We start from the raw sequence: 144,179 nt of genomic DNA on the forward strand, positions 1-144,179 counted from the left end.
ATTATAGGCGTGAGCTGCCACGCCCGGCCATAAGGTGTTCTTAACTGCAAAAATTATAACTATGTGAGGGAAACATATATATGTTAATTAGGTAGATTTAGTCATTCCACTGTGTATATATATACTTCAAAACATGTTGTACAAGATAAATCCATACAATTTTGTCAGTTCATAAAGTAAAATAATTTTTTAAAATATTTAAGAAACTTAAACTAAATGTATAGACCTTATTTGATACCTAATTAAACAAACTATAAAACATATTTATGAGACAATCGGAAAATTTTGAACAAATACTATACATTTTATATTAGTTCTTACCAATTTTAGATGTGTTTTAATTGTATAATAGTTATATTTAAAACATATTTTAGAGATACATACTAAAATGCTTACAGAGAAAATGTTAAAGTGCCTCAAATTTGTTTTATAATTATCTGAGTGTTAGAAAATAGATGAGGTCTGAGTTGATAATTTTTAAAAGCTGGGTGGTTAGGTTCTTGATGGTATTCCTTCCATACTTGAAAATGCTAGATACTTCATATAGTGAAATGTTTTATCTTTCCCAAAGCATACATGTACGCACAGAGTACAGACATTGTCATAGTAGAAAGCAAGAAGAAATCCAAAACCGAATTTCTGATTGTAGAAATCTGAAAAAAAGTAATTTATATAAGCCCCTCTAGAACAGTAATATTTACAAAATTTTTTCTATCTATCCCACACTCTGGTTTTACTCTTTAAGCCTAAATCTATTGTTTGACTACAGTGACAAGAAAAGGTGGCTGAGAACTATGGCACCTGCTGTTGGCTGAGCGTGGGAGAATCAAAGACTTGTATTTACTGGAGGCATTTAAAAATAGGATAAGGGTGATAAGGGTCTCACCAGACGCATACATTATACACAATGTAATATGTATATAATATGTAATATAGGGAGAAGGATCTCAAACTGAGAAATGCTCATCAAAAATACTGGATAGAGGCCAGGAAGGGTGGCTAACACCTATAATGCCAGTACTTCGAGAAGCTGAGATGGGAGGATATCTTGAGCCCAGGAGTTTGAGAACAGCCTGAGCAACATAGCAAAAGCACAGCTCTACAAATAATAATAATAATAATATATTATTATATGTTAATTTAATAATATAGTAATTATTATTATTACTTGAGCCCAGAGTTTGAGGTTCCAGTGAGCTATGATCATGCCACTACATTCCAGCCTGGATGACAAAGTAAGATCTATCTCGGCCGGGCGCGGTGGCTCAAGCCTGTAATCCCAGCACTTTGGGAGGCCGAGACGGGCGGATCACGAGGTCAGGAGATCAAGACCATCCTGGCTAAGACGGTGAAACCCCGTCTCTACTAAAAAAATACAAAAAACTAGCCGGGCGTGGTGGCGGGCGCCTGTAGTCCCAGCTACTCGGGAGGCTGAGGCAGGAGAATGGCGGGAACCCGGGAGGCGGAGCTTGCAGTGAGCTGAGATCCGGCCACTGCACTCCAGCCTGGGCGACAGAGCGAGACTCCCTCTCAAAAAAAAAAAAAAAAAAAAAAAAAAAAAAAAAAAAGATCTTATCTCTAAAAACAGAGAATGCTGGATAGAGAATAATTTACACAATTTAGCAAGCTAAAATTCAAAGGTTTCCATCTGGAATTGTAATATCGGAACAACTGAGGAATATGCCTGGTTAAGTTGGATTTCATCTTACATAAATGTGTAGTACATAGCTTTCTTTTTCCCTAAAGCAATATGGGAAATTAGAAGAGGAGCCCATACAAGGGACTTGGCATTACGTTTCACTTTATTTTAGTGTCAGATATGTGTACAAATAAGTTTCTATCTTCCTTAGGATAGTCAAAGGTTAATTTAGTTCATATGTAATAAATGAGATAAACAAGGAGATTTTCTATTCAGCTAGAAATTAATTATATTATTATTAAAACCATAAAGAGTTTAGTTTTATCCAGAAGCCTAAAATCCCAGCCTATAAAAACTGACTTCAGAAAGCTGTATTTTTTAACAAAAAGTTTTTTTTTCTATAGCCATCATTAAAATAAGTTTTATATAGCTAGTTTGCTTGTGAATAGTTTGTAATGCTTTCAGTATGTCTATTTTTTATTTAAACAATAAGCGATGGGGAGAGGTTGAGAAACACATTTTTCTCATTTTAGTTTTTTAATATTTTGTCTTGATTATGGAAATCCAAAAAGAAAAAAAGAAAAGAAGAAGAAGAAGAAGGAGGAAAAAAAGGAGAGAAGAGGAGAGGAGAGGAATATGCTTATAGAGAATTTGCTGGCCCAGAGTGCTGCAATCCCACTGAGTAGTTCTTTTTTGAAAGGAGAGAAATCCTAGCCCTGCAGAGTTATGCATTTCCAACAAAAAATAACAAGTCTCTGACAAACAAGGACTCATTATAGTAGGCAACAGAATAGAATCAATAAAAGTTTATAACATAAACAGTTTTAGATTTTAATGATTCATTCTAGTTCTTTTAGTAATGTGTAATTTGAAAGTTCACATTGTTGTTTGCTTGTTGGTCATAAAGACTTTGGGGTTATTATGCTTAAAATGGGTGGGGTACATGTGTGCACGGGCACAAGCATATGTGTGTGTGTGTGTGTATTTTGAATAGTTTCTACAGATTAACTTATTTTGGAGAGAGTCTGAGTCTCTCCATATATAAAAGTCTAATTAAAATACAGTTTTTACAGATTTTATGGCCAAAAACTAAAATCTAAATTTAAAATATTAACACATAAGTATATTTCTTACTTAGAAATACTTGAATCTCTCTTACCTTTATCTAATACAGACATGCAAAATAAAATGTCATTCCCTTAATCCTCTTCCTATGCTGGAAATGCCTGTAAAAGAGTCCTACATTTTCTACATTTTAGATCTAAAACAATTTTGAATATTACCTGGGGCAACAGGATATTAATTATCTCTTCAGGGTATTAGTTACCTCCACATCGAGCAGTTATATAAAACCAGGCTAAGATAATGATTATATCACCAAGGGAACATGTTTAGACCCAATTAATCAAATTAATAATTTGATTAACAGATATAATGAATTAATTTAATCAATGTAATATTATCTAAGAGTATCAAAATATGCAGATCTTTTGTGACTAAACATAGAGACTGCATAAATTTAGACATACATTTACATTATATTGAAGAGAAGCTTTGACGTATTTAGTGTTATCAACCTGTTCTCAACACTTTTCCATTCTAAATTGCAGATCTGGAAATACTGTAGAATTCTGGAACTTTGCACGCTTTTAAAAATAGAAACAACAACAAAAAGCAGTCAGATGTATCTACTGAGAGTATAACTAAAATCACACAGTAACAAGCCAGTTGGTAGCTTAGAAAAATAAATCAATTACGATAGTTTGCCAACAGAACACCATTAGACCCCATGTTTTCTGCTGCATTGGTGGGCCATATGGTAGTGGATTTACTCTATGTCGACAACAGTACGATTTTCCAAAAAAAAATAGATTGTCATTTTGTTTTATTTTTGCACTGCGCTTAGTTATGAGGTAATTATATTAAAATATGGTGCATATCTGTTGATATATGAGCCTTGATTATGTTTTCAATCAAATAAATAATTTAAGATATATCGGCCGAGCGCGGTGGCTCAAGCCTGTAATCTCAGCACTTTGGGAGGCCGAGACAGGCGGATCACGAGGTCAGGAGATCGAGACCATCCTGGCTAACACGGTGAAACCCCGTCTCTACTAAAAAAAACTACAAAAAACTAGCCGGGCGAGGTGGCAGCGCCTGTAGTCCCAGCTACCCGGGAGGCTGAGGCAGGAGAATGGCGTGAACCCGGGAGGCGGAGCTTGCAGTGAGCTGAGCCTGGGTGACAGAGCGAGACTCCGTCTCAAAAAAAAAAAAAAAAAAAAAAAAGATATATCTCCGTGCTGTATTCATCCAATAACCAACGTCCATGGAATGAGTGAAAGACGACAGAGTTCAGGTTGTCTGCAGTCAGAAGACCTCCCTTTAATTTGTTGATTATTCTTCAACAAAGCTTCTGAACAATCCTAGATTTCTACCACCATTCTGCAGCCAACCTGCTCTGAGTAAGAGGATGATGGTGTCAAGAGATCAGCTTTGTGGTCCCGACCACAGAATATGGTACAGTTCTGCCACCTAGTGGTTGCCTTCTCACACGTGACTTTGCAGCATTTACACTTGGTAGACTGCATCTACAAAGAGAACAATGAAGTTGGGAACAGCCAGCAAAAGCTTGGCAAATCGCTTCCCACCATGTAAATAGAGAAATAATCCAGGTTTTAACTGAAATAAATATAAACGCTCTTATTTTAACATACGAAACAGGTGAGGCCCTTCACATTCTGATCTCTCTGTCCACCATCCCAGCTTACCACCCACCATTTCTCTTCACAAAGAACAACCTGACGTTATTCAAATGCACCATATTCTCTTACGGTCTCTTCTCTGGGTGCATAATTCCCTCATTTCTCTTGGCTAGACTGAAGATTCTTATATACTTTAACTTGGGAATTGTGTCCCTGTGAAGCCTGTGCTGAATCCTGGTCTATTTGCCCCATGGTATTTCTCCCAGATTGTCCTTGTGAATCCCTGCTTACCTTGTAGAAGAAAAGTTCCTGGGCAAGAGTTTTGCCTTTACATCTTTGGATAGCCCCAGCACTTAACACTGTGTCTGTGGCCCCTAAATATGTGATGTATTATATGTATGATATAAATACGTGATGTATGTGATCCTTTGGAAGACGGGTTTAATTCTGAATTTAGCTCAATTATTCTTATAGAAAAATGAAGCAAACATTTATTTAAAAACAAACTATTTGCCAGGTGTGGTCTTCTCAGGCTTCCTAAACCAGAGTTCCCAATGTTTTCATATAATATACACGCATTCATGTTAAATATACGGCAAATATAGATCCTTGGTAGTACAAAGAGTAGAATCTTGAGGAGTGCTGTAAAAAAATGTTTAAGCTTGATTGTAAAAGAAAATCTAAAGAAATTATAAACAATATTTCAAGCTTCATCCTGCCAGAGTGGTGAACTAAAGAATAAGACTAAAAAATGCGTACACTTTATTTAGAAAACATGATTCTAAATCTTTAATTTGTGCAAGACCTTTAATCTCATAATATGCAATATAAATTTTCATGGTGGCCAGAAAAGCAATTATGTAAAAATTCAACTTTTACTTAATTTAGCTCATCCTGGTCTATCTTCAAGCCACACCTGCTTACCATATTGACCAAACTAAACATTCACCCATTTCTAAAATACATAAATAAGATAGTTACGTAAAAGTCAGCTTAGATTCTTTTTTCAATATTTGCTGAGCTTACAACACAATCCTGGTTTAGAATTTTATTGTCCATAGATAAACTATAGAAGATAAAATTTGATGCTAGAGGTTGCCATGTGGAGTTTGCAAAACTGCTGGTTATGAAATAATATCATCTTTGCATGCAGATGGAACACTTGATATGGAGAAATAAACAGCAAAGGTTTAGAGGGCCAAGATACATGATTAAGTATTGTACTCTTTAGCAAGTGGCTCAATATAATCTGTCATCAAAATGTTCTTATGTGAGAGTTTACCTGCCTCATTTCTCATGCCTTAGATGACTATTTTTCAGATAACTGTGATAAATTTAGAATGAACCAAATACTTTCTGTGATGCTTTGCTTAGTAAGTTTAAAAGAGATAAATAACAGAATCACATAAATTATTATAAGGTACCATATATATTATAATACATATATGTGAAATCTTAGTGTATCAGCTTCCACTTTTAAGGATGTATAAAACTCAAAACAATGTTATCATCCTTTGGAAGGGAATATACATTAAATAAAAATGTCAAGTTGTCTTAAATTTAATGGAAATTTAATGGAAATCAAGTAGGCCAATATTTTACTAGATAAGAAGTAGCTCTATTTATTGCTTTCTTTCTTTACATCAGGGAGCTGTTTTATCATGTTTTATTGTTAGTTTTATTCTGAATTTCAATCCTAGGGGAGCCTATGTGGTGTAGTATGTATAAACAAAACAGACCTTTAGCTTTACATAGAGAAGTAATTTCCAAACCTGGCTTCTTAGTAAGTCCTGGGAGCTTTTAAAATACACAGATACCTTGGCCCCAGCCAATACCTACAGAAGCACAATCTCTGAAAGTTAGTTCGTGAATCTGTGTCTTTCAAAAGTTGTCCAAGTCGTTCCTACATATTGCATTTTAGACCAGTGGTATTTGGTTCTCAAAATGTGAGAACAAAGGTTGGTTCTCAAAGTGTGGTCCTCAGAACATAAGTGTCAGCATCACCTGAGAGCTTGTTATAAATGCAAATTTTTAGACCATTCCAGATCTACTGAATCAGAAATTCTGGAAGTGCGGTCCAGCAACCTGTACTTTAACAAACCTTACAGGTGATGCTGAATCACACTAAAGGTTATGTTTGAGAACCACTGGTTTAAAAAAAAAAAAAAAGTTGAAAATTGAGGGTTCTTTGAATTCAATATGATTTAGCAAATGCTTATGCTTTTGAGAAAACATAAATAAGATTCTTAATTTATGGAAGATACAATATAACCAATTCTATTGTGTCTTTACTTGTGATTTGTTTTATGATTTTAAACAAATTATTACTTGTTAATATCTCCTTTATAATAATTGTTTATTTTCTCTAAATTATCAGTATAAACCCTATATGAAATAGGTTTAACTTAATTATATTTTTACTGAAAGTACTATGTTGCCTGAATAAATTGTTCTCCAAAATACCTATTTTGTGAATTTCGAAAGTCGCTTCTTTTGGAAGAATCACAGAATTATAGGGACTGGGAAGAGAAATAATTTTGCCTCATTTTATAGACTGAACAAATAAGCAAAATTACACTGTGAAAACAGAACAGAAAGTCTTCTGCATGATGACAACAAAGAGCCCTTCATACAAAGATGTTTCAAATATTACCTCGTTTATCATTTCACCTGAGATAGGCATTAGTGCTACAACAATATAAACGTAGAAAGTGAAGTTAAATGACTTTCTGGTAGATACTGATCTGGCAAATAATTGAGCATGGATTATAAAACCAGACCCTATAAATTTAAATTCTATGATCTTTACAATAGATTCCACTGCCAGGGTATTGAATGTGCATAGTAGGCTCATAACATATATTTGTGTAACTGAACTGAAAAGATAGCTTCATTTCTAGGATGAGGAAAAACTGGTCATTGCTTTTCTAATCTATTAATTCCCACTGGAAAGAGATATCTTAAGAAATAGCACTTGGAATTTCCAGCCTTGAGCATAAAGTAAGAAAACCAATTCATCTGCATTGAGGACATTGATTTACAGAGGTATACAAATAATGATGCCTAGACAATATCCAGGGTTAATTGTTTTCCACATCAAAAAGTTTGAATTCATTGTTCCTGAGGCTACAAAACAAATTAGTGCTACCCAGATCTCAGGAGCTCATGTTTTTAAATACCTCATCAACATTTAAAATGAGCCATTTATTTTTCTAGACATTTGATTTCAGCTGAACTATTGATCACTATGAATATTCTTATGGATAAGTGTGAATTGCTCCACAACATTAAGAATACCAAATACCTCATGCTTCTTTTCAGTAAAATCAAAACCAGACTTTAGCTGCCAATGATCCTAGTTGACCAGGCCAACATCCATTCATTTTCAAGTCTCACTTCCTACTATTGATCAGACAAGAACACAGAAGCATACACAGTTCATAAAAATGAAGCTCTGTCTTCTCCGTGCTCTTCATGTTGGTCACTGGGGCCACTGACCTTTACCCAGGCCTCAGGAACACAACAAGAAGCTGGCTCTGCATTTCCCCAGTCAGTTCCAGATCAAGCCTGAGACTTTCAAAGGTCTCTGAATTAGTTCTCAACACACAGTCTCCTCAGAGATCCTCACAGCAATTACCGTTGAAACTGTCATTCCAGGGATAATTCATTTATTCAAAGAGCAATTCTCAAAAATCTCAGAATGTGTCAACCCTTCCACACTCCTATTCCAGTCTCAGGAATTTCAATTATTTATGACAGGCTACTTATTTCTCCAAACTCCAGGCACAGAGACCAAAGACACCTCTCTCTCTCTCTCCCTCCCTCCCTCCGTCCCTCTTTTCCTCCCTCTCCATTCAAACTATTTGATTAATTAATAGACCAATACTTTACATCTTTTAAACAAAAGAACATGCACATAAGGTATCCTTGGATGCACTTGATTTTCCCTCTCATATTATGTGGAAGACACTCTGCTCTTCCTGTAAAATTCAAAAAGACCACTTACTTCCCTTGGAGTAAGAACAATTCAAGCCTTTAAATATATAATTCTGGCCTCTCCACTGAGTCTACAGCAAGTATTACTGCTAGGAATAATAGTAATAAATTAAACACGGAAAGCCAAATATAATATTTCATTATATCACTTTTACATATAGATCACTTTATCTCTCAGAAACGCTAGATAGCCTAGAAGTATTATGGAAAGTCTCTCTAAGAGCCCTCATTCAATTTTTTCTCAATTAGCCTTAATGATCACCTCAATTTCGTCCTGTGTGGAAGATTATAGGAAGAACAAAGAAATCTGTGGTTTTGTAGCCAACCTATGTATATTTTTAAAAAACTGTGGATTTACAGCCAACCTATTTATATTCAAACGGCAACACCTCTTCTCATGAGTAAAGTACAAAAAATGTATGTAGAGATCCACTGTACATACATCATGTAGACTTCATACTATGCTCATAAATGCTTCATATGACAGGCACTCCAAAGTGTGCATTGAAAGCAAGGATTCATCCTGCTCTGGATAAACTAGGAAAACTGAGCCTGCACCAGGAAAATGGAAGCCAGGACTTGATGGATGATTGGAATTGAAGAATGAAGGAGTTAAAAGAAATGGAGGAGGCAAATAACTATTTGGGTGTTTTAACTGCCTAGCAGTTTATACCTTTCATTGAGATTTGGCTGTTAGAAAGAAAGAGAGATCCAATAAAACCTATAATAATTTCAGTTTTGAACATGTTAAGTTTAAGGTGCTTCTGAGACATTCAGATTACCTGGGGACTGTTCATGTAGAAGTTCTCAATAGGAAGATACTTAGATATGGAATTCAGAAGAGAGGTCTGAGTACTAAAATTTCAGCTTCATACAAAGATTTCCAGCTTCAAGCATCAGAAACGTTAAATTACCTTTTTATTTTAATTATTATAATCACCTCATTTCTAAAGCCTTATCTTTTCTTGCATCCTGCTAATCCCCAGAATTTAAATTTTGTGTCCTCCTTTTCTAGTAAAGAACTACCTTCAGGAACAGCTTCTATTTTGGAGGGATAAGGGGAAAGGACTGCTTTAAAAATTAATGCTGAGAGATTTCAACACTTTAAATAAATTCCAGGGGCTGAGTCCTTTTGGTTGTAAGTAAATTAAATTTAAAAACCATTCTGTATTTTATAGTCTTAATCAAAGTTCCAGGAGTCCAGAGACCAGATTTTATGGAGCTAATAGGCAGAGGACTCCACTGATCCAACTGATATAAATAGGCCATCTTGAGTCATCAAGGATTACTAAATTGCCAAGTCCTTCATTGCTCCTCCCAGTGTTTGTTTTCTTTTCTTTTCTTTTCTTTTGTTTCAGTGAACGAAAGCACCATATATCCAATCTATTCAAGCTAGGAAAGTTTTATTCTGGCAACCCCAGAGATGAAATTTTTGGGTCAGTCTGTACTTCACCAAAGCCATTCCCTTCTCTACAAACTCACTCTGTCTGCTCTAACTTGAACTTCAGTGTTAGTAAATAGCCATCACGTCTTCCTGCCTACTGTTGAGAGTCGGGTAACTTAGTTTTGGATCCTGGCTTTCTTCACAATCCCCACGCACAGGCCTCCCCTCAATCTGGAAAATTTTGGGTAAATTATTCAACCTCTCGGTGAGTCTCTTCCCCTAGATGTAAAATGGGTGTAATATTGTCTATTTCATGGGATTGTGAGGATTAACTGGTAGTGTATATTAAGTTACTTTGCATAATGGATGACACATGACAAACACACAAACCCAATATTTTTTACTTTTTTTCTCTTCTGTGCTTATTAGATATCGTTACTATGATTTATAAATAAGAAACCAGATAAGAAGAAAGATAACTAAGATAATTTCACAGCCACTAAGTGACAGATGCCATTCACTGTGACTCCAACTCCACATCTCTGTTTATCCTACAATGACGCTGCTTCCTTGCATTTCCACCAATGCTTCATGTGTTCCAATTCTACAATTTTGTACATGCAATCTCTTGCACCTAGAATGCCCTTCACTACCTGCTCTGCGTGGAAAAAATATCACCTCTTCTCTGAAGTATTTTTTATATCAAGGCAGAGATAGCAGTTTTGACTTCCCTGAGCCTACAGCACATTCTATGTAACTCTCTATATAAATAACTCCATTAAAGCACCAGTAAACTATGAAATCCTCAGGGGCAGAAACAGTTTTATTCATCATTGAATCACAGACCTATCACAGTGCCTTGTGTATATTAGAGTTTCAATAAATCTTTTATACATTGTCTCTTTTCCCCTATTTCATGCAGCCTTCCATAACTACCTTATCTCTAAATGTTAACATGCTCCAGAGCTCAGGCCTTAGACTTCCTTTTCATTTATAGACTTGCTTCTTCAATGATTTCAACCAGTCCCTTGACTCTAAATAATCTAAATACTTAGGATGCCCATATTTATTCTTTTAGCCTGAACCTCTCTCCTGACCTTTAGACACATATATTCAATTATAAATCTTCACTTTACATAGTAAAATAATCTTCACTTTATATAATAATACATCATCATTAAAATGTACAAAACTGAGGCCCCCAATCTTCCCCATAACTTGTTTCTCCCACAGTCTTATAATCTATATTAATAACAACTTCACCATTCCAATTGTGGTCTTGGGGCTACCACTGGCACCTCACCTGTAGCACCCCGTGTCCATCCCTACTCCCTGGAAGTCTCTATATGGCAGGCAGATTGATCCTTTTAAAATATAGGGCATATGACCTCTTTGCTTATAATCCTCTGATGGTTTGCTAATTGTATTTGGATCTAATTCAAAGTCCTCATGATGGCCTACTAGTTCCAATATGATTCATACACACCCCAACCTATTGGGTTTCATTTCTCACTCTTCTCCCTGTATCCCACCCTAGCCTCCTTAATGTTCTTTCAACACAAATATTTTTTTTCACCTGAGTGTCTAAGTACTTTCTGCTCCCTTCAGAACTTCCTTCTACCCAAATACTCATATAAACTCATTCATTTTCTTCAGGTCGCTGTTCAAATGCTGTCTATTCTACAATAGCACACACCCTACCTCCAGCTGTTGTTCTCTGCTGTTTTACAATTTTTCTTTTCTTAGCACTTATCACCAGCTGCCATATTGTATGCCTACTTAATTATTTATTCATTATGTATTCCCTGACTAAATGTGAGACCCATGAGAACAGGAACATTTCTTTTGGTTCCCTGATTGTTCCTACTGCCTAAAACAATTCTAGACTCATAGTAATGCTCAAAAAATTATTTGTCAAATGAATGAAAGAATAATAACTTACCCAATGAGATAATGAAAAATATCAATGAGGTAGTTTTCAAATTCCAACCATATCTCCCCATTTTTTGCCCAATTTTATTTTTCCAAAAATTCACAATTCCTGCCTCCCTCACACTGAGGCATAAAATGCAGTGAACTATCTATTTCCTGTAACTTGGCTGACAGCACATCAAATCAAGCCCCATGATGTTTTGAAGCACATGGACCACTGAACAAATGGATTACGCTCCATTTGCTTAGCCAAAAAATTTAACTTTGGCCATTTCCTATACAGGGAATACTGATGGGAAGGAGCCCTGAGGAGAAGCCAAATTTAGTCCAGACCTCTGAAATTCTCCTCAGAATAAATGGTAATGATGAGTATAAAGTAGGGATGGGGGTTTGTAAAGAACTTAATAGTGAGCTGCTCTGAAAAATGCTCTCCCCAAGCCTTTCTTGGATTAAGTTTAGTAAAGAGAACTAAAAGTAGATTGAGTCTAAACCAAAACCCCTAGGGGCCAGTTTCAACACATCATCAACCACATAAGTGTTCTTGAGTAAAAGCCGTGGAACCTTTGAAATCTCTTGAACTGAAATGAATAAATCTTCTATAAGTTTCTAAGATATTCTAATACTAAGAATGTTGGGCCCAACCTTACAAAAATAAATACCCCAAAGAAGTAGAATTCTTGACTCAGGTTCTACTATGCAAATTTAATTTTATAGGTCCCCAGACACTCTTTATACCCAGGCTCTTATCTAAGTAATTTCATGGGATCATAGGTCTATTTACACACAAACACTGTATGGCTGAAAAATAATCACTCGTATAATAAGGCCTTTTTACTAAGTTAATATAAATGAGAGATTTCTCAATAAGACTTTATACACAAGGGAGAATTTGCCTTAAAATTAAGCATGTTCTAGAAAATTTTAATAACAGGAAGGGTGCGGCCCCAAAAACCTCCTGGAACAAAAGCATGCACTTACCAAGCATAGGCATCCAAAAATCTGGTACCTTACTGTTGAGGTCAAATGGTTCCACTATTTTCTGCAGGTTCACCCTCTTGATGAATAAAACTCTCAGAAGAGCAGACTGTAGACATCCCTCGAAAAACAGAAAAACTGGCAGGTATCCCTAAGATAAGACTATTTCAAAACTGAAATTATCGATTCATTTTTAGTGTCTTCAAGTAAGCCCTTTAGCAGAAAAGAGATTATATTTTAGCATTTGCATGAAAAGTTGTCTCAGTTCAATTCAATAACTGTGTAGATTGCTCATTTTGTAGCTTATATTGTCCTTCATACCATGGGAGAATATGAAGAGGTGTAAGACCCCATTCCGAACTTCCAGGCCCCGGTCAATGAATACGTCTGAAGGCTGTGACTACTATCACAAAAAGCAGGAGATGACACATGATCTAAGATGTGTGCCAAATGTTTGGGGAACTTAGACACTGGGAAGATCCCATCTAACTGAAGGATTTGTAATAAAATTCACAAAAGGAGATCTTAACTGAATTGTGTGTTGAAGGTTGAACTGTGTTTGAGAGTGGATTTATAGAAAGAAGGAAATCTTGAGATAACTGAGAGGGAGGTAAGCCCAGGATATGTTTAGGGTGTAGGGAATGGTCCATGTCTTAGGGGGCTTTCAAGATGACTCCCAATGACCCCCACTTCCTGATATTTACACCAGTGTGTTGTCACCTTCCCTTCAGTGTGGGATGACCCCTCTAGTAACTTGCCTCTAATGAATAAAATAAGGCAAAAGTGATGAGATGCTATTTCCATGATTATATTACAAAAGAATGACTTCTATCTTGCTGTGTTGTATTGCCATCTTGGCTTGCAAACTTTGATGAAGTAAGCAAACTACCATGCTAGAAAGGCCATGTGCCAAGGAACTGAAGACTGCCTTCAGTAGACAGCAAGTAAGAAACTGAGGCTTGTATTCCAACAACCAGTGAGGAACTGATCCTGCCAAGAACAATGTGAGTGATCTTGGAAGCAGACCTTTCTCCAGTTGAGTGTTGACATGATGATAGCCACAGTAGACACATTGATTGCAGCCTGTGAGAGACTCTGAAGTAAAGGACTTAGTTAAACTATGCTCAAATTGCTGGCCTAAGAAACTTTAAATGAATTGTTTTGAGCCACTAAATTTTGGGGTAGTTTCTTATGTTGGGATAGGTAACTCTTGGAATCCATATTATTACATGGAATTATTTACATGGTGCTTTACTATTTTCAAAAAACTTTCCAAAACATTATCGTTTGATTTTTCATAATCCTATGGGGTAGAAAAAGCAGGTGCAATGTGCATTTGATAGATCAGGAGAAATTGCTGTGGTTTTATGGTTTATACTCAGTGTCACATAACTAGCTAGTGTTTTCTCTTTAGTTCAGTGCTCTTTTCATTACAACACCCAAAGGAATGGAAGGCTGGAACTTTGAAAGATTTAACATATACTAGGATTATAGTCTTTAATGTGAGTGAACAAAGTGGCAAGAACTGGAACACAAGGGAATTTGGTTTTGCTGTTTATCTTTGTCTTCCTAACTCTTAAAATCTGAATGTTTCATAAATAAATCCTCTACTGGATTTTATAGATTTGTTTTGGCGTCTTTGTACCTCTGCTAAGTATGTCACCAAAATGTCAAAGAGTGTTGACATTTCAGTTGGTTTGGAATGGCCTTTCATTTATAAGAGAAAATTGAATAGGACTGACATGCAAACAGGCAGATTTTCCATATGGAACATAACATATGCGTATATCATAATATATTTTATTGAATTATTTAGAAAATTCATGGCCTACCTGTTAAAATACTCAGACAATTGATGCTTCTTTCTCTCAGAAGCATTTTTACTTATATAAATTACTATTAAGAATTTTAAATATATACCTGCTCTCATGAGTGAATTATACAAAACAAAAATGAGTTTTTCTTGATAAGTCAGAATTATTAAGATTAATTCAACTCTACTAAATACAATAGTACTACCAATAGCACTAAACATTGCTGCATTTGGTAACATTTACAACTCCCACAAAGACCTCAGATTTCCATGATTTTTGAACATGGAAAGATTTTATGTTTTCAATTCTTATCCCTCAGAATCAGTTTCCCAATCATAAGTGTCCTGCCATCAATGTTTTTATTTCTACTGGCACTTTTCATTTCTAATTTCCTGCTTTTCCTGTGAAAAGGGAACTCAGAAAATAACCAGTAATTGTAATGATATTTTAAAATGGTACTAAACAGACCCTACACAAGCATTTAAGCCAACATGACTGTGGTTATAGGAGCCAGCCTGTGCAGGTTTAAAGTGTATCACTTAGTAGCTAGATAACATTGGACAACTTTCTTAAAAAAGTTGTGCTTCTGATAATGATTTTTATCTTATAAGGTTGTTATGGGGATTAAATAAGTTGATACTTTGAAAGTGAATTTGGATCCCTGGTGGTAGATGGAAGATACGGTATCAAAAACTTCGTAGGGGATTCTAATGAGCAGCCATTCATCAGAATTAGAGGTTCTCAATCTGGCTGCATATTAGAATTACCTGGTACCTTTTAAAAATAACTAATGCTTGGGCCTTTATTCATTTCCTATTTTCACTGTAATGAATTACCACAAATCTAGTAGCTCAAAACAACATATTCATTATTTTACAGTTCTGGAGCTCAGAAGTCCAAAAAGAGTCTCCTGGACCAGTATCAAGATGTCAGCAGGGCTGCGTTCCTTTGCAGAGGTCCTGGGGGAGAATCCATTTTCTTGCCTTTGCAGCTTCCAGATGCCACCTGCATTCCTTGGCTGGTGGCCTCTTCTTCCAGCTTCAAAGCCAGCAATGACTGGTAGAGTCTTTCTCACATGCAGCACTCTGGCACTGACTCTTCTGCTTCCTCTGCTACATTTAAAGACTTTTGTCATTATATTGGGCCCATGTGGATATCTCAGAATAATCCCTCGATGTTAAGACCAGCTAATTAGTAACCTTAATTCCCCTTTGCCATGTAACGTAGTCACAGGTTTCAGGAATTAGAACATAGGCATCTTTGGGAAGCCATTATAGCTTCCTGCTACTGCAGGCTCCCACCCTCCAAGACTCAGATTGGATTGCTCTTGTCAGGGATATGCTTCAAATACTCGCTAGGTGATTCTAATGTCTAACTTCCATTAAAGACTACCGATGTAAATATTCACAGAGTTTCACTAAATATTATCCCCATGAAATGTTCAAAAATGCACAGATTAGGTTTGAAAAGTATTTAATTAAATACATTAGAGGTTAAAGAGAGTAAGAAGTTCCGTAACAGAGAAATCTGTTCAATCCTATTTAACTAGTCTCTCAAACTTTATGGTGTAACACGTACTAAGAACCTAAGTAATCATTTTTCTATGTAAGGCATCTGGGATCTAACATTCTAGGGAGGAAAAAGTCTGAGTGTAATGGGACTTACTTTGCTTTGTTTTATTCACTCAAATGCTTTTTAAAATATTTTTTGTTTTCCTATTAAACTATCTGTTGAAGTGGGACATTTCAAGTACTTAAAATTAAAATGCAAGGTAATCTATTCTGTATTGTATAACTACACATAATAAGAATAAAGTTATCAATACAGTATAATTATTATTTGAGGAGACAGGAAAAAAATGAGAGCTAAAGAGACCCCAAAGCAGAACTGCTTTATTAAATAAAAACTGGGATTTCTCATACTAACATCTGAGGACTGACTTGTTTATACAAAATCATATAATGACTCAATAGCATAAATGAAATTTGATCTGTTCATTTTTCATACTTATGTTGTGAAGACAGGCAATATTTGAAAACTTATGAAATGTATGTCCATATTTTCTAGAAGACTTGTTCATATATAAACTATTTTCCTCTCAGCAGAAATCTACCTTCCTAAATTGCAAATATACGTGCATCATATACTATTTGAAATATTTTGTGTCTATTGAAAAGAGACTGGTGATTATCTGCATCCCATGGTTGGACTGTCCCCAAGTGCAAACTGTATTTACAGCACAAGGCAGAGATTCTACAGGAAGTCATTAGAGGCTTTGTCCATACAATTTCAGACAACATCATATTCAATGTTTAAACATTGTCCTACTCCCTAGCTCAAAAAATATGGTTCAGGGCTTTTTCTCTATTTGGAAGTGATGCAGAGTGACGCACTGTATAAAGTGTTGGTTAAACACACAGCCCTGGAACCCAGCTACCCATGTTCCAATCCTGACTGCCTCTTTTATTGGATGTATCACCTTGGGTAGGTTACTTAACCTTTATGGTCTTTGATTTCTATTCTGTAAAATTGGCATAATAACGATATCTCAATGTTTGTGACTTATTAGGCTCACTAAATGTTAGCTCTTATTTTTTGGTTCATTACATTTACATTTAGTAGAAGTAATTTGATTAAATGCTTACAAATTTAGTTTAAATATATTATTTTTAAAATTTTATAAAAATAAATTTGTAGCTTATACAAGTTAAGAAGCTATGAGGAATTCAATCTGAAATACTGCTACATGAGATGTGCATAATTTTTCTACCAATTAATGTTATTCATTTTTTAAAAAACAGAACAATTTTAGAAGTGCAGTTCCCATATTTGCAGAGAAAAGCACTGACTCCAAAAGAGACTAAGTGACTTACATATTTTTACAGTACATACAATATGAAGCATAAAATGCAAAGTTGCAAGCTTTTTTGCTTAAACAATTTTACTGTACTAAAATCTAAAACCTACTTTAAATCCTTGAAAGCTTTAAGAATTATAATTCTAAAAAAATTCATTCAGAAAACCTTCACTGAATACTTACTGTGTCACAGTCACTGTCCTAATACGAAGTAAAAAAGAGTAACAGTGATAAAAAGGTATGTGGGAATTAAGGAGATTTATTTTGAGAGTGTCAGAATGGAAGGGGCCCGTTGACTCCAACACTCTTGTATAACTGATGAGGTTATGAAGTTTTAGAAAATGTTTAAAAACCTTGCTCATAATCCCTCAGCCAGCAAACCATATATCGAAGTTCTGCAACTCTGAGTTCGTCTACCCAGCAAATATTGACCTTTGTAAGAGATTTTGAGACATACAGGGAATAAAATTATGCAATCATTATATTGAATAAAAGAGGAGAACTGCTGTCTTAGAAAATTTTCTTAGCATTTATTTAATTTTAAAAATACTTAAAAAAAAGGCCAGGCTCAGTGGCTCACACCTGTAACCCCAGCTCTTTGGGAGGCCAAGGCAAGTGGATTACGAGGTCAAGAGATCAAGACCATCCTGGCCAACATGGTGAAACCCCATCTCTACAAAAAATACAAAAAAATTAACCGGGCGTGATGGCGGGTGCCTGTAGTCTCAGCTACTCAGAGGCTGAGGCAGGAGAATCGCTTGAACCAAGGTGGCAGAGGTTGCAGTGAGCTGAGATAGCGCCACTGCACTCCAGCCTGGGCGACAGAGTGAGACTCCGTCTCCAAAAACCAACAACAACAAAAATAAAATAAAAACTTAAAAAAAAAAAAAAATTCTGAACTTTCTCCCATGATATTGACATTTTTTTGGAAGGTCTTAAATTTAAAAAGCAAATTTTTGTTTTTGATATTTCAACTAGCAATGAGCGAGTTGAGTAGAAACAATAATAGCAGTTAGGACAAGAAGTAGATGCCTTTCCACTTTTCTCCCAGTAGTGCTCTAATTGCGGGTGCATGCCCTGGAGTCTGAATCTGACCTTTCTCTGACCTGTGCAGCTTACCTCATTCAAACTGAGAGTTGTCTTGCTTCTATTGAGCTTCTGCAGTATATAGTTCAGTGGGCTCGACTGAGAATTTCACTGGGTTCTGACTACGTCTTATCACTCTTTTAAATCCTGCCAGTGTACACACATTATGAAATTGAAAATGGATAGTCCTTTTTTTCCCTTTACACTTGAAAAACATGCCTTTACATTTGAAAAACATGCAGTTTGAAAATAGAAATCCTTACTCACTCACTAAGTACTTTTGCAGTGTCCGGTGCTGTGCTGGGCACTACCCATCCCAGGTTGTCATTGTTCCTCTTCTGTACTACTGCAAGAATTTTTCATTTAGTCTTCCTACTTCTAGTTTTTCCTGTTCACTGTTGCCAAATAATCTTAAATCCTACCCCCAATGACATAATTCTGCTGATTAAAGAGTAAAAATACTATCACGAAAACATGAACACATACACAAATGAGTGCAGGTTTTTTAAAAATGGCGAAAACTGAATAAAGTCTGCATTCTAGATAATAGTCATGTCAATATTCTGGTTTTGATATTGTGCTATAACTATATAAAATGTCATCATTGGGGGAAGTTGGGTGATGGGTATGTGAGAGTCTTTGTACTGTGTACTTCCTGAGGCCACAATTATTTTAAAATTTAAAAAAAGTTAAAAAAAGAAATAAAACCTAAAACCTATAAATGGCATTCTTCAGATTTTCAAAGTAAATTTGAAACTCTGTATTGTATTTCAGCATACCCTCCAAATTAGAACCACTTAAACTCTTTAAGTCTTGTGCTTACTAAAATACTTTGGCCTTGCCCTTCCAATGCCTCTCTCTTCCTCCATTTGACTTGTTAAACACATGGTCTCTTTCAAGGTGCACTTTAAATTCAGCTGCTCCCTTTAAGCACCGCCTGGTCACCAGGTAAATATAATATCTTCCACCTATGAAACCTTGTGACATCTTTTGATTTTTAGTCCCACTAAATTGTAAGCTCTTGGAGGAAAGAGTTTATATCTCACTTGCCCTTTTAGTCTACATAGAGTCTAATAAGTGCTCTTGTCAATATTGATTGAAATGAAATAAAATGAAGCATTCAGCCTTCAAATGCAAGGGCCATTGTCTTATAAAAGTGAAAGTGGCGATCAGTTCTAATCAACCAATAAATCAAAAAAGTAAACACGCTGAAGAGCAAAATAATATGTATTTTAATCTAGTGTAACTTTTCATGCTGCAGAATTTCTTTCTTTGAATATTATTTTCTAGACAGTAGAAAAAGATAATGTCCAGCTACAGTTGATACATGCTCTAGAGTTGAACTTGAATAGCAGATCCAGCCTATGCAACATTAAGGCAATCGTTGTGGTATATACGTATCATACACATTTCACACCAATTAAAAAGAAATGCCAAATTAGTAGGATCTCTAAAGCTGCACCTCAGTTTCATCCTTGGATAAATTATTTTTTTCTCAATATAAATTTCTTTTTCTTAGGGTACTTCCCCTTTATTATCTCATCATCTCTTTCCAGTTCCAATAATAAAGGGTCCAGCATATTTCTCCAGGGTTACTGGACTGTAGCTCCTATCAGATAAGCTGGGCAATGACCTCAGTCTAAGATTTTGATGCCACTTCAAGGTGGCTTTCCAATTCTGAGACTCAAATAATTACTTGTCCAACACTCGTTATGACGTGGCATTATTATTTCAGTACCCGTTTTAAGGAAGGATTATTTAAGCAAATAAACAGTGACATAAAAATGTAAGAATAAGCTCTATAAAAATTAAACAAAATATGTGTACCTATTTGTTTAGTGTGAGTCTCTTCACCTAGTTTCTGAAGTCACAAAAAGAACTTGTTTTAATCCACTGACAAAGGTAGGTTTATTTTAAATAATGTCTTCTATCTTGAGCTGTTTTTCTTTTGAGGTAATTAAGACACTGACACTCTATAATGAATTCACATTCAATAGTGCATATTGAGAGCCTCCTAAATGGCCCATACTGTGCTAGACACTGAATCACTTCATTTGTTTTTCCAATCTTTGTGATGAATTTGAACATGGTAAATATTCCCTCCAACCACAGTGTCTCCTTATTAATAAAAAGCATTTTAATGACCAAATTGGTGAGAACATTTACCATTCACTCTCTTAGCATTTTTCAAGAATACAATCCACTTTGTTGTTACTAACTCCAGTCACCATGTTGTAAAGTAGATCTTGAACTTATTCCTCCTATCTAATTGAAATTTTGTATCCCTTGGCCAACATCTCTGAGTCTAGTTATGTGCTATTTTCTATGACTACAGAAAGTTCAAGCCACAATTTCTAACTTGCTGATCTTTAATAAGTAGCACAAACTTTCAAAGAATTCAGTATGGAGTAGGACTGAACTCTGTTGGGGAAGACTAATAAGTATCTTATCAGAAAGCTTATGTCCCAGATTTCACTCTCTGCATCATTTCCCATGGAATCACAGTGTGCTGCACTTTCATCCTGTCAGCTCTAAGTTGAAGTAATTATTTGGTGAAAATGGGCTAACTTTTCCTTGGTGCTGAATATATCCCAGTGACTATGGAGGTGAAATTGTCAGTACTTTCTGAAATTGCCAAAATGTCAGGTGGTGACGCTTCTATTCCTTATGATGTGGTGGATATAAAACATGGTGTGTATATGTGTAAAATGATTATTTCCTGATGCAATATTTCAGCTCTACTATGATATAGAAAATTAACTTAACATGTGTATGTTGACATATCTGGTCTTATTAAAGATATTTTGGCTATGTGTCACTATCCTTATTAACTATCTGGTTTTATAAAAAAAAAAAAAAAAAAGATTTCCTTAAGTGTTAAGTAATCTTTTTTCTAAGGTAATATTTCAGACATCTAAGGGAGCATTCATTGTGCTATGTTTAAAGTATCTAATGAAAATAGTTAAGTAAATCAATATAAGAACTGTGAATAGTCAATCTTGTTCTACCTTTAAAACATATCTTTGGTATGTCTGCTCCACAACATTCTTGCCCAAATCTTTGAAGTCGATCACTGAGGAACTTATATAGGCCCCTTCAAATATTCACTGTTGCACATAGAATAAAACCTGGAGTTATGTTTGGCAGAAAGCCTTCAGAATCTTGCTCCTACTACTTCTTCACCATCATCTCATAGCATTTTTCATCTTGTTCACTATGTTAGTCACAATGGCCTTTCTTTTCCTTGAATATACCTAGCCCTTCCCCACCTACCAGCTTTGCACATGTTACCTCTTCTGCCAAGACTCATTATCTTTGAGGGCTCACTCAAATGCCTTACCATTTAGCAGACACACGTGTATCTATTTATTTAAAGTATCGTACTCAATCAACATCCAACGTATTATTCTGTTGTTTTCTACCTATCACTTAAGCACTTCTTATTATCTTGTTTGTTTATTTACTTGGTTACTTTCTAACGTACCCACAAGAAAATAAGCTTCCTGACCACAAATACTTTACCTGTATGTATAAACTTTATCTATATGCACAACTACAACCCTGCCTTCACTAAGCATTTGTTAAATCAAGAAATGATTAGTAAATATCTTGATAATGCATGACAGACATTAAGACCTGATACACTTTATTCATAATGTATATGAAAGAAAAAGAAAAAGAAAAAAGTTTGTCTGTACATAGGCATATCATGCCTGTATTCTGTGTGTTCTATATCTGTGAGCATATGCGATCTGATCCTTCATAGAAAGCAGATACGTAATTTTAAATTATGACTTAATATGGTTGTTTCACCAATTTCTTAGCTCTATAATTTTAATCAGTTATATAATAATTTTATTTTTGTTACATATAAATTACCTATTTATTGGCTTTTAGGATGCTATGCATGTGTTTTGGAGTGAATCATTAGCAAATGAGCATATTCGCACCCATCTATTGTGATCCAATAACACACAGTGTTAGGTCACTGATGGTTTCTAACAAATGCCACAGAGTGGCAAAATATGATTTTAAAAGGCATCCAAATATGCAAAGGAGAAAAGACACTTGACAGTTTCATGCTACTTAGAGTTGGAGAAATCAGATTTAAGACTACAAACTATGTAGTGCTATATTAAATGGCACTATTTTATGTGGATTGAAAGGAAAAATGGGGGGGAAGAAAAGACCTCCTAATTTTTCTAAAGTTGGCTTCTGATGCAAAAATAGATGGGAGAAATGTGACATTTCTGAAAACATTGTTTTGTCAGAAGAAAGAAAGATTCCTAGGAGGACAATATAATACTGCAAAGGTTATGTTCACCTCCCCAGCAAGGCTGTGAATTTATCTTGAAAAAATATATATATGATGAAAAATTAAGAAAGCATATTGCTTGATTGAGTGACATAGAAAGAAATTGTTCATTTAAAAATTCCACAGATCCTTTGATGCTTACTTGCAAATCTCAGCAAGGCTTTCATCAGTCAAATATACAGCAACATATGAAGACACGAACTGAAGATATCAAGACACACTGTGCATTTGCATTTCCTCCATCTCAAGCTCTCCTTATTTCTGAAGTCCTTTGTCAGCAAGCTGAATGGAATCCTATGGCATGTGAAAGTTCCCATTTAAAATTGTATTATCTTCACTTTTATGGATTATTTTTTCTCCTTACTCAGCCAAGATACTAATATTATTCAAGTGCTTCCAATATATATTGCTTGTACTTTGCAGACACTATTGGGTATGGCCTCCGATTAAGCCACAAACCAGGGGGGGAAAAAAAAAAAGCTGAGTTTTCTATGTAACAGAAAACTTGTGTAACAGGACAAAAAAAAGACGTTAACAGTTCTTTCTTAAACCTGAATGAACCTGCTGCATTGATAAGAAAGCTAAAACCAGAATTATCATACTGCTCAAACTCAGCCTTTCAGCAGTGCTCCTGAGCTGTATATATAATTCACTTTCTCTCACTCATTATTATTCCCAGATAAGGGAAAAGGAAAAAGAAACTCCAATGTACATATTAATATTCAGGTTTTGTGAAAGAAAATGTAACTTTCTCTAGGAAGGTAAATGGTGATAAGGTTTTCAATGTGGAAATCTTTTGAAGAGTGATGTGAGATAGAAACCTAAACAGCGAGACTTTGATTCCTTAAAGAAAAAGAAAAGCATCTGGAGAAATCTTCTCTTTTTAAATTATTTAAAATATTTATTTTATTTTAAATTTGCAAATGTCAAAATTGTCATGTGCAGATATGGTGAAGATAGAATCAGGTATACAATAAACTAAAAACAAAGTAAATACATTTTCCAAAATATGCCCACCAAAATATGAAAAAATATAGTCAGATTATTTTAAAATTTTCTCAGTTTTCAATTTTATCAAGTGCTAATGATTAATTGGAATTTTATTAAATACCAATGATTTTGAGACTAAAGGAAAATTGTGCTTTCATTTCATCTTCATTATTCTCTAGAAGTCTTTTTTATTTTAGCCATTCTTAATGTTCAGAGTTGTCCATCCTCAGTCAGCGAAATTATTCCAATCAACACATTTACATTAAAGTACTACTAACAATGGTTCAATATTTTACTCACAGTAAAGTTTTAGTTAAACAAAAGGCTATGAGAGAGGGAGTGTTTTAATGCAAAGAAACAATTCTCAAACGCTAACATTTTAGACATTTTTCCAGTATACACATACAGAAACATGGACCTCTACAATTAACATCCCAAAGTATATCACCTATTTTGTCTGCATGTGGGCTCATGCTTTTAAGACAATGATACTCCAATTTTAGCACGCACTTGAAGCATCTGGGCAACAAAATACAGATAGCTTAGTTTTACTCCCAGAGTTTCTGATTCAACAGATACGAGTCCAAGAATTTGTATTTCCAATTATCTCCAATGCTGCTGGTTGGTGGTCACACTTTTAGAAACATTAATCTAACTCAGTGATTTTCATAGTTGTCTGAAATTACCTGAGGAGCTCTAAAAAAGAAAAAAAAAAAAAAAAAACAGATGCCATCCAGAGATTTGGATGTCATGTGCCTGCCATATGACCTAGAATCAGTCTTTCAAAAAAATTCTAGGTGATTCTAACATGCAGCAAAGTTTGCTGATTCACTTATCTAAGTACTTCAGTAGTGGTAGTGATGATATTAACTAATAATATAAAATTAGGCAATACTGCTCATTTACTTCAAACCTAATCTAACAATATTCGATGTATGCTCATTAAACACCAAGTGTGTGTGCTAGGTGCTAGGAGTACCACGATCTGCAAAATCCTCTGTGATCTGACCCCTGGAAATCTTTCTGACCTCATCTCTTAATACTCTGCTCCATCTGCCCGCCACCACTACTCTCCAGCCTTTAAGGCTTCCCTGCTGCTCCTTCACTACATGAAACACATTCCCAATTTAGGGTCTTTGCTCTCACTAGCCCCTCTCCCAGGAACAGGCTGCCCCCTTGTCTTCCTCCCCCAGTTCCTCTAGTTCTCAGCTCAAATATCACCACTTCAAAGAAGACTTTATCTAAAAGAGCCCTGCCTTCCCTCCAATCCACTCGCTTTATCATCTTGCCCTTCTTTGTCTTCATAGCACTTAGTATTATCTGAGTGAGTACAAATGTATTTATCTATTTTATGTCTCTTTCCACTAAACGTAAGCTTCACTGCCATATTACCAGTGCCTCAAGATGTACCTGGTATGTAATAGGCACAAAATAAATATTGTTAAACAGATGGGGATGTAATAATAACAAGATGAACATGCTTCTGATGTCATGCAGCTTACCTTTGAATGGGGTTTATTGGGTTTTTGTTTGTTTGTTTAAAGGTAGGCACTGTACAATGGGAGGAGAATGGTCCACGTGACTAAAGAGAGCACAAAGGGCAGGAAACCCAGCCTGAAGTAATCAGAGAAGACTCCCCAGCTGAAATGATTTGTGAATTAAGAAGTAAAAATGAGTATGCATCTTCGAAGGAAAAGGTGGCAGGAGCACAGGATAATGATGAATTTTAAAAAGTTTAATAGATAACTCAGCATGAGTCTACAAATTCACACTAAGAACTAAGAGCTATAATTGAGCTATAAAACACACATAGAGTCAGATTGAAAATCTGAGAGCATGAGATCCTTGAAAGCAGGAATCAGACTGATAAATGTTTTCTCTTTTTTCCTGTCCCACTATTACTCCAGCAGGTCATCCTGTGCACACAATAGGCTCTCTGTGTGCATACTGATGAATAAATAAGTATTCAAATAAAAGACCTGCAACCCATGAGGGTTCATGGGTCTTCTTTATATTTCCACAATGTCTTACACAGAGCAAGGACTCAAAGAAAAATTATTGATCGATGATCCCCTAAGATGAATGATATCACACTTTACTCAAATGCCAAACTATGTGACTCATCCTACATGAACATGAATTAGATATTATTATTGTATCTGTCAAAATGAAACAATAATTATTTTATTCCATTTCATTTTCTCCGCAAGCTACCATGAAATGTGACTACGTTTCCAGTATTGATTTGATTTGTTGCTATGTATTTTTTGGCAAAAATGATTCAGTAAATTATTTGGTGCAAGGTGCCACCATACTAACTAAAAGACAGACAAAAGATTTGCCTTTTGAACCTGTCAGTTTGATAGAATTAAGTTTTTGTAATCTTCTTATCCTATTTTAAATCTTGAGATATCTTAAATTCTCGAATTTTTTCATTGTGACAGATTTTAAATGACACCACAGAGAACACAGAATATTTCTCAGACAATCTAACTTTAAAAGTAATTAAGTTGGATTTAATAAACACGAACACCTTCAATTCCAAGTCTTCTATATTAGAATGCTGAAGCTATCCAAAATATTATTAAAGCAAATTAAACCATAGCTAACAAGCCCATCGCAATTGTGGGAGGCAAACTCTAATGTGGCCCCCATGTCCTTCACCTCCTGTTACAGCTACTCTTGGTGAATCCCTTCCTTTTGGCTGTGGGATGGACCTATTAACTCAGTCTAACAAATGAAATACGAAAAAGTGATGGAATGTCACTTTCAGGAATTGCCTAGGAAAAGTGGCACCCATCATAATCCCAAAAGACACAATCCCAAATGCCATAATCCTGAATGTTGAAATTGCAAAAGATTAAAATTCCTGAAGATCAACATTCCTCAAGTCTAAAATTACTAATGCCTGCAATCCTGAAAATCACAATCCCAAAAGATTAAAATCCCAAATATTAAAATTCTAAAAGCAAAATTCTGGGGAAAGGATTAGTGCATTTTCCGTTAAATGCAGGGTAGTTGCTCAGTTAGTTGCATCAAGTTAAGTGGAACTATTAACTTGTTATTGTCTTTATTTGCATTTGGCAGAAAATTTAGACTTGTTGATTGGCCATGCAATATGGCACAACAAAAACTTCAGTTTAAAAATGCATCATGTGTGCATTTGCATTGGCATTTCTTCCAACTGGTCAAATTCCAGGAGCTTTTAATAAATTGAAGCTGCATTTGCCTCAAGAAGACAGTGAAGTTACTAACTGGTTAGAAAATAATTATGCACATGGTAGGATAAGAGGACACACAATCAAGTTGCTGCTTAATCATCAGCACTGCTTCTGCCAAATCTGGGGCCTGTATATGAGTGCACATGGAATGTATTTCTGCATACCCCAGAAAACATAGAAGCATGACACAGAAAATGGAAAAACTTAATAAGGAATATTAGTGTTGGCATATATTAAGTCATAGATGAGTTTCAAAAAAATAGTACCATGTAGAAAATTAATGTAAACATATTCTCCAAGGAGAGTCATGCCCCAAAGCAAAAAAAAGCAGCTATTTACTTCCGTGCAAGGCTTCAGAATCTAGTTAATAAATGTGAAAGTTGGCCAGCTCTTTTGGATGACCTCCATGCAATTACCCATAATCCATACCTGTGATATACTTTTTTATGTCAAATTTTCTTTTTTTCCTTCTATTTTCAGTTTTTTCCCCACTATTTTAAATTGTCAGCATTATTTTTTTACAATTCCCTGTGCTATGTATTTCATCTTCACATCATTTTCAACATTTTCAATACTGGAGGTATAAATTGTGTAATTTTAGAGTTCTTATTTGTTGTATGTGTTTTTTGTAAATTTGACTCCATGGAAGTGTATTATCACAAGGTTGATTTTATGTATAAGCATTGTGTGTACATAAAAACACTGAAACTTCTTCCAAATATGAAGGGATATGAAAGGTAACTTTTCTCAAGATCTCAACCCTTTCAGTGACTGCTATAGGGTAGTGCCTGATCGCAGGTTTTGAATGATCTCATCAAAAGACTTAGATTGTCTGTAACAGCTTTTTAGATGACTGCAGCTTTAAAGCTGGGTGCACACATTATCAACCATTTATCAATGTGTTTTGAACCTATTTCTTTATGAATAGTTTGTCTGCTCATAACTGCAACTTCACTTGAGACTCTGAACCAGAAGCACCTAGCTTAATCACACCTAGATTCCTAATTTACAGATTTTGTGAGATAACAAACATTTGTTGCTTTAAGCTGCCAACTTTTGGAGCAATTTGTTATTAGTAATTTGTAATAATAAATACAATAATAAAATCCAAAACAAGTGTCATTATTTGATTTCTGGTGTTCATGTTCTTGCCTTCCAGACTCTTTTGTCCCCTCTGAGGTGGTCTAGCACAGTGAGCAAAATCACTGACTCTGAAAACAACCAAACATCTGCAAGGGGATCGTTGCTCTGACCCTTATAGATAATCATACAGTGATAATAACATCTTACCCAGTAAGGCCGTGGTAGTGATGATTAAATGATGTGATAATTTTAAGTTCTTTACGGATATGTAACAGCCTGTGAGTGTAGCTGCCTTTATTATCCCCTTTTCACCTCTCTACATTTACATTCTATATTTCAGTTCTCCTTTCTCTCTTTGTTTTATATTCCTTTATTTTTTCATGCCTTTAAGTACCCTTTCAAGAAATACTCGCTGAATTTCATTGAATTTCTGCTATTTGCAAAACATTTGCTATGGTTTGAATATGGTTTTTTTGGTCTTGCCAAGTCTCATGTTGAAATATGTTCCCCAGTGATGGAGGTGAGGTCTGATGGAAGGTGTTTCGGTCATGAGGGAAGATCCCTTATGAGTGGCTTTGTGGATGGTAATGAGTGAGTTCTCTTAGTTCCTGCAAGAACTGGTTGTTTGAAGAGCCTGACTCACCCCCACTCCCCTTTCTCTCTCACCATGTGATCTGCACATGATGCTGAAATCCCTTTGCCTTTCTCCATGACTGGAAGCTTCCTGAGGCCCTCATCAAAAGCAAATGTTGGCACCATGCTTTCTGTACAGCCTGCAGAAACACCATGAGCCAAATAAACCCCTTTCCTTTATCAATTACCCAGCCTCAGGTATTTCTTTACAGAAAGAAAAATGGATAACACAACGTTATAATAGACATTAGGTTATAAAGTAAATGAAGAGATACAGGTCAACCCTCTTATGCTATTGTAATTCTCTCCCTTTCTTCTATTGTCTTGTCTTCTGCCATTCTTCCTTATCACCTGCAGCTTACATTTTTGAGGCTCCATTGCCTTGATTATTTTTTCATTAAAAAGAGTTATGATGCATAGAAATAGTCTGTGTCCCGCAGCTATGTCAATCTTTCTCATATCAGAGTTCCTAGTATGGCTTAATCTAAGATTCACCGAGTCTTAGATAAAAACCTATTGCAGTTATATTCCATTTTTTAAAAAAAGTATTATTTTATAACTGACTTGTAATGGTCCCCTTCATTTTAAAATCTGTTTACTTTCCCATCATTAGAAGTCCACATGATTACATTTGGAAAGATAAATCCTATCCAATCAATAATCTTTAAGTTTTTTATGGAGTTATATTCTCTACCAGCTAGAGAATATAAACTGAAAGAAATTTTACAAACTCCTTTTCACAGAGCATTTAGGGAATTTCAATAAAGTGGCACATGCATCTAAAACATGCTCAGCGATTCTTCCACATGAAGCTGAACGCAATGAAAAGAAGCATGGCTAAGTGCTTACTACGACAAACTCTGAGAGACAGACTGCTCAGAATCAAATGCTATTCTTATTTTTTAATACTGTCACCGTAGCAACGTACTTAACCCTCTTGCCTATGTTTTCTCATCTGTGAAATATAGATAACAGGAATATCTTCCTGGGTAGAGTTTTCATAATTATTAGATGAGTTAATATCTCTAAATTGCTTACAATACGGTACACAGTAAATACCATATGTGTTTGTTAAATAAAAATAAAATAGTGAGGTTTAAAGCTCTGTTAGATGAATTCTTTCAAAGAAAGTAAACCATAAAAAAGAAAGAAGAGCTACTGATAATCATGTGTTCTATCTCAGGGTCTTAATTTAAAACAAAAAACTGCTCTCAAATATAGGACAGTCTTCCAAGAATATTTATGTCCAGGAGAAATACAGTGGACACTCCAGCACCTCCCCAGAGACAGCAGTGGTTGAAACACGTGGAAACTTGAATGAATGATGTGAGTAAATCAGAATCAAACCTACTATGCTCTAATGTAACGATTTGGATGCAAGTGAAACTTGGAGATTGTAAAAAGGCAACCTTTAATTCAGGATTTCTAGCCAGTAAGCAAATATCAGTTGAGCTGAAAATGTATTTGTGCATTTATTCATTCATTCAGCATGTAATGAAATCCAGTTCTTTTGAAACAAAGGTGAATAGTTGCTAGCTTCAAGAAACTCATTCTAGAGAAAGAACGAAGTATGCACAGAAATCAGACTGTGGTAGATGCACTGATTAAAACATACAGCAGATGTAATGATAATGTAGTAAAAGGAGAAGGATACTATGAATGGGATAATAAATGCAGGTCTCTCAAAAGAAATAAAGACCTAAGGACATAAAAGAGTAAAGGTTGGAGTGAAAGGTGTGGTCAGGGGGCATTCCAGGCAGAACAACCATGTTCTGCAAAAGCACGGACAAATACACACGTATAGCACAGAAGAAACAAAAAGAAGCTCAGAGTAGCTGTTTGAGGAATATATGGGAGAAAGTGGTGGAAAAGAACCCAGAAAGAAAGACAGTGGGGAGGGTCTTGAAAAGCTTTGGGTACCACGGTGAGAAATATATAGTTCTTATAGGCCAAAAAGTGTTTCACAAAAAAATGGACTACCGTTCAAATAAGCTTGGGAAATGCTGAATAGAACATCCCCTTGGAGAGTACATTACATATAAAGGCTCTAAAAAATCACAATGAAATCATTTTTCAAACTTATTTAAATTGTTAAATTCCATTGGAATTCCATCTTCTGGAAGTAAGTATTTCCAGAAACACAGTTCAGAAAATATTATTTAGGCAATGGAGGGTTACTTTGCTTTTGATGTGAAAGGCAGATTTGACAAGATAAAAGATTAGTCAAGGAGAGAGGGCAGGAAATAAGTTGACCACTAAGTAAGGAAATGGTAGGAGGATGTCAATAATAAAATCATTAGAAGGCAGAAGGTGAACTAAGAGGGAGGGAAGAGAGTTTAAAGTGACCCAGAGGCTTTATCATTTATCACCCAGCAAGTACTTGCTATCTGCCTTTAATGTGTCAAACACACACAAAAAAGGTTCAGACAAATTTTGAAAAAGATATATAAAAGAGAAATTGTCCTCAAGGAACTTACAGATAGTTAGTGAATAGGTAGATAGGTAGAGAATGCTAAATCCAAGACAGAGTAAAATTTGTTAGACTGGCACGATTTCTTCAATGGTCACAGTCTTCGCGTTCTGAGCCAGTTTTTCAGTCCCTGTTGTGCCCCACTCCTCCTTAACATCCCATATTAATGCCCTTAACATTCCTTTTCCCACTGCACTTCTTTTACCAGAAAAGATTCCATTCATTTACACCTAAGTATGAATTTAAATAGATACATTTTTCTCACAAATATTTCTAATTTAAACCTTAATACTGGTACGCATTTATGGCTTTACCCTTTGGACATAAATTACCTCAACAAAGGAAGTGCAAATGCTTGAGGAAAAAGAAAAAGTCTGAAGTGCCCTAGAAACCACAGGGCACAGGGGATGGTCTACGCCTTGTTAAGGAAAGTTGTGGGTCTGCAAGTAGAAAAACGGTAATAGCCAACCAATCTTCCTCCAAACACGTGTGAAGTATACCTCACAGCATGTTTTTCCCAAAATGTCTGGAGACAAGAACAAGGAGATGAACATTTTCTCAAGTGTGAACGACTATTGTTTACATTAGAATAGACACAGAAGTTTCTTTAATACATGCAGATTCCTAGATTTTCTCCCTGGGAATGTCTAGGTTGTAGTCCAAGTATCTAAATTTTTAAGCAACACCCCTAAATGATTCCTTGTTAACACCAAAACCTGAAAATTATTAACTAAATAAAATACACGGAAATTATGTTAGATGAAAGGCTTAATATAAAATATAGGCAAACAACATTTCATTCATTAATTAAATTTGGGGCTATTTTTCTTAGCAGTGGTAGAGAAGTCATAAAAGCAAATTTCATTCTGAATTTGTCTTAAGTTAATTATAGAGGTATTTACCACTGTTTCTCAGAATGGTCTTAGATTCAGCCTGGAACACTTTTATTATCTTGATTTAAGAAAGGATTTAACTTAAATCAACCCAGTTTAAAAACAGCTAGTCAATTTAATAAAATTTTAATCCAAAAAAGGCCTTTCATTATTTGATATTGCCTCTATCTATTGTTCACACATTTGAAATACATCTTTTGGTACAAAACATAAAATGTAAATGGTAAAATAATTATTTTGAAATTCTTTTACAACAACATCACAAAATTGAATGGCTAATTATTTTGTTTGCCTTAGATTAATATGAGACTCTATGAGAAAAAAATAAATTTAAAAAACAGATTTATTTTTTAATATGATAAGCAAATTGCATGAATTTTGGATTTTTTTCCATCAATAAAGAAAAGATATTGTTTTTAAAACTTGCAGGTTAAATGTAAACTTTTATAGAGATAAACACTCTGTGTTTAAGTGTTGCATAAATAATATTTGCCCAGGTGAATATAAAAAATAAAAATATATTTTACCTTGTTAATTGCCTTCATCTTACTCCCTTGTTTACTCTTATTAGAAAGAGAAGACCAAATTTTACTTTCTCAAAATCCAACTTTGCAATTTCATATTCATTTATGCAATACTCCTTATTCCTGGCTAAACAAAAGGATCATCAGGGTTCTTTTTAAAACATACCAGTGCTCAGGCTCCACCATAGACCAATTTAGGGGGTAAAGCTGTACTACTCTTTGTTTTTCTGTTAGTTCGTTTTGTTGTTGTTGTTGTTGTTGTTGTTGTTGTTGCTGTTGTTTGTGATGGAGTCTCACTCTGTCGCCAGGCTGGAGTGCAGTGGCACAATCTTGACTTACTGCAATCCCTGCCTCCAGGGTTCAACCAATTCCCCTGTCTCTGACTCCTGTGTAGCTGGGACTACAGGCATGCACAACCATGCCCAGCTAATTTTTTGCATTTTTAGTAGAGATGGGGGTTTCACCATTTTGGCCAGGATGGTCTCGATCTCCTGACCTTGTGATCCACCCACCTTGGCCTAGCAAAGTGCTGGGATTACAGGCGTGAGTCACCATGCTCAGCCCTACTGTTTGTTTTAAAAACTCACTAGGTTATTCTGACATCTTGCCAAGGTTGAGATGTTCATTTTATAGGAAAGAGACATCAGTTCTATACATGAAAAAGATTCTGTATGAATATAATTTTATAATTTTATTAATTACAATTATATATTAATTTTATAATTTTTAATTAATTCATATTAATTAATAATGTTGTTAGATCGGCTTATCACTTGAATAGCTTCAATTATTTCAACCCAGCTGTATAAGTTGCTCTCACCTGCTCACTGGTGAGGGGGTAGGGGTATGCGTGTGTTGGGATTTATTTGTCCATTTTCTTGTTTTTACCATTAATAATAAATACAAATTTCTGAAAGTTTCACTGTTCATACCAATCTATCTCAGGATTGATTTTGCTTGCAATCACAGTCAAATCTCCCCTTGTATATCCAAATTGTCCCTGCCATGAAATATTAGTAATAAAAAAGAGCTGAACATAGGCCTTGACTCGTTGTTAGGCATTCATAACATTTATCTTAGATGGTTTTGAATATATTGTCTGAAGTATCTAAAACTTGAAGACATAACACACTTTAATTAAAATTAAAACACAGATCACTTCCAAGCTAGTATGCTTTGGTTTCATATATTAAAACAATAGTATGCCTAAAATAATATAGAAGACTAATGATTTTTAAAAGTATGAGAATAAAATAAAAACATATGAAGTACAAAATTTTAGTTGAAATATATGTTTAATATAATCCCAGTTTTACTGGGAAAACTGTGCATCAATATATGTGAGCAAAAGACAAAGAACAGAAAACGAAGTGTTTACATGAGTTATTTCTAGGTGATGAATGCAAGTGATCTTATTATCTGTACTTTCCAAATATTCCCTCAATGAAAACTATATTAACTAGGAAGCCAGATTACTTCCAAACTAGTTTCATAAGCCAAATGATTCATTTAAAAAATTATATTAGGTTCATTTTCTAAAAATACACTGTATGTTATTTTCATTTAAAAAATAGTGTGAAATTACTTATTTTACCTATAATTTTCTAATTGTTAAATTCTCAAATTAGAAGAGAAATGTTTTTGCCTATTTTTACTTTAGGAGACATGATGTAAGTTGAGTTGATTTGGCTTATGTATCTTGGTTGGATTCACACATATGCAGAACCCAGGAAGACAAATATGTTCAAGAAGATGTAGCAAAACATCCGCATGCCAACTTTCATTTTTGTCTACCCATTTCCTAACTTTTCTCATCTCTTTTTCTTCTTTGCTTTTCTCTCATTTTTAATCACATGCTAAAAAGCAAATTTTAATTTTTGCACTTTATTAAATGCTATTGGATCAGTGCCTGCCATGTGTTAAGCTCCTAACATATAAGAAATAAGTTATGCATCCTTTCTTCTTTCAGAGCTTATATGGTAGATAAGAATGAAGCAATTTTTAAATCACTAGTGATTTCTCTATTTTTATAGAGTAATAGAAAAAAATGTTGTTTAATAATTATTCTTAATTTAAGACCTCATAATTAAGAAAATCTTTGCTTAATAATGTGAAATATAATTAGCATTTAGAACAAAAATAGGTCAAGTAATTTGATTTTTAGGAAAGAGCTGTAGGGTAATGACAAAGGAGGTTTAAAGGAGAGAGAGAGGAGTAAAATTGGTGTAAATGAAGTAGAGGAAATTAAGGAATGTTAGACATTTCATCAGAGACATCCTGCATGGTTCAGAGCCAACTAAGATTTCTCTCTTAAATTTCTTTCTGCAATTATGTCAATCCAAGTTAGTTAGAATGGTAGTTACTGAACAGCCAATTTGCATTAATTCTTTTGAATAAAAGACATTCATACATAAATCTCTAAAACCTAATTGCTCAGAAAATGCTGTCCTTAGTAACTGTGAGTTAAGAAAAACATATTTAGGAAGTTGTTTTAATGACATGCAATAATGCACATAATATATTAGCTGAAAACATGGAATACAAAGTTACAAACAAGGGAAAATCACAACTATTTAAAAATAAATGACTGGGTTCACTGACTTATGCCTGTAATCCTAGCACTTTGGGAGGCAGAGGCAGTAAGATTGCTCAAGGTGAGGAGTTCAAGACCAGCCTGTGCAACATAAGAAGACCCCTGTGTCTACAAAATAAATTTAAAAATTAGCCAGGCATGATAGTGCACACCTTTAGTCTCAGCTGCTCAGGAGGCTGAGACAAAAGGATTGCTTGAGCCCAGGAGTCTGAGGTTACAGTGAGCAATGATTTTGCCACTGCATTCCAGCCTTGGTGACACAGCAAGAGTCTGTCTCTAAAAAATTAAAAATAAATAAATAAAATTAAATTTAAAAATTTAAACATTTTAATGAAGTTAAAAATGAATGTATACATCTAGGAAACTGAATGGAAATAAATATGCTAAGATTAGTGGTTGTTAAAAAGTGACTCTGAGTAGAAGAATTAAACATGATTTTTTAACTACTTCTGCATTATTTCCTATTTTCTAAAATGCTTATTTCAATAGAAAACACTAGCTGTTCATTAATATAGTAGTACTAAAAGTATATACAGTTAGTGATGTAAAATAAAGCTAAAATAAGAAAATGTAAGCTAATAGCCCTAGACCAAATTATGATAAAAGACTTATTTAAACATGCTGAACTTAAAAGATTAAAAATCAGTACTACTTAAAAACAAATGAAACAATCAATAGGGCACACTAGAATTTAATGAAGACACTTTACTTTCTTAATCATCTTTTTATAGATACTACTAGTCACATTAAATGAAGGGAAAAAATGTACAGTTCGTGAGATCAAAATCAAAACACGTAGAAAACAAGAAACTGTGTAAGGTCTAGAGGTACTGCTTCTCAAACATGTTGAGGAAAACTCGTCTGTTTCTAATTGATCATTGATGGTTCCCAAAATGAGGTCTTGACTGATGCACTGAGGCGGTCCATTATACTTTTTTTTTTTTTTTTTTTTTTGAGCCAGAGTCTTGCTCTGTCACCCAGTTGAAATACAATGGTGTGTTCTCAGCTCACTGCAACCTCTGCCTCACAGGTTAAAGTGATTCTCCTGCCTCAGCATCCCCAGTAGCTGGGATCACAGTTGCACACCACCATGCCCAGCTAATTTTTCATATTTTTAGTAAAGATGAGGTTTCACCATGTTGGCCAGCCTGGTCTCGAACTCCAGACTTCAGGTGATCTACCCACCTCGGCCTCCTAAAGTGCTGGGATTACAGGCATGAGACACCACGCCTGGCTTATTATACCATTTTAAGGTGAAAAATGAAACAGACACAAAATAATAATCAGAATGAAAGGCAATGTGGGGGATTGCTTCAGTCCTACTGATGCAGGACAGGTGACTCCCAAAGTAGAACTTAGCTGGCAAGGGTTCTTGATTTTGCCCAGGAAAGAATTCAAGGACAAGCCAAAGGTAGAAGAAAACAGCTTTATTGAAGAGACGGTCTTACAGCTCCTGCAGTGTTACAGCTCTGTGACTGCTTCTGCAGAGTAGGGATACCCCGTAGGCAAAGAGTAGCCACTCAGGGCAGTTTTGCAGTCACATTTATACCCACTTTAATTGCACACAGATTAAGGGGTGGCTTATGCAGAAATTTCTAGGGAAGAGGTTTTATATTTGAGATCATTGGGTCATTGCCATGGCAAGGGGTGATAACTCTGAGTGTTGCCATGGCAATAGTAAATTGACATGGCACACTGGTGGGGGCGTCTGATTGAAAGCTGCTTTTTGCCCTGGCTCTGTTTTAACGAGTCCTCAATCTGGTCTGGTGTACGAACCCTGCCTACAACCTTCATTACCTCCCTCTATCTTAGGTAAGGGCTTGTATTTAAATACTTCCTCACATGCCAACCTATTAAGTAAAAAATGTCTTTCTACATTCTCTCTAATGGCTTCTCCAAAGTTATACAAAAGGGAGATGTGCTTTAGTCAAAGCTTTAATCTATAAAACAGGCCTTCAACTATTGCTTGAGTTATTGTGAGCACAATAAGACTGATCTTTTTTAGGCTTCTCTTTTTTGTTGTTCATGCTCTAGCTTGTTGATTTATTCCTTAAAATTTGGCACCCAAAACTAAGAGTTACTTCAGATATGGTCCTACCAGAAGGACAGTTTTTACAGAAAATGTATGCTAGATCCCCACAAATACTCTAAGTCACAAATTTCACCATACCATATAACCATCACAATAAAATTCTTAATGCACTCTTGTATATGCATGCACATACATCGTGAAAAAAAATGGAGCATGAGGTGGGTTATAGCAAGAATAAATGTTTTGGAATTAGCTGGAGGATAACTTTCAGAAAACGAGGATAGTTATGCAGAACAGTAACAGGTAAGTCTGGTCACTGAATAAGGGCCAGATCTTGAAGGGTCCTGTGTGTCATCCTCAGGAGTACTGACTATTCAGAAACCACAGAGAGCAAATAAAGAATTTTACACAGGACACTGTCAGGATAAGACTGATGTATATAAGCCTCACTCTGATGGCTGGGGAAAAAATGGTTTCAATGGTAGCAAAACAAGAGGCAGGGGGAATTTATTGGGGGATTGTTGCAATCATCTATTCAAAAATGATGACATTCTAATCTAAGGTGGTGAACTTGTAGAAAAAGGTCAGAATTGGGAGGTATACCTACAGAATTAGAGTCGAATTTGCTGTGTTCTGTGAGGGAAGCAGAGGCGTTAAGGACTAAGTCAGGCTTCATATACATATATATAATTTTTTTCCGAGAAAGGCTAGTAATGTTTTAATTTTGCAAAGCTAAGCTAATCAGCATAGGCTAGTTAACAAAAGCAATTGTATCAATCCACTGGTAATTAATATCCAAAACAGCTAAAAAGCATTTTTACTGAAAGCGAAATATTTGGAGAAAATAGATATTTATACTAAATTATAAAATGCTTGTAATGAGAATACACACATTTAAAGGAAACAAATTTATTTTAACTTATAGAGTCAGTTAAAGCCTTCAAAATTTAAGTAGAAATTGAAATATGTGATGTCATTTACCAAGACAGTAGATCCACACCATCATAAGTAGATATTCAATAGGCACCTGGATATACAGGCTAGGGCTTGGAGTGAAATCTTGGCTCAAATTTCATACACAGTTACTAAAATTATATAAGTTGGCAGTTGAAGCCGCATGATCCTGTAAAATCTGAAGATGGATCACTTCCTGTGAAGTAAAATTGGTGCTTTTTAATGTCTTTCCATCTGCTTTCTCATTGGCATTATTGGCAACTGAGTATCAGACTTCTACTCCTCACAGCATCCATTCCGGAGAATACTAACTTTAATGAAAATTTTATCCATATCTGAATATTCCAAAATTACCTCTTGTAATTTTTAAAATGACTTGGTCAATTTCTTAAAAACATCAATTCACTGCGATAACACAAATTTCCTGTGGGTCAAAGTTAAAAATATGGTAATAGTTTATTTGCTCTTGTCACATCTGGAGCCAGAAAAATCACAATGTCAATTTCCTTCTCCATGATTCACAAAATACTCACACAGCCCTGGCTTCCCATAAATTGTTTAAAATGCCAAGTGTTCAGAAAACAAAAATCACCCATCACATTTTTGTTAAACCTGCAACAGTAGTTCTAAAAATTCACTACAGAATTAATATCCTCTGAGGGTCTCCCAGTATGAAATAGTCCTCAGTTACTATAATCAACCACCACCTATTCTAGAATATTTTCACATGATGCTGTTCTATGGTGAGTCTCGTTGCTCTTGCCACCCAGAATGAGGAAAATTGTTTCTCTAGGGACCAATTTGTAGTTTGAGTCTTTTACATTTCAGTGCAAAACTCCCTTGGATTAACTCCAAGAAAAACTAACCCTAAGCAAGCACTGCTCTCCAATATTTAGCAATATTTATGATTACTACTATAGCACAGTTCGTGGTTCAGTGCATGTGCTTTGTAGCCAAACTGCCTGGTTCAAATCCCAACTCTTCCATCTTCAAGCTTTGTGATCTTGAGCAAGTGAGTTGATTCTGTATACCTCAACTTTCCTATTTATAAAGAAGAGATAATAATAGTTTCTACTTCTTGAGATTATCCTAAAGAATATATTAGCTGGTAGGTGGAAAGTGCTAAAATAATACCTGGTTTATGGTATTACATAAGGGTTAGCTATTTTTTTGATTATTTGTAGTTACTAGCATTATTTTACCTATCCATCCACCTTTGAGGTAGGATTCAAGATATATGGTAAGACATTATCAAAAGAAATGAAAACATTTAGCTTGCTAATGTTGTCAGCTTTCTAGAGTGATAGGAAAGGATGGGTGTGAAGCATATCTACTTAATCCTTGTCAGCTGGAAACAATGCTAAACTTTTGTTCTATTATGGTGCCTGTACGTTTGTAATATCAATCAATAATTTAAAGATATGTAATGAATATTTTATGAGTTATAACTGTGGTCAATCACTAATAATTGCCAGTTATGTGTAACTCCAATAAATATTTAATGTCGTTAGCCAAAGATGAACAGGGTGGGGAGGAAAATATCATTGTCAAATAGAAGTACAGTTTATTTCAAAGTAAAAACTATTCCATATCTCTAGGAAAATCAACCACTAAATACCATAAGGCAATCAGCTCTGAATTGCCCCAGTACCACCAGAGATATGGTTCTGTTAACGGTGCCATTACCAGGCATTTATTGTGGTGATGTTCACTTGCAAAGTGGCCTCTTCTGTTCAAACAGCCACCTCTCATCTTTAAAGTCACTTGGGGAAATTCTGGGTGCTGAGTTTCAACCCTATAAGGTTCTTTCAATGTCTTAAACTGCATATTCTCATTTATAGGTGGTAGCTAAATGATGACAACACATGGACACATGGCGGGGAACAACACACACGGGGAACTGTCAGAGGGTGGGAGTGGGGAGGAAGGGGAGCATCAAGAAGAATAGCTAATGGATGCTGGGCTTAATACCTGGGTGATGGGATGATCTGTGCAGCAAATCACAATGGCACATGTTTACCTATGTAACAAACTTGCACTTCCTGCACATAGACCCCTGAATTTAAAATTTTAAAAAGACTTGTTTACTATATAAAGATAATATTTTTGCAAATAACAGAAAATATAACATATAGTTTAGAAATGTTATTACTGAAACACTCAAAGGTAGGATTAACTTCAGGTATGCCTTGTCACACCTTTAGCTCCATCTCTCTTCAATTCTCTCTGTTCCAGCCTCATCTATGTACATGTGACTTTCAGTCTTGTGTTGATCATGGTAATGAGATGTCTGAAAGAGTATCAGGTGCTCCCACTACACAGAACTATCTAGATAACTTCTCTTCCCCAAACATGAATTAAAAGCTCTGAGCTTCACTCAGGACCAATTTGGATCACATGTTCATCTCTGATCAATTTCTTTGCAAAAAAGATGTGATTTTATTGACTGGTTGTGACTACTACACAAGAGGACAAAGAGTAAAGTATAAGAAGGCAACTAATCATGAGTACTATAATCATCTGGGTTTTTTTATATGAATGGTGTCATTTCCAGTTTAATTGCATTTGCACTTCTATGCTTGTTGTTATATATCAAATGTTAAGTATTTTAAGTCTGTTGTAAATTCAGATTCTAACCAATCACTGGATATTAAATAGTAGTACCCCCCGCCAAAAAAAAATACGTTTCCTTTTTTTCTTCACCAATCAATGGAAGGAATAGCTTTAACACTACTATTTTAGTTAGCCACTATTATGGAGCCAGGTCTGAGATTCCCATTCCTATCAAAAGTGTCTTTTCCTTGTATTTAATGCAGCCAAATTACCATCAGTAGGATAAACAGGGGCAGGGTATTCACAAATGTTATTAAAGCTCTACCTGAGGGAGCTGTCCAGTTTGAGCATACGCTACATCTGTAAAAGTTCTTAGATCTAGTACTATTTATAGAGTAGTTCTTGTTCAGATAATGGAAACTGTTGGTTAGAAGGGTGTATCTTTTAAAAGCATTTAGAATATATTGTTTTAACTTAATATTTATTTGACTTATTTAATGATATTAATTATTTTAAGTTATTGAGAAGAAGAAATACATTTCTTCAGGAGTTTTAAACATTTTATCAAAATATTATTGGTTCATTCAATTGTAAGTCATGAAAATATATAACATATAATTACACCTATGATTTCTTTGAGTAATGCATAAGAAATGTTTAGCTCTGGATTCAATTTTATAGCTTCTTTATATTTATTTTTTCTGTCAATACATATAGGATTTCTATTTATTTTTCAGAACATTGACTATAATTATTTCTTATGTGTTATCTTCAAGAAAACTTTTACAATCTCTAATTGACTCAAAATCAATTAATATGCTGCAATGTTAATTACTTTTCTTGTTCAGAGTTTACAATAGCACTATCACTCTCAATTGATATTTTTGACCTATATTTATCAAAGGCTAAAATAGTAGTTTAAGCTCATAATAAAAATACATTATGAAAATCTTCGTTTAATAAATCTTAATGATTCTCTAAGACCTGTATTCCTGTATTTTTTTCAAAACTGGCAATTTTTGCCTGTATCACCATTTAAAACAATCTAGAACTCTTTATTATATGAGCTGAATTTAAAATGTAACATTGATGGGACAAATAAAAAATTTTCTTGATGTCTTCAAGGTTTTGACATTGACTTGTGAAGGTGTGTTATCTAAAAAGGCTTTGGCTTTTTATGTAAATTTATTTTTTTCATATTTCTTTGAATAATTCAGAATTCACCCATGCTGAGTTTTGTGAGCTATAATCAACGGTAAATATAAAATATTTATGTTTTTGAAGTTCTAGAATTTGCTGATTAAAAAAAAATAGCAACTTTGGATACAAGCTGCATTGCTACAAGTGGTTGCTATGATTTCTTCTTTGAATTTCTGATTCTAAATGTTGCATGCTCTGATTTTGTGCTATTATTTTTGTAAGAAAATGTGACACATTCTCATTTAGACCCAATTCTTCAATTTTGTAGAGTTGCTCTCTAATCCAATTTTCTCTATTGATGAATGACTTTAAGTCTTCTGTAAGTCTCTGAGCAGCATACATATCAGCAGATAATTGTTCCCAGTTAGTGTTTAACATGTGAATCCCATAAGTTTTGTTTTTTTCCAGCATCTATATCAAACTCAATTTGTTAACAACATCTGGGCCGTATTTTTGTTGCAATGGCAGGGCCTCTTTGAATATGGTTGATAAAATTTTTACAGTATCTCTATTTCATAAGTCACATCCATAATGGATCAGTTATAATTTGAGTTTGCATTTATTTAAAGTAGGAGAAAAAATAGACACTCATAAAAAATCTGTATGTGGAATTAGAGATTGTTAAATTTTTTTATAGTGCTCTAAGCCCACACATAATTCAAAAACGTTTTTATATAGCAAACTGGCTTCATCATGTCTTTACAAAGCATGTGACAGTTTTTATGCCAACAAGTCTCTTTTTGCACTCATATATTATTGTTTTTCATTATTAATTAAACCAAATGATTAAATTACTAAGTAAACAACTGATGTGACAGGCAGACTCAAAGATGCCTTCAATGATTCCAGTCTCCTAGGATTCATTCCTTGTATACTTTCTTCCCCTTGAGTCTGAGCTATCTAGTGTCTTGCTTCTAATCAAAAGAATATGACAAAGGAGATGAGATGTCACTTATGCATTAACATACATAAAATAATGTCTCCTGTCTTGTTTTCAGATACTATTGCCTTCTTGGTTTATGTGCTTTGATGAAGCTAGCTGCTATGTTGACCAACATGGCAATGAACTAAGAGCAGACTCCATCCAATAGCTGGCTAGAAACCAAGGTCCACATTTCAGTGACTCTCAAGCAAGTGAATTCTTCCCACAACTGCATGAATTTGGAAGCACATCTTTTCCCAGTTGAGCCTTCACATGAGACCTAATCCTGGTAAATAACTTAAATGCAGCCCTGTCAGAGAAAGACTCTGAAGAACAGTGCCAGGTTAAGCTGCACTCAGACCTCTGACCCGTTGGAACTATAAGACAATAAATGTGTGTTGTTTTGCATCATTAAATCTATGGGGATTTGTTACACACCAATAAAAATCGAACACTGTTGCCATAAGTAAGTTTGAAAAAAATCAAAGCTATCTGGATACGTTCAACTAACAAAGGTAGAGTAACCTGATATACCAGGGACTAATTCACTACAATGGTGCAATCAGGATCTTCAGTCATTGTTTCTTACAGAGTGAAAGGACAGTATGGAATTCTGGTAGGTCCATGAGGTAGAGGCATATTGAAAGTTTTGAGCACCTTACAAAATGAGCTTATTCATAAAAAAGTGTATTGAGCCCCTACTAATTTACACAATCCTAGAAACTGGCTGTGCAATGAAGAACAAGAAAGACAAAATCTCTGCTCTCATAGAGCTCACATTCTTGTTAGGTGTACAATAAAAGTAAACAAAACTAAAAAGGATTTAAGAATATAAGTTCCATAAGAGCAGAAATTTCTCTCCTTTTATGCTGCACTACTTTCAGCCTTTCAACAGTGCCTGACACATTGTAGGTGCTGGAAAAAAATTTATAAATAAATATTGATAGTAGTAAATGAAATGAAGAAAACCAAGCAGTATAGTGAAACACAGTGACTAGAATTTTTACTTTAGATGGAAGAGTTAGAAGCCTAGCAGAGAAGCTGACATTTGAGTTGAGGCCTGAATGATGAGATGGAGGCAGCCTCTTGAAGACATAGGAAAAGAGGATTTTGAAGACAGACAGTGACAAGAGAAAAAAACGAGGATTTCAGTTTTTTGTGGCTGGGGCAAAGTTCACATGTAAGCAAAGCAAATCAACCTGTCCAACTATTAAACTAATGATGCTATAAACAATTATACTGGCCGGGCGCGGTGGCTCAAGCCTGTAATCCCAGCACTTTGGGAGGCCGAGACGGGCGGATCACGAGGTCAGGAGATCGAGACCATCCTGGCTAACACAGTGAAACCCCGTCTCTACTAAAAAAAAAAAAAATACAAAAACTAGCCGGGCGAGGTGGCGGGCGCCTGTAGTCCCAGCTACTCGGGAGGCTGAGGCAGGAGAATGGCGTAAACCCGGGAGGCGGAGCTTGCAGTGAGCTGAGATCCGGCCACTGCACTCCAGTCCGGGCGACAGAGCGAGACTCCGCTTCAAAAAAAAAAAAAAAAAAAAAAAAATTATACTTCCTGAGGAGTCCTTTAACATATGCAGATAATATCTTTAGAATATTCAAATACTCCCCCAAAATTACAAATAACTTTTCTTTGTGAGAGTGATGGGAAACGTAGTTAATGCTTACTCTGAGTTTAAATAGCTTCTAGTTAAGAAGGTCATTAGCATTATGATTTTGCAAACTGAACATTCATTAAAGTTGTACCTTAATATGAGTGTGATTTTGTTGTCATTAATTTATTTTCTCTCTAATTTATCCTTCTCTCTAACGTAGTACAGCATTCCCACTCATCATTTCACTGTACTTTTTGTAAGAATCATTTTCTTACCCTAAGAGGCAAACGAGAAGGTTAATTTAACACTGGAGTTGTTTATTACATAAGAAACTTCTCTACATGTCAGAATAATTCTAAAAATATTTTCATATATTGTCTTCGCTCTTATGCAAGTTTAACAAAAATTTCCATAAAAGGAAATTCAGGGGTTTTTGACTACTAAAAATATAATTTGGCAAGTTTTTCAGGAAAAATATTAGGACTGAAAAAATTAATTTTTTTAAATCTACCACCCTGTTCCAAGAAGAGCTGCATTATACTTCATCCTGACTAGATCTGTAGTAACTCTATTTGATTGACTTCTTTTTCTCTTCTTCTTAGTTTTTAATTTATTTTTTAGCTGATACATTGTAATTGTGCATGTTAAGGGAGTACAATTTGATGTTTTGATACACATCTATGTTGTATAGTGATCCAGTTAGGGTAGTTAGTGTATTCATCACTTCATGCAGTTATCATCTCTTTGTAGTGACAATATTAAAAAGGCTGTTTTCTATTTTTTAATGCACAATATTTTATCATTAACCACAGCCACCTTACTATGTGATAAAATACCAGAAATTATTTATTCTATCTAATTACAACTTTGTAGTCATTGACCAATCTGTCCTCATCTTCCCCTCCCCTCTCCTTACCTTAGTCTCTGGTCATTACTGTTCTACTCACTGCTTCTGTGATCTCAACTTTATGTTTTCAGTGATTCCACATATGAGTGAGATCATGTAGTGTTTGTCTTTCTGTGGTCTGGTTTATTTGACTTAATGAGATATCCTCCGGTTCATCCATATTGTCACAAATGACAGGATTCATTCTATTTTATGGCTGAACAGCATTCTGTTATGTATATATGCCGCATTTTTTGATCCATTCATCTGATGTAGTCCATACTTTGGCAATTATAAATAGTACTGCAATAAACATGGGAGTGCAAATACCTCTTTGACATACTTATCTCATTTCTTTTTTATGTAAACCCAGTAGTGAGACTGCTGGATTATATTGTAGCTCTATTTTTAACTTTTTGAGGAATTTTCATAGTTTTTCATAACAGATGTACTAGTTTATAGTCCCATGAAAAGTGTGTAAGTGTTCTCTTTCCTCCACATCCCTTGTTTATCAACACTTCTTTTCTCTCCTCTTTTTAGTATCTCATTATGATCTTGATTTGCCTCTGACAATTAGTGATATTGAGTATTTTTTCATATACCTGTGGCCATTTGTAAAGTCTTCTTTTGAGAAATGTCTATTAAGGTTTAGTTGCTCACTTTTAAATGGGTTTTTGTTTTTCTGTCATTGAGTCATTTAAGTTTTTTATGTATTGTAGATATTAGTTCCCCTAGTTCCTTGTCAGATGTATAGTTTGCAAATATTTTCTCCCACTTTGTCAGTTGTCTCTTCACTATTAGTTTCCTTTGTTTTGCAAAAGCATTTTAGTTTGATGAAATCTCATTTGTTTATTTTAGCTTTTGTTGCCTGTGCTTTTGAAGTCTTATTTTAAAGGCTTGCCCAGTCCAATGTCATGAAGTATTTCCCCTATGTTTTCTCCTAGAAGTTTTATAATTTGGGTTTTTCATTTAAGTCATTAATCTATTTTCAGTTGATTGTTGTATATGGTAAGAGGTAGAGGTCTAGTTCCATTTTTTGCAGGTAGATTTTGAATTTTCTCAGCACCATTTACTGAAAAGACTGTCTTTTTCCCATATCTCTTCTTGGCTTCTTCGTCTAAAATTAGTCGACTGTATGTGTGTGAATTTATTTCTGGATTCTTTATTCTGTCCCATTGGTCTATGTGTCTGTTTTTATGCTAGCACCATGCTGTTTTAGTTACTATTGTGTTGTAGTATATGTTGAAGTCAGGTACTCCCACTTTGTTCTTTTTGTTCAGAATTGTTTTGACTATTTGGGGCCTTTTGTGGTTCCATATGAATTTTAGGATTGCTTTTCCTATTTCTGTGAAGAATGTCATTGGTAGTTTGATAGAGATTGCATTAAATCTCCAGATTCCTTTGGGTGGTATGGTCATTTTAACAATATTAATTCTTTTGATCCATGAGCATGAGATATTTTCCAATTTACTTGTGTTTTTCTTTATCAAAGTTTCATAGTTTTCCATGTAGAAATCTTTCCTCTTCTTGGTTAAGTTTATTCCTAGGAATCCTTTTTTTTTTTAATGAAGCTATTGTAAGTGAAATTGTTTTTTTATCATTTATTCTTCAGTTAGTTCACTATTAGTGTAGAGAAATGCAACTGATTTTTGTTTGTTGATTTCATATCCTACAACTTTATTACATTCCTTTATTAATTCTATTTTTTGGTGGATCCTTAAGGGCTTTCTATATATAAGTTCATTTCATCTGCAAACAAGGACAATTTAACCTCTTCCTTTCCAATTTGATGCCTTATATTTCTCGTTTCTAATTCCTCTGGTTAGGACTTATAGTTATTACATTCAATAGAAGTGGTGAAAATAGGCATCTCTGCCTTGTTCCTGATCTTAAAGTCTTTTTAGCTTTTCCCTGCTCAATATGATGTTAACTGTGAGCTTGTCGTATATTGTCTTTGTGGTGCTGAGGTACATAACTTCTATACCTATTTTGAGAGTTTTAATCATAAAGGGATGTTGAACTTTGTCAAATGTGTTTTCTTTCTATTGATACAGTCACGTGGGTTGTCTTTCTGTTAAAGTGGTGTGTCACATTTATTGATTTGCATATGTGAAACCATCTTTGCATTCCTGGAATGAATCTCACTTGATCATAGTGAATGATCTTTTTAATGTGCTATTGGGTTTAGTTTGCTCATGTCTTATTGAGGACTATTGCATCTATGTTTACCGGGACTATTGGCATGTATTTTTCTTTTTTCTTTTCTGGTTTTGGAACCAAGGCAATACCGGCCTTGAAAAAACAACTTTGCAAGTGCTCCATTATCTTCAATTTTCTAGAATAGTTTGATGATAATATTAGTTCTTCTTTAAATGTTTGATAGAACTCAGCAGTGAAGTCATTGGGTTCTGTGCTTTTCTTTGATGGAAGACTTTTTATTACTGATGCAATTTCCTCACTCACTATTGGTCTATTTGGATTTTCTTATCTTCATAATATATCTTGATAGGTTGCATGTGTTCAGAAATTTATTCATTTCTTCTATGTTATCAAATTGGTTAACCTATAGATGTTCATAATAGACTCTTATGATTGTATTTTTGTGATATCAGTTGTAATGTCTCTTTTTCCATCTCTGACTTTGAGTCTTTTTCCTTCTTAGTCTAGCTAAAGACAGGTTCATTTCCTTTATATTTTCAAAAAGACAGCTCTCTTTTATTAAACTTTTAAATTTTTAGTCTTTATTTATTTCTGCTCTGAGCTTTATTATTTCCTTATACCAATGTTGAATTTTAATATGTTCTGGATTTTGTTTCTTAAAGTGCATCATTATGTTGTTTATTTGAAATCTTGCTCTTTTTTAATGTGGTGTTTATTGTTATAAGCTTCCCTCTTACAACTGCTTTTGCCATGTCCCTTAGGTTTTGATATTATATATTCCCATTTTCATTTGTCTCAAGAACATTTTTCTTTGCTTTTTAATTTCTTCAATGACCTATTGATTGTTTAGGAGCATGTTGTTTAATTTTTATGTATTTATAAAGTTTTCAAAGTTTTTCACATTGCTAATTTCTAGTTGTATACAATTATTGTCAAGAAAGATACTTGATATAATCTCTCCTCTTAAATTTGTTAATAATTATTTTGTAGCCTAACATATCTATCCTGGAAAATGTTTTATGTGCAATTGAGAAGAATGTGTATTTTGCAGCTGTTGGATAAAATGTTCTGTAAGTGTCTTTAATTCCATTTGGTATATGGTGCAGTTTAAGTCCAATATTTCTTTGTTTTTTGTTGTTTTTTGTTTTTTTCTAGATGATCTGTCCACTAGTGAAAGTAGGATGTTAAAGTTCCTCACTGTTATTTTATTGCAGTCTATCTCTCCCTTTAGGTCTAATAATATTTGCTTTATATATCTGCATGCCCCAGTGTTGAGTGCATATATACTTACAATTGTTATATCCTCTTACTAAATTGATCATTTGTTATTATATAAGCTTCTTTAGCTCTTTTAACAGTTTTCCTGTAGATAGGACCTAGGATGTCAGTTTGTCAAAGTGTCAGGACCCATGGTGTATTAGCTGTGGTTCTGGGTGGACTCAGTAGCATAGTTCCATGCAGTGTCTTTACCTACAATCCTCATTAGTAATATCTGTGATTGTTTCAGTGACCGAGGCTATGGAAGCTTGAGATGGCATTGGTGCAGTCTTGCTGTGGTTGTGGGCACTGGGCTGATTGTTGGGCCAAGCATGTGCATGGGCAAAGGTTGTCAGGCTGTCTGCTGGACTCTCCTGGGAGGCAAATGGCCACCGTTGGGCTGGCTGTCAGGCCAGGCTCAGGTACGCTCGGGCATGCATGGGCACGGCTGGCTGGGCAGCTGTGTAGCTGTCTCCAGGGAGGTGGGACTGCCACCAGACTGGATGTTGGGCTAGGCATACATGATTGCAGTGTGGTGAGGCAGCCCTATGGCAGTCTGTCTGGGAAGTGGTGTACTGGAGGAACAGCTATCAGGCCAGGTATGGACACAAGTAGGCTAGACCAGCCATTTGGCTGTGCAGCACGTGTACACACAGGTAAGGCAGGTGGCCAGCTGGTCAGTGGCTTTGCTGCTATGCAGGTCTATCTATTTCCTGGGTTGGGGGCTGCTGCATGAGTTTGGACATTGGAATTTCAATTGTTTGGTATGGCATAGACTTCAGGCAACTGGGGTTATAGTGCTGCAGACACTAATGTGAATGTGGTAAAATGATCATGGGTCTCAGCGATTGAGAGAATCTGTTGCTACTATCCCTCAGGATTAGATGCACTCTAGTAATAAATCCAGTTGCAGGATGGTGCCAAATCAAAGCTTCTTAGGTCATGGGGGCGGGAAGTGTTCAAAGTGAGCTCCTACTCTGGGGCATGCAGCTGCATGAACTCCCAGCTAATCAACAAACTGGCTTGGAGCCTGTGAGGACTTGGGTAACTCTCTTGTAGCAGGGATTGCTGGTGTTTGTGGCAGCAACAGGTACTACTGAGGAACTTCAGCTTACTTTTTCCCCCATGAGAAGTACCCCCGACTCTGAACTCATCCTCATGGGGGAGACAGTGTGGCAGAGGCAGAATGCCTCACTTCCATCTCTGTGGTGCTATCCAGGGATTCTATTCTGCACAGGGAGTTATTTATTCATTGTTTTGATCTCTTTCCTTGACATGGTAGGGATGATCACCAGGTAACTCTAGTCAACCGTCTTGCTGACATCTCTTCAGATATTTCAAGAAATCCAGTTTTCTAACACTTAATTCATCATGTAAAGTCTGTATAATTCTGTAAGTCATCAAATTTTATGATGTTTTATGTATAATTAATATATAAATTAAGTTCTTTTCTATTTATTTATGCATTAAACTGTTACTGGAAAATAGTGGTTCTGATTATTCCCAATTAGAGTTTAGGTTTCAAATGTGTTATCTTAAATATAAACTACACAGTACATTGAAATAATACTTTGGGATATGCTGGAAGACATCTCAAAAATAGCAGATGTCTTCTAGAGTGCTGACCAGTGTGACATGCCAAAAAGGTAATTATCAGCATTAGTATTTGACACCCGTTATTGAATATTTAATGCAAATAAAAATAAATGTGAGCTACTTTTTTTCCTTATCACAACAATCAATTATCATCATTTTACTAAGAGACATAGAGTGCTAGAAGATGACAAAGCTAAAGCAACCTAGATGAAATCCTCAACCCCTGTTGTAACATTTCCACATCCAAATCAAGGACAGAGAAATGGACATTGTAGGCGAGTGAAATGGAGTGTTGATTTCCGGCTCTTAAGATTTTTCTAGCATTTTCCTTCATATAATGTTTATCTCTCAGTCTTGAAAACCTAAGGGTAAATAATGTTCACTCGCTCTCTCTTCAGAGTCACTACCAATAACCACTTTTTTTTTCAGGGAATGTTTCACATGTTCTCATGCACATAATTCACTCAGCTATGTCATGGTTCCACCATTTTCCATTTACTTAATCTATATCTTTTGCTGAGGCTTTAAATGCCTCTAGAGTGACTACAAGCCATTGAGTGCTCCAGTCATTTTAAGGCTGCAAACACTATTTCCTTTTAATGCTCTGAAGCTTGTCCATAAAAATATGCTTTACCAAAAAGCTTGAAGCTGAGTCTGTATATGGAAAGTGTCAAAAAAGAATTAGTGACTGTAAATACTACTACGACTACTATTTCTACAATTACTACTATTTATCATGTCCATATATTCTGGTTAAGCCTTATACTCATGTAATTATTATCCTTTCTGGGTTTTAGCAGTGATCACAAATGGGGGAAATATCTATCAAATTTTCTCCCTCTTTTCTCACTAGCAACACACTTAACTTTTAAGCAAGAGTTATAAAATAGTATTAACTTTGGATTCCTGTCTTTCAGAAATGTATGCTTTTATATGTTTACTATATCCTTTTCTGAGGGTTCAGGTTGTAGTTTGTTGGAATAATTTTAACACTGAATTCAATGATATATATTGTACAATACATTTCACCATCCCTCTCCTCTAATTCTGAAAGACTTGTTTGTGGGCCTCATTCTATTTCTTCAAAATTAGTTTTGTTTTTTTTTTTTTAAGATCTTTAAGTCCTATTAAAATAAGCCATGAAGAAGCCCTACCCCACCCCAATGCCATATAAATAAATGAAAAATGTCTACATTCTAGAGATAATATACTTATAAACATCATACTTTAAATAATCATTCTATGAAATAAGAAACTTACATTGAGTTTTTATCCTTTTAATTAATATTGAAATTAATGCATGCCAAAATTCTTGAATCCAGTCTCAGCATATCTTCATCCATCCATGACTATGATACTCTGTAAGGATAGCCTTAACCATTGTGTTAGGTCAACCTCACACTCACAACTGCCATATCATTAATTCTAATATTTTCCAACATACTGTATGAAATGTACATTTGCCTGGAAAATAATTACAATTTATTGCATACTATTTGATCCAAAGCCATGCTGTATAACTCTTTATTTATAAGTTGCTTGAAAAAGAAATCTGCACTAGAGAAAGGTAAATGTTAAAATCACAACTATAAAAATGATGAATTAATTTACAAATAAACATTAGCTGTTAGACTAAATTATGTATTTTAGATAATTTAACATGCACAATTGATATTTAATAATGTTATGAGATTTGTTATTTTGTACCTAATATCCCAGCTGGAAACTGTGGAAACAAGAAAATTCAAGGTCCCACAGTCAATTACTTAGATATGATACGAACGTGAATGTCATTCTTCCTTTAATTGAGGGCAAAGAGAAATCTTAAGAAAGCAGGGCATCCATTTTTCTGCCCTGAGGTAGATCTACAAATACTAAAGTGATGCACTGTCCTGATTCTGAAGATGACACTGTTGACCAATTATGAGTGAGTCAGATTGCAGTATTTTTCCATTTGCAGTGAGATTTTTTTTCCTATTTTACCCCTTTCTATCAGACAATGATTTACTAGATCAGATTGAAGGTCCCCAAATGCACTGAAATCATTTAATCCCCTCAACAGAAAAGAAACATAAAATCACATCCCAAATCACAGTAGAACAGTGATCTGACAAAGTACCCACATATATGGAGTCCAAGTTATAGTATTCACTTATTTCCTGTAGAAAACAACATTCTCAGTGGGACAGTGAAGCATGTTCTACAATGAAGGATTCACTGTCAATAAATAACACTATTTCTTTTCCAAGTTTAGAAACAGTAAGAAATATAGGTGTCAGAGACAAAAATGGCAAGCATGTTTAGTGGAAACAAAGGGCTTACTAATGCTTCACTCTCCATTCACACTGCCAGTGCCTAGCATAATATAAGGCAACCAAGGCTGTGTGTGGTGGCTCACATCTGTAATCCTCGCATTTTGGGAGACTGAGGCGGGAAGACCACTTGCATCCAGGAGTGCGAGACCAGCTGGTCAACATAGTGAGGCCCCCATCTCTACAAAAAATAAAATATTAATTAGCCGGGCATGGTGGCACATGCCTATAGTCCCAGATACTTGGGAGGCTGAGGTGGAAGGATCATTGAGCTGCAGTGAGCTGTAATCATGCTATTGCACTCAGCCTGAGTGACAGAGCAAGACCTTGTCTCCAAAAAAAAGACATTTTATCTCAAGGCAGAGTACTGACCATAGTACATTCTCAATAGGCAGATGAATGCAAAGTTGACTAGTAGTGACCACACTTCTGGTAATCATTGCATTAATATTATATCTATCTGCCTATGGATCTCAGCATCTCAGTTCCTTCTGTTAACTCATCAGTCAAAAATATTACTTCCCCCTTTCTGGGATGCAGTAGGAGAAGGATTTGCAAGAGGCTGCAACTGTTTTTCTCATACACACCTGTCCTAAGGAAAAAAAGTGGGGGGCTTCCTCTTCTTTCCTGTAGAAACACAGGGAGTGGAGAATAAATGTTCCTACCTTCAACATTAAACATAAAATATCATCCTCTTTCTATAGGTTCTGTACTAAAATGATTGCTTAATTTATATTTTTTCCTTTATTATCTATGTTCATTTCAATATCTCTTTCATAACTCAACCTCAGAAGGGTGATACATAGAAATCCCAGCAAACAACTGTCTCATGGCATAATTAGTAAGTAGTCTACCCTTCATTGATATGAACTTAAAATTCATGTGGCTTAAAGGAGTGATTTTATCTAACAGGATAATAATTATAAAATCATATATTAAAGACATATCTATAAAACTGAAGGATTTATTCTTGTAAGATTAGCTTTAGCTGACCTGAAAAATAATCTCCTTAAATCAAATATGGCCTTTCCTATATATTTGCTCATAAAATTTTCTGGTACATTGTGACTATTTTAAATTGCACCATACACATCAAAACTTTTAACACTGAGAATTACAAGTATTGAAGTCTTATATTTTTATACATTTTCCATCAAAGAAGTTTACAATTTATACATTTTTATTTTTAAAAGTTTAAATCTATTTCAAACTGAAATTTAGTAAACTGAATCTAAATAACTTGATTTTATTGCTAATCCTGGGAGACAGAGGAGTAAGGAAAAAAAAATGTTTAATTCTTTTCTTGTTCCCTTTCTGTCACAAATTTACACTTAGATTATCCATCATATCATCCAATTGACTAGATGTTTCTCCATAAACTATCCAAGACTGACAGAAATCCTCTAGTTGTGGAGTGAATGAATTATTTGTTCAGGCATGATTCCTCTGCTATCTCAATTTCTGAAATACAGAAAAAGGATAAGTGCTATTAAATAACTATTAATTATACTTGTTCTATATTCCTTTATAGGTACCTAATTTAATCTGACACACTAAGGAAGGATTAGGAAAATAGAAGTATTCTATGGTTCATTAATTCTTTGCAAATATGATAGATTTTATAAAAGAAGTATATCTTACATAATTTAAAGGTTTTTGTCAAATCTTTGGAACTATAAAATTATTTGACTCCGTTTTTGGAAAATATTTTCCACATAAACTAAGAGGCTAAACTAGTTTCTATTGTCAAACCAATGAGAGAAGTCAGATTCAACATTTTCGATAAAAATTAAAACCTTTTTCCTATGATAATGTCTATATTTTCCACCTCTTCTGGAGTCAATTTTATAATGTATTCCAATAGATGATACTTTATGAATATTTACACAACATTTTAAGTGCATCAATTTTTTTAATCTTAATTTTGAATTGCAACCATTGGCATTATAGAATGATCTTTTTTCTTGTTTCTTTGCCTGTATTTACAGGAAGGGGGCAAACTGTAACTTTGTCTGCTGACAAATGTATCCTTGCCTAGGAAACTTTTGTTGTATTGAACTGAAATTTTCAGGGATATGAAACACAAACTCTGCAAGGGTGTCACTAGAACAGTGATCTGATAAAGTACTCACATATATGGATTCTCTGTTATGGTATTCACTTACTTGGTATAGATTCCTACTTCTACTCTTTGGTACCTGGAACGATGTATTTTACTGGTTAATAGCACAGAATCATATATGAATGCTATTTCAAACTATACGCCTAAACTGGATACTTCTCTATACCCTTCAGGGGTCATTCCAATACTTTATCCATTCTGAAGCTCCAAGGTAATGTGGACATGGTCACATGTTCCTTGTTAGACCTTTATTGCAAAGTGGGTCACTTGATCTGAAGCAGTGTCATGTGGGGACTCAAAATGTTAAAGCATTCTGAATATCTCAGCCCTCAGACAGTGATGCTGGTTGAGGCACTGAAGGCAAGCAAACTAAACTGATGCCAGAAAACATGTCAATTGTACAAACGACAAATATCTGCTCCTTCTAACATAGGCGAAGTCTCAAAACCACAAAAGGCTGACTGGTGTTCTCAACTCACTACTGGTCTCTGCTGCTGACAGATCAAGCATTCAGCTACAGAAATAGGCTAAGTGAACCTTGTGACAGGAGACTGATGTTTTAGGGCCTAGGAAAAGTGTCCACCCTGCAATCATAATCATTCAATTCACAGTCCTATAACACAGTCACTGGTATATGCAAGGACAAAGACTGGACAAATCATCATGTACAGCTGATTGTTCAGTACCACCTCTATCTTGAATGTCTGTCATGGGCATTGTTGTGGATGCAAAGATCTTGAAAGTTTGAGCCCATTCCCATAAGCCAATCTTTCATAAGCTATCTCTCTCAAATCTCCCAATGTTTTTCATTCTAAGGTCATGACTGACTAGACAAGCTATTTGTCGTAGTCAAGGATTCCACATATATTTTTTATCTCACGCCAATTCTCTCTCCAAACCCAAACCAAGTGTATTCCTTACAGATTCACCCATATCTGAGCTAACTCATCCATAAACGAGAGCCAGGTATTTTCCACCTATGTCCTCTGTTTTTAAGAGCCTACTACAAGTTCACAGAACATTGGACCCCATCATGCTGCAATGATGACGCTACAAGTCATCATTGTAGCAGGTCCCTAAATCTTAATATGATATGTCTTACTTCCTGGACCACATGTATTTTAACACAACACCCAAAGTACTTTCTGCTTCCTGATCCCCAGATAGTATTAACATGATGTTATCAAATACAACAAATGAAAATAATGTTCTGTGGAATGTCTAAATCAGTATGATGCAATAGAAATACAATGGGAACACATAAATAATTTAAAATTTTCCAGCAGTCACATTTTAAAAAGCAGAACATGTGAAATAAATTTGATAATATTTGTTACTTAACCCAACATATTAAAAAAATATTCTCGGCCGGGCGCGGTGGCTCAAGCCTGTAATCCCAGCACTTTGGGAGGCCGAGACGGGTGGATCACGAGGTCAGGAGATCGAGACCATCCTGGCTAACACCGTGAAACCCCGTCTCTACTAAAAAATACAAAAAAACTAGCCGGGCGAGGTGGCGGGCGCCTGTGGTCCCAGCTACTCAGGAGGCTGAGGCAGGAGAATGGCCTAAACCCGGGAGGCGGAGCTTGCAGTGAGCTGAGATCCGGCCACTGCACTCCAGCCTGGGTGGTAGAGCGAGACTCCATCTCAAAAAATAAAAATAAAAATAAAAATAAAAATAAAAAATATTCTCATGTCAAAACGTAACCACTATAAAAAATATTAATTAGATACTTTATATCATTTTTAGTAGTAACACTTCAAAATCTGGTATTTATTTTATACAAATAACTCATCTGAATTTTCACTAGCCACGTTTCAAGTGCTCCATGTGAACATGTGAACTTCCACTTTTGGCCAAAATGGAGTAACAAGGACCAGAATTACCCTCCTGCTAACTGCCGAGCAAAATACATGGAATAATGGTTTTCAGGACCCTGACTACTAGAGAATAAAGGACAGGAATCTCTTCGAGAAGAGAAACAAATGAAGTTAACCCTATGATTGCCCCAGCATACTGCCTTGAAAGAGCTTCCAAGACACGTACAAGGAAGGGAAACCCAAGCAGAGTTCAGCAGACTCATTGATTTCAAGAGAAGGCCTAGGAGACTGAGGTGGTCACAGTGCTCAGGAAAGAGTACCAAAGAGGGGAATGCTGCACAAAGTGAGAACCATGGGGACTTTCAAAGGGTACCCATGGTTTGACTATTCAGCTGAGTACTGATCAGCACATGTGTGTAAGAAAACTGGATGAGTCAGGCAAATCACATGAGAAGACTGGAAAAAATACACAGTTACACAGATCCAGGAATAGTGTTTATTTACGCCAGCCAGTTTGAGAAACCAAGTGTCTTGCTTCAGTAGTGGTAATAATTAGATCTAGAATAAACATTGCTTTGGTTAAGCCTAAAAAAAATCCAGAAAGCAAGACCCCAAAGGATAAACTATTTCCAAACGATTTCCTTTGTATTTCCAAAAGATCGAAGTATTTCCTAGCTGAACTCCAGCACAAAACAAGTTTATAGGACTGAGAAAATATCTGGCTAACAGATGGATACAATTCATAATGTCTGGCCTCTAGCAAAAATTACGAGGCTTGCAAATAAGCAATATGCCTTATAATGAAGAGAAAATCAATACACTGACACTAACCAAGAAGGGAAAAATGGAGCAAATTAAAAATCAATGATTTCTCTTACACACATCAGAGAACAAGGTCACAAAGCAAACGACCACCTTGAAATTTGGAGAGACAGGTGCATCCAAAGACATCATATTATATAATCCACTAAGACATATATTATAGAATAAATCTCAGAAGATAAAGAAATACAGGTCAAAATTAAAATTATGAAGATCTAATATAATTAAGTCATCTGTATAATTTATAAATATGAGAAGATTAACAAATGTGTCATCTTTATTAATTTTTAAATAAATTAACATAATATTTAAGTATATTAAAATATTTAGAAGGTAAGGAGTATGATAAAAAGATACGGCATCTCTTTAGTAGACGTGCATGTGTATACAGAACTCTGTTAGTTGCGTTTGGAGATTACTTCAACAAAAACTGAAAATAAAAATCAAAAATAACTCCATTAGTTTTTTCACACATCATGAGCAAATAGTAGTTTTATATTTAATGAAAGACAAAGATATGGGTAACTATAAACAAAGCAGTCTAGTAGTTAGCATAAATTTTAAGTTTCATTAATAAAAATTAGAAAATATTAAATATTTTCTGAGGTAACTGAAGATGATTGATACATTTGTATTGACATTTTCTCATATAATTATTAAAATACATCTTGGCCACCTTATAGCACACACTGACTTCACAAGAAATTATACAAAATTTTTTCTCTGTATTGTGTCGAATGTGCTGTCAAAAATTTCAGTATTCCAAAATCATTCTATTTATATTTGAATGAGGCAGCATCACTAGTCCATAACATTTTTTAGGAATTAATATTAAGAATAGGCATGTATTCATTATATTTAGTTTTATGTAAAGTGTCATTTTTAGCATTCTTATCATTATTCTATTTGCTTTGCTCCAAAGCTAGATATTTTTTAAAATAGTCAAGGGATCAAAGAGACAAAATGGCTGATTGAAATTTTCTGTTACTTCTATTGCCCCACTCTACCCTGTACCTGAATTCAGATATAGTCTAACGTGCTAATACCTTATTTTTAAAGCCGTGTTTTACACTTAACAGAAATATATATCAGAGGGAAAAATAGGTTTTTAAAAGTATTTCCATAGTTTGATTTTTAGATTTTTTAGATTTTGAGGTTTTTTAGATTTTGAGGCCTTGGAGCAATGTAAATTATTAGGATGTAGGATATATGAGAAATATACTTACCTGCTGTAAAATGGGAGAAAATTCCTATAAACTCAACCACTTTTCAGATAATTTTAAGATCAATTTTAAAAACAAATACACATAGAAGTTCAAGATCTGAAAATTTGAAAGTCTGTGTCTACAGCCAATTAAGATAGGTTGAGAGATACAGAAATGTATAAATGTATCTTTGAAATTCTTTCAAGTTAGAAATAATGGGAATAATTCACTTGAGAATTGTCTTAAATTAGGGAAAATCAGAGGTTAAGATAAAGGAGAAAATACTTTCCATTTCTAAGTTCAAATATTGCTTCCTAATATATGCAAATTTAAATGCAAATTATTAGAATAGTAAGTACTCAAATGCTGCTATACATTGTGAAGGAGATCACTGTTTTCTCAGCTTTGTAAATTATATGTAAAAAGGTAACTGAAAATGCAATGTTGCACTAAATATTTCTGAGGCTATTTTAAGTATAAAGAGTCTTTACAACTTTTTCATTGTTGAAGATGAGTTTAGTAACAACCTCGACAACATTAAAAAATATTTATAGCTGGTTTTAGCCGGCTCTTGAGCATTTTAGAGCCGATTCAGTTTAATATATTTTCACTAAACATTTATTTTCAAAAAGGGCGTATTTTGAATGAGAAAATGAAACATCAGCTTTTCTTCTCCTGATTGATTCTGTGATAGCTCTGCTTAGTTGAATAGCTATTGCCCAGGAATATAAAGCAATACAATTTGCCTCCAGGAACACATTCTCGACCCCTTGACCCCAGATGATTCTCCAAAATGGCATCTTGTGATAGTGAAGAATAAATTGCTTTTATTTGTATGTGTTTTTCTTCCCACAACATCTATTGGGTTGTCAGAGTTGAGTTGCCTGTGTTCCTACAACGTTATTACTTAAGAGTACTAAAATGACAGAATACACCTTCCCAGGTCTCATAAAGAAAGCTTGCTTACTTGCCTGTTTTTAATAGTAAAGTCGCTAGAAAATAACATATGCTGTCAGCCACAATCCAAGCTAAACACGAGATTTTGTAGGATTTTCCTCCTTGGCTATATGAGCTCTTTTTTGGTGCCATATGAATTTTAAATTGTGTTTTCTAATTCTATGAAGAATGTCATTGATAGTTTCATGAGAATAGTGTTAAATCTATAAATTGTTTGGGGCAGTATGACCATTTTAATGACATTGATTCTTCAGATACAGGAGCATGGAATGTTTTTCCATTTCTTTGTGTCATCTCTGACTTCCCTGAGCAGTGTTTTATAATTTTGATTGTAGAGATCTTTATCTTCCCCGGTTAGCTTTATTCCTATGTATTTTATTCCTCTTATGGAAATTGTGAATGGCACTGTATTCCTGATATTACTCTCAACTTGGATGGAGTTGTTGGTGTATAGGCTGCTATTCATTTTTGTGTATTGATTTTATATACTGAAACTTTGCTGAAGATTTTTATAACATCAAGAGGCTTTTGAGCAGAGGGCATGGGGTTTTGTAGATATAGAATCATGTCATCTGCAAACAAGGATAGTTTGACCTCCTCTCTTCCCATATGGATGCTTTTTATTTCTTTCTCTTGCATGACTGCTCTCGCCAGCACTTCCAATACTATGCAAAATGGGAATGGTGAGGAAAGACATCCCTGTCTTATTCTGGTTTTCAGGGGAATTGTTTTCAGCTTTTGCCTATTCAGTACGATGTTGGCTGTGTGTCATAGATGGCTTTCATTATTTTCAAGTATGTTCCTTCAATGCTTACTTTATTGAGGGTTTTTTAACATGAGGTGATGTGCAATTTTATCAAAAGCTTTTTCTGCATCTATTGAGATAATCATGTGGTTTTTATTTTTAAATCTGTTTATGTGGTGAATCACATTGATGATTTGTGTATGTTAAATCAATCTTGCATACCAGGGATAAAGCCTACTTGATTGTGATGGATAAGCTTTTTGGTGTGCTGCTGGATATGGTTTGCTAGTATTTTTTTGAGGATTTTTGCATCTGTATTCATCAAGGATATTAGCCAAAAGATATTTTGCTGCTGTTGTGTCTCTGCCAGGTTTTGGTATCAGGATGATACTGGCCTTATAGAATACATTGGGGAGGAGTCCCTTCTCCTAATTTTTTTGGGATAATATCAGTAAGAATGGTGCCATCTCTTATACATCTGGTAGAATTTGGCTGTAAGTCTGTCTGGTCCTGGGCCTTTTTTGGTTAGTAGGCTTTTTATTACTGATTCAATTACAGAATTCATTATTCATTCAGGGATTCAATTAATTTTTGGCCCAGACTTAGGAAGACTTATTTAAAATTTAGACTTATTAAAAATTAATTTTTGTGAATAACAAACTTGTGGACTAATTGATCTTTTGCATTTTTTGGTGTTAATTTCCTTTAGTTCAGCTCTGATTTTAGTTATTTCTTGTCTTCTGCTAGCATTCAAGGTGGTTTGCTCTTCCTTCTTTAGTTCCTGTAGTTGTGATATTAGCTTATTCATTTGAGATCTTTCTAACTTTTTGATATGCATGTTTAGTGCTCCAAAAGTCCTTCTTAATACTGCCTTAGCTGTGTCCCAGAGATTCTGGTATGTTGTATCTTTGTTCTCACTAATTTCGAAGAATTTATTGATTTCTGCCTTAATTTCATTACTTACCCCAAAATCATTCATGAGCAGTTTGTTTAATTCTCATGTAATTTTATGATTTTGAGTGATTTTCTTAGCATTGATTTCTATTTTTATTTAGCTGTGGTCTGAGAGTGTGTTTGGTATAATTTTGGATTTTTGAATATTCTGAGGATTACTTTATGTCCAACCATGTGGTTAATTTTAGATAATGTACTATGTTCAGATAAGAAGAAGTATATTCTGTTGTTTTGGGGTGGAGAGTTCTGCAGATGTCTATTAGGTCCCTTTATTCAAGTGCTGAGTTCAGGTCCTGAATATCTTTGTTAACGTCCTGCCTTGATTATCTAACATCAATGGGATGTTGAAGACTCCCACTACTACTGTGTGTGAATCTAAGTCTGTTTGTAGGTTTCCAAGAACTGCTTTATGAATCTGGGTTCTCCTGTGTTGATGCATATATATTTAGGATAGTTAGGTCTTCTTGTTGAATTGTACCCTTTACCATTACATAGTGCCCTTCCTGATCTTTTTCATGTTTGTTGGCTTAAAATCTGTTTTGTCTGAAATTAGAATAGCAACCCCTGCTTATTCTGTTTTCCATTTGCTTGTTAGATTTTTATCCAACTCTTTATTTTCAGCCTATGGATGTCATTGCATGTGGAATGGGTCTCTTGAAGACAGCATACCAATGGGCCTTGCTTCTTTATCCAGATTGCCACTCTCTGCCTTTTAATTGGGGCATTTAGCCCATTTACATTCAAGGTTAGTATTGATGTATGTAATTTTGATCCTGTCATCTTGTTATTAGCTCTTTATTATGCAGACTTGTGTGGTTGCTTTATAGTGTAAATCATCTGTGTACTCAAGTATGTTTTGTAGGGGCTGGTAGTGGTCTTTCCTTTCCATAGTTAGCACTCCTTTTAGCACCTCTTGTAAGACAGGTCTGGTAGTAACCAATCCTCTCAGCATTTGCTTGCCTAAAAGGATCTTATTTCTACTTCGCTTATGAAGCTTAGTTTGGCTGAATATGAAATTCTTGGTTGGAATTCTTTTATTTAAAAATGTTGAATATAGGCCCCCAATCTCTTCTGACTTGTAGGGTTTCTGCTGAAAGGTCTATTGTTAGCCTGATGGGGTTCCCTTTGTAGGTGACCTGCCCTTCCCTCTAGCTCCCTTTAACATTTTTTCTTTCATTTCAACCTTGGAGAATCTGACGACTATGTGTCTTGGGGATGGTCTTCATGTGTAATATCTTACAGGAATTCTCTGAATTTCCTGAATTTTAATATTGGCTTCCCTAGAGAGGTTGAGGAAGTTTTCATGGATGATATTCTGAAATGTTATCCAAGTTGATTGCTTTCTCCCCATCTCTTTCAGGGACACCAATGATTCGTAGCTTTGGTCTCCTTACATAATTCCATATTTCTCAGAGGTTTTGTTTATTCTTGTTTATTCATTTTTCTTTATATTTGTCTGACTTATTTCAGAAAGCCAGTCTTTGACCTCTGAAATTATTTGCTCAGCTTGGTCTTGGTCTATTCTGCCATTAGTATTTGTAGTTGCATTAGGAAATTATTATAATGTGCTTTTCAACTCTATCAGATCAATTTGTTTTTTTAATAAGTTATTTCATCTATTGGCTCCTGTATCATTTTATTGTAATCCTTAGATTCCTTGGATTTGGTATCAACTTTCTCTTGAATCTCAATGATCTTTGTTTCTATCCATATTCTAAATTGTTTTTCTGTCATTTCAACCATTTAAAGCTAGTTAAGAATCTTTGTTGGGAAACGAGTGTGGATGTTTGGAGAAAAGAGGCCTCTCTGGCTGTTTGAGTTGCTAGAGTTCTTGCACTGGTTCTTTCTCATCTGTGTGGGTTGTTGTTCCTTTAACTGAGGTGTAATTTGAGTATAGTCAGTAGACTCTTTTTCTGGATGTTTTCAGAGGGTCAAGGTTTTGTTCAGGGTCTTTATTCATAAATTATTGTCCTTTGTTTCACAGGGGGTATATTAGCAAACTATTAATATTTTTATTGAAATTTTTGTCTGTGACCCAGAAGGTGATACTTAAGTGAAATGGTCAGTAGGTAGGTTCTTGCTCAGCCACCTGACTCCTCTGTATTTCCTCACAGTTGCAGCCATGCTCCCTCTCAGTGCTTTTAAAGTACTGGCTGCAGATATCAGCTTGGCACTCCCAGGCTGCACACTGCAGCTCTGCAGCAACCTCAGACTTTATGTTCCCTCCCCACCTTGGAGACAGCAGAGGAAGCAACCTTAGCAGTGGTTATTGCAGAAGGCCTTTTTCACTTGTCACTTGGGGCTCTACCCCAGAACCACTATCAATCAGTATGATTGGCCTGGGGCAGTGCAGCTGCCCTATGGGCCCAAGCTGGTGGACTCTGTCTGGTAATGAGCGAGGGCTGTATGGGTCTCATGAGAGAAGCACTTTTCTTAGGACTTCACACAACTTCTTAGGGTAACTGCAGCTTGTTGGAGGTGTGGGTAAAGGACTCAGTCGTTGTTTCTTCTCCAATCCAGGGCAGTGAAAGCAGTACCACTACAACATCAGTGGGAGAGGGGCTTTTGCCTATTGGAGCTCCATCTCAGAGAAATACAGAGCTGCCACTACTGGAGTTTTCAGCCAGGGGGGTGGGTTGGCTGTACTGCTGGCCTGAGCTGGGAGTTCCACTTGTTGAGATGTGGAAGGTGAAGATCTCACAGGAAGGAGAGACTGAGTCCCTCTGTGTATGGTGACTGTGGTGTGCTGGAAGTGAAGGTGAAGCCCTCAAGCTCTTCATTTCTTTCCCAGACTGAGGGCAGCAGGAGCAGAACCACTACTGTGGCAGTGGCAGAGGGGCTGTTGGTTGCCTCTGGGAGCCTCTCCCCATGGAAACTCAGAGGTCCTGCTAGTGGGTGTGCTCAACCATGAGTGGAATAGCTGATCTGAGGTCCTGAGCTGGAGGACTTGCCTGTTCAAGAGTGGCGAGTGGGGTCTCACAGGGAAGAGAGACTGGATTGCTTTCCATATGGTGGTTGTGGTGTGCTGGAGGTGCCAGCATAGCAATTAGGCCCTTTATTCCTTTATTCCCTAGCCTGAGGGTGGTTAGGTTCATAACACTTAAGCTGCAATGGTGGAGGGATTGTGGGTTGTCTCTGGGACTGCCTCCTCAAAGAACTGCATAGCCACCTTCAATTGAAGTGTTCAGGTCGGGGCAGGGTAGTTGTGCTGGAGTTTCAGGTCAGGAAGCCCTGCCCAGTAAGGAGAACAGAAGTGGGGACACATGTGGAATGTGCTTTGGCCACCTTTTTTTCCCTTTTCCACAGGACAGCTGTGTTGTGCTGGGAATCTGTACCAGTCCCTAGTCATTCCACATCCTTGAGAGCCCAAAGACAAAATTGGCAAAGGCTGTAACAAACCCAAAGTGGTGGCTTGCCCCTCCCTGTGGGAGATCTATCCTAGGGAAGTGCAGAGTTGCTACTGGCCTGACAGCCCCAGTGAGTTGGGGCTGGAGTCCCAGGTTGGGACTCCACCCAGTGAAAAGAAGTGGGATTGGGGACCCATGTAAAAAGCAGTCTGGCTAATTTTCTGTGGGGCAGCTGTGTTGTGTTGTGTATCTCCGCATGTCCCTAGTCACTGTGCACCGTCTGGAGCCTGAAGACAGTAGCAAGGAGGGCTGAGAGACAGTCAAAATGGTGGCTTACCTGTCCCTGTGAGAACTCAATCCCAGGAAAGTGCCGACCTGCTACCTCTCTGAGAGCCCAAGAGGGAGGTGGCTGGAGTCCTAGACCAGTGAGTCTTATCCTCCAAGGTGCAGTAGAGGTGAAGTCTGCAGTCCATCACCATTCAGCCCCTGGATTCAGTTCCTTTCCTGGGGGCACATAAGGGAGCCTGACCTACCCCCCATTGCCAGAGCTGCAGCCACTAGTGCCAAATGTCTGAAAATCCAAGGCTCCTGGAACTCCATGTGTGCTTGAGTAATAGCTCTTCCCAAGCTCCACGTAACTCTGTGTGACAATCTGAAGGCCTTGGTGGGTTGAACTCATGAGGGGATCTTCTGAGCCCAGGGTTGCAAAAGTCCATGGAATAAGTATGGGTCCTGGCCAGGTGCAGTGGCTCACATCTGTAATCCTAGCACTTTGGGAGGTGGAGGCAGGCAGATCACAAGGTCAGGAGATCAAGACCATCCTGGCTAACATGGTGAAACCTCGTCTCTACTAAAAATGCAAAAAATTAGCCAGGTGTGGTGGCAGGTACCTGTAGTCCCAGCTACTTGGGAGGCTGAGGCAGGAGAATGACATGAATGTGGGAGGCAAAAAAAAAGAAGTATGGGTCCCTAGGGAATCTCACTCACTATTTCTACATGGTAGGGAAGCCATCTCTGGCCCAATGTGCCTCCTGGATGGGTAGGCTTCCTGTCCTGTTTACCTCCATTCTCTGTGGGTGGAGTTGTTTCCTTGATTAATCCCAATGTGTCCACCTGGATGTTTCAGTCGATCTAGTATTTACTCACCACTTTTTCTCACTATGAAATCAGCACACACTAGTTGCTTCCAGTCAGCCATATAGAGAAGCAACCCAAGTTCTTCCACTTATTAAGTAAGTCATTTTATTTTTCCGGCTTTCAGTTTACATATTGATAAAAGCTATTTAAATGTTGTTGAAATAATATACTAAGAATATTTAAGAAGTCTAGCATATTTTTCTTGCTTTTTCTTAACTGTTAGGTATTATTAAAGAAATAACTGAAGTTGTTTAAACAACAAAGAATGAAATGTGTATAACTAGACAGTCAACATTAATAAACCACCTCAAAAATTCCTCAACATATTCTTTTCAGCTGTCTTTAAATCCCCATCTGTTAGCAGTGGTGAATCCATATGGGTCTGCAGCAAACGTGATTCTGGCCTCCTAGGAGGAAAGAATTCAGCCACAAGGCATAATGTAGAGGAGAGACTGAGGCAAGTTTCAGAGCAGGAGCAAAAAGTTGATTCAAAAGTTTTAGTACAGGAATAAAAGAAGGTACACTTGGAAGAGGTCCAAGCCAATGACTTGAAAGATTCAAGTGCACCATTTAGCCCTTGGCTTGACATTTTACACCGGCATGGTTCCAGGGTTTTCCTTTTTCATCCCTTGATTTTTTCCCTGGGTTCGACTGTCCACATGTGCAGTGTCCTGCTAGCACATAGAAGGGGCTACATGTACAGTGTGTTTACTGAAGTTGTTTGCATGCTCACTTGAGGTGTTTTCCCTTACTACTCAAGTGTTCCTAGAGGAAGGTACTATACCAGTTAAACTCTGTCATTTTGCCTCTGAGTGCACATGCTTAAGCCCACTTGCCCAACTCCTGAGATCTTATTGGGAAGCTGCTCATCACCAACTTCAGGTGTTTTCTATCCATGGGGAGACTGCCGTTCCCTAGTCCCAGCTGCAACCAATTATTATTTTGGAGACACAGTTTAGCAATCTCATGAACATCATCTGATGGTCACCTGACATTCCTGGGGGGCACTCTCCTGCCCTGCACATGTCTGCCTAGCTGCTGACTCGAACACATCTACTATGTTACATTTATAGTCCTTACATTTTCTCTCCCCACAAGAAGTTGCCTGAAATTCATCTAAAATGATTATTTCTATTTCCTGAGAGTAATGCAATATGAAACAACTCTACATCAATATATTCCTATTGAGTGCTGCATGTCTGTTATGATTTTTCCTGAATTGGAACCAAAGGGACAAATGTAGCACCAATGAGGAAAAGAAAAATAAACACAGTAGTGAAGTCAGTTCATGAATTGACAGTCTTGTCAGGTAAACTTGCATGTGTCATGAAAAATGACTAGAGTTTTATTTGACATCTAAATGGAAAGAATATCTCTCTCATATATATATATTATAGTTCTGATATATATATATTTCTGAGATATATATATAGATATATATCAGAAATTTTTAGAAGTCTATTCTTTAAATCTTTTCAACAGCTTAAAACAAGTATTATTGTTATAGAACAGAACTGGGGTGCACTTGCCTGGTGTGGTAAGACCAGATATCCACATCAAGGTTTGCAGCAGTAGTAAGGATTTATTTTCAGGGTGCAAGCAAAGAGAATCAGATTGCTAATGCTTAAATCCCAACCTCTCTTATAGGTAAGGACTTTTAAAAGCAGAAGTAAAATTTATGAAAGCAGAAGTTATAGGCAAATTGTAAATAAATTTGCATGGAGATTATACATTGATTTTGGTATACATGGGCAGGATCTCTTGAAGCAGGGGGTTACAGATCAGAGGAAGACTCAAAGACTTTTTGATTCTCAATTGTTTAAGGAAAAAGAAAAGGTTGTTTAAAAAGTTAGTGTCAACAGAAAATAATATTAGCTCTGGCTGGTGGATATGACTTTCTCCAGGCCCCTCAGAAAGAACTTGAAAACAAAGAAAAGTGATCAAAGACCAGTCTTTAGGTCTCCCTTCACCTGAGGTCTACATGTCAGGGAATCCACTTGGTGGCATTCTGTGTTTGTAAAGAAACAACTCAGGGAACAGAATAGAGAGCCCAAAACTAAGACCACACACCTATGGCCACCTGATCTTCAATAAAGCTGAAAAAACAAGCAATGGATAAAAGATTCCCAATTCAAAGAATGGTGCTGGGATAACTGGCTAGTCACATGCAGAAGACTGAAGCTGGGCCCCTTCCTTATACTATATACAAAAATTAACTCACGATGGATTAAAGACTTAAATATAAAACCCAAAACTATAAGTATCCTGGAAGACAACCTAGCCAATACCATTCTGGACCTAGGAATGGGCAAAGACTTCATGACAAAGACACCAAAAGTTATCACAACAAAAACAAAAATTGATAAGTGGGATCTAGTTTAACTTAAGAGTTTCTGTACAGCAAAAGAAACTATGAACAGAGTGAACAATCTACATAATCAGATAAAATATTTGCAATCTATGCATATGTCAAAAGTCTAATATCAAGCATCTATAAGAGACTTAAACAAATATACAAGAGAAAACCAAACAACCCCATCAAAAAGTGGGCAAAGGACTTGAACAGACACTTTTATTTAAAAGAAGACATACATGTGATCAACCAGCACATGAAAAAAAGCTCAATATCACTGATCATTAGAGAAATGCAAATCAAAACCATAATGAAATATCATCTCACATCAGTCACAATGGCTATTATTAAAAAGTCAAAAAATAAGAGATGCTGGTGAGGTTGCAAAGAAAAGAGAACACTTATACACTGTTGGTGGGAGTGTAAATTACTTCAACCATTGTGGAAAGCAGTATGGTGATTCCTCGAAGACCTAAAAGCAAGATTACCATTCAACCCAGCAATCTCACTAATGGGTATATACTCAGAGGAATATAAATAATTCTACCACAAAGACACATGCATACAAATATTCATTCCAGCACTATCCACAATAACAAAAACATGGAATAAACCTAAATGTCCATCAATAATGGATCGGATAAAGAAAATATGGTAAATATACACCATCATGTGTATATTTACACAAATGTGGTAAATGTGGTAAATACACAGCCATCAAAAAAAAGAACGAGATCATGTTTTCAGGGGGAACATGGATGGAGCTGGAGGCTATGATTTTTCAGCAAACACAGCAACAGAAAACCAAACACCACATAATCTCACTTATAAGTGGGAGCTAAATGATGAGAACTTATGAACACAATGAAGGAAACAACAGACACTGGGGTCTACTTGAGGGGGAGGGGAGAGGGGAAAGGGTTGGAGGAGGGAGAGAAGCAAAAAGGATAACTATTGGGTACTGGGCTTAATTCCTCGATGATGAAATAATCTGTACAACAAACCCCCATGACATCAGTTTACCTATTTAACAAACCTTCACATGTACCCCCCCGAGCCTAAAATAAAAGTAAAAAAAAAAAAAACCACAATATATATTTTTAGTTTCTATAATGAACAAAACATTTCCTGATTCTAACTTCCTTGGCTATTGTTTTAAGCTACTATTTTCTTATTGCTCATCAAGTTTCTCATGGGGCTAGCTAGGTAGTTGGAATTTCCCTTAAAGAAACTCAAGATTTGTGTTTATTTTCATGATAGGCTGAGAGAGGTACCTGGCAGGCCCCTAAGAGGGGTTCCTATTCTGCTCAATATATAGGTTTATTTTGCCCCCCAAAAAACTTCAAGTTATATTTTAGATTATACATTAAATTGATATCTAACTCACAAACACCATAAAACATAATTTGCCTTTCAGTTTGCTCCCAAGTTATAAATCTAAATTCACAGCATACATTTAGAATACTGGTAAATTGCTGTTAAATGACTGTAGATACTTGCTTGTATATCCCATATAATTTTATTTACCAAATAAGAGTTTAAACTACTTTATATTTAGTGAAAGTTTGAAAATTAGCAAAAGAGAGATCAATGGACTAGATATTAAAGAAAATTCTCCAAGAAGAGGAAAGTTGATGTCAGATGGATATTTGGTTCTATAAAAAGGAATAAAAAACAAGAGAGTATTCAAAATGTATGTGAATATATTTATTTTTTAAACATCCTCGTTTTTTTACAACCTGCACTTGTACCCCTGAACTTAAAAGTTAAAAAACAAAAACAAAAAATATTCCCATGGAGGAAGATGAAGAAATACATACATACTCAACACTACCTTGTTTATAAGAAATCTACTAAAGAAATGAAGACACAGGTTAAAAATGAAGGAATAGAAAGAGATATGCCACATAAACCTAATTATAAGAAAGCTGGAATGGTTGTATCAGTATCAGAGCAATGTACACTTCAGAACAGCAATATTACTAGAGATATAGAGAAACATAAAGGGTTTCTCATAAAGGGTCAATTTATCAGGAATAAACATTCTAAATGTATTAATATGCCACTGGTTAGGTGCTTCAAGATATATGAGGCCGGAACTGAAAAAAATAAAAGGGAAGCAAATGATTCAAATGTTATAAGTAGCAGAATTCAATGCTACCCTTTCAGTAACTGACAGTACAAGCAAACATAAAATCTTCAAGGATGTATAAGGCTTGGACAAAACTGTCAACCACTTGAATCTGGTTCACCTTTGTGGAACACTCCACTAAATAATAGAATACACTTTGTTTTCAAATGTACATGGAAGAGTCATCACAATAGCTCATTCTAGAGGCCATAAAATGAGTCCCAAAATTAAAAATGAATTAAATCTGACAACAATGGAATTAAAGTAAAAACTATTAACAAATATAGAAAAGCTTTAAATATTTGGAAATTAAGTCACATATTTTAAATAATACCATTGAGTCTAAGAAGAAATGACAAAAGAAAATCAGTGCCTTGAACTGAAAGATAATGAAAATACAACATGTCAACATTTGCTGAGTGAAGCTATAGCAGTACTCACAGCTTTACTGATGAATTATATCAAATAGTTAAGAAACTAATATTACAAAAATGTCTCAGAAAATACTGGAATAGAAAAAAAAAAAACTTTCAATTTGTGATGCCAGCACTATCCTATAATCAAAAACATGCAAAGATATTACAAGAAAGCAAGTTACAGACAATGGTATTTTTTAGCAACAGATACTAGGAATGGAAAGTAGATCCTAGGAATGAAAAAGAAACTTCTTCAACATGATAAAGGACATCTATGAAAAAAATTAATGATGAAAACCTGAATGTTTTCTCCTTGAAATCAGGAAAAAGTAAGGATACTCACTCTTAACACATATTCCACACTGCAATGAAAGTCCTAGCCAATGCAATAAAGGCAATAACTACAGAAAGCTTCTACAACCAGTTAAGTGATTTTTACAAGATTGAGATGCAAGGAGAGTAACCAAAAGTTAAATATATTTAAGTATGCTAGCAACAAATAGTTGCCAAATAAAATGAAAAACACAGTTAACAAAAGCATCCAAAATTTTAAAACTTACCAGAAGATTCCATATGTTTACATATTAATTGTCCCTTATCTACAGATTCAGGGCAGTTACAGTCAAATTATCCAGATGATCAGTGAAATGATTTAAACTTTCATATCAAAATGAAAGAATGTAAGCCTTCAGTTTGTCCTACATAACCCAAAGTCAATGATCTCCAGAACTGATATTCAAGGAGAGAAAATTTTAAATGAACAATAAAAAGGGTAGACAGAGAACAGCTTAACAGATGCCTCATTATCTTTTATCTAAAATAAAGGTAAGTTGTACAATCATCAAATCATTTTTATACACATAGCCCTTGCCCTAGTGCAGAAGAATCAAAGATTAACAGAACACTGTCCCTATAAACAAGGAACTCACAGTCTGGTGGAAGAGTTGCTGATAGTCTAATGGAGGACTTTATTAAAGAGACATGACATGGAGAGATTTTCCCCCTATTTATTTATTGTTATAACATGAAGAGTAACTTAGAAGAAGCCAAATGTGTTTTATATCCGGTACTCATTGGTCATTTGTTGAAGGAGCTCTTCTTTCCTCCATAGCTTCCCCTTCCACACTAAGAAAAACTTCTTCAAGTTATGCATATTAATCTCCTTCCACAAACTCTTTTGATGTGCATCTTCTGAAGTATGAGATTAACATATTTTCCTGTAATATTAAAGGGACATTATAAAAGATAAGTGACTCCTCCCACACTATGATGGGACAAGATCAAGTTTCTTTCATTAGCTTTAACAAAACAGCACACACTCTACTACTCTGGATGTTAATTTTATAGCAAGTGCTATCTTAGCACATGAATATCTAAAATCTCCTCTTACACCAAGAAACTGTCTTAAATATTGCAACCTCCTTACACAAAGAAACTTTCTTCTGTTTATTCGCACCACAGTGCCCAGTGAATAAGGACATGGTAGTCATGCAATAAACACTTCTTGTTTTGTATATGGGTTAATAATATATGTAGAATTATTTTTAGGATTAATAATCTTTATTTCTTAGTGTATATTCTAAGTGGTGCCTCCTTACAAACCCTATGTTAATCTTCAGTCATTTTATTGGAAATATGTTACCTTTAGGGTAAATATCCTGATTGCAAAGCAACATTTTCAGCTTGCCATTTCTTACCCCAAAAATAGCATTTCTGGCACCCAGCTTTCATCATGTGACTATTCAGTTTAGGCTTGGTCTATCAGGCAGTACAGGGACAATAGATGATATCTGAGAATGAAAATCAATAAACCTATATTCCAGTTTCAGTTGCTTGCACCTTGCTTTCCTATTTCATAAAAAAAAAAAAAAAAAAAGGTAAGGTCATTGTCTCAACCAATCTACAAAACAAAGTGAGAATTTACAATAATATTTTCTTATGGCTTAGGTGTTCCGGGAAAGGTGCCATGTGAACAGTTGGTATGCTTTGTCATCGTTGATTTCCAGAGCTTAATAAGTGATCAGTCATGTTTTGTTCTAATATATATAATAATAGAAAAGATAGCATAGATATTTTGCCAATATAAGGGAAAAACAACACCTTAAAGATGGTATGTTTCTAAAATTCCATCAGGCATTCCAGTTCCTGGTGTACATAGTAGCATTCCTGGGCACTTTTACTATTTTATTTTATTTTATTTATTTTATTTTAGAGATGGGGTCTCACTATGTTACACAGGCTGGAGTACAGTAGTGTGATCTCAATTTGCTGTAATCTCTGCCTCCTGGGCTCAAGCAATCCTCCTACTAAGTAGCTGCAACCATAGGGGCTTACCACCACGCCCAGCTAATTTTTTGTATTTTTGGTAGAGACGAGGTTTCACCATGTTGTTCATGCTAGTCTTGAATTCCTGAGCTCAGAGATTCACCCACCTTGGCTTTCCAAAGTGCTGGGATGAACTACTGTGCCCAGCCTCGTGAGTTGTTTTAAAAAGAAACGTGGCTTACCTTACTATTTCTTTTTCATGGCAAAGTTTTGCTACATAAAACTAACCTAAGAAAATGTAGTATATGTTGGTCCTAGGGCACCTATTTCCAGACTTTACTACACGTTGGAATAATCTGAAGATCTATAAAAATATTGATGCCTTCCTAGCACTCCCAGGTATTCTAATTTAACTGGCATGAGGTGAAAGCTGAATATTTGGATTTTTAAAAAGTGGTCCATGTGATTCTAACATGCAGCCAACTTTCAAACTCACTATCCTAAGCAGTTGCCTAATCACATTTAAGTCTTTTTTCTCAATTACCCATTAGCTGCTGAAATTCATCAACTGAAATTCTGCTCCACCTAATCAAGATTTTAACTTTGTGAATAGTTATTTTATTTAGAAATTGCAAACCATCTGTTTATGCATAACCTTTCTTGCTGTGATGTGTTAAGTCTTAACATTGGGCTCTAATTGGCCTTACAGAGCCACTAATTCCAGGTGAAGCTCATTATTTTCCCTGACCAAAGTAGCCTTTTTGATGTTTTATAAAATTCAAAGATTTGATCTCTAATTTTCACATTTACCCAAAATTATTTTGTTCAATGAAGGGTCATTCTTGTATGCACAATGTCAGAGAGACATCACCCCCACTGAGGATATCACCTGGTTCTGTTTCCAATAAGCTGTGCTTTACAAGGCATCAAAAGCAACTCCATGTGTCTCATCTCCTCTGGGCACCAAAACTATCCTAGTGAATTAATCTACTGTAAACCATTGTTTGAAAAACTCGTGCCTGTGTCTTACTCAAGCTGAACGCTTTTCTTGGAATAACCTTTCATATCCCTATAATCTGGTTTTTGAACTGTTGAGCACAGGTTCATGTTCCAGGGCTCAGCTGAGACATCACAGCCACCAATAAGGTCTGTTTTGAGTCCACTTTTCTAAGGGAGGATTGATCACTCTACCCTCTGGGCACTCACTGAGTAGCTAATGCATCTATCATAGACCTTAAATCTCTCTCACACTATCAGTTGATCTTCTAACTCTCTTCAAGAAGCTATAAACCACTGAAAAGTGAGAAACATATTTATGTCCCAAGTCTCAATCATTGTACTTGACACTGTAGGTACATGGTATGCACTGATCCAACGAATTAAAAATTTTTTTTGATGATAGAAGCATGAGGCTTGGAGTCAGATATGGGCAAAAATTCCAATTCTGCTTCTTCTAGTATATTTTTGAACAAACCATGTAAATTTTCTAAGCCTAAATGATCCCACATAAAATGTGACTTGTAAGCAATGACTTTTGGGATGCCATGTGGATTATATAAGATCATATCACATGCATCAATCATTCTCCCCCAAGCCTCATCTCTGGTAAACTAGCACCAGTGGAATTCAGTATCAATGTCATTTTTACTCTCTAAAGCCATTCCCCAGTTTATAACGTTACCAACACTATCTCACCACACTTTAACCAAACATTGCCTCTCAGATGTTTTAAATAACAACTTGACAACACTTTTCCTTATTCTGTGATGTTATCATATTAAGTGGTACTGAGCTCTTGTTTATAAATATTGGAAACCAAAGTTTATTCTTGACAAAGTGCACACAATGCGAGAAGAAACAGGTATACCACTTAAACTATCCCATTGGATCATGAAGTTAATCCAATATCTGACTATCGTCTGGGAAATGTTGCTTATGAGAAGAATAGCAGACGACTACATGGCAATTCGGTGTTTGCATCTTCTGTCCTTACTTGCTGCCATCTTAAATTAAAATTTACAAAATCTAATATTTTCTAGTGAGAAGAAGTACTTGTACTGGGAGAAAAATGAGCTCCTCTCTCTCTAACCTCATCTCCTACCACACTCCTCAATGAAAATAGTTATTAGAGACAGTTTAAACTTTAAATGGATTTGTGACACTATTACCACATTGTCAATTGTTGATTTATTGTATCTGGCAATTGTCAATTTTGTAGATGACATTTAGGGAAAAGAGGAGACTGCAGTCTTAACTTTTTTTACTGAAGAGGAATGAGCAAACTCTGTTGTATTGCCTTACATTTGTTCTAAAGCATACTAAAAATATGCCCCAAAATTGATGTAACAAATATGCTCTTGATGACTTTATAGATATCCCATAGTTGACAACAGAGCATTTAAAGGGCCCAATACATTTTTTAAATAGGTACTAATTTTGGAAAACAATATTTATCTGATTTGTTTATCTGCCATGAAATACAATAGTACATGATACAATTCTACTGATATATGCACAAAATGACCAAATTCTAATCAGTTCAAATCCTTCTAATTTTATTAAGAAATTCTAACTCTGGAAAATAGAAAATGCCAAGGTTTCGGCTGGTTGTATTTAAAAAGTAGTGCCTTCAACTACAGATTACATGTGTACATTTACTGCATTTATGATTTAGCTTCTACGTCTCACCTAACATATTACTTTCTTTAAAGAAAATCCTTTTCTGAGTATTCCTCCACACTAGGACTAGGTTAGATGATGCATTTCATATATATATAGTCATAGAATCTGGTGCATAGTAAAAACTCAATAATCACTTATCAATCAATAAATCAATATTGACTTATTCATAGAAAGATAAAAAATAATGGTGATATAAACACATTTTTTCAAACAAATAAAGGCAGAAATCATTCATTTTCAGTAGATATACACTAAAAGAAATGTTAAACGAGGTCTAGCAAAAGATGACAATTTCGATTTACACAATAAAAAACACTGAAAAGGATTTTTTTAAAAGAGTAAGTATAAAACACATTTCTTCTCCTTTTAATTCTTTTTAAAAAGACAATTGTTTAAAGTCACAAGTTCTAAAAATGCATTGTGGGTTCTATAAAATATGTGTGAATATAATGTATGCCAGTAATAGCACAAGAGATAAAATAGAGAAAGTAAAAATATATTGTTATGATGTTCTTATACTACGTGAGAATTGTATAATATTTTGAAACAGACTATAAGTTAAAGAAATATATGATAAAAGACCCAAAATAAAGAACTATAACTAATAGCAATATTGATAAGATCCCATTATAAAAAATAGATAATACAAACAAGGCAGAGAAAAAATAATTTAAAAAACATTAAAAACTAGCAAAATGACAGATTTAAATGCAAATCTATAATTATATTAAATGCAAATGGTCTAAAATTGCCAGTTAAAAGCCATAGTTATCACGTTGGATTTAAAAGTATATACAACTCAGCATTTGCTTGTCTGTAAAGGATTTTATTTCTCCTTCACTTACTTATGAAGCTTAGTTTGGCTGGATATGAAATTCTGGATTGAAAATTCTTTTCTTTAAGAATGTTGAATATTGGCCCCCACTCTCTTGTGGCCAGAGATCCGCTGTTAGTCTGATGGGCTTCCCTTTGTAGGTAACACGACCTTTCTCTCTGAGTGTCCTTAGCATTTTTTCCTTTATTTCAACTTTGGTGAATCTGACAATTGTGTTATTGGGGTTGCTCTTCTTGAGGAGTATCTTAGTGGTGGTCTCTGTATTTCCCGAATTTGAACGTTGGCCTGCCTTGCTAGGTTGGGGAAGTGCTCCTGGATAATATCCTAAAGAGTGTTTGCCAGCTTGGTTCCATTCTCCCCGTCCCTTTCAGGTACACCAATCAGATGTAGATTTGGTCTTTTCACATAGTCTCATACTTCTTGGAGGCTTTGTTCATTTCTTTTTACTCTAAACTTTTCTCACTTATTTCAATCATTCGATCTTCAAACACTGATACCCTTTCTTCCACAAGATTGTATCAGCTACCGAAGCTTGTGCATGGGTCACGTAGTTCTCATGCCATGGTTTTCAGCTCCATCAGGTGATTTAAGGTCTTCTCTACACTGTTTATTCTAGTTAGCCATTCATCTAATCTTTTTTCAAGCTTTTTAGTTTCCTTGTGATGGGTTCGAACATCCTCCTTTAGCTCAGAGAAGTTTGTTATTACTGACTTCCTGAAGCCTACTTCTGTCAACTCGTCAAAGTCATTCTCCATCCTGCTTTGTTCCATTGCTGGGGAGAAGCTGTGATCCTTTGGAGGAGAAGGGGTGCTCTGATTTTTAGAATTTTCAGCTTTTCTGTTCTGGTTTCTCCCCATCTTTATGGTTTTATCTACCTTTGGTTTTTGATGATGGTGACCTACAGATAGGGTTTTGGTGTGGATGTCCTTTTTGTTGATGTTGATGCTATTCCTTTCTGTTTGTTAGTTTTCCCTCTAACAGTTGGGTCCCTCAGCTGTAGTTCTGTTGGAGTTTTCTGGGAGTCCACTCCAGACCTTGTTTGCCTGGGTATCACCAGTGGAGGCTGCAGAACAGCAAATATTGCTTCCTGATCCTTCCTCTGGAAACTTCGTCTCAGAGGGGCACCACGCTGTGTGAGGTGTCAGTCGGCACCTACTGGGAGGTGTCTCCAAGTTAGGCTACAGCGGGGTCAGGGACCCACTCGAGGGGCAGTCTTCCCATTCTCAGAGTTCAAACTCTGTTCTAGGAGAACCACTGCTGTCTTCATAGCTGTCTGACAGGGATGTTTAAGTCTGCAGAAGTTTCTACAGCCTTTTGATCAGCCATGCCCTGTCCCTAAAGGTGGAGTCTGCAAAGGCAGGTGGGCTTCCTTGAACTGAGGTGAGCTCCACTCAGTTTGTGCTTCCAGGCCACTCTGTTTAGCTACTCAAGTCTCAGCAATGGTGGATGCCCCTCCTCCAGTCAGGCTTTCCACCTGGCAGTTTGATCACAGACTAGCAGAGAGCAAGTCTCCATGGGCGTGGGACCCACTGAGCCAGGTGTGGGACATAATCTCCAGGTGTGCCATTTGCTGAGATCTTTGGAAAAGTGCAGTGTTTAGGTGGCAGTGTCCCAATTTTCCTGGTACAGTCTGTCATGGCTTCCCTTAGCTAGGAAAGGGAAGTCCCCCAACCCCTTGCAATTCCCCAGGTGAGGCAATGCCCCGCCCTGCTTCGGCTCACCTTCAATAGGCTGCACCCACTTTCTGACCAGTCCCAATAAGATGAACCAGGTACCTCAGTTGGAAATGCAGAAAACACACATCTTCTGCATCGATCATGATGGGAGCTACAGACCGGAGCTGTTCCTATTCGACTATCTTGGAACAGAAACCAGGTCTGCATTACAAGAACTCCTAAAGGAAGCACTAAACATGGAAAGGAACAACCAGTACCAGCCACTGCAAAAGCATGCCAAATTGTAAAGACCATTGATGCTAGGAAGAAACTGAATCAACTAACGGGCAAAATAACCAGCTAACATCATAACGATAAGAACAAATTCACACATAACAATATTAACCCTAAATGTAAATGGGCTAAATGCCCCAGTTGAAAGACACAGACTGACAAATTGAATAAAGAGTCAAAACCAATCAGTGTGCTGTATTCAGGAGACCCACCTCATGTGCAGAGACACACAAAGGCTCAAAATAAAGGGAATGAGGAAGATCTACCAAGCAAATGGAAAGCAAAAAAAAAAAAAAAAAAAAGCAGAGGTTGCAATCCGAGTCTCTGATAAAACAGACTTTAAACCAACAAAGATCAAAAGAGACAAAGAAGACCATTACATAATGGTAAAGGGATCAGTTAAACAAGAAGAGCTAACTATCCTAAATATATATGTACCCAATACAAGAGCATCCAGACTCATAAAGCAAGTCCTGAGAGACCCGAAAAGAGACTTAGACTCCCATACAATAATAATGGGATACTTTAACACTCACTGTCAATATTAGACAGATCAATGTGACAGAAGGATAACAAGGATATCCAGGACTTGAACTCAGCTCTCCACCAAGCAGACCTAATAGACATCTACAGAACTCTACACCCCAAGTCAACAGAATATACATTCTTCTCAGCACCACTTCGCACTTATTCCAAAATTGACACTACAGTTGGAAGTAAAGCACTCCTCAGCAAATGTACAAGAACAGAAATCATAACAAACTGTCTCTCAGACCACAGTGCAATCAAACTAGAACACAGGATTAAGAAACTCACTCAAAAACACACAACTACATGGAAACTGAACAACCTGCTCCTGAAGGACTACTGGGTAAAAAATGAAATGAAGGCAGAAATAAAGATGCTATTTGAAACCAATGAGAACAAAGACACAACATATCAGAATCTCTGGGACACATTTAAGCAGTGTATAGAGGGAAATTTAGAGCATTAAATGCCCATAAGAGAAAGCAGGAAAGATCTAAAATGGACACCTGACCATCACAATTAAAAGAACTAGGGAAGCAAGAGCAAACAAATTCAAAAGCTAGCAGAAGGCAAGAAATAACTAAGATCAGAGCAGAACTGAAGGAGATAGAGACACAAAAAACCCTTCAAAAAATCAATGAATCCAGGATCTGTTTTTCTGAAAAGATCACAAAATTGATAGTCCAATAGCAAGACTAATAAAGAAGAAAAGAGAGAAGAATCAAATAGATGCAACAAGAAACAATAAAGAGGATATCGCCACCAATTCCACAGAAATACAAACTACCATCAGAGAATACTATAAACACCTCTATGCAAATAAACTAGAAAATCTAGAAGAAATGGATAAATTCCTGGACACATACATGCTCACAAGACTAAATCAGGAAGAAGTTGAATCACTGAATAGACCACTAACAGGCTCTGAAATTGAGACAATAATTAATAGTCTACCAACAAAACAAAGTCCAGGACCAGACAGATTCACAGCCGAATTCTTCCAGAGGTACCAAGAGTAGCTGTAAACTATTCCAGCCAACAGAAGAAGAGAGACTCCTCCCTAAATCATTTTATGAGGCTAGCATCATCTTGATACCAAAGCCTGGCAGAGACATAGCAAAAACAGAGAATTTTTAAAAATATCCCTGATGAACATCGATGTGAAAATCCTCAATAAAATATCGGTAAACTGCATCCAGCAGCACATCAAAAAGTTTATCTACCAAGATCAAGTTGGCTTCATCCCTGGGACGTAAGGCTGGTTCAACATATACAAATCAATCAATGTAATTCATCACATAAACAGAGCCAAAGACAAAAACCACATGATTATCTTAATAGATGCAGAAAAGGCCTTTGACAAAATTCAACAGCCCTTCATGCTAAAAACTCTCAATAAACTAGGTATTGATGGAACGTACCTCAAAATAATAAGAACTATTATGAAAAACCCACAGCCAGTATCAGACTGAATGGGCAAAAACTGGATGCATTCCCTTTGAAAACTGGCACAAGACAGGTTTGCCCTCTCTCACCACACCTATTCAACATAGTGTTGGAAGTTCTGGCCAGGTCAATCAGGCAAGAGAAATAAATAAAGGTATTCAATTAGGAAAAGAGGAAGTCAAATTGTCCCTGTTTGCAGATGACATGACTGTATATTTAGAAAAGCCCATTGGCTCAACCCAAAATCTCCTTAAGCTGATAAGCAACTTCAGGAAAGTCTCAGGATACAAAATCAATGTACAAAAATCACAGGCATTCCTAAACACCAATAACAGACAAACAGAGAGCCAAATCATGAGTGAACTCCCATTCACAATTGCTACAAAGAGAATAAATACGTAGGAATCCAACTCACAAGGGATGTGAAGGGCCTCCTCAAGGAGAACTACAAACCACTGCTCAATGAAATAAAAGAGGACACAAACAAATGGAAGAACATTTCATGCTCATGGATAGGAAGAATCAATATTGTGAAAATGGCCATACGGCCAAAGGTAATTTACAGATTCAATGCCATCCCCATCAAGCTACTAATGACTTTCTTCACAGAATTGGAAAAAAAACTACTTTAAAGTTCATATGGAACCAAAAAGGAGTCCACATTGCCAAGACCATCCTAAGCCAAAAGAACAAAGCTGGAGGCATCACGCTACCTGACTTCAAACTATACTACAAGGCTACAGTAACCAAAACAGCATGGTACTAGTGCCAAAACAGAAATACAGACAAATGTAACAGAACAGAGGCCTCAGAAATAACACCACACATCTACAACCATCTGATCTTTGACAAACCTGACAAAAACAAGAAATGGGGAAAGGATTCCCTATTTAATAAATGGTGCTAGGGAAACTGGTTAGCCATACACAGAAAGCCAAAACTGGATACCTTCCTTACACCTTATACAAAAATTAATTCAAGATGGATTAAAGACTTAAATGTTAGACCTAAAACAATAAAAAACCCTAGAAGAAAACCTAGGCCATAACATTCAGGACATGGGCAAGGACTTCATGACTAAAACACCGAAAGCAATGACAACAAAAGCCAAAATAGACAAATGGTATCTAATTAAACTAAAGAGCTTCTGCATAGCAAAAGAAACTACCATCAGAGTGAACAGGCAATCTACAGAATGGGAGAAAATTTGCAATCTACCCATCTGACAAAGGACTAATATCCAGAATCTACAAAGAACTTAAACAAATTTACAAGAAAAAAATCAAACAACCCCATAAAAAAGTGGGCAAAGGATATGAACAGACACTTTTCAAAAGAAGACATTTATGCAGCCAACAGACACATAAAAAATGCTAATCATTACTCACCATCAGAGAAATGCAAATCAAAACCACAATGAGATACCATCTCACACCAGTTAGAATGGCAATCATTTAAAAGTCAGGAAACAACAGATGCTGGAGAGGATGTGGAGAAATAGGAATGCTTTTACACTGTTGGTTGGATTATAAACTAGTTCAACCATTGTGGAAGACAGTGTGGCGATTCCTAAAAGATCTAGAACTAGAAATACCATTTGATTCAGTGATCCCATTGCTGGGTACATACCCAAAGGATTATAAATCATGCTACCATAAAGACAAACACACACATATGTTTATTGCAGCAATATTCACAATAGCAAAGACTTGAAACCAACCGAAATGTCCATCAATAACAGACTGGATTAAGAAAATGTGGCACATATACACCATGGAATACCATGCAGACATAGAAAAGGATGAGTTCATGTCCTTTGTAGTCACATGGATGAAACTGGAAACCATCATTCTGAGAAAACTATCACAAGGACAGAAAACCAAACACGGCATGTTCTCACTCACAGGTGGGAATTGAACAATGAGAACACTTGGACACAAGGCGGGGAACATCACCCACTGGGGCCTGTCATGGGATGGGGGGATAGGAGAGGGATAGCATTAGGAGAAATACCTAAAGTAAATGACGAGTTAATGGGTGCAACAAACCAACACAGCACATGTATACATATGTAACAAACGTGCATGTTGTGCACATGTGCCCTAGAACTTGAAGTATAATAAAAAATAAATAAATAAATAATAAAAGTAGATACAACTCTATGCCTACAAGAAATATTAAATATAAAGATGATACCTATAGGAAACACATTAAAGATGCCTACAATAAATTTACATTAAATCTAAAAATATAAATGTTATAAGCAAAAACATGGAAAAACATAGTATGTACAGACTAATTAAAGAATGTTAAAATACCTAAAATAAGATAAAATAGATTTTAAAACCTAGGATAAAGAGCTACCAGGCTAAAGAGTGACTTACATAATATTAAATCAGTGACCTCATTGAGAATCCATACAAATCCTAAATGTATATTCAACAAATACATAGGATACATAAAATAAAGTAAGATGAACACTGATGCAAAAGAAGATGGAAAGTTCACAAATATACTTGGAGATATCAACTCTTTTTTATCAATATTTAATCTAATAATTAGACAGAAATGAGTTTCTGAAGTCCTGAAAAATCCTAAGAACCAATCTGACTAAATTAATATTTAGGGGTGATTCTCCCAACCTTTGCATAAGTCATATTCATTTCATGTACATGTGTCTCAATATAAACCATATCTTGGGCAATAATTAAAATGTCAAAAAATTTTCAGATTGAAATAGTATAAAGAATATTTGATGAAAATAAACCAAAAGTGAATGATAACTGGAAATCGCCTAAGTATTTGGAAATTAAATAATGTACTTTAAATAATTCATAAGTCAAATAAATCACACAAACATATTAAAAATTTATTAAAGTGAATACAAATAAAAATGAAATATACCAAAGTTTGTGAGATACAAATGAAGCAATAATTATGAGGAATTTTGCAACATTATATGTTAATATCAGAAAACATTAAATATCCAAATCAATGTCTAATATATCCAAAGAAAGCATAAAGTAAAAAAGTTAAGAGGTCAATGAAGTTGAAATAAATAATTAAAAATTTTAGAAATCAATAAAACCACAATCTAGTTTTTCAAAAATACCAGTATAATTGACTGGTGTCTACACTGACTGATCAAACAAAAAAAAGACATAAATTACTAATAACAGGAATATAAAAAGAGATATCACAGAACCCTACTGTTTCTACAGAAGTTAAAATAGAAATAAGAAAGTATTATAAACAAATTCATGCCCTTAAATTTGATAACATATCTTGAAAAAGTCAAATTCCCTGAAAAACGCAAAATCCCAAAGTCCAATTATTGAAAACTGGGTAATCTGAGTAGCCTTACATTTGTTAAAGAATGTAAATTTGAAGAACTCCCGAAATTCTTCCAGAAAATAGAGAAATAGAAAACACAACCCAACTCATTTTATGAAGCCAGCATATTCTTTTTAGCAAAACAAAAAAAACCCTAAACACCAATGTTCTTCATAAACTTAAGCACAAAATTGCTTGAAGATGTATTATCAAACTGAATCTAATAACATATTTTAAAAGTAACACCCAATGGGGTTTGCTCCAGGAATCTTAGTTGGTTCAACATTAGAAAAATCAGTCAATGAAATTATTCATAAAACAGACTGAAAAAGAACAATCATGCCACAGAAGCAGAAAACCTATTTTACAAAATTTAACATTGTTCATAACAAACGCTCTCAGCAAACTAATAAGAGAAAGGTTCTTCCTCAATCTGACAAAGGACATCTATAAAATATTTATAGCATGATAGTTTATGATAAAGATGGAATGTTGTTATACTAATATCAAGAGCAAGATGGCCAGGTACAGTGGCTCACATCTGTAATCCCAGCACTTTTGGGAGACCAAGGCAGGTGGATCACCTGAGGTCAGGAGTTCAAGACCAGCCTGGCCAACATAGTGAAAGCGTGCCTCTACTAAAAATACAAAAATTAGCTAGGCGTGGTGGCAGGCTCCTATAATCCCAGCTACTTGGGAGGCTGAGGCAGGAGAACTGCTTGAACCCGGGAGGCAGATGTTGCAGTGAGCCAAGAATGAACCATTACATTCCAGCCTAGGTGACAAAAGCAAAACTCTATCTCAAAAAAAAAAAAAAAAAAAGTAGAGCAAGACAACGATATTTGTTCCCACTATCACTGTTCATCATTTCACTGGAGGTTCTAGTCTGGTCAATAAGACAAGAAAATGAAATAGAAGACAAAATTGTTATTTTTTATAACATGTATACATGTAGACAACATAACTGTCTACATAGAAAATTTCAGATAAGCTATCACAATTAATAGACGAGTTTTTAGCAAGTTCACAGAGTATGAAGTCAATATAAAAATTGAATTATAAGTCTATTTACTAGCAGTAAACAATTAGAAATTAAAATTTTAAAGTATAAGTGTTATTTGCAATAGCATTATAAATATAAACTGTGAATAAATCTGAGAAAATATGCACATAATTTACAAACTATAAATCTTTGATAAGAGAAAATAAGGAATATCTACACAAATAGAGAGAAATATTGTGTTTCTAGATTATCAAACTTAATAATATTAAGGTGTCTCTTCTCCCCAAATTTATCTTAAAGTTCAATGCAATCACAATAAAATTCCCAGCAGAATTTTCTGTAGAAATTGACAAACTGGTTTACAATTAATATGGAAAATCAAAGAGCCTAAAACAATCTACAGAAAGAACAAAGCCTGGAGTCTAATATTAATATTATCTTATTTCAGCACATACTATAAAAACTACATTAACCAATATAGTGTGGCACTGGCATAGGATATAGACCACTAAATACACAAATAAGCAAACACATATAAAGTCAATTGTGTTTCATCAAAAATACCAAAGTATCCCAATGGGAAGTCAAAAGTCATTCGAACAAATGATTCTGGGACAATTGCACAATGATGTGCCAAATAAAATTAAACAAAAAATTAACCTTGTTCCATAAGGAATTTGAATAATCAACTTTAAGTGAATGATATAACTTAATGTAAATTCTAAATCATAAATCTTATACAATAAAAAAGAAGAAAATTTTAACCTAGGATTAGGCAATTTTTAAAAAGATACAATACAAAAAGAATGAGCCATATAAAAAATAATAATTTGGGTCATATTAAAATTAAAACCTGTCTTGGAAAGGCACTACTCAAAAATTAAAAGACAAAACAGATTGGAAGAAAATATTGGTAAAACACCTATCTCATATACGGCTTGTAAAGGACCTGCATAGTGTGTGTGTGTGTGTGTGTGTGTGTGTGTGTGTATAAAATTACAAATAAATAATAAAACAACCCAATAAAATGTGCAAAAGATGTAAACACTGAACTCATTGATAAGATATATATAAGATATATAAGATAACAAATAAGCCCATAATAAGATGCTCAGCATTATTAATTAGGGAAATGAAAATTAAAACTGGTATGACATATTACTAGATACTTATAAACATGGCTAAAATAAAAAATGTGACAATACCAAGTTTCTAGCAAGGATATGGCAAAACTGGGACTCTCATTCATTGCTGGCTAGAATGCAAACTGGCACAACCACTTTTGTCTGTTCTTTTATAAACTTTGACAGACATTTATTATATAATCCAATAATTCCACTCCAAAATTGACCAAGAACAATAAAAACTTGTGTTCATACACAGCATAAAAATTGTATGCGGACATTTGTGTTGGCTTTATTCAAAATCATCAACATTTGGAAGCAACCCAAATGTCTTTGAAATGGCAAATGGATAAACAAACTACTACATCCATAATTAAGTGTTACTCAGCAATGTTAAGAAATGAACTTCTGATTCACACGATGATATGACTTAATCACAAATGCATTATGCCAGGTGAAAGAAGCTGTTATCAAAAAATACATAATGTATGAGTCATGTATATGATATTATAGGATAAGCAAAACTGCAGAAACTTAATTCATGTCAGTGGTTGCCAAGTGTTGTTTCTGGGGAAGGAGGGGTTAATGACAAAGGGCCATGAATGTTTAGAGGTGGTGAAACTATTAACATGATTATACATGTTTATTAAATTCATCAAACTGTATACTTAAAAAGGGTGAATTTTACAATATGTAAATTATACCTTAATAAATCTGACTTTGAAAAAGTGCATCTGACATTAAAATGTGTTAATAATCTGGTCAAATCGTTTTCTTCCCTTAATGCACATTAAAAAGAGGTATAAATGTCCCTTTGGAGATATGTGTCAAGAGGCTCTATATTTCAGAACCAGCATCAAAGCTTGAGAGCATAATGCCATAAATTTTCTCTGATTCAGTTCTCAGCACCCTGGAGGGCACTAAATAAACAGTCCTTGCTGAATGACTATTCTTTATAGTTCCTGCAGCACAAAGTTTAGAAACCATTGACTGGAACACAGAAAAAGGAGGTTACAAACTATAATTTTTGAGAGGGCAGAAACAAGGCCCCAGCACCATCCCAAGGCTTAACCTTCAAATTTAAGCACTATCAAGAGGAAATACAGCAAATAAATCAGGAAACTATAAATTCAGCCTGTTTGTTCTTATTCTTCCTCATTGATAGCTCATCTCCCTGTATCTTTACCACCCACCCTTCTCTCTCTCTCTCTCTCTCTCTCACATACACACACACACACGTACCAGTACTATATACACTAAAACTATCTTTTTTCTCACATAAGTATAAATATCTGAAGAGAGATTCATTTGCATTTTAAAAGGATCAATGGATTAAGTTTTAGATACTAGATTTCAATCACATTTGAAATCACACTAGAGAGAAAGTGTTTGCCTCAACTCCCTAAACCACACCTACATGAGTGGCCACTGCCTTAACCATAATACAGACCACTTTCACTCATCTTTACCTTTTTGTCAAATACCCACTGCGCTCTGGAAAGATGCACAATGTTATCTAGATCTTAAGGGGCTCACAAAGTTAACTAAGATATAGAACTTATTCCAAGCGACCTTACGATTAGTATAATGTTTATGCCTCAGAGTCAACTGACTGATTCTCCTTCACTCTTGGAAGTGTATTTGGGAAATGTCAAGGATCTCAGGAGGCCAAATCTGGGGCCAAAAATAACAATTTCAGAGATGACCTGCTCACTTTGTGTTAATTGTAAAATAAACTGTCAGCTCATAGGTAAAGGGTAAATTGATTGTAAAATAAACAACTTACTAAATCACCTGGAGGAGAGAAGCACATAATAATAGGAGAACTGTTCTGCTCTAACTCCAGTTACTTTACTTTCTGCATAGTCCTCTTGCTAGCAGAGAAAAAAAAATACACATGTTTTTGGGAGTCAGGCTCTTCATTAGAACACTCAGGTCACTGTTTATATTAAAAATGCAGATTTCCAAGATGGTCCAACCAGATTCTGCTTCATTTAGGTTGGAGAGAACCTTGAGATTCCCTTAAGGATTTATTCACAAGATTTTGATGATTTGCCAAATTTGGGGAATATTTACGTTATTCCTCACTTTTTCTGCTCACTTCAAGTCAAAGTTGCTAACAACTAACATTACAGGGAAGCATTATACAGGTATTTCACACACATTTTGGAAGCATCTCTCAGTTAGGTTTCATCTAGATTAGAATATATTATTTATATTATCAGAAGAAGTACCTTAGCTGTATACATATAGAGCATAACAGCCCAAAATTATGACATACACAGAAGCTTAAGAATCATATGCATTAAAAAAGAATCATGTGCATCATATTAAGCAATTAACTTAAGCAAATTCAATTTGCTTCTCAAAAAATATACCTATAGTGCAGATTTTAACTTTCGATCTTCCTTTAGTAGAAATCCATATGGCCTATAAAATGTTTTAAGATTTTTCAAAAGCAGATTTGAAATGAGTTATAGTTTTGCTATATAAACATTTGCTTATGGGAGGCTTTAGAATCAGTCCTATTTACAAGGAAATGCTTTTGGCCTGGCCCTGCCTGATCTGCTGATCTTTTGTTTTCCTTCTTATATTATTCACATTTCTCCTGGAATGCTCACCTCCTTATATTAGGAGTGTTCACACAAATTACAGAGTATTCTCATCTCTCCAAAACTCAAAATTCTCATTTAATTATCGTTTCCACAAATTTTATTTCTAAGGAGTTTTTCTTCTCTCAGTGCACTCTCTTTGAAAGTAAAAAAAAAAAAAAAAAAAAAGCAACATTCCTTTCACCCCCCTAAAATCACATCTTTCTCTCTCCTGCACACTGAACTCTTTTTCTTTGAGCAGTGCCATAACCAAGGCTGTTTGTTTCACATTCTAGTGAAGGAATTATTTCAAGACTTAGGCTACCATAGAGATAAAGAGCTTGGGTTTTAAAATAAGATTAAAACTGAGTTTGAATTCGACTTTTCCACTAATTGGCTACGTGGCTTTGAGCAAATGATATAATATGTCTAAACAAGGTCCTTCATGGTTCATTCTTCCTTCAACAGATAATTATAGAACACCATTATCTGGCTCTTGTTAGCCTTAGTCGTGTCATCTCTCATCAACTTTATCCCACCCCTTCACCAATTAATTTCCAATAATAGATCATGAACAGAGCTCAAGTTCTCAATGTGCCAGGAACTTGCTGGGATCCAGCTTTTTGTCCATGCTTTGTTTCATTTGCCTAGAATACACTCACAACCATCACCTCCACTTTGACCAACTCCTACTACGCAAAATAATGCTCATAATTGATTTTACAGTGTAATGAATAGAAGCTAATACCTGATTGTAGAAATTTAAAAGGCTTCACAGAGGAGATAAATCTCAAAGAATGGGTAGGATCATATTGGGTGAACTGAGAAGTGAAATGCATACAGAAAATGAGCCCAAGGAAAGGAATGGGATACTCTAGGTAGGAGAGGAAAGAAAGTTGAGGAGAAACTTAGTAGTACATTGTGACTTATGTGAAGAGTATTCTCTAAGCAGAATCAATAATAGCCAATACAGCAATTCTCTTGACCACAGAAAAGCCATGGTTCAACTACAGGATAGATCTCTTGCTAAGTTCCAAAATCCAGAAAATTTCTTCAATAAGGATACAGCCCTGTTTCCCTATCTCCTCCCCCACTGTATTTCAAGCTTCTCCTTTCTTTTCCCCCTCCTTCTATCCAATTTGTGTAGCTGTTTGTATTGATGACTGCTGAAGGATTGGCCTGGCTTTCGATTGCAAGCTTTTCATGGAAAGATGTCCACATATCAGTCTCAAAACCATTCACTGCTGTCTGTGGTAATATTTCTCACTCACTCTTTAGCCAACCTGAAGTTAGATATAGCAGATCCCAACCAGAGGCCCAAACTCCCTCCTATCAGGGATAGGGATGAGGTAATACAGTCGATCCATTTATGTATCAACTGAGCAATCAAGTTTAAACTAGAAAATGCTAGATAACATATGCTTAATTTTGTAGCTTAATTTTTAAAAAATTACTATAATTACTAGCTACCAGTGTGTAGCTAAAATTCCTACACGGAAGTACTACAATTTTTATGTCTTCTACAGATAAATTTGGCAACAAGCCTGCCACAAGTATTAAGATAATATTTGTAGTATTTCTCAGTTTCAATCTTCTACTGCCAATTGTGCATTTGTGTGTTTACATGCTTAAAAGTCACATGTGAACTCTTGGGCAGGAAATTAAATGTATTCCATTTACCAAATGAGCAATTAGGCCTGCAATTTACCATACCTTAATCTGGTAACTTCAGGACAGTATATTACTATCCTACCTCAAATATTTCCTTTTATTATTCCAAAAGCACATATAGGCAGGACTACAGCAAAACTGATTCAACAAGTGACAGAAAACTATGCACAGAGTGGCCTGAAAATGTAGAGCAGGTCTTTCTTTGGTTACACATGCTCAGCAACACTGAACCACCAAGGATGGTTTGCATTGTTTGTAGGAAAGTGGATATTTGGTAGTTTGCTAAACTTTGTGCTAATAAAGAAGGTTAATGAAAAATAAAAAATACAATGTGAGTTTTTTTCTGAACTTCTCTTTGAGACAATCTTGAAGACACATGGAAGAGGACCCAGGAAACTATGAACTGTAGAGTTTAGCTTCATCATTCTCCTTCCTCACCACCAAACCCTCTTTATGTGCCTGATTCTCACCTTCTTCTTTTCCTCCTATGATTAAATCCAGAAAAGGGTCTACTGACAGTCATTTGTCCCATAATTTAAATTTAGTTTGAGATGTTAAAACCTTAAATAGACCGGGCACGGTGGCTCACGCCTGTAAACCCAGCACTTTGGGAGGCTGTGGTGGGTGGATCACCTGAGGTCAGGAGTTCAAAACCAGCCTGGTCAACATGCTGAAATCCCATCTCTGCTAAAAATACAAAAATGTTAGCTGGGCATGGTGGCACGTGCCTGTAATCCCAGCTATTAGGGGTGCTGAGGCAGGAGGATCATTTGAACCTGGGAGGCGGAAGTTGCAATGAGCCAAGATGGTGCCATTACACTCCAGTCTGAGCAACAGAGAGAGCCTCCATTTCAAAAAAAAAACAAAAATCAAAACAAAAAAAAACAAAAAAAAACCTTAAATAAAGTTGGAATGAAATGCTTTGTTTCCTGCTGAAGAAATTTAAAACATCAACAAAAAGGTTGAAGAAGCAGAGAACCTACTCAGGACCTGAGAAATTATACTATAGGAGCAGTTAATAATCTCTTTTATTTAAATAATTATCTATGAAATGATATTTTTAAAAGGTATTTATCTAAGTTTTCAAGTTCTTAAGACATTTCTCAAACTATATCTTATCCACTACCTTACTGTAAAAGTAAATTTATTTGAGAGTATCAATTAGAAAATATTAAAATTGTATATTTGGCCAAAAGTCGTAAAAAAAGTAAAAGAAAAGCACCAAGTGATAGTAACATTTTGCTTTTAAAAAATCACCTCTGTTACAACTATAAGCTCCCCGACTATCTACAGATTATTGATCTGGCATTTTTCAAGTCTCATAATAAATTCCTCTTCTGCAAATTAAATTAGTGTTCTGAAGCAAACTAAATCATTTTTAGGAAGAGACTTAATTCCAAAAGAAACCGTAGAAAGCAAGAAAAGATAAACAATTTTTAAAGTTTTTTAAAATTCTCCCTTGAATAATGTATTATTTTATTATATAAGCACTGTATGGTAATTGTATAAAAATTAGAAATAAAAAAATCACCTTTAATTCCACAATCCAAAAAAATGACTGTCATTGACACTTTGGTATATAGCCTTTCATATTTTTCTACACATAATATATCTATATTACAAATTAGACCATAGTGTGCATATCATTTTTAATCTGCTTCATTCACTAAGTAATATATTATACACATCTCCCTCTGTCAATAAATATAAATCTAAAACAGATTAAAGTCCTCTTGGTACTCCAACATATGAATATTATGCATATTTATTAATTTCTTATTTTTTGACATTTTAGTTGTGGTGTTTTCTATTTTTATATATGGTCAATCTGTGAATATTCCTGAATAGGAAGCATCTCATTCATTAACTCTGCTGGAGTACCAAAACACAGGGATGCTTCATCTATCTGAAAACAACTTATCCAATAAACTCAGATATTTGAAAATATATAAACCAAATACTTTTCCTTTTTTTTTTTGAGACGGAGTCTTGCTCTATCGCCCGGGCTGGAGTGCAGTGGCCGGATCTCAGCTCACTGCAAGCTCCGCCTCTCAGGTTCACGCCGTTCTCCTGCCTCAGCCTCCCGAGTAGCTGGGACTACAGGTGCCCGCCACCTCGCCCGGCTAGTTTTTTGTATTTTTTAGTAGAGACGGGGTTTCACCGTGTTAGCCAGGATGGTCTCGATCTCCTGACCTCGTGATCCACCCGTCTCAGCCTCCCAAAGTGCTGGGGCCAAATACTTTCTAAACACATCTTCTTTGATCATTAAACAAATCCTCAGATCTTCATTTAGAACCGTGTAATTTTATTCAATGCACAATTGGAAGAAGTTTGTTTTCTATTCTTCAGAAATATAAAGAAGAGAAATAAGAGTAAAGATGTTATTAGCAGTAATTGCTCTAAAACCAAAATGCATTTTGACTGTTGCTTTTGTGTGTTAAGAAAAACATTCAATAATAATAATTAATGTAATTTAAACTAAAATAAAATTTATTGGTTATTTTTCCTGTGTCAGATACTGTTCTAAGAGGTTTAGTTTACCATACCATTTAACTTTATGAGATAGATAATGGTATTGTTATACCCATTTATGAGAAAATTTATGCTGAAAGCAGATGAGTACTTGCATTTTTTTTTTTTTTACAAATTGTTCGTTTTAATTGACACTTTGTAATTATACATTTTTAAGGTACACTTTGATGTTTCAATACACATCTATGTTGCATAACAAAATTAGGATAGTTAGCATATTCATCACCTCATGCATTTATCATTTCTTTGTGGTGAGAACATTCAAAAGCCTCCCTTCTAGCTATTTTGTAATATACAGTATTTTACTGCTAACTGTAGTCACTCTACTGCACAGTAGAATACCAGACTTTATTCCTCCTTTGTAATCATAGCTTATACCCATTGACCAACAACTCCCCGTTCCCCCCTGCCCCTCCACATCAGAAGCTGACAACCATTGTTCTACTCTTTGTTTCTATGGTATAACTATCTTTTTTAAGATTCCATGTACGAGTGAGATCATGTATTAATTGTACCTGTCTTTCTATGCCTGATTTATTTCACTTAACATGAAGTTTTACAGGTTCACCCTTGTCACAAATGACAGGATTCCATTTTTTAATGGCTGAAAAGTATTCCATTGTGTATATATACATTTTCTTTATCCATTTATCCTTTGTTGGACACTTAGGTTGATTGCATATCTTGGCTATTGTGAATAGTGCTGTAATGAACATGGGAGTGCATCTCTTCTTGGGCATACTGATTTTATTTCCTGTAGAAATGTACCCAGTATTGGGATTGCTGGATAATATGGTCGTTCTATTTTAATTTTTCTGAGAAAAATTCCATACTGTTTTTTGTAATGGTTATACTAGTTCAATCCTACCAACAATGTGTTAGTGTTTGCTTTATTCCATATACTCACCAAGACTTGTTTTTGTTTTGTTTTTCTTTTTGTCTTTTTGATAATAACCATATTAACAGGGATGAGGTGGGATTCTGTTTCAGTTTTGATTTGCATTTCCACGATGATTAGTAACGTAGAGCATTTTTTCATATGCCAATTGGCCTTTGGTATGTGTTCTTTTGAGAAAGACCTATTAAGATATTTTGCTTTTTTTTTTTTTTAAGGCAAGGTCTCGCCATGTTGCCCAGACTGGTCTGAGACTCTTAGGCTTAAGTGATCCTCCTGCTTCAGCCTTCTGAGGAACTAGGATGCATTTGCTCATTTTTAAATCAGGTCATTTGTTTTTCTGCTATTGTTCAAGTTTCTTATATATTTCAGATATTAACCCCTTATCAGTTGTATGTTTTGTAAACATTTTCTCCCATTCTATCACTTGTCTGTTTACTCATTTAATAATTTCCTTTGCTGTGCAAAAACATTTTAGTTTGATACAATTCCATTGGTCTATTTTTACTTTTGTTGCCAGTGCTTTTGAGGTCCTATTTTGAAACTCTGAACCAAGCCCAATGTCATGAAATGTTTGCACTAGGTCTTCTAGCCGTTTTATAGTTTTGTGTTTACATTTAAGTTATTAATCTATTTTTAGTTTATTATTGTGAGATACAGAGGTCTAGTCTCAATCTTTGGCATGCAGATATTGAATTTTCACAATATCATTTATTGAAGAGACTGTATTTTTCCTCATGTGTCTTCTTGGCATCTTAATCTAAAATCAATTGATTGTAGGCATATGAATTTATTTCTGGATTCTCTATTCTGTCCCATTGGTCTATGTGTCTGTTTTTATGCTAGTACTATTCTGTTTTAGCTACTACAGCTTTGTAATATATTTTAAAGTCAGGTCCTCCCATCTTATTCTTTTTGCTCAGAATTGCTTTGGTTATTTGAGGCCTTTTGTGGTTCCATATGAATTTTAGGGTTTTTTTTTTGCTTTTTGTGATAAACATCACAGGTATTTTGATAAGGATTGCAATAAATCTGTAGATTTCTTGGATAGTATGGCCACTTTTAACAATATCAATTCTTCCAATCCATGAACATGTGATATCTTTCGATTTTTTTGTGCCCTCTTCAATTTTTCAGGCAACATATAGTGGGGTCTTCAATTTTTAGCCATTAAGCCACTCTATATCTTTTATTTGGATAATTTAATTCATTTACATTTAAAGTTATAATTGATAGATAAGAACTTACTCTTTTTATTTTGTTAATGATTTTTTTGGTTGTTTTGTATATCCTTTATTCTTTTCTTTCTCTATTGTTGTTTACTTTTATGATTTGAGGCTTTTCTGTGCTATCAAGCTTTGTTTTATTTCTCTTACTCCTTTATGTATTTGTTGTAATTTCTTTTCTTTGTGATTATTACAGGGTTAACATAAAGAGTCTTGTAGTTGTAATATACTCTTTTAAGATTATAACAACTTAACCTTGATGGTATAAAATTTAAGACCCTATATTCTTAGGAAATAGTGAGTATACACAGTAATCATAATTTGACAAAGGAATATGCAACCACTTCATGTACAATGCATATGCAAAGTACCATGATTTATACATATAGTTCAAAGATTGATATGTAAATTATCAATAAGATTTGAGAATTGATGCTATACAATATATTTAAATGAATATTCATCATTTAAATGAATAAACTTCAGTTTTATTAAAAATGCTATTTTCTATAAACTGTACTGTCAGTTAAATAGCTGCTAGCCACATGTAGCTATCAAATAGTTGAAATGTCAATAGTATGAGAAAATAAAACTTTAATAAAATTAAAAATTTTTATACATACTTTAAGTATCGGGATACATGTGCAGGGTGTGCAGGTTTGTTACATATGTAAACATGTGCCATGGTGCTTTGCTGCACCTATCAATCCATCACCCTTCCCCCAACCTCTAGAGGCCCCAGTGTGTGTTATTCTCCACCCTGTGTCCATGTATTCTCAGTGTTCAACTCCCACTCATGAGTGAGAACATGCAGTGTTTGGTTTTCTGTTCCTGCATTAGTTTGCTGAGGATAATGGCTTCCAGCTCCATTCATGTCCCTGCAAAGGATATGATCTTGTTCCTTTTTATGGCTACATAACATTCCATGATGTATATGTGTGACATCTTCTTTATCCAGTCTATCGTTGATGGGCATTTGGATTGATTCCATGTGTTTGCTATCGTGAATAGTGCTGCAATGAACATATACATGCATGGATATTTATAATAGAATAATGTATATTCCCTTGGGTATATACCCAGTAATAGGATTGCTGGGTCAAATGGTATTTCTGGTTCTCGGTCTTTGAAGAATTGCCACACTGTTTCCCACAATGGTTGAGCTAACTTACATTCCCAGCAAGAGTACAAAAGTGTTCCTATTTCTCCATACCATCACCAGGATCTGTTGTTTCTTGATTTTTTCATAGTTGCCATTCTGAGAGGTGCAGGATGGTATCTCACTGGGGTTTTGATTTGCATTTCTCTAATGATCAGTGGTGTTCAGCTTTTTTTCATAAGTTTGTTGGCTGCATAAATGTCTTCTTTTGAGAAGTGTCTGTTTATGTTTTTTGCCTACTTTCTAATAGGGTTTTTTTTTTCCTTGTAAATTTGTTTACACGTGAGATGGGTCTCAAATAAAGCACACCGCTGAGTCTTGACTATTTATCCAGCTTGCCATTCTGTGTCTTTTGAGTATTTAGCCCATTTACAATTAAGGTTAATATTGTTATGTGTAAACTTGGTTCTGTCATCATGATACTAGCTGTTTATTTTGCGAACTTCTTGATGTAGCTGCTTCATAGTGTCATTGGTCTGTGTACTTCAGGGTGTTTTTGTAGTGACTGGTAACGGTTTTTCCTTTCCAGATTTAGTACTTCCTTCAGGCACTCTTCTAAATGTTAAAACTAAAAACCATTTGGCAGGACTACATTTCCCTTCAACCTTTGAATATAATAAGGTAGTTTTTTGTTTTTTTTTTTTTTTTTTTTTTTTGCAATTTACATGTAGGGAAAATACATGGTTTCACATATTACACATAAACATATTACTAATCTATTGGTGTCAATTGATTCAATTTGAATCATTTTTCTATGCAGAAATATGACATTATAGTATATTTATTTGAACATTGTATGCAGTCACCATGAGTCAAAGTGATACATGTAAATCATATTTGGTAATTAAATGAAAGTATTAATTATAATTTTAATTAGAACAAAAATTAATTTTACACTTAAAAAATAAGTATGGACACATCTTTAAATTTAAAATATAGGGTTACTGCCAGGTGTGGGGGCTCACACCTGTAATCCCAACACCTTGAGAGGCCAAGGCAGGTGGATCACCTGAGGTCAGGAGTTTGAGACCAGCCTGGCCAACATGGTGAAACCCTGTGTCTACTAAAAATACAAATATTAGCTGGGTGTGGCAGCTCATGCCTGTAATTTTAGCTACCAAAGAGGCTGAGGCAGAAAAATTGTTTGAACCCGGGGATGGAGGTTGCAGTGAGTTGAGATCATATCACTGCACTCCATCCTGGGTGATGGAGTGAGACTTTGTCTCTCTCTCTATAGATATATATAGTTATAATTGATATAGAATTAAATGAAGATGCAGAAGCTGGTACTATCACAGAAACAGTAAAGACAAAAGAGACTGGAAGGATATATGTTATAAGTTTCACAAAAATATGTCAATTGCAATTTTCTATATCATAATAAAAGAAAGGAGTTTTTACTGAGTAAAAAAAAGAAATAAGAAATTAGAGGATTTCTGGCAAGATGGCCAAATAGGAACAGCTCTGTTCTGCGGCTCCCAGCAAGATTGACGCAGAAGATGGTGCTTCTTCATTTCCAACTGAGGTACCTGGTTCATCTCATTGGGACTGGTTGGACAGTGGGTGTAGCCCACAGAGGGCAAGCTGAAGCAGGCGCCTCACCGGGGAAACACAAGAGGTCAGGGGATTTCACTTTCCTAGCCAAGGGAAGCCCTGAGAGACTACATCAGGAAGAATGGTACACTTCTGCCCAGATTCTGTGCTTTTCCCACAGTCTTCAGAACCAGCAGACCAGGAGATTCCCTTCTGTGCCTGGCTCAGTGGGACCTATGCCCATGGAGCCCAGCAAGCTAAGATCCATTGGTTTGAAATTCCCACTGCTAGCACAGCGGTCTGAGATTGACCTGGGACACTGGAGCTTGGTGGGGTAGGGGCGTCTGCAATTGCTGAGGCCTGAGTAGGCGGTTTTACACTAACAGTGTAAACAATGCGGCAGGGTAGCTCGAACAGGGCAGAGCCCACCGCAGCTCAGCAAGGCCGACTACCTCTCTAGATTCCACCTCTGTGGGCAGGGCATCTCTGAAAATAAAGTAGCAGCCACAGCCAGTGACTTATAGATAAATCCCCCATCTCCCTTGGACAGAGTACCTGGGGAAAGGGGCTGTGGTGAACACAGCTTCTACAGACTTAGACCTCCCTGGCTGACAGCTCTGAAGAGAGAAGTGGTTCTCCCAGCACAGCGTTCGCACTCTGATAACGGACAGACTGCCTTCTCAAGTGGGTCCCTGACCCCCAAGTAGCCTGACTGGGAGACACTTCCCAGCAGGGGCTGACAGACACCTCATACAGGATAGCTCCGGCTGGTATCTGGTGGGTGCCCCTCTGGAAGGAATCTTCCAGAGGAAGGATCAGGCAGCAATGTTTGCTGTTCTGCAGCCTCTGCTGGTGATATCCAGGAAAATAGGGTCTGGAGTGGACTTCCAGCAAACTCCAACAGATCTGCAGCTGAGAGGACTGACTGCTAGAAGGAAAACTAACAAACAGAAAGGAATAGCTCAACATCAACAAAAAGGACATCCACACCAAAACCCCATCCATAGGTCACCAGCATCAAAGACAAAAGGTAGACAAAACCACAAAGATGGGGAGAAACCAGTGCAGAAAGGCTGAAAATTACAAAAACAGAATGCCTCTTCTCCTCCAAATGATCACAACTCCTTGCCAGCAAGGGAACAAAACTGGACAGAGAGTTTTGACAAACTGACAGAAGTAGGCTTCAGAAGGTGGATAATAACAATCTGCTCTGAGCTAAAGGAATATGTTCTAACTCAACGCAGGGAAGCTAAGAACCTTGAAAAAAGGTTAGACGAATTGCTAACTAGAACAACCAGTGTAGAGAAGAATATAAATGACCTGATGGAGGTGAAAAACACAGCACGAGAACTTCGTGAAACATCCACAAGCTTCAATAGCCAAATCGATCAAGCAGAAGAAAGGATATCAGTGTTTGAAGATCAAATTAATGAAATAAAGCAAGAAGACAAGATTAGAGAAAAAAGAGTGAAAAGAAACAAACAAAGCCTTCAAGAAATATGGGACTATGTGAAAAGACCAAACCTACATTTGATTGACGTACCTGAAATTGACCAGGAGAATGGAACCAAGTTGGAAAACACTCTTCAGGATATTATCCAGGAGAACATCCCCAACCTAGCAAGAGAGGCCAACATTCAAATTCAGGAAATACAGAGAACACCACAAAGATATTCTTTGAGAATAGCAAACCCAAGACACATAATCATCAGATTCACCAAGGTTGAGATTAAGGAAAAGATGTGAAGAGTAGCCAGAGAGAAAGGTCAAGTTACCCACAAAAGGAAGCCCACCAGACTAACAGTAGATCTCTTGGCAGAAACCTTACACCCAGAAGAGAGTGGGGACCAATATTTAACATTCTCAAGAAAAATAATTTTCAACCCAGAATTTCATATCCAGTCAAGTTAACCTTCATAAGTGAAGGAGAAATAAAATCCTTTACAGACAAGCAAATGCTGAGACATTTTGTCACCACCAGTCCTGCCTTAAAAGAGCTCCTGAAGGAAGCACTAAATATGGAAAGGAAAAACCAGCACCAGCCACTGCAAAAACAGGACAAATTGTAAAGACTGTCAATGCTATGAAGAAACTGCATCAACTAATGGGCAAAATAACCAGCTAGCATCATAATGACAGGATCAAATTCACACATAACAATATTAACCTTAAATGTAAATTAGCTAAATGTCCCAATTAAAAGACACAGACAGGCAAATTGGATAGAGTCAAGAACTCTCAGTTAGCTATAGTCAGGAGACCAATCTCATGTGCAAGGACACACATAGGCTTAAAATAAAGGGAGGGAGGATCTACCAAGCAAATGGAAAGCCAAAAAAAAAAAAGATAGCCATCCTAGTCTCTGATAAAACAGACTTTAAACCAACAAAGATCAAAACAGACAAAGAAGGGCATTACATAAAGGTAAAGGGATCAACACAAGAAGAGCTAACTATCCTAAATATATGAGCATCCAATACAGGAGTACCCAGATTCATAAAGCAAGTTCTTAGAGACCTACAAAGAGATTTAGACTCCCACACAATAATAGTGGGAGATTTTAACACCTCACTGTCAATATTAGACAGATCAGCGAGACAGAAAATTAACAGGGATATCCAGGACTTGTACTCACCTCTGGACCAAGTGGACCTAATAGACATCTACAGAACTCTCCACCGCAAATCAACAGAATATACATTCTTCTCAGCACCACATTGCACTTATTCTAAAATTGACCACATAATCGGAAGTAAAACACTCCTCAGCAAATGTGAAAGAACAGAAATCACAACAAACAGTCTCTCAGACCACAGTACAATCAAATGAGAACTCGGGATTAAGAAACTCACTCAAAACTGCACAACTACATGGAAATTGAACAACTTGCTCCAAAATGACTGCTGGGTAAATAACAAAATGAAAGCAGAAATAAAGATGTTCTTTGAAACCAATGAGAACAAAGACACAATGTACCAGAATCTCTGGGACACATTTGAAGCAGTGTGTAAGTAAGTTTATAGCATGAAATGCCCACAAGAGGAAGCAGGAAAGATTTAGTATTGACACACTAACATTAAAGTTATAATAACTAGAGAATCAAAAGCAAACAAATTCAAAAGCTAGCAGGAGACAAGAAATAAGCAAGATCAGAGCAGAACTGAAGGAGACAGAGACACAAAAACCTTTCAAAAAAATCAATAAATCCAGGAGCCATTTTTTGAAAGGATCTACAAAATAGACTGCTAGTAAGACAAATAAAGAAGAAAGAGAGAAGAATCAAATAGATGCAATGAAAAATGATAACGGGGATATCACCACCAATCCCACAGAAGTACAAACTACCATTAGAGGATACTATAAAAACCTCTATGCAAATAGGCTAGAAAATCTAGAAGTAATGGATAAATTCCTGGCTATATACACACTCCCAAGACCTAATCAGGAAGAAGTCAAATCTCTGAATAGACCAATAATAGGTTCTGAAATTGAGGCACTAATAGCCTACCAACCAAAAAAGTCCAGGACCAGACAGTTTCACAGTCAAATTCTATCAGAAATACAAAGAGAAGCTGGTACCATTCCTTCTGAAACTATTTCAATGAATAGAAAAAGAGTGACTCCTCCCTAAATCGTTTTATGAGGCCAGCATCATCTTGATAACAAAACCTGACAGACACAACAAATAAAGAAAATTTTAGACCAATATCCCTCATGAACATCGATGTGAAAATCCACAATAAAACACTGGCAAATTGAATCCAGCAGGACATCATCCACCATGATCAAGTCAGCTTCATCCCTGGGATTCAAGGCTGGTTCAACATTCGAAAATCACAAAATGTAATCCAGCATATAAACAGAACCAATGACAAAAAAACACATGATTAGGGGGCGGAGCAAGATGGCCAAATAGGAACAGCTCCAGTCTCCAACTCCTGGCGTGAGCGACACAGAACACCGGTGATTTCTCCATTTTCAACTGAGGTACTGGCGTCATCTCACTGGGGAGTGCCGGACAATTGGTGCTGGTCAGCTGCTGCAGCCCGACCAGCGAGAGCTGAAGCAGGGCGAGGCATTGCCTCACCTGGGAAGCGCAAGGGGGAAGGGAATCCCTTTTCCTAGCCAGACAAACTGAGACACACAACACCTGGAAAATCGGGTAACTCCCACCCCAATACTGCGCTTTAAGCAAACGGGCACACCAGGAGATTATACCCACACCTGGCCGGGAGGGTCCCACGGCCACAGAGCCTCCCTCATTGCTAGCACAGCAGTCTGCGATCTAACCACAATGCAGCAGCGAGGCTGGGGGAGGGGCGTCTACCATTGCTGAGGCTTAAGTAGGTAAACAAAGCCGCTGGGAAGCTCGAACTGGGTGGAGCTCACAGCAGCTCAAGGAAACCTGCCTGTCTCTGTAGACTCCACCTCTGGGGACAGGGCACAGCTAAAAAACAACAGGGGAAGCAGCAGAGGCCTGTGCAGACCCGAACGACTCTGTCTGACAGCTTTGAAGAGAGCAGTGGATCTCCCAACACGGAGGTTGAGATCTGAGAAGGGACAGACTGCCTGCTCAAGTGGGTCCCTGACCCCTGAGTAGCCTAACTGGGAGACATCCCCCACTAGGGGCAGTCTCACACCCCACACCTCACAGGGTGGAGTACACCTCTGAGAGGAAGCTTCCAAAGTAAGAATCACACAGGTACACTCGCTGTTCAGCAATATTCTATCTTCTGCAACCTCTGCTGCTGATACTCAGGCAAACAGGGTCTGGAGTGGACCTCAAGCAATCTCCAACAGACCTACAGCTGAGGGTCCTGACTGTTAGAAGGAAAACTATCAAACAGGAAGGACATCTATACCAAAACCCCATCAGTATGTCACGATCATCAAAGACCAGAGGCAGATAAAACCACAAAAATGGGGAAAAAGCAGGGCAGAAAAGCTGGAAATTCAAAAAATAAGAGCGCATCTCCCCCTGCAAAGGAGCGCAGCCCATCGCCAGCAACGAATCAAAGCTGGTCAGAGAATGACTTTGACGAGATGAGAGAAGAAGGCTTCAGTCCATCAAACTTCTCAGAGCTAAAGGAGGAATTACATATGCAGCGCAAAGAAAGTAAAAATCTTGAAAAAAGAGTGGAAGAATTGATAGCTAGATTAATTAATGCAGAGAAGGTCATAAACGAAATGACAGAGATGAAAACCATGACACAAGAAATACGTGACAAATCCACAAGCTTCAGTAACCGACTTGATCAACTGGAAGAAAGAGTATCAGCGATTGAGGATCAAATGAATGAAATGAAGCAAGAAGAGAAACCAAAAGAAAAAAGAAGAAAAAGAAATGAACAAAGCCTGCAAGAAGTATGGGATTATGTAAAAAGAACAAATCTACGTCTGATTGGGGTGCCTGAAAGTGAGGGGGAAAATGGAACCAAGTTGGAAAACACTCTTCAGGATATCATCCAGGAGAACTTCCCCAACCTAGTAGGGCAGGCCAACATTCAAATTCAGGAAATACACAGAATGCCACAAAGATACTCCTCGAGAACAGCAACTCCAAGACACATAATTGTCAGATTCACCAAAGTTGAAATGAAGGAAAAAATGTTAAGGGCAGCCAGAGAGAAAGGTCGGGTTACCCACAAAGGGAAGCCCATCAGACTAACAGCAGATCTCTCGCAGAAACTCTACAAGCCAGAAGAGAGTGGGGGCCAATATTCAACATTCTTAAAGAAAAGAATTTTCAACCAGAATTTCATATCCAGCCAAACTAAGTTTCATCAGTGAAGGAGAAATAAAATCCTTTACAGATAAGCAAATGCTTCGAGATTTTGTCACCACCAGGCCTGCCTTACAAGAGACCCTGAAGGAAGCCCTAAACATGGAAAGGAACAACCGGTACCAGCCATTGCAAAAACATGCCAAAATGTAAAGACCATCGAGGCTAGGAAGAAACTGCATCAACTAACGAGCAAAAAAACCAGCTAATATCATAATGACAGGATCAAGTTCACACAAAACAATATTAACCTTAAATGTTAATGGACTAAATGCTCCAATTAAAAGACACAAAATGGCAAACTGGATAAAGAGTCAAGACCCATCAGTCTGCTGTGTACAGGAGACCCATCTCACATGCAGAGACATACATAGGCTCAAAATAAAGGGATGGAGGAAGATCTACCAAGCAAATGGAGAACATTAAAAAGCAGGGGTTGCAATCCTAGTCTCTGATAAAATAGACTTTAAGCCATCAAAGATCAAAAGAGACAAAGAAGGCCATTACATAATGGTAAAGGGATCAATTCAACAGGAAGAGCTAACTATCCTAAATATATATGCACCCAATACAGGAGCACCCAAATTCATAAAGCAAGTCCTTAGAGACTTACAAAGAGACTTAGACTCCCATACAATAATAATGGGAGACTTCAACACTCCACTGTCAACATTAGACAGATCAACGAGACAGAAAGTTAACAAGGATATCCAGGAATTGAACTCATCTCTGCACCAAGCGGACCTAATAGACATCTATAGAACTCTCCACCCCAAATCAACAGAATATACATTATTCTCAGCATCACATCACACTTATTCCAAAACTGACCACATAATTGGAAGTAAAGCACTCCTCAGCAAATGTAAAAGAACAGAAATTATAACAAACTGTCTCTCAGACCACAGTGCAATCAAACTAGAACTCAGGACTAAGAAACTCAATCAAAACCACTCAACTACATGGAAACTGGACAACCTGCTCCTGAAGGACTACTGGGTACATAACGAAATGAAGGCAGAAATAAAGATGTTCTTTGAAACCAATGAGAACAAAGATACAACATACCAAAATCTCTGGGACACATTTCAAGAAGTGTGTAGAGGGAAATGTATAGCACTAAATGCCCACAGGAGAAAGCTGGAAAGATCTAAAATTGACACTCTAACATCACAATTAAAAGAACTGGAGAAGCAAGAGCAAACACATTCAAAAGCTAGCAGAAGGCAAGAAATAACTAAGATCAGAGCAGAACTGAAGGAGATAGAGTCACAAAAAACCCTCCAAAAAATCAATGAATCCAGGAGTTGGTTTTTTGAAAAAATCAACAAAATTGACAGACCGCTAGCAAGACTAATAAAGAAGAAAAGAGAGAAGAATCAAATAGACGCAATAAAAAATGATAAAGGGGATATCACCACAGACCCCACAGAAATACAAACTACCATCACAGAATACTATAAACACCTCTATGCAAATCAACTAGAAAATCTAGAAGAAATGGATAATTTCCTGGACACTTACACTCTTCCAAGACTAAACCAGGAAGAAGTTGAACCCCTGAATAGACCAATAGCAGGCTCTGAAATTGAGGCAATAATTAATAGCCTACCAACCAAAAAAAGTCCAGGACCAGATGGATTCACAGCTGACTTGTACCAGAGGTACAAAGAGGAACTGGTACCATTCCTTCTGAAACTATTCCAATCAATTGAAAAAGAGGGAATTCTCCCTAACTCATTTTATGAGGCCAACATCATCCTGATACCAAAGCCTGGCAGAGACACAACAAAAAAAGAGAATTTTAGACCAATATCCCTGATGAACATCGATGCAAAAATCCTCAATAAAATACTGGCAACCGGATTCAGCAGCACATCAAAAAGCTTATCCACCATGATCAAGTGGGCTTCATCCCTGGGATGCAAGGCTGGTTCAACATTCGCAAATCAATAAACGTAATCCAGCATATAAACAGAACCAAAGACAAGAACCACATGATTATCTCAATAGATGCAGAAAAGGCTTTTCACAAAATCCAACAGCCCTTCATGCTAAAAATGCTCAATAAATTTGGTATTGATGGAACGTACCTCAAAATAATAAGAGCTACTTATGACAAACCCACAGCCAATATCATACTGAATGGGCAAAAACTGGAAAAATTCCCTTTGAAAACTGGCACAAGACAGGGATGCCCTCTCTCACCACTCCTATTCAACATAGTGTTGGAAGTTCTGGCTAGGGCAATCAGGCAAGAGAAAGAAATCAAGGGTATCCAGTTAGGAAAAGAAGAAGTCAAATTGTCCCTGTTTGCAGATGACATGATTGTATATTTAGAAAACCCCATTGTCTCAGCCCAAAATCTCCTTAAGCTGATAAGCAACTTCAGCAAAGTCTCAGGATACAAAATCAATGTGCAAAAATCACAAGCATTCTTATACACCAGTAACAGACAAACAGAGAGCCAAATCAGGAATGAATTTCCATTCACAATTGCTTCAAAGAGAATAAAATACCTAGGAATCCAACTTACAAGGGATGTAAGGACCTCTTCAAGGAGAACTACAAACCACTGCTCAGTGAAATCAAGAGGACACAAACAAATGGAAGAACATACCATGCTCATGGATAGGAAGAATCAATATCATGAAAATGGCCATACTGCCCAAGGTTATTTATAGATTCAATACCATCCCCATCAAGCTACCAATGAGTTTCTTCACAGAATTGTAAAAAACTGCTTTAAAGTTCATATGGAACCAAAAAAGAGCCCGCATTGCCAAGACAATCCTAAGTCAAAAGAACAAAGCTGGAGGCATCATGCTACCTGACTTCAAACAATACTACAAGGCTACAGTAACCAAAACAGCATGATACTGGTACCAAAACAGAGATATAGACCAATGGAACAGAACAGAGTCCTCAGAAATAATACCACACATCTACAGCCATCTGATCTTTGACAAACCTGAGAGAAACAAGAAATGGGGAAAGGGTTCCCTATTTAATAAATGGTGCTGGGAAAATTGGCTAGCCATAAGTAGAAAGCTGAAACTGGATCCTTTCCTTACTCCTTATACGAAAATTAATTCAAGATGGATTAGAGACTTAAATGTTAGACCTAATACCATAAAAACCCTAGAAGAAAACCTAGGTAGTACCATTCAGGACATAGGCATGGGCAAGGACTTCATGTCTAAAACACCAAAAGCAACGGCAGCAAAAGCCAAAATTGACAAATGGGATATGATTAAACTAAAGAGCTTCTGCATAGCAAAAGAAACTACCATCAGAGTGAACAGGCAACCTACAGAATGGGAGAAAATTTTTGCAATCTACTCATCTGACAAAGGGCTAATATCCAGAACCTACAAAGAACTCAAACAAATTTACAAGAAAAAACAACCCCGTCAAAAAGTGGGCAAAGGATACGAACAGACATTTCTCAAAAGAAGACATTCATACAGCCAACAGACACATGAAAAAATGCTCATCATCACTCGCCATCAGAGAAATGCAAATCAAAACCACCATGAGATACCGTCTCACACCAGTTAGAATGGCAATCATTAAAAAGTCAGGAAACAACAGGTGCTGGAGAGGATGTGGAGAAATAGGAACACTTTTACACTGTTGGTGGGATTGTAAACTAGTTCAACCATTATGGAAAACAGTATGGCGATTCTTCAAGGATCTACAACTAGATGTACCATATGACCCAGCCATCCCACTACTGGGTATATACCCAAAGGATTATAAATCATGCTGCTATAAAGACACTTGCACATGTATGTTTATTGCAGCACTATTCACAATAGCAAAGACTTGGAATCAACCCAAATGTCCATCTGTGGCAGACTGGATTAAGAAAACGTGGCACATATACACCATGGAATATTATGCAGCAATAAAAAAGGATGAGTTTGTGTCCTTTGTAGGGACATGGATGGAGCTGGAAACCATCATTCTTAGCAAACTGTCACAAGAACAGAAAACAAGCCTGTAATCCCAGCACTTTGGGAGGCCGAGACGGGCGGATCACGAGGTCAGGAGATCGAGACCATCCTGGCTAACACGGTGAACCCGTCTCTACTAAAAAATACAAAAAAACTAGCCGGCGAGGTGGCGGGCGCCTGTAGTCCCAGCTACTCGGAGGCTGAGGCAGGAGAATGGCGTGAAACCGGGAAAAAAAAAAAAAAAAAAAAAAGGACAGAAAACAAACACCACATATTCTCACTCATAGGTGGGAACTGAACAATGAGATCACTTAGACTCGGGAAGGGGAACATCATACATCGGGGCCTATCATGGGGAGGGGGGGAGGGGAGGGATTGCATTGGGAGTTATACCTGATATAAATGATGAATTGATGGGTGCTGACGAGTTGATGGGTGCAGCACACCAACATGGCACAAGTATACATATGTAACAAACCTGCACGTTATGCACATGTACCCTAGAACTTAAAGTATAATAAAAAAAAAAAAATTACAATTGCTATAGAAAATGTATAAAAATACATAAAAGCAAAAAATTTTAAATCATTCATAATTGAATACATAATTATTAATAATATTATGATATATTTTCTTCTTTTTCCAGTCTCATAATATATGTGTGTATAACATATATAATTATATATATAATTATACATAGTTATATATACATATGATTATATATGCATATATAGTTATATACATGTTATCTGTATTCATATATACATATATGGTTATATATATAACTATTATTGTGTGTTTGTGTGTGTATATATATATTACCACTTCTCTCTCCTCCCTTTCCATTCCCCAAAGAACTAAAACAAAAGATCATACTTTTTCCAAAAATTATGAGCTAACAAGAAGAAATAAGAAGTAAATTTAGGTTGTCGTCAATAAAATGTTAGAGAAGCTATGTTTTTGGAGGATTTAATAATTAAATGTAGGATATTCAATTTATTCTCTGTGAAGGACACTATCAAGAGAAGGAAAATCCAAGCCCAGAGAAGGAGAAAATATTTGCAAAAGACATATCTATTAAAAGATTGTTAGCAAAAATATACAAGGAACTCTTAAAATTCAGTAATAAGAATACCAACAATCAATTGAAAAATAGGCCAAAGACCTTAACACCTTATCAAAGAAGGTCTATAGATGGCAAGAAAGCATGTGAAACAATGTTCTGCATCATATGTCACCAAGGAAATACAAATAAAAACAACAATGAGATATCACTACACACCTATTAGAGGATCCAAATCCACAACATTGACAACCGCAAATGCTAGCAAGAACGTGGAATGAGAGGTACTCTTATTCACTGATGGTGAGAATGCAAAATGGCAGTTTCTTATAAAACTAAACATATTCTTACCATATGATCCCACAATTGCACTGCTTGGTATTTACCCAATGGAGTTAAAAATTAGATGTACAACAAACATGCACACAGATGTTTATAGCTGCTTTATTCATAATTACCAAAACTTGGAAGCAACAGAAATGTTCTTCAGTAAGTCAATGGATAAATAAACAGTTGGTTCATCCAGATAATGGGATATTGTTCAGCACTAGAAATAAATGAGCTATTAAGCCATTAAAACACATGAAGGAAATTGAAATGCATATTATTAAGTGAAAAAAAAATCTGGAAAAGCTACACACCATATAATTCTATCTTACATTCTGGACTTCAGATAAGTAAAACATTAGGATCTCCAGGGGTTAAAATGGAGAGAGGATGAAGACATTGAGCACAGAAGATTTTTAGAGTGGTACACCTACTCTGTGTGATATTATAATCGTTAATACACATTATTACACATTTATCCACATTCTTAGAATGTACAATAACAAGAACAAACCCAACTACAGGCTTTGGAAGACAATGAAGTGTAAATGTAGTTTCATCAATTGTAATAAATGTCCCACTTTGAGGGGATGTTGATAATGGAAGAGGCTATACATGTGGAGGGACTGAGTGTATACGGATAATCTGTTTACTTTCCATTCCATTTTGCTTTGATTCTAAAACCGCTTTTCTAAAGTCTACGTTTTAAAAATGAAAGTATTCCATTCTTTCTTTGAAGTTTAGTAAGACTTTTATTTCCTTGGATTTTGTCTCTAGGCTTCCCAGACAAAGTACATACTTTAGAAAAGGTAAGCTGTCCTATTTAAAGCCTATTGTAAGCTCTTTATAGAGAAGATAACTAGAGTTAAATAATTTATATAAACATACACAATATTAGCTCCTTGGAAGAAGAATTAGTATCTTTAATTAAATCATAAACATTTGTAAAAATATGTCATAGATATTTCAAGTTATCATTCACAAACATAAAGCTTAACTCAGCATCATCACTATTGTTAGCAGTTGATAGAATATGAATTGAGTATTTCTCTATGTGAAGCAAAGGCTTATGTGCCTTTGATGTCTTTCTATTTTATTTATTCAACAAATCCTACATACGATTTTTTAAATAAAGGCAGTTTCAGGTAACTCTTAGTTACTGTACAATAATAAAAATCTATGGTGTGTGTGTGTGTATGTGTGTGTTTTTGAGGTGTTATCAAACAGGAACTTAGTAATATTTTTCTGCTTATTTTGAAAAGTCTAGGTTAAAAGGTGAGCTTTAGGATGGGTTCCTCACAGTAAGTGTATTGTATTGTTATATATATATATTTACATAAAAGTTTGAAGTTTGCATGAATTGACAATTGGAGAAATTTAAACTCAATTTCTCCATGTAAAGTTTTTATTGGAAATTAACAAATCTAAAGTAAAGGTTTAATAGTAACAAACCACATGCATTAACATTTGTCCCCACACTAAAGCCTATGCAACAAAATTCATCAGAATGTGAATTTCTAACTGACAGTAACAGTTGCATCACTTAGAAGCAAATTGTTCACCTTATGAAAGCCATCAACCTTCCAGATATATTTTCTTCTTGTTCTTCCTCCACTCCATCTATAAATGCAACAGTAGATGGTATTGCAGATATGATGTTGATATGGTTTGGCTGTGTTCCCACTAAAATCTCATCTTGAATTGTAGATCCCATAATTTCCACATGCCATGGTAGGGACTCAGTGGGAGGTAATTGAATCATAGGAGTGGGTCTGTCTAATGGTGTTTTCATGATAGTGAATAAGTCTCACAAGATCTGACGGTTTTATAAAGGGCAGTTCCCCTGCACATGCTCTATGCCTGCCACCATATAAGACATGCCTTTGCTCCTCCTTTGTCCCCCACATGATCATGAGGACTCCATAGTCACGTGGAACTGTGAGTCCATTAAACTTCTTTTTCTTTATAAATTACCCAGTCTCAAGTATGTCTTCATAGTAGTATGAAAATGGACTAATACAAATGTATATTTCAACACACACAAAAACGCACCACCTTTCTTTTTACAATACTCTATGGAGTAAACCAGAGTTAGGAATCTATGAAATACATTAATGTATTCAAGGGATGGAATTTCTCCTGTATCAAAGTTTTTAAAGAATGCATCATTCTTATGTCTTAGGAAATCTACTTAATGTGATTACAAGATAATAATAGCATAAGTGTGACTACAGAAATAACTTTCTTGTAGCTTTGCAACTAGTAAGAAACAGAAAAGTTGTTCCCTAAAATGTTTTCATTTTGTTATTTGAACATAATTAATTTCATTAATTTAACTTATATATTTCTTGGTACAGAAGATGCTAATTTTACATTATATTCAATTAAATTTGGTGTTTATGGCCTTTTCTGTTTTTCTTTCTATTTTCTGCTTGGCTTGTTGCATCAATAAGGAGTGATGAAGTTTAATTACATTTATGAAAATGAACTTAAAACTATTATTATTTTACACAAGTTCTAATGTCAAAGCCATTTTAGAATGAACAACAAAAGCTTATCAAATGATTCATAGTACTTACAGCATGCCAAGTGATAGAAAAGAATTCTTATTTATTGTTAGAACAGCATTAAACTTTCACAGTACAGAAAATTGTTTATCCCTTTCTGATTTGTTTGTTTTCTCCACGCTCTTTGGGGCCATTACATTGCTTCCATATAATTCTCTAACTTGTTATTTCCCACTAGCAATATAGTAAAGCAATTACTTTCTTAGATGATACATTATGGTGACTTTAAACGTAATAAACGAATAGAATTGATAGTATTTAAGCTCTCATAACACAAGCTTTTTAATCTAATGAATAGTGTTATACATTAAATTTCAAATGAATAGAAGCAGTAGGTCCCTGTTTGATTTCCCTTTATGTGTTATTCAGGGAATAAGGAGGGGAGCCTGATGGGGTGGAATTTGGATAATGTAATGATGACTTACAATATTTTTTCTTTCTCTCTTATCTAATTCATACATTTTGCCTTATTCAGTAATTAAAATATATGACAAAATGGGATTGCTAGAACCACAGAGCTTCAGAAAGGGAAAGAACACAAATGCATCTTATAATGCTTGACATATAGTGCTCAATAGTAGGTACTGAACAAATATTGAGGAACTGAGAAATTAGTCTCTAGAGTCAGACAGACATGGATATAAAACTTATCTCAAATATTTACCAGCTATATGGCCTGAGACAAGTTACTCAGCTATAGCCAATTTTTTAAATAAAAGCTCCATAAGATTTCATAAAGATTAAGAAAGAAAATGCATACAAAGAACTTAGCATAAAACCTAATATGTGTTAAACACATATTAGCTTTCATCAGTATTACTGTTGTTATTGTTAGTATTTTTCTTTAATCCTTAATTTAAAAAAACAGGAATTTAATAGATGTTTTTATCATTTTTAGCATTGTTGTTGTCCACCAATACTAATAATTAATAATTATTATCATTTCTTTTCCTCCCAAGCTTTATAAGCTGAGTACAAACTGCCCCATCCATTTTTATCATCCAAATAAGATGATGTTTCTACTCCAGGTTTTCTATTGTGTTTTAATTTATTATTCAGAGAATCAACTCTATTTCCAGCATATGGTGTTGGTAGAAGAAACAGAAGTTTGAGGTACAAATACTAGGGTACCTGGGCTTCATGCAGCAAAGACTGCTGATGGCAACAACAACAAAATATTAGAACCTCTACTTCAGTCCTCCACAGCATTTATACTAGCTTGAAAACACTTCACATAGGTGAAGCAGAACCAGTCCCCTTCCACATGCCTTCTGAATTAAAATGCCAACAAAAAATATTTCCCAGCCTCAGCTTATAGATAATTTATTTCTGAATAAAACTGAAAATTTTAAAATCCCAATGAACTTTGCTGTGACAGATTTTTTATCTGCAGCAGCCAAGACCTTCCTTAGAATATATTTTGATCTTAGGAATAACACTAGAAAATGAAGAAAGCAATGGATTAAGGACTTAAATGTTAGATCTAAAACCATAAAAACCATAGAAGGAAACCTAGGCAATACCATTCAGGACATAGGCATGGACAAGGATTTCATGACTAAAACACCAAAACCAATGGCAACAAAAGCCAGAATTGACAACTGGGATTTAATTAAACTAAAGAACTTCTGCACAGCAAAAGAAACTACCATCAGAGTGAACAGACAACCTACAGAATGGGAGAAAATTTTTGCAATCTACTCATCTGACAAAGGGCTAATATCCAGAACCTACAAAGAACTTAAACAGATTTACAAGAAAGAAACAAACAACCCCATCAAAAAGTGGGCAAAGGATACGAACAGATACTTCTCAAAAGAAGACATCTATGCAGCCAACAGACACATAAAAAAAATGCTCATCATCACTGGTCATTAGAGAAATGCAAATCAAAACCACAATGAGATACCATCTCACACCAGTTAGAATGGTGATCATTAAAAAGGAAACAACAGATGCCGTGGAGAAATAGGAATGCTTTTACACTGTTGGTGGGAGTGTAAACTAGTTCAACCATTCTGGAAGACAGTGTGGCGATTCCTCAAGGATCCAGAACTAGAAATACCAGTTGACCCAGTGATCCCATTACTGGGTGTATACCCAAAGGATTATAAATCATGCTACTATAAAGACACATGCACATGTATGTTTACTGTGGCACTATTCACAACAGTGAAGACTTGGAACCAACCCAAATGTCCATCAATGATAGACTGGATTAAGAAAATGTGGCACATAGGTGGAGCCCACCGCAGCACAAGGAAACCTGCCTGCCTCTGTAGACTCCACCTCTGGGGACAGAACATAGCTAAACAAAAAGCAGCAGAAAACTCTGCAGATGTAAAAGTCCCTGTCTGACAGCTTTGAAGAGAGCAGTGGTTCTCCCAGCACCGAGGTTGAGATCTGAGAAAGGACACACTGCCTGCTCAAGTGAGTCCCTGACCCCTGAGTAGCCTAACAGGGAGAAATCCCCCACTAGGTGCAGACTGACACCTCACACCTCACACGGCTGGGCACGCCCCTGAGATGAAGCTTCCAGAGCAGGAATCAGACAGCAACACTCGCTGTTCAGCAATATTCTATCTTCTGCAGCCTCTGCTGCTGATACCCAGGCAAACAGGGCCTGGAGTGGACCTCAAGCAAACTCCAACAGACCTGCAGTTGAGGGTCCTGACTGTTAGAAGGAAAACTAACGAACACAAAGGACACCCACACCAAAACCCCATCAGTATGTCACCATCATCAAAGACCAAAGACAGATAAAACCACAAAGATGGGGAAAAAGCAGTGAAGAAAAGTTGGAAATTCAAAAAATCAGAGCGCATCTCCCCTTCCAAAGGAATGCAGCTCATCGCCAGCAATGGAAAAAAGCTGGATGGAGAATGACTTTGAGGAGTTAGGAGAAGAAGGATTCAGTCTATCAAACTTCTCAGAGCTAAAGGAGGAACTAGGTAACCAGCGCAAAGAAACTAAAAACCTTGAAAAAAGAATGGATGAATGGATAATGAGAATAATCAATGCAGAGAAGACCTTACAAGAACTGATAGAGATGAAAACCATGACACGAGAACTATGTGACAAATGCACAAGCTTCAGTAACCGACTTGATCAACTGGAAGCAAGAGTATCAGTGATTGAAGATCAAATGAATGAAATGAAGTGAGAAGAGAAGTGTAGAGAAAAAAGAGTAAAAAGAAATGAACAAAGCCTCCAAGAAATATGGGATTATGTGAAAAGATCAAATCTACGTCTAATTAGTGTGCCTGAAAGTGACGGGGAAAATGGAACCAAGTTGGAAAATACTCTGCAGGATTTCATCCAGGAGAACTTCCCCAACCTAGTAAGGCAGGCCAACATTCAAATTCAGGAAATACACAGAATGCCACAAAGATACTCCTCGAGAACAGCAACTCCAAGACACATAATTGTCAGATTCACCAAAGTTGAAATGAAGGAAAAAATGTTAAGGGCAGCCAGAGAGAAAGGTCGGGTTACCCACAAAGGGAAACCCATCAGACTAACAGCAGATCTTTCTGCAGAAACTCTACAAGCCAGAAGAGAGTGGGGGCCAATATTCAACATTCTTAAAGAAAAGAATTTTCAACCAGAATTTCATATCCAGCCAAACTAAGTTTCATAAGTGAAAGAGAAATAAAATCTTTTACAGACAAGCAAATGCCAAGAGATTTTGTCACCACCAGGCCTGCCCTACAAGAGATCCTGAAGGAAGCACTAAACACGGAAAGGAACAATCGGTACCAGCCATTGCAAAAACATGAAAAAATGTAAAGTCCATCAATGCTACGAAGAAAATGCATCAACTAACAAGCAAAATAACCAGCTAATATCATAATGACAGGATCAAGTTCACACATAACAATATTAACCTTAACTGTAAATGGACTAAATGGTCCAATTAAAAGACACAGACTGGCAAATTGGATAAAGAGTCAAGACCCATCAGTTTGCTGTATTCAGGAGACCCATCTGACATGCAGAGACACACATAGGCTCAAAATAAAGGGATGGAGGAAGATCTACCAAGCAAATGGAAAACAAAAAAAAAGCAGTGCTTGCAATCCTAGTCTCTGATAAAACAGACTTTAAACAAACAAAGATCAAAAGAGAAAAGAAGGCCATTACCTAATGGTAAAGGGATCGATTCATCAGGAAGAGGTAACTATCCTAAATATACATGCACCCAATACAGCAGCACCTAGATTCATAAAGCAAGTCCTTAGAGACTTACAAAGAGACTTAGACTTCCATACAATAACAATGGGAGACTTACACTCTCCCAAGACTAAACCAGGAAGAAGTTGAATCCCTGAATAGAACAATAGCAGGCTCTGTAATTGAGGCAATAATTAATAGCCTACCAACCAAAAAAAAGTCCAGGATGAGACAGGATTCACAGCTGAATTCTACCAGAGGTACAAGGAGGTGTTGGTACCATTCCTTCTAAAACTATTCCAATCAATAGAAAAAGAGGGAATCCTCCCTAACTCATTTTATGAGGCCAACATCATCCTGATACCAAAGCCTGGCAGAGACACAACAGAAAAAGAGAATTTTAGACCAATATCCCTGATGAACATCATGCAAAAATCCTCAATAAAATACTGGCAAACTGAATCCAGCAGCACATCAAAAAGCTTATCCACCATGATCAAGTCAGCTTCATCCCTGGGATGCAAGGCTGGTTCAACATATGCAATCAATAAATGTAATCCAGCATATAAACAGAACCAAAGACAAAAACCACATGATTATCTCAGTAGATGCAGAAAAGGCCTTTGACAAAATTCAACAGTCCTTCACGCTAAAAACTCTCAATAAATTCAGTACTGATGGAACATATCTCAAAATAATAAGAGCTATTTATGACAAACCCACAGCCAATATCATACTGAATGGGCAAAAACTGGAAAAATTCCCTTTGAAAACTGGCACAAGACAGGGATGCCCTCTCTCACCACTCCTATTCAACATAGTCTTGGAAGTTCTGGCTAGGGCAATCAGGCAAGAGAAAGAAACAAAGGGTATTCAGTTAGGAAAAGAAGAAGTCAAATTGTCCCTGTTTGCAGATGACATGATTGTATATTTAGAAAACCCCATTGTCTCAGCCCAAAATCTCCTTAAGCTGATAAGCAACTTCAGCAAAGTCTCAGGATACAAAATCAATGTGCAAAAATCACAAGCATTCTTATACACCAGTAACAGACAAACAGAGAGCCAAATCATGAATGAGCTCCCATTCACAATTGCCTCAAAGAGAATAAAATACCTAGGAATCCAACTTACAAGGGATGTGAAGGACCTCTTCAAGGAGAACTACAAACCACGGCTCAATGAAATAAAAGAGGACACAAACAAACGGAAGAACATACCATGCTCATGGATAGGAAGAATCAATATCATGAAAATGGCCATACTACCCAAGGAAATTTATAGATTCAATGCCATCCCTATTAAGCTACCAGTCACTTTCTTCACAGAATTGGAAAAAACTGCACATGTACCCTAGAACTTAAGGTATAATAAAAATCTGGAACCAGAAAAGACCCTGTATTGCCAAGACAATCCTAAGCCAAAAGAACAAAGTTGGAGTCATCACCCTACCTGACTTCAAACTATACTACAAGGCTACAGTAACCAAAACAGCACGGTACTGGTACCAAAACAGAGATATAGACCAATGGAACAGAACACAGCCCTCAGAAATAATACCACACATCTACAGCCATCTGATCTTTGAGAAACTTGACAAAAACAAGAAATGGGGAAAGGATTTACTATTTAATAAATGGTGCTGGGAAAACTGGCTGGCATAAGTAGAAAGCTGAAACTGGATCCTTTCCTTACTCCTTATACGAAAATTAATTCAAGATGGATTAGAGACTTAAATGTTAGACCTAAAACCATAAAAACCCTAGAAGAAAACCTAGGTAATACCATTCAGGACATAGGCATGGAAAAGGACTTCGTGTCTAAAACACCAAAAGAAATGGCAACGAAAGCCAAAATTTACAAATAGGATCTAATTAAACTAAAGAGCTTCTGCACAGCAAAAGAAACTACTATCAGAGTGAACAGGCAACCTACAGAATGGGAGAAAATTTTTGCAATCTACTCATCTGACAAAGGGCTAATATCCAGAACCTACAAAGAACTCAAACAAATTTACAAGAAAAAAGCAAACAACCCCATCAAAAAGTGGGCAACAGATATGAACAGACACTTCTCAAAAGAAGACATTCATACAGCCAACAGACACATAAAAAATGCTCATCATCACTTGCCATCAAGGAAATGCAAATCAAAACCACAATGAGATGCCATCTTATACCAGTTAGAATGGCGATCATTAAATAGTCAGGAAACAACAGGTGTTGGAGAGGATATGGAGAAACAGGAACACTTTTACATGGTCAGTGGGACTGCAAACTAGTTCAACATTGTGGAAAACAGTGTGGTGATTCCTCAAGGATCTAGAACTAGAAATACCATTTGACCCAGCCATCCCATTACTTGGTATATACCCAAAGGATTATAAATCATGCTGCTATAAAGACACATGCACACGTATGTTTATTGCAGCACTATTCACAATAGCAAAGACTTAGAATCAACCCAAATGTCCATCAGTGACAGACTGGATTAAGAAAATGTGTCACATATACACCATGGAATACTATGCAGCCATAAAAAAGGATGAGTTTGTGTCCTTTGTAGGGACATGGATGCAGCTGGAAACCATCATTCTCAGCAAACTATCACAAGAACAGAAAACCAAATACTGCATGTTCTCACTCACAGGTGGGCATTGAACAATGAGATGACTTGGTCACAAGAAGGGGAACATCACACACTGGGGCCTATTGTGGGGGCGGGGGGAATGGGGAAGCATAGCATTAGGAGATATACCTAGTGTAAATGACGAGTTAATGGGTGCAGCACACCAATATGGCACACATAAACATATGTAACAAACCTGCATGTTGTGCACATGTACCCTAGAACTTAAGGTATAATAAAAAAAATAGGCCACGGGCAGTGGCTCACGCCTGTAATCCCAGCACTTTGGGAGGCCGAGGCGGGTGGATCACATGGTCAGGAGATCAAAACCATCCTGGCTGACACAGTGAAACCCCGTCTCTAATAAAATATATATATATATATATATATATATATAAAATTAGCTGGGTAGGTGGCAGGCACCTGTAGTCCCAGCTACTTGGGGGGGCTGAGGCAGGAGAATGGCATGAACCCAGGAGGTGGAGCTTGCAGTGAGCCAAGATCGCACCACCGCACTCCAACCTGGGCAACAGAGCGAGACTCCATCTCAAAAAATAAAAAATAAGTAAAAAAATAAAAATAAAAAAAAATTGTGAACTTGTTTTTTCTTTTCATCAAAAAGCATCTTTAAGGGAGTACACAGGCAAATCACAGATTATGAGAAGCTATTTCAATTCTTATGCCTGACAAAAGGTTTCAATCTGGAATGCCGAAAGTCCTTCTAATTCATAATGAAAAGACAGACAATCCCAAATAAAAATGACAGAAGACATGGTAAAAAAAAAAAAAAAAAAAAAAAAAAAAAAAGAAAAGAAAAGAAAATGTAGCACATGTACACCATGGAATACTATGCAGCCATAAAAAAGGATGAGTTCATGCCCTTTGCAGGAACATGGATGCAACTGGAAACCGTCATTCTGAGAAAACTATCACAAGGACAGAAAACCAAACAACCCATGTTCTCACTCATAGGTGGGAACTGAACAATAAGAACACTTGGACACAGGGCGGGAAACATCACACCCCAGGGTCTGTCATAAGGTAGGGGGCAGGGGGAGGGATAGCATTAGGAGATATGCCTAATGTAAATAACGAGTTAATGGGTGCAGCACACCAACATGGCACATGTATACATATGTAACAAACCTGCACATGTACCCTAGAACTTAAGGTATAATAAAAAAATGAACAAAGCAAAAAACTATTATTTCAATATAAATGATGATATTTTGTCACATAATTAGAATATTTATCTATTTATAAGCAATTAGATATTTATAAGTAATTAGATATTTATCCTCATAATTAGAAGAAAGTGAAAGACATCCTTTAGGGAATACTTTTCTAGTTCTTCTTTTCATTCTAAGGAATACAGACATGTGCTTGATTAAATTTGACTAGGTATTGTATTACCATATGTTTGAGTATCACTTCAAAAGTGTTTATTATCTGAAATAATTAGGCATTATTTAAAACATAGAGCAATATAAGATCATATAAATAATTAGGTTTCAATGAAGCTTTCTGGATACTATTTTCTTCCCTTTATTGACTCATCCAAAAGGATGGATGATGCCTATTATAGTAGTAAAGAGAAAAATGCTGACTGAGGTGTGGCATGCAAAACAAATAAAAAATAAAGTAAATACGCAAAAGAAAATGAGAAAATGGACAGTGAGCAAAAAAAGAGAAAAATGGAAAGTGTCATTAAGAAGACATCTAAAATTAAACAGCCCAACTACAATAACAAGGGAAATGGGAAAAAATATTACAGAATAAGCGAGATAATTTAAATATGAAAAACAGCATAAAATAAAAAAGAAAAGAGAAAAAAAGGAAAACAGCTGGAATATTTTAACAATTTGAAAATGATAATGCTGAAGTAAAGGAAAATAATAATGACTATGAAGTCCTGCCAGAAAATAAATACTAAAACAAGATTCGAAGAGCTCAAACATAATTAGAATATTATTTCCTTAAAATGGACTTAGGTAAAAGTCGACACTAAAATTACAAATAGTAAAAATTCCTTCAGATAAAAATCAAGGTCAAAAAGAGGAAATACTCCAGGGAAGAAAAAGAGGGCTAATAATACATTACTGGCACTTGTTAAAAAGTGCTTTTATTGTTTTATGAATGTGTGTTGCCAAGCCATAAGTAGACAAGGTGGGTAGAGGGGGTGCCAGATGCTGTCAAGTGGCATTTTTCTGTAGTAACACAAGATAGATGTTCCAGAGATATCAAGACACCAGAAAAAAAAAATCTTTCTCTTTCAACTCAAGAAAAATACAATATTTGAACTTATTGAAGTGATAATGTAATACAAATGAAATGATAGTATGTGCTTCAAGAATGCAAAATTTAAAAAGTCATTATTAAATACAATTTTTAAACACTATGTTTAAAGTAAAAGATGGAGATTTGGGGAAAACAGATTTTAAAATGTTTTAGAGAGACTCTTCTAAGAGGAGGTAAAGAACAGTAGTGAAGCATAATGATGACAAATCAGAGGGCCTAGGTTCAAATCTTGGTTCTGCCACTTACTAGTTGAGTGATAACGATGAAGGAGTTTAACCACTCTCAGTTTTTGCATTTATAAAATGGAAATTCTAAAGTTGTTCCAGTGTGTACATAAGATACTGAATATAAATAAGTTGACATCATGCTTGAGACACTTATGTACTCAACCATTCTTACTCTGTCATAGACAAAAAAGTAAATGTTTAAAAATCTTGGTAACGATTGAAAGAAAAATGATAACTTTTATTCACACTTTTAAAATTTCTTATAAATATGTCTTGGTAAACATACCATAATTACATAATTATGTTAATTATATTATAATGAAATTATTTTCTTTGGGAAATTTAGATAGTCCTTTTAAGGGTTTTTTAAATAAAAAACATTCATACCCAGTCAAATTTGTGAGAGAGAAGTAATAGTAAAAGGACAAGGAACATGGATGAATGACATTGTATTGACAGAACCAAAGATTAAGTATTTTAAAAATAAAATTTCAGGGTGTTAAATTAATACAGTTGGTTATATGTAAAAGTATCTTCGACTGCAGATCACTTCTTAATAATTCCATGAATGACTGAAAAAGAGATCAGACTCTTGCCTTCTAAATTCTAATGATAGATACAAATGTGTGTTTCTGCTAAAAGGCTAAGTCTAAATTTTAAAATCAGTAAATAAACAAATTGTGTTTGATTTAAAAGTCAAAGTTCTAAATTATGAGATAAATGTGGAGAAATTTTGTGACAGTCAAAATATTTATTACTTTGTGGATAAGAGTTTTGTCTATCTACATGTCATTCTTTCCACCGCAACAAAAAATCAAAGTATAAAACCAACATTCTATAATATAAATTTAGGTGTCTACAGTTTAAAACATTATGGACAGGCCGGGCAGGGTGGCTCATGCCTGTAATCCCAGCACTTTGGAAGATTAAGGCAAGCGGGTCATGAGGTCAGGAGTTCAAGACCATCGTGATCAACATGATAAAACCCTGTCTCTACTAAAAATACAAAAATTAGCTGATGTGATGCCATGTGCCTGTAATCTCAGCTACTCAGGAGGCTGAGGCAGGAGAATCGTTTGGACCCGGGAGGCGAAGTTTGCAGTGAGCCGAGATCGCACCACTGCAATCCAGCCTGGGCAACAGAGCGAGACTCTATCTCAAAAAAACAAACAAACAAAACAAAACAAAACAAAACAAAACATTACGGACACTACTAATTTAATAAGGTGTGTGAAACATGTAGCAATCACTGCTCAAGTATTTTTAATTATGCTATTTCTCTATTTTCAAGTTATTATTTCCAAATAATAACTTTTGCTCTTTTGAATTCTAATTCCCATTTAAAATTTTTAAACTAATATTCTTATTATGTGATTCATTTAATTTAATGTTAATACATTTATTTTTCACTATTTTCTTATTTGATAAGTTTTTTTAAGACAACAAATTACCCTTTGGTCACTACTTTAGTTGTGTTGCACAGGTCCTGATTCAGAGCGTTTTCATTTTATTTTCTACATATTCGGAAATCTTGGCTTTGATTTCATATTTTTAAAACTGCTTTTCATCTTCACTTGATTGTATCAATAGGAAAGGAAATTTTCATTATGCCCAGAGTGCAGGTACTATTTTTTTTTCACTGCTTTTACTTCAAAGTAGGACAGCATCATGCACTACTTATATTGTGTCTGCCAGAGAAAGCTCTCTTCCACTCACACAAGCCTCCATTCCCCTTTGCCTCATAAAGTTAGTTGCTTGGAAAGACACAGTGTAAGGCCTACAAACTGAAGTTCCTGGGCCAGGCAGGCAATGAAAATGAAGGAAGCTACACAGCTGAGGGCTGTATTTAACCGGAGAGATCATGCCTCCTATAAAAAGGCCAGCTGCTACTCACCTATTCCCCATGAATCCACAGGGGAATGTGTGTTCAGCATTGCCATAATATTTCAAAACTGAAAAAAAAAAAAAACCCAAATTTTAAATTTTAAATGAAATCTCCCAATTTTTTTTTTTTTTTTTTTTTTTTTTTTTGAGATAGAGTCTTGCTCTGTCGCCCAGGCTGGAGTGCAGTGCCGTGATCTCGGCTCACTGCAAGTTCTGCCTCCCCGGTTCACGCCATTCTCCTGCCTCAGCCCCCCCAAGTACCTAGGACTACAGGCACCCGCCACCAGGCCAGCTAATTTTTTTGTATTTTTAGTAGAGACAGGGTTTCACTGTGTTAGCCAGGATGGTCTTGATCTCCTGATCTTGTGATCCATCTGCCTCAGCCTCCCAAAGTGCTGGGATTACAGGCGTGAGCCACTGCGCCCCGCCAGATGTGCAAATTTTTTTATGTTGTCACACTTTCAAATTTTTTAAAGAAAGCATAGAATCTAAGAAAGAAAAAAATGTGTCTGTGGGTAGGATGTGACCTGTGGCTGCTTAAACTTTCTGGTCCAGGCTTTTGATAGAGCAGGATTATTTTCAGTGACCAGCATTATGACCTCTTTTGCTGAAGGTTTATTCATCACTAGTGATAATGAGAGACTGGATGCTAGAGTCAAAAGCCTTTATATATATATAAATACTTTAAGTTTTAGGATGCATGTGCAGAATGTACAGGTTTGTTACATAGGTATACACGTGCCATGGTGGTCTGCTGCACCCATCAAAGCATCATCTATATCAGGTATTTCTCCTAATGCTATCCCTCTCCTAGCCCCACTACTCTCTGAAAGACCCCAGTGTGTGATGCTCCCATCCCCCCGTCCCTGTGTCCATGTATTGTCATTGTTCAATTCCCACTTATGAGTGAGAACATGCAGTGTTTGGTTTTCTGTTCCTGTGTTAGTTTGCTGACAATGATGGTTTCTAGCTTCATCCATGTCCCAGCAAAGGACATGAACTCATACTTTTTGTGGCTGCATAGTATTCAATGGTGTATATGTGCCACATTTTCTTTATCCCGTCTATCACTGATGAGCATTTGGGTTGGTTGAGAGTCTTTAGTATTGTAAATAGTGCTGCACTAATCATAAGTGTGCATGTATATTTATAGTAGAACGATTTATACTCCTTTGGGTATACATCCAGTAATGGGATTGCTGGGCGAAATGGAATTTCTGGTTCTAGATCCTTGAGGAATTGCCAAACTGTCTTCCAGAATGGTTGAACTAATTTACACTCCCACCAACAGTGTAAAAGTGCAGCTATTTCTCTATATCCTCTCCAGCATCTATTGTTTCCTGAAGTTTGAATGATTGTCATTTTAACTGGTGTGAGATGGTATCTCATTGTGGTTTTGATTTGCATTTCTCCAATGACAAGTGATGATGAGCTTTTTTTCATATGTTTGGTGGCCACATAAATGTCTTCTTTTGAGAAGTGTCTGTTCATATCCTTTACTTACTTTTTGATAGGGTTCTTTTTTCTTGTAAATTTGTTTAAGTTCCATGTAGATTTTGGATATTAGCCTTTTGTTGGATGGATAGATCGCAAAAATTTTCTCCCATTCTGTAGATTTCCTTATCACTCTACTGATAGTTTCTTTTGCTGTACAGAGGCTCTTTAGTTTAATTAGATCCCATTTGTCAATTTTGGCTTTTGTTGCCATTGCTTTCGGTGTTTTAGTCATGAAGTTTTTGTCCATGCCTATGTCCACAATGGTATTGCCTAGGTTTTCTTCGAGGGTTTTTATGGTTTTAGGTCTTATAGTTAAGTAATTAATTCATCTTGCATTAATTTGTATATGAGGTATAAGGAAGGGGTTCAGCTTCAGTTTTCTGCATATGGCTAGCCAGTTTTCCCAGCAGCACTTATTAAATAAGGAATCCTTTCCCAATTGCATGTTTTTGTCAGGTTTGTCGAAAACCAGATGATTGTAGATGTGTAGCATTATTCCTGAGGCCTCTGTTCTGTTCCATTGGTCTATATATCTGTTTTGGTAGCAGTACCATGCTGTTTGGGTTATCATAGCCTTGTAGTATAATTTGAAGTCAGGTAGCATGATGCCTCCAGCTTTGTTCTTTTTGCTTAGGATTGTCTTGGCTATATGGGCTTTTTGCTTTCAAATGAAATTTAAAGTAGCTTTTTCTAATTCTGTGAAGAAAGTCAATGGTAGCTTGATAGAAATAGCACTGAATCTATAAATTACTTTGGGCAGTATGGCCATTTTAATGATATTGACTCTTCCTATCCATGAGCATGGAATATTTTTCCATTTGTTTGTGTCCTCTCTTATTTCCTTGAGGAGTGGTTTCTAGTTCTCCTTGAAAAGGTCCTTCACATCCCTTGTAAGTTGTATTCCTAGGTATTTTATTCCCTTTGTAGCAATTGTGAATGGGAGTTCACTCATGATTTGATTCTCTGTTTGTCTGTTACTGGTGTATAGGAATGCTTGTGATTTCTGCACATTGATTTTGTATCCTGAGACTTTGCTGAAGTTGCTTATCAGTTTAAGGAGATTCTGGGCTGAGATGACGGGGTTTCTAAATATACAATCATGTCATCTGCAAACACAGACCATTTGACTTCCACCCTTTCTATTTGAATAGCCTTTATTTCCTTCTCTTGCCTGATTGACCTGGCCAGAACTTCCAATACTATGTTGGAGTGGTGAGAGAGGGCATCCCTGTCTTGTGCCAGTTTTCAAGGGGAATGCTTCCAGTTTTTGCCCATTCAGTATGATATTGGCTGTGGGTTTGTCATAATAGCTCTTATTATTTTGAGATAAGTTCCATCAATACCTAGTTTATTGAGAGACTTTAGCATGAAGGGCTGTTGAATTTTGTCAAAGGTCTTTTCTGCATCTATTGCGATAATCGTGTGTTTTTTGCCATTGGTTCTGTTTATTTGATGGATTACGTTTATTGATTTGTGAATGTTGAACCAGTCTTGCATCCCAGGGATGAAGCCGACTTGATCATGGTGGATAAGCTTTTTGATGTGCTGCTAGATTCCGTTTGCCAGTATTTATTGAGGATTTTCACATCAGTGTTCATCAGGGATATTGACCTGAAATTTTCTTTTTTCTTGTTATATCTCTGCCAGGATCTTCGTGAAGCATACACATGTATCAATAGCCAAATCAATCAGGTGGAAGAAAGGATATCAGAGATTGAAGATCAACTTAAAGATTGAGGACAAGATTAGAGAAAAAAGAATGAATAGAAACGAAAAAAGCTTCCAAGAAATAAGCGACTATATTAAAAGACCAAACCTATGTTTGACTGGCATACCTGAAAGTGACAGGGAGAATGGAACCAAGTTGGAAAACACTTTTCAGGATATTATCCAGGAGAACATCCCCAACCTAGCAAGACAGGCCAACATTCAAATTCAGGAAATACAGAGACCACCACAAAGATGCTCCTAAAGGAGTACAACCCCAAGACATCACCAAGGTTGAAATGAAGGAAAAAAAGGTTACGGGCAGCCAGAAAGAAAGGTCAGGTTACCCACAAAGGAAAGCCCATCAGACTAATAGTGGATCTCTCTGCAGGCCAGAATAGAGTGGGGTTCAATATTCAACATTCTTAAAGAAAATCATTTTCAACCCAGAATTTCATATCCAGCCAAACTAAGCTTCATAAGCGAAGGAGAAATAAAATCCTCCTTTACAGACAAGCAAATGATGATAGACTTTGTTACCATCAGGCATGCCTTACAAGAGCTCCTGAAGGAAGCACTAAATATGGAAAGGAAGACCCGGTACCAGCCACTGCAAAAAACATGACAAATTGTAGAGACCATCAACACTATAAAGAAACTGCATCAACTCATGGGCAAAATAACCAGCTAGCATCATAATGACAGGATCAGATTCACTATTAACCTTAAATGTAAATTGGCTAAATGCCCCAATTAAAAGATACAGACTGGAAAATTGGATAAAGAGTCAAGATGTCTCAGTGTGCTGTATTTAGAAGATCCATCTCATGTGCAAAGACACACATAGACTCAAAATAAAGGGATGGAGGAAGATCTACCAAGCAAATGGAAAGCCAAAGAAAACAGAGGTTGCAATCCTACTCTCTGATAAAACAGACTTTAAACCAACAAAGATCAAAAAAGGCAAAGAAGGGCATTACATAACGGTAAAGGGATCATCACAACAAGAAGAGCTAACTGTCCTAAATATATGAGCACCCAACACAGGAGCACCCAGATTCATAAAGCAAGTTCTCAGAGACTACAAAGAGACTTAGACTCCCACACAATAATAGTGGGAGACTTTAACACCCCACTGTCAATATTAGACAGATCAGCAAGACAGAAAATTAACAAGTATATCCAGGACTTGAACTCAGCTCTGGACCAAGCAGACTTAATAGACATCTACAGAACTCTACACCCCAAATCAACAGAATATACTTTCTTCTCAGCACCACATTGCACTTATTCTAAAATTGACCACATAATTGGAAGTAAAACACTCCTCAGCAAACGTGAAAGAACAGAAATCACAACAAACAGTGTCGCAGACCACAGTACAATCAAATGAGAACTCAGGATTAAGAAATTCACTCAAAATCGCACAACTCGTGGAAACTGAACAACCTGTTCCTGAATGAATACTGGGTAAATAACAAAATTAAGGCAGAAATAAATAAGTTCTTTGAAACCAGTGAAAACAAAGACACAATGTACCAGTATCTCTGGGACACAGCTAAAGCAGTGTTTAGAGGGAAACTTATAGCACTATATGCCCACAGGACAAAGCAGGAAAGATCTAAAATCAATACCCTAACATCACAAATACAAGAACTAGAGAGGCAAGAGCAAACAAATTCAAAAATTAGCAGACAAGAAATTAAGAGCAGAACTGAAAGAGATAGAGACATGAAAAACATTTCCAAAAAATCAATGAATCCAGGAGCTGTTTTTTTGAAAAGATTAACAAAATAGACAGATTTCTAGCCAGACTAATGAAGAAAGGAGACAAGAATCAAATAGACACAATAAAAAATGATAAAGGGGGCATCACCACTGATCCCACAGAAATATAAACTACCATCAGAGAATACTGTAAACACCTCTATGCAAATAAACTAGAAAATCTAGAAGAAATGGATAAATTCCTGGACACATACACCCTATCAAGACTAAACCAGGAAGAAGTCAAATCCCTGAATTGACCAATAACAAGTTCTGAAATTGAGGCAGTAATGAAAAGTTTACCAACCATAAAAAGTGCAGGACTAGACAGATTCACAGCCGAATGCTACCAGAGGTACAAAGGGGAGTTGGTATTGTTCCTTCTGAAACTATTCCAAACAACAGAAAAAGAGGGACTCCTCCCTAGTTCATTTTATGAGTCCAGCACCATTCTGATGGCTTTATTTATATTTACCAGATATAAAATTTTCTAAATGTGAGGTGCTAGGGATGTGTGTGTGTGTGTTTTTTTACTTGCTGTTTTAGAAAAATTATTACTTTAGTCATAGCCATAAATATTTAAATTCAAAATTTTCAGGTGTTATAACTTTTTCAGAGGATAAAAAGGTTTTCCAGGGTAGAATTTAATTCAATTAGATCACAGTGAAACTAAAAATAACCTCAGAACAGAAAAGATACTGCCATTGTATTTATTCTAGGTCACTGTACAATCCCCACCTGTTCTCTCGGCAAGTTTTACTCTATAGATGTTACAGTATTAATTTTCACACCATTTTCCAAGAAATGAAAATTATCATATTTACAGTCCAAAGCAAGAATCAGCAAATATTTCAGTAAAGTCCTGGATAGTAAATATTTTGAAGACCATATGGTCTCTCTTGCAATATAGCAATATACTTCAATATATCATGGTATCATGATACATAGCAGCATTCACAAAGCAGCAAAAGCAATATGCAAATGAATGGCATAGCTGTGTTCCAATAACATTTTATCTCTTGCTAAAATTTGGATTTTATGCTGGGTATGGTGGTCCACTCCTGTAATCCCAGTTTTTTGGGAGGCTGAGGTGGGAGGATCACTTGAGGTCAGGAGTTTGAGACCAACCTGGTCAACATGGTAAAACACTATTTCCAATAAAAATACAAAAATTAACTGGGTGTGCTGGTGCGTGCCATAATCCCAGCTACTCGGAAGGCTAAGGCATGAAAATTGCTTGAACCCAGGAGGTGGAGGTTGCAGTGAGCTGAGGTCACACCACTGCACTCCAGCCTGGGCGACAGAGCAAGACTCCATCTCAGAAAAATAAATAAATAAATAAACAAACAAAAAAATAAATAAAATTTGAACTTTATATAACATATAAATCTCAAAACACTAATTTTTATTTTTAACCATTTAAAAATGTAAAAACGTTTGTTAATTCATGGTCCTACAAAAACAGGTGGTAGGACAGGTTTGACCCACAGGCCATAGTTTGCTAACTTATAATTTTAGAGCAAATCATTCCCAGTATCAAGATAACCTGGAATACCAAATTCCATATAAATTTTTAATAATTTTAAAATCATATTGCCACATTAATAAAGTTGCTTAGAAGCAAAGAATCAGAACAGAGGAACTTGAATTATCTGAAGGAACATTTCATCTAAAACCAGGTAGGTTCCAGGTAATTATCAATATCCCACAAAAAAGCATATCACATGGAAACTGCTAATTAAATATCTCCTTGTACACTTGTGAAGTTTTCTCATTTCACAAATCCACACTCAAGCAGAGACTTCAACATTTCAGTGGGGATAAGCAGTATTCCTAATGGTATTCCAGTTCTAACTCTGGCTAATTGTTTTTGAAGATGACATTTCTGACTATATTATCTCTTAAAAACACGTTGAAGGCAGATAAAAGCCAGGAGTTATAAGACCAATCTCTATCATATGGGCAACACCATAGGTAGATGCATTCATCAATATATTTAACTTAATTTTACCTTTTAAACATATTCCAAGGAAAATGTGAAATACTTTGTTTGTTAAATGTACCAGCGGGTTTCTATTTTCAGTTTCCTAAGGAAACTATCATTATCCCTTACTTTCTTTCAGGAATTAAAAACCACACAGTAAGTAGATTTATGTCATACAATTCTTAGAGGCTGTTTATATTACCAAGATATTATAAAGCCATGTATCATATATATATCTTGTGTGTGCAGTCTTATCTCATGTGATACACAGATGTTCCCTTTTGCAAAGCTGTTGTATCCAGAATAAAGAAGAATCTAGGAGGAATGTGAGGAATTCTGAAACAATCTGACAGAATAACGAATGGTTCCTTAATCATTTCTGAGTATTTCCTTGCACAGATTGTAGATATTATATCTGTTCTGAAAAATATATATATAAATAAGATCATCAAGCCAAAATATCTTTTGTAAATGTCTCCTTGGCTAATAAAGTCCATAGCTTGGATTCAGCATTTTATACTTAAGAGTTATCTAAGGTCTTCAGGAATACATAAGTTAAAGAGTTAAATCCACCTTCTTATTTTGAAAATAGCAATAGATGGATGTCTGTTGTGTCAGAAAAGAAGAATCCTAGAAGCCCCACAAAAGTGTGCTAAGTAATTTGTATGGCTTAATTAACATTATGTTTTACTGAAATCATGAAATAAAGGTATGATTAAATATTTTAAAGTATGGAAAATTTTAGGAAAGACACAAGTTTGTGTTAATTTTGCTTAATATTACCAGCTATTAAAATCCAAGAGGAGTTATTTTCTTCCTTGGGGAATTTAAATTTTTATAAAATAGTCATAACTAGGTATCCTGCTAGTGTCCTACTCATGATAAATTCCCTAAGATTTCAGGCCCAGGAACTAGGGGCCTAGGACTGGGCCCAGGAACTAGGGACCAGAAGAAGTCATTGTACTTATTGAAGGCAGCAGTAATGATGGTAATGGTGGGGTGTGTGTGTGTGTGTGTGTGTATGCAGGCGAGTGTGTGTGTGTGTGTTTGTTTTGTCTCCATGGCAATTTGTTTAAATATCCCAACTGTATGAAGAGAAATCATCCCAAATGAAACTATTTTTAAAAGAAAAACAAAGTGTTACAATTTTTCACATGCCTCTATAATTTTCATTCAAATTGTCATTGATCATCACTCCTTAATCAGCTATAAATATGTAAATATTGATAATAGTATTATCTAACTGAAATTTAAATAGTTTAACCTTACGAAATTTATAGAAAACATTTGTCAAAGGCATTACTGAAAAATAATCTATGTCATGAAATACCCATGATTTAGTATTCTACCAATTATTTTTGAAAAATACATTATCTTTTTATTTACACATTCTTTTATAATTATTTACACTTGTCATTTCAGTAATACTTTCTAGAATTTCACCAGAAACTGGAACTTAACTGGTTTTGTTTTATCTAGTACTTGCTATCTCCTCCTACCACATGTAAACACACTGGGGTATTTAAGACAAATTGAAGGTAAGACATATTATAAAGAACTATAATGAATCCACATCTTGTCTACTTGCCACCCAAGATATTTAGAAATTATTAAACTGAAAAAATTCAACTAAAAAGTATATTTTATAGGTACTAAGTCCTGGTAAAGGAGAAAGCCCTAGAATAGAAATCAAAAGGAAGACTTTTAGTTCTGGCTCTGACACAAATTAGCTACATGGTCTTCAGTATGTCTTAAATTTTTTTGTCTCTTCATCTGTAAGATGGGATTAAGAAAAGATCTGTTCAATTGGTGGAGTTATTTTGCATTTTTATTGAAGTTAATACATATGGAAATCTTTGGAAATATAAAAAATGTTCTAAAATTTTATGGTCTATCATTATAACAATTCTACTTAAATTTACTTATATATTGATCTTTTACTATGTTTTAATTTCTGTGCCACTTTCAGTTATAATTAGATTTACAATAATTTCAACCAATGAATGTGGGGTCAAGGCAAGATTATGACCATAAAACTGACAAAAATTCTGATGTTTTTGAAAAATCTAGTTTTCTTCCACCCTACTCCACAGAATCAGCCTGTGTGTGTGTGCATATATATGTGGGGGAGGGGGTTATTTTGGGAGGAGTACACTGAGAAATTACAGAATAAGGATCTACTTAACTTCCGTTACTGACAATGCTAGAGCGTGCCCCCAGAAGGAGGTACTAGACTCAAGTCACGAACTATTATGACTCACTTTGTTCACAACCATATCACCAACTTAATCACAGCAACCAGAAGCAATTCATTAAGAGCTACATGGTGGTCATGATGTCTGGTTATAACAAGTTTTTTTGTTTGCTAGTTTAAAAAATAATTAGAGTGCTTTAACCAAAGCAAGTCACTTAGTAGTCCAAAACATACCACCACACTCATAACTGTTAGAATACAAGATAACGATTTGTGTTTCTCTAAAGACCAGTGATGATGGAATTTTTTCATATGTTTGTTGGCTGCATAAAGGTCTAACAAACCTACATGTTCTGAACATGTACCCCAGAACTTAAAGTATAATTTAAAAAAATAATAATACAAGATAATGCCATATATGCTGCTAGTAAACTACAATTAATTCAGGATAATAATCAAGAATATTAATGATGTTCCAGTTAAACACTGGCTCATATAATACTGTTTTTGAGCTTATTTCTGGTTTGTAGAGGACTAATGATCTGTATATGAATACAAGACTAAAATTTAGGATGAAAATGTCCCACTAAGACTAAAGACTAGTATCTGAAACAGGCTTTAGAATTTAAAATTGCATTGCTACATTCAGCAGTATCTGCTAAAGTGCAATTCGTTATTAATATCCACAATCCATACACACTTGCTTCCAAGAATACCCAATACCAAATAAAATTAGTCATCAATAAGTCTTCTTCTATTAATTATATGCTAAATCTCCTCTGATCCATGCTAAAATCCATGATCCCTAAAATCCTTTTCAAACGTGACCTGCTCACGTGGGCTGTTCACATTTGTCATCGGTAAGTTTTATTTAATAAAAGAAATTTTCTTAACACCTTTTGACTACTCAGAAATAGATATGTATATCAGCGTTAGGTGGGTATTAGTAACCCTGTTCACTAGGCATAGAGCCTTAGACAAATTCAGAGAGATGGCAAAATTTTGATATTTTTCTCCAGTAACATTGAATCCAAGAGGAAGGCAATATACAAGAAAATTACCTCTGACTGCGTCCAGACAGGGTTATCCATAGGTACACATTACTAATATTTTACAGTTTCACACCTATAGGGTTAGAGAAAAAACAAAGTGATCTATTAGAGAAATTTTGTCTTATAATTTAATGCAATCAACATTTACCTCTCACAAAAAGTATTCACTGGGTTGTTTATAATGGTGGCTTTATTATGTCCCATCTGCTTTATTTGCAGCCTGGGTGACCAGATGCCTGGGTCAAGAGAGCTTCATCTTTCTTGCCTAAATACAAAGAACACTTAAAATAGATTGTAGTATGTGTGATCAGAAACTAGTTTACTGCTGACCATCATCTATGTATAATCAGTTTATTTAAATGTAATTATTGTAAAAGTAAAATACATGTCTTATGCATATATATTCCTAATTTAGCATTGCACTGAGCACATTGAAGCCATGTGCTAAATATTTACTTATTGCTGATTGTAAGGAGCAAATTTAGTACAATCCACCCAGTAATATTTATTTATGCATTTATTTATTTGAGATGGAGTTTTGCTTTTTTGCCCAGCCTGGAGTGAAGTGGTGCCATCTTGGCTCACTGCAACCTCCACTCCCCCTATTACCTCCCCCAGCCAGGGTTCAAGTGATTCTCCTGTCTCAGCCTCCCAATTGGGACAATTGGCACCTGCCACCATGCCTGGCTAATTTTCATATTTTTAGTAGAGACAGGATTTTGCCATGTTGGCCAGGCTGATCTCAAACTCCTGACTTCAAGTGGTCCACCCACCTGGGCCTTCCAAAGTGCTACGATTACTGGTGTAAGCCACCGCGCCTGGCCCCCAGTAATATTTAAATAACACCCAGTGGCCCAAGAAAAATCTTGCCACAGGCTCAATAATGTGTATAACTATTGGTAACTCCTTTATAAATATTGATAACTCTGACAGAAATAACAGCACTGATTTTTTACCCACTACTACTATACCACTTAAGGCAATTAAGGGCCTGAAAAAGCACCCAAATTATTTCAAGAACTAATTTATAAACTAAGAATTTGTCTGATTAAGGAAATTTTATTTTGACCATACTTTCTTTTTAAAATTACCAATAGGTAACATATTAAGGAAACAAAAATTTCCAAGATGTGTTTATGTATGGTGGTTAAATAATAGACACTAATAGACAAAATGAGGTAATACATCATGAATAATTGCCAGGTTATTTACAAAAGCTCATCAAATTGAGATCATAATTATAGTACTGCTTCAAGGTATAGACAGGAATCCTCATAAAGATGTATGTTTTAAATGGTGACAGTTATACTTAGTATAGATATAAATTTTTATGATGTCCCGTTTATTTTCAAAGCAATAGAAAATTTCTGTCTTCTTAAATGATCTCCTTCTCTCTCTCCCTCACTGTCTCCCTCCTCTCTCCTCTCACACTCACTTTCAATTTAAAAAATAAAAGAGATCTTTGCTGTAGGCAAAAGCACAGACTAATAATTACATTCAGATAACATTTAGAGATTTCAATTTGTTTTTCAAATTTAGCTAGTTCTCTTCCTTTCTATTTACTCTTGGAATGCAAATTAACACATGGGGGGGGCAAATATCTCTTCATAAATGTAGGCATCTCTGATTTATTAGCAATCTGATTATTGATAAAATTTACCTTATTTAGTATCAGGAGTGCATTGCACTGACTTTGTCATCCCCTTTACTTATTTTCTTATACAAATTCAATATTTGAAACATCTTAACTTTTGTATAAAGTTTTATAAAAGTAGTAATTGTATATTTTAAGATAATACTGCTAAATAAATTATCTTTTTTATAGTAGAGACAAATAGGAGAAATAGCATTTGCGCATATGATACCAAAACAATTATTTGAAAACTGAAAAAAGAAAAATTATTAGCATTTTAAATAATTTTTATATATAAAGTTGCTCAATTTAAAATACCAAGATATGGGTAGTGCTGAATATGTTATCATCTACTTGGGGTGGTTTCAGAATGGCTACACATTTAACAGAAAATGTGTTAGCTAAATGAAAAAGGAATTTATTTAGTGGTTTTTATCTCCAAAAAAAAAGGACAGAAGGAAAACACCTTTTGAATATTGCCCTCCTCCCGCCTCTGTAATAGGCTTTTGCTTAAATTATCTAATTTAAATCTCACATACACCCTACCAAAAAATGCTGGAATAATTATCCACATTTTGTATATGAGGAAACTGATATTTTCAGAAGCCAGGTAATTTTCTTGTGGTAATTTCTGCTATTGTTCTATTGCTATTCATACACTAATTTTTTCTCATAAATTTAATAAATCTCATTAGGATACATAAATATGGCAAGCTAAATTAAATTTAGAGTAAGTGAGGTTGAGGTGTAGAAAAACTAAGTGAAGTTATATATAGCTTCTAATGATAGATCACAACTTTAAGCATTCTAGCAGATAAAATTTAAAATATAGTTAATATGATATGTACTATCCACAAGTTAAAAACAAGCAGTTGCTTAGGAAATTACCTTTTCTTTTTTTTTTTTTTTTGGTAAACTCATGCATGGTACAATTACTGTCACATGGGGAGTTTTATAAAACTATTTCTTAAAACTCGTGTAACTTTATTATATTACATTGCCCTGGGACAAAGAATGCGTAGTTCATCAGCGATCTATTGCTGGATGTTGAAAGAAGAGGTGTTTCCTTTAGGAGAATACTTTATAGCCATTCAAAAAAATGTTTTTGAAAAATATTTATGACCATGGATATTGGTCACAATACATTGTTAAATAAAATATATAAACATATAAAAATAAAAATGTCTATTCTCATACCCTTACCATGTTTAAGTTTTTCCATATTTTCTCTTCAGTTCTAACATAAGTGCTTCCAATTTGTTACTACTAGGAACAGAAGTAATATTTTAAATTATTAAGTAGTCATTGGATCATATTTCTTTCTTATAGTAACCATCAAATGCTAAATAACATTTTTAAAATATCACCAAATATAAAAATATATTAAGGTAAGATAAACACTTTTAACAATTCTCTTTCAAGTGTAAGTGTTCTGTAGTTTTTATTGCACCAAGAGAATAAAGTTGGCAATTAACCTGTTGTCATGGGATCTAAATTCAAACTTGTCTTAATAGCACATGACCTTAAAATGAACAATAGCATATTCTATCTTAAGGTAATGTATGTGTGCATAAAAAAAATAATAATTAAGTAGAGTATGGAACACACCCTTCTACTCATTACTGTTTTTCTGACAGGTTAACTAGCTTCAGGCCAAAATAATTTATTTCAGGTCAACAAACTAACAATTTCCAGTTTCCAGTTCTCTAGTAAAAAGAATCAACACATTCCAGAAAACATAAAAATACCTTCAAAACATTTTGGAACCTGCAAAGATATAAACCAGTCTTTTCATTAGTGCTATAACATTTAATGACACTTTCACTTATAATTGACTTTTTTTTTAAATTCGGGATAACATTATGTGGCTTCTATGTCTTTCTCAACTTTTATCTCTTCTCCACAGCTCATTAGGCAAAGACGGAAGAAAATAGGAACACAAATTACATGGCTTTATTGTTGGTCCTTAGGCATGATACACATCTATGCTCCTTAGAGAGTTACCTATATTCCAAAGATCAGTAGGAGTTCTTTCTAAGTTGTTTCCCATTCTACAGTATATTTAATATTTCCTAGTGTCCTTGATGAATCTTTCTTGGATAAGTACTATTGAACTTTTATCTAATTACATGCTAACAGAAGAAAAGTTGACAAACACAAAAACTATATCACCACTGCAAAACTTTAATGTATATCTCTTATTCTACGTAGGTGATGACATATGTATTTTAAAAGTTATTTTATATTATACAAAACAGTTTTGTAGCACTTCCTCAACTCTAGCAATGCATTCTGCAAACAAATTTTAATAACTAAATATTTCATCATCTTGGTCTATTGTCATTTATTAAACAACTTTAAGGTTATATCCACTTTTTGCTATTGAAAGTCAAGCTGAGGAAGAGTCCGGGATGGCAGACTAGAAGCAGCTAATATGTGTTGGCTCTCAGAAAGAGAAACGGAAGGGGTGAGTAAATACAGAGCACCTCCAACAGCAACAAACAGGTACTTGCTTTGGGACTAATCAAGGAAACGACTTGACCCATGGAGACAGAGAAAAGCAAGGCAGGACAACGGCCCACCTGGGGGCAACACGGAGCCAAGGGAGCCTCCCTGCCCAAGGAAGTGGTGAGTGAACATGCAAGGCCGGGACCCATGATTCTCCCATGTATCTTTGCAACCCCTGGGTCAGGAGAACCCCTCATGAACCCACTCCACCAGGGCCTTCAGTATGACACACAGAGCTACCTGGAGTCTTGGCACAGCAGCCGCTCAGGCACACATGGAGACCAGGAAGACTTAGATACTCAGGCTTTCTGAGCTTCCTGGCAAAAGTAGCTGTGACTCTGGCAAAGTGGGATCCCCAAACATACCCCTAAAAAGGAGGCTGAATCCACGGGGCTGAGCAGCGACCATCTGCAGACCCCACTTCCCTGGCACCTCATGGGATAAGACCCACTGGCTTGAAATTCCAGCCAGTCACTGGTAGCAGTGTTGCACCTCTCTGAGATGGTGCCCCGGAGGTGGGGGAGTGGGGGACACCATCTTTGCTGTTTGGGTGACTTAGCCATTCCAGCCTTCGGGCTTTGGAGTGTCTGAGCTGACTGAGCGCTGAGGCAGTGCCCCAGCACAGCACAGCTGCTCTACCAAATCATGCCCAGACTGATTTATCAAGCAGGTCCCTGATCTCATTCCTCTTCACTGGCTGGGACCTCCCAGCTGGAGTCTTCAGCCACCCCCACCAGTGATCTCCACCTGATGCAGTTTTTTTGTTTGTTTGTTTTTTGAGACTGAGTCTCACTCTGTCTCCCAGGTTGGAGTGCAGTAGTGCGATCTTGGCTCACTGCAACCTCCACTTTCCAGGTTCAAGCAATTCTCATGCCTCAGCCTCCTGAGTACCTGGGATTACAGGCACCTGTCATGACACCCAGCCAATTTTTGTATTTTTAGTAGAGACAGGGATTTCACCATGTTGGCCAAGTTGGTCTCGAGCTCCTGACCTCAAGTAATCTGCCTGCTGCAGCCTCCGAAAGTGCTGGGATTACAGGTGTGAGCCACCACGCCTGACCTGATGCAGTTTTGAAACCTCCCCGGGATGGAGCACCCAGAGAGAGAGGCAGGCCACCATCTTTGCTGTTTGGGAGACAGCTTTTCCAGCCTTTGGGCTTTGGAGTGTCCAAGGTGACCGGGGGTTGAAGTAGACCCCCAGCACAGTACAGCTGCTCTATGAAAATGTGGCCAGACTGCTTTTTTAAATGGGTCCCGATCTCATTCCTCATAACTGGGAGAGATCTCCCAACCAGGGTCTCCAGCTACCTCCTACAGGTGCATTCAGTCTGGAAACAGGCCCATACATCCCTGGGACAGAGCTTCCAGAGGGAGGGTTAGGCTGCCATCTTTGCTGTTTCATTTTCAGACAACTGAAAGTCTCTCTGCTACTGCCTTTGCAGTGAAACTGTCCTTGCTACCCTCAAACTAATAAAGGAGCAAAGACCCTAAGTGCCTTATCCACACCTTCAACAAGTTGCAGCTGACCCAAGGAGAGGAGGCCAGTCTGTCTCTCATGGAACCACACAACCCCAGCTGCCTGTAGCCAAACAGGGAACCCCTGGCTTGAGTCCACAGCGCAGACCCCGCCAGTCCTGGCCTGAGTGCACTGAGCAATTGCTGACCTGCATCTCTCTGGGGTAGAGCCCCCAGGAGACAAGCATAGCGGTGGGGCAGTAAGCCAGCTGATGTTGAGCCAAGAGGGTTTGGTGCGGGAGCATCTGTAGCCGAGTATGGCCAGGGACGGCCATTCCTCAAGGCTACATTTGCTCCCATAAGAGACTTCAGTCCTAAGGGAGCTGTCAGACCTTATCTCTTCACGGTGGCCTTGAACATCAGTAGGGCTACTCCAACCTGGGCACTCCTTGGTCAGCTGGCCTCTCATGGAGCCCCAGCCTGGACACACCTGCTTACAGAGCAGTCTTGGGTGCCCTGGGGACCCATGCCATAGCTTCTGCGCTGGCAGACTGTACCTGAATGATGGAGACCTCCAGTGAGGCAGCCCCTATTGCCGCACACCAGCCCACACATTCCCTCTGCATACTGCAGCTTCCCCTGAGCCCACAGCAACTTCTCACACCACTTTACTGATGCATGTCTACACAGGTGGGTTTTGCTTTACTTGCCCCACTAGCAGGCAGGAATGCATTACACTCTTCCCACCCCTGCTGACCGTCATTGCAGATGAAGCGTTGGCAGGAGCAGAGCCAGCCAGCCTTCCAGCATCCCACCCATGCACTAATACTGTGCAGAGAACAGGGGATCCTCCCACACCCTAACTGATCACTCCTGCCTACAGAGCACAGAGAAGGCACCCAAACCTGCACTAGCCAGCACACTGCCCTAAGCCAACACCACCCCTAGTGCAACAGCACACACAGCTTCCAGCAGGGACCTCCCACTCCCAGCTGCCTTGTCTCTGCTACTGTGGTGAATGCCCACAAGGAGGCAGGCACCCTGGGATCCACTAGCACTCAGCTGCAGCTGCTGCTCCTCAGCCCCACCAGCACAGTGGACTCCAAACCCCAAGGAGATAGAGAACAAAGTTGGGGCCCAATACCAGTCACCCCAAGGGAGAGCATACAGTCTAGGAGTTGGGAGCTGAGCACTGGTCTAAAGCCTCCCAGAAACAAAGCCAGTCATCTGAGTCCACCTTATTCCACAATCAAATCCTTAATGTCATCAAATCAGATAAAAGGAAAACAATCCAAAGATCAGCAACCTTAAAAAGTAAGGGTATGTAAATCCACAATAATGAGAAAGAATTAGCATGAGAACACTGACAACTCAAAAAGCCAAAGTGCCCTTTTTCTTCCAAATGACTGCATCACCTCTCCAGCAAGTGTTTAGAACCAAGCTGAGGCTGAGATAGCTGAAATGACACAGTAGAATTCAGAATATGGATAGGTACAAACTTCATTGAGCTAAAGGAGTATATTATAGCACAATTCAGGGAAGCTAAAAATCATGATAAAACATTGCAGGGGCTGACAGACAAAACAGCCATTATTGAGAAGACCATAACTGACCTGAGAGCTGAAAAACACACTACAAGAATTTCACAATGTAATCACAAGTACTAATGCAGAATAGACCAAGCAGAGAAAGTAATCTCATCTCTTAAACACTGGCTTTCTGAAATAAGACAGGCAGACAAGAATAAAGAAAAAGAATGAAAATGAATTGACAAAACCTCCAAGAAATGTCAGATTATGTAAAGAGATTGAATCCATAGCTGATTGGCATACCTGAAAGAGACAGGGAGAATGGAACCAACTTGGAAATCATATTTTAGGATGTTAGCCATGAGAACTTCCCCAACCTAGCTGGAGAGGTCAATATTCAAACACTGGAAATGCAGAGAACCTTAGTAAGATACGTCACGAGAAGACTGTCTCCAACACACATAATTATTAGATTCCCTAAGGCGGAAATGAAAGAAAAAGAAATTAAAGAGAGCTAGAAATGTTAGGCTACCTACAAAGGGAAGGCTATCAAACTAACTGCAGACATCTCAGCTGAAATCCTAAAGCCAGAAGAGATTGGCAGCCAATCTTCAACATTCTTTAAAAAAAATTCCAATCTGTCAAAACTAAGCTTCAAACCAAAGGAGAAATAAGATCATTTTCAGACAAGCAAATGGTAAGGGAATGTGTTACAACCACACCTTCCTTACAAGAGCTACTAAAGGAAAAACTGAATATGGAAAGGAAAGCCCCTGCAAAAACACACTGAAGTACAAAGACCAGTCACATATGAAGCAACCATATAAAGTCTGCAAAACAGCCAGTTTAACTTCATGATGGCAAGATAAAAATCCATACATATCAATGCTAACCTTCAATGTAAATAGGCTAAATGTCCCAATTAAAAGACAAAGAATGAAAAGCTGGATAAAAAATCAAGACCCGTTGGAATGCTGTCTTCAAGAGACCCATCTCACATGCAATGACACACATAGGCTTAAAATAAAGGGATGGAGAAAAACAGAAAAAACGTACGGGTTCCAATCCTAGTTTCTGATGAAACAGACTTAAAAGCGACAAAGGTCAGAAAAGACAAAGAAGGGCATTACATAATCGTAAAGGATTCAATACAAGAAGATCTAACTCTCCTAAGTATATACACACCCAACGTAGGAGACCCAGATTCATGAAACAAGTTCTTAGAGACCTTCAGAGAGACTTAGACTGTGCACCTCTATGTACATAAACTAGAAAATCTAGAAGAGATGCATAAAATTCCTGGACACATACACCCTCCCAAAACTGAAGCAGGAAAAAATGGAATCCCTGAACATACTATTAATGGGCTCTAAAATCGGGACAGTAATAAATGGCCTACCAACCAAAAAAGGCCTAGGACCAGACAGATTCACAGTTGAATTCTACCAGATGTGCAAAGAAGAACTGGTACCATTTCTACTGAAACTATTTCAAAAATTAAGGAGAGGGACTCCTCCCTAACTCTGTGAAGCTAGCATCACCATGATACAAAAACCTGGCAGAGATACAAAACAAAATAAAAGAAAACTTCAGGCTAATATCCTTGCTGAACATTGATGGAGAAATCCTCAACAAAATTCTGGCAAAGTGAATCCAGCAGCACAACGAAAAGCTTATCCACCATGATCAAGTAGGCTTTATCCCTGGGATGCAAGCTTAGTTCAACACACACAAATCAATAAATGTGATTCATTACGTAAACCAGAACTAAATACAAAAACAACACTATTATTTCAATAGATGCAGAAAAGGCTTTTGATAAAATTCAACATCCATTCATGTTTTAAAAAAAACTCTTAATAAACTATGTATTGAAAGAACATACCTCAAAATAATAAGAGTCACATATGACAAACCCACAGCCAACATTATACTAAATGGGTGAAACCTGGAAGCATTCCCCTTGAAAACTGGCACAAGATAAGGATGTAATCTCTCACCACTCCATTCAACATAGTATTGGAAGTTCTGACCAGGGCAATCAGGCAAAAGGAAGAAATAAAGGGCTTCCAAAAAGGAAGAGAGGAAGTCAAAAGATCCCTGTTTGCAGACAAAGTGATCTTATATATAGAAAACCCTATAGTCTCATCCCAAAAGCTTATTAAACTGATAAACAATTTCAGCAAATTGTCAGGATACAAAATTAATGTGCAGAAATCACTAGCATTCCTATACACCAACAACAGTCAAGCCAAGAGCAAAATTAGAAACACATTCCCAGTCATAACTGCCACAAAATAATAAAATACCTAGGAATACCACTCACCAGGGATTTGAATTATCTCTACAAGGAGAACTATAAATCACTGCTCAAAACAATCAGAGATAATACAAACAAATGAGAAAACATTTCATCCACATTGATAAGAAGAATCAATATCATGAAAATGGACATACTGCCCAAAGCAATTTACAGATTCAATGCTGTACCTCTTAAACTACCATTGTGATTCTTCACAGAACTAGAATAAACTATTTTAAAATTCACATGGAAGCAAAAAAGAGCCTGAATAGCCAAAGCAATTCTAATCCAAAAGAAGAAAGCTAGAAGCATCACACTACCTGACTTTAAACTATCCTACAGGAATACAGTAACCAAAACAGTCTGGTATTGGTACAAAAATACAGACAAAAACCAATGGAAAAGAATAGAAAACCCAGAAATAAGACCACACACCTACAGCTATCTGATCTTTGACAAACTTGACAAAAACAGGCAATGGAGAAAGGATTCCCTATTCAATAAATGATGCTGGGATAACTGGTTAGTCATGTGCAGAAGATTGAAAACGGACCTCTTTCTTACTCCATATATAAAAGTTAACTCAAGATGGATTAAAGACTTACTTAAATGTAAAAGCTGAAACTATTAAAGCTCTGGAAGATATCCTAGACAATACCATTCTGGCCATAGGCACAGGCAAAAATTTCATGATGAAAACACCAAAAACAATTGCATCAAAAGCAAAATTTGACAAATGGGACCTAATTAAAGAGCTGTGCAGCAAAACTATCATCATATTAAACGGGCAACCTAGAGAATGGGAGAAAATTTTTTGTAAACTATGTGTCTAGCAAAGGTCTAATATTCAGCATCTATAAAGAACTTAAACAAATTTACAATAAAAAACAATCCTATTAAAAAGTGGGCAAAGGACATGATAAGACTCTTTTCAAAGGAAGACATACATGCAGCCAACAAGGATATGAAAGAAAGCCCAACATAACTGATCATTAGGGAAATACAAATCAAAACCACAATGAGATACCATTTCACACCAGTCAGAATGGCTGTCATTAAAAAGTCAAAAAAAAAAAAAAAAAACAGATGCTTGTGAGGTTGAGGAGAAAAAGGAACACTTATACACTGTTGGTGGTAGTGTAAATTAGTTCAACCATTGTGGGAGACAGCATGTGATTCCTCACAGACCTAAAGACAGAAATATCATTCAAACCAGCAGTCTCGTTACTGGGTATATACCTAAAGGAATATAAATCATTCTATTATAAAGATACAGGCACACATATGCAGAACATAGCAAAGTGAAGCACTATTCACTATAGCAAAGACATGGAATACCCATCAGTGATAGCCTGAATAAGGAACTGTGGTACATATACACCATGGAATACTATGCAGCCATATAAAAAAGAATGAGATCATGTCCTTTGCAGGCACATGGATGGAGCTGGCGGCCATTGTCCTTAGCAAACCAACATAGGAACAGAAAACCAAATACCACATGTTTTCACTTAAAAGTGGGAGTTGAATTATGAGACAAATGGACACATAGAGAGAAACAACATACACTGAGGCCTATCAGAGGGAGAAAGGAAAAGATTAGGAAAAATAAATAATGGGTACTAGGCTTAATACCTGGGTAATGAAATAATCTATACAACAAACCCCATGACACAGGTTTACCCATGTAACAAACGTGCATATGTATCTCAGAACTTAAAATAAAATTTAAAAAAAGAAGATTCACTACAAAAAAAAAGAAAAGAAAGCTGCAATGTGCACACTTGTAGATATACCCTTACACACATTTAAATGTTCTTATAAATTCCAGAGTTTTAGTATTTAAGACAGAAGATAAGTTTTTTTGTTTGTTTTTTTTGGAGACAGAATCTCGCTCTGTTGCCCAGGCTGGAGTGCTGTGGTACAATTTCGGCTCACTGCAACCTCTATTTCCTGGTTCAAACAATTCTCCTGCCTCAGCCTCCCGAGTAGCTGAGACTATAGGCGCATGCCACCACGCCTGGCTCATTTTTTTGTATTTTAGTAGAAATGGGGTTTCACCATGTTGCCTAGGCTGGTCTCGAACTCCTGAGTTCAGGCAATCCACCCACCTCGGCCTCCCAAAGTACTAGGATTACAGGCGTGAGCCACCGCACTCAGCCTGACATTTTTCATTTGATTTGTGTAGTTCTACCATTTTTCTACTCCTTATAGAAGTGTGAGAGTGCGCATTTCCAAGAAACCTGTGAAACAATATATATATATTTTTACTTTGTCAGTT

Source organism: Trachypithecus francoisi, unplaced genomic scaffold, assembly GCF_009764315.1.
Source record: "Trachypithecus francoisi isolate TF-2019V2 unplaced genomic scaffold, Tfra_2.0 Lachesis_group4, whole genome shotgun sequence".
NCBI lineage: Eukaryota > Metazoa > Chordata > Mammalia > Primates > Cercopithecidae > Trachypithecus > Trachypithecus francoisi.